Raw genomic sequence first — 140,276 nt, forward strand, 5'->3', positions numbered from 1 at the left:
GCTTGCAGAGCACTGGGGAAAGGCAGGCAGAGAATTCCCTGCTAGCACCTTTTCTGTGCCTGTTCACATTGCTTCGCAGAATCGCTTTTGTGCAGAAAACAGTAACACTTGTTCAGAACGAAAGAAAGCACAGAGCCCCAGATTTTATGTTGTCCTGGAGAGCTTGCAGAGCACTGGGGAAAAGCAGGCAGAGAATTCCCTGCTAGCACCTTCTCTGTGCCTGGGAAGCAGAAGTGTTCACATTGCTTGGCAGAATCGCTTTTGTGCAGAAAACAGTAACACTTGTTCAGAACGAAAGAAAGCACAGAGCCCCAGATTTTATGTTGTCCTGGAGAGCTTGCAGAGCACTGGGGAAAGGCAGGCAGAGAATTCCCTGCTAGCACCTTCTCTGTGCCTGTTCACATTGCTTCGCAGAATCGCTTTTGTGCAGAAAACAGTAACACTTTTTCAGAACGAAAGAAAGCACAGAGCCCCAGATTTTATGTTGTCCTGGAGAGCTTGCAGAGCACTGGGGAAAGGCAGGCAGAGAATTCCCTGCTAGCACCTTTTCTGTGCCTGTTCACATTGCTTCGCAGAATCGCTTTTGTGCAGAAAACAGTAACACTTGTTCAGAACGAAAGAAAGCACAGAGCCCCAGATTTGCTGTTGTCCTGGAGAGCTTGCAGAGCACTGGGGAAAGGCAGGCAGAGAATTCCCTGCTAGCACCTTCTCTGTGCCTGGGAGGCAGAAGTGTTCACATTGCTTCGCAGAATCGCTTTTGTGCAGGAAACAGTAACACTTGTTCAGAACGAAAGAAAGCACAGAGCCCCAGATTTGATGTTGTCCTGGAGAGCTTGCAGAGCACTGGGGAAAGGCAGGCAGAGAATTCCCTGCTAGCACCTTCTCTGTGCCTGGGAAGCAGAAGTATTCACATTGCTTCGCAGAATCGCTTTTGTGCAGAAAACAGTAACACTTGTTCAGAACGAAAGAAAGCACAGAGCCCCAGATTTTATGTTGTCCTGGAGAGCTTGCAGAGCACTGGGGAAAAGCAGGCAGAGAATTCCCTGCTAGCACCTTCTCTGTGCCTGTTCACATTGCTTGGCAGAATCGCTTTTGTGCAGAAAACAGTAACACTTGTTCAGAACGAAAGAAAGCACAGAGCCCCAGATTTTATGTTGTCCTGGAGAGCTTGCAGAGCACTGGGGAAAGGCAGGCAGAGAATTCCCTGCTAGCACCTTCTCTGTGCCTGGGAAGCAGAAGTGTTCACATTGCTTCGCAGAATCGCTTTTGTGCAGAAAACAGTAACACTTGTTCAGAACGAAAGAAAGCACAGAGCCCCAGATTTGCTGTTGTCCTGGAGAGCTTGCAGAGCACTGGGGAAAAGCAGGCAGAGAATTCCCTGCTAGCACCTTTTCTGTGCCTGTTCACATTGCATGGCAGAATCGCTTTTGTGCAGAAAACAGTAACACTTGTTCAGAACGAAAGAAAGCACAGAGCCCCAGATTTGATGTTGTCCTGGAGAGCTTGCAGAGCACTGGGGAAAGGCAGGCAGAGAATTCCCTGCTAGCACCTTCTCTGTGCCTGGGAAGCAGAAGTGTTCACATTGCTTCGCAGAATCGCTTTTGTGCAGAAAACAGTAACACTTGTTCAGAACGAAAGAAAGCACAGAGCCCCAGATTTTATGTTGTCCTGGAGAGCTTGCAGAGCACTGGGGAAAGGCAGGCAGAGAATTCCCTGCTAGCACCTTCTCTGTGCCTGGGAAGCAGAAGTGTTCACATTGCTTCGCAGAATCGCTTTTGTGCAGGAAATAGTAACACTTGTTCAGAACGAAAGAAAGCACAGAGCCCCAGATTTTATGTTGTCCTGGAGAGCTTGCAGAGCACTGGGGAAAAGCAGGCAGAGAATTCCCTGCTAGCACCTTCTCTGTGCCTGTTCACATTGCTTCGCAGAATAGCTTTTGTGCAGAAAACAGTAACACTTGTTCAGAACGAAAGAAAGCACAGAGCCCCAGATTTTATGTTGTCCTGGAGAGCTTGCAGAGCACTGGGGAAAGGCAGGCAGAGAATTCCCTGCTAGCACCTTCTCTGTGCCTGTTCACATTGGTTCGCAGAATCGCTTTTGTGCAGAAAACAGTAACACTTGTTCAGAACGAAAGAAAGCACAGAGCCCCGGATTTTATGTTGTCCTGGAGAGCTTGCAGAGCACTGGGGAAAAGCAGGCAGAGAATTCCCTGATAGCACCTTTTCTGTGCCTGTTCACATTGCTTCGCATAATCGCTTTTGTGCAGAAAACAGTAACACTTGTTCAGAACGAAAGAAAGCACAGAGCCCCAGATTTTATGTTGTCCTGGAGAGCTTGCAGAGCACTGGGGAAAGGCAGGCAGAGAATTCCCTGCTAGCACCTTCTCTGTGCCTGTTCACATTGCTTCGCAGAATCGCTTTTGTGCAGAAAACAGTAACACTTGTTCAGAACGAAAGAAAGCACAGAGCCCCAGATTTTATGTTGTCCTGGAGAGCTTGCAGAGCACTGGGGAAAGGCAGGCAGAGAATTCCCTGCTAGCACCTTCTCTGTGCCTGGGAAGCAGAAGTGTTCACATTGCTTCGCAGAATCGCTTTTGTGCAGAAAACAGTAACACTTGTTCAGAACGAAAGAAAGCACAGAGCCCCAGATTTTATGTTGTCCTGGAGAGCTTGCAGAGCACTGGGGAAAGGCAGGCAGAGAATTCCCTGCTAGCACCTTCTCTGTGCCTGTTCACTTTGCTTCGCATAATCGCTTTTGTGCAGAAAACAGTAACACTTGTTCAGAACGAAAGAAAGCACAGAGCCCCAGATTTGCTGTTGTCCTGGAGAACTTGCAGAGCACTGGAGAAAAACAGGCAGAGAATTCCCTGCTAGCACCTTCTCTGTGCATGTTCACATTGCTTCGCAGAATCGCTTTTGTGCAGAAAACAGTAACACTTGTTCAGAACGAAAGAAAGCACAGAGCCCCAGATTTTATGTTGTCCTGGAGAGCTTGCAGAGCACTGGGGAAAGGCAGGCAGAGAATTCCCTGCTAGCACCTTCTCTGTGCCTGGGAAGCAGAAGTGTTCACATTGCTTCGCAGAATCGCTTTTGTGCAGAAAACAGTAACACTTGTTCAGAACGAAAGAAAGCACAGAGCCCCAGATTTGCTGTTGTCCTGGAGAGCTTGCAGAGCACTGGGGAAAAGCAGGCAGAGAATTCCCTGCTAGCACCTTTTCTGTGCCTGTTCACATTGCATGGCAGAATCGCTTTTGTGCAGAAAACAGTAACACTTGTTCAGAACGAAAGAAAGCACAGAGCCCCAGATTTTATGTTGTCCTGGAGAGCTTGCAGAGCACTGGGGAAAGGCAGGCAGAGAATTCCCTGCTAGCACCTTCTCTGTGCCTGGGAAGCAGAAGTGTTCACATTGCTTCGCAGAATCGCTTTTGTGCAGAAAACAGTAACACTTGTTCAGAACGAAAGAAAGCACAGAGCCCCAGATTTTATGTTGTCCTGGAGAGCTTGCAGAGCACTGGGGAAAGGCAGGCAGAGAATTCCCTGCTAGCACCTTCTCTGTGCCTGGGAGGCAGAAGTGTTCACATTGCTTGGCAGAATCACTTTTGTGCAGAAAACAGTAACACTTGTTCAGAACGAAAGAAAGCACAGAGCCCCAGATTTTATGTTGTCCTGGAGAGCTTGCAGAGCACTGGGGAAAAGCAGGCAGAGAATTCCCTGCTAGCACCTTCTCTGTGCCTGTTCACATTGCTTCGCAGAATAGCTTTTGTGCAGAAAACAGTAACACTTGTTCAGAACGAAAGAAAGCACAGAGCCCCAGATTTGCTGTTGTCCTGGAGAGCTTGCAGAGCACTGGGGAAAGGCAGGCAGAGAATTCCCTGCTAGCACCTTTTCTGTGCCTGTTCACATTGCATGGCAGAATCGCTTTTGTGCAGAAAACAGTAACACTTGTTCAGAACGAAAGAAAGCACAGAGCCCCAGATTTGCTGTTGTCCTGGAGAGCTTGCAGAGCACTGGGGAAAAGCAGGCAGAGAATTCCCTGCTAGCACCTTTTCTGTGCCTGTTCACCTTGCTTCGCATAATCGCTTTTGTGCAGAAAACAGTAACACTTGTTCAGAACGAAAGAAAGCACAGAGCCCCAGATTTTATGTTGTCCTGGAGAGCTTGCAGAGCACTGGGGAAAAGCAGGCAGAGAATTCCCTGCTAGCACCTTTTCTGTGCCTGTTCACATTGCTTCGCATAATCGCTTTTGTGCAGAAAACAGTAACACTTGTTCAGAACGAAAGAAAGCACAGAGCCCCAGATTTTATGTTGTCCTGGAGAGCTTGCAGAGCACTGGGGAAAGGCAGGCAGAGAATTCCCTGCTAGCACCTTTTCTGTGCCTGTTCACATTGCTTCGCAGAATCGCTTTTGTGCAGAAAACAGTAACACTTGTTCAGAACGAAAGAAAGCACAGAGCCCCAGATTTTATGTTGTCCTGGAGAGCTTGCAGAGCACTGGGGAAAGGCAGGCAGAGAATTCCCTGCTAGCACCTTCTCTGTGCCTGGGAAGCAGAAGTGTTCACATTGCTTCGCAGAATCGCTTTTGTGCAGAAAACAGTAACACTTGTTCAGAACGAAAGAAAGCACAGAGCCCCAGATTTTATTTTGTCCTGGAGAGCTTGCAGAGCACTGGGGAAAGGCAGGCAGAGAATTCCCTGCTAGCACCTTCTCTGTGCCTGGGAAGCAGAACTGTTCACATTGCTTGGCAGAATCACTTTTGTGCAGAAAACAGTAACACTTGTTCAGAACGAAAGAAAGCACAGAGCCCCAGATTTTATGTTGTCCTGGAGAGCTTGCAGAACACTGGGGAAAAGCAGGCAGAGAATTCCCTGCTAGCACCTTCTCTGTGCCTGTTCACATTGCTTCGCATAATCGCTTTTGTGCAGAAAACAGTAACACTTGTTCAGAACGAAAGAAAGCACAGAGCCCCAGATTTTATGTTGTCCTGGAGAGCTTGCAGAGCACTGGGGAAAGGCAGGCAGAGAATTCCCTGCTAGCACCTTCTCTGTGCCTGGGAAGCAGAAGTGTTCACATTCCTTCGCAGAATCGCTTTTGTGCAGAAAACAGTAACACTTGTTCAGAACGAAAGAAAGCACAGAGCCCCAGATTTTATGTTGTCCTGGAGAGCTTGCAGAGCACTGGGGAAAAGCAGGCAGAGAATTCCCTGCTAGCACCTTCTCTGTGCCTGTTCACATTGCTTCGCATAATCGCTTTTGTGCAGAAAACAGTAACACTTGTTCAGAACGAAAGAAAGCACAGAGCCCCAGATTTGCTGTTGTCCTGGAGAACTTGCAGAGCACTGGAGAAAAACAGGCAGAGAATTCCCTGCTAGCACCTTCTCTGTGCATGTTCACATTGCTTCGCAGAATCGCTTTTGTGCAGAAAACAGTAACACTTGTTCAGAACGAAAGAAAGCACAGAGCCCCAGATTTTATGTTGTCCTGGAGAGCTTGCAGAGCACTGGGGAAAGGCAGGCAGAGAATTCCCTGCTAGCACCTTCTCTGTGCCTGGGAAGCAGAAGTGTTCACATTGCTTCGCAGAATCGCTTTTGTGCAGAAAACAGTAACACTTGTTCAGAACGAAAGAAAGCACAGAGCCCCAGATTTTATGTTGTCCTGGAGAGCTTGCAGAGCACTGGGGAAAGGCAGGCAGAGAATTCCCTGCTAGCACCTTCTCTGTGCCTGGAAGGCAGAAGTGTTCACATTGCTTCGCAGAATCGCTTTTGTGCAGAAAACAGTAACACTTGTTCAGAACGAAAGAAAGCACAGAGCCCCAGATTTTATGTTGTCCTGGAGAGCTTGCAGAGCACTGGGGAAAAGCAGGCAGAGAATTCCCTGCTAGCACCTTCTCTGTGCCTGGGAAGCAGAAGTGTTCACATTGCTTGGCAGAATCGCTTTTGTGCAGAAAACAGTAACACTTGTTCAGAACAAAAGAAAGCACAGAGCCCCAGATTTTATGTTGTCCTGGAGAGCTTGCAGAGCACTGGGGAAAAGCAGGCAGAGAATTCCCTGCTAGCACCTTCTCTGTGCCTGTTCACATTGCTTCGCAGAATCGCTTTTGTGCAGAAAACAGTAACACTTTTTCAGAACGAAAGAAAGCACAGAGCCCCAGATTTTATGTTGTCCTGGAGAGCTTGCAGAGCACTGGGGAAAGGCAGGCAGAGAATTCCCTGCTAGCACCTTTTCTGTGCCTGTTCACATTGCTTCACAGAATCGCTTTTGTGCAGAAAACAGTAACACTTGTTCAGAACGAAAGAAAGCACAGAGCCCCAGATTTTATGTTGTCCTGGAGAGCTTGCAGAGCACTGGGGAAAGGCAGGCAGAGAATTCCCTGCTAGCACCTTCTCTGTGCCTGGGAAGCAGAAGTATTCACATTGCTTCGCAGAATCGCTTTTTTGCAGAAAACAGTAACACTTGTTCAGAACGAAAGAAAGCACAGAGCCCCAGATTTTATGTTGTCCTGGAGAGCTTGCAGAGCACTGGGGAAAAGCAGGCAGAGAATTCCCTGCTAGCACCTTCTCTGTGCCTGTTCACATTGCTTCGCAGAATCGCTTTTGTGCAGAAAACAGTAACACTTGTTCAGAACGAAAGAAAGCACAGAGCCCCAGATTTTATGTTGTCCTGGAGAGCTTGCAGAGCACTGGGGAAAGGCAGGCAGAGAATTCCCTGCTAGCACCTTCTCTGTGCCTGGGAAGCAGAAGTGTTCACATTGCTTCGCAGAATCGCTTTTGTGCAGAAAACAGTAACACTTGTTCAGAACGAAAGAAAGCACAGAGCCCCAGATTTTATGTTGTCCTGGAGAGCTTGCAGAGCACTGGGGAAAGGCAGGCAGAGAATTCCCTGCTAGCACCTTCTCTGTGCCTGGGAAGCAGAAGTGTTCACATTGCTTCGCAGAATCGCTTTTGTGCAGAAAACAGTAACACTTGTTCAGAACGAAAGAAAGCACAGAGCCCCAGATTTTATTTTGTCCTGGAGAGCTTGCAGAGCACTGGGGAAAGGCAGGCAGAGAATTCCCTGCTAGCACCTTCTCTGTGCCTGGGAAGCAGAACTGTTCACATTGCTTGGCAGAATCACTTTTGTGCAGAAAACAGTAACACTTGTTCAGAACGAAAGAAAGCACAGAGCCCCAGATTTTATGTTGTCCTGGAGAGCTTGCAGAACACTGGGGAAAAGCAGGCAGAGAATTCCCTGCTAGCACCTTCTCTGTGCCTGTTCACATTGCTTCGCATAATCGCTTTTGTGCAGAAAACAGTAACACTTGTTCAGAACGAAAGAAAGCACAGAGCCCCAGATTTTATGTTGTCCTGGAGAGCTTGCAGAGCACTGGGGAAAGGCAGGCAGAGAATTCCCTGCTAGCACCTCCTCTGTGCCTGGGAAGCAGAAGTGTTCACATTCCTTCGCAGAATCGCTTTTGTGCAGAAAACAGTAACACTTGTTCAGAACGAAAGAAAGCACAGAGCCCCAGATTTTATGTTGTCCTGGAGAGCTTGCAGAGCACTGGGGAAAAGCAGGCAGAGAATTCCCTGCTAGCACCTTCTCTGTGCCTGTTCACATTGCTTCGCAGAATCGCTTTTGTGCAGAAAACAGTAACACTTGTTCAGAACGAAAGAAAGCACAGAGCCCCAGATTTTATGTTGTCCTGGAGAGCTTGCAGAGCACTGGGGAAAGGCAGGCAGAGAATTCCCTGCTAGCACCTTTTCTGTGCCTGTTCACATTGCTTCACAGAATCGCTTTTGTGCAGAAAACAGTAACACTTGTTCAGAACGAAAGAAAGCACAGAGCCCCAGATTTTATGTTGTCCTGGAGAGCTTGCAGAGCACTGGGGAAAGGCAGGCAGAGAATTCCCTGCTAGCACCTTCTCTGTGCCTGGGAAGCAGAAGTATTCACATTGCTTCGCAGAATCGCTTTTTTGCAGAAAACAGTAACACTTGTTCAGAACGAAAGAAAGCACAGAGCCCCAGATTTTATGTTGTCCTGGAGAGCTTGCAGAGCACTGGGGAAAAGCAGGCAGAGAATTCCCTGCTAGCACCTTCTCTGTGCCTGTTCACATTGCTTGGCAGAATCGCTTTTGTGCAGAAAACAGTAACACTTGTTCAGAACGAAAGAAAGCACAGAGCCCCAGATTTTATGTTGTCCTGGAGAGCTTGCAGAGCACTGGGGAAAGGCAGGCAGAGAATTCCCTGCTAGCACCTTCTCTGTGCCTGGGAAGCAGAAGTGTTCACATTGCTTCGCAGAATCGCTTTTGTGCAGAAAACAGTAACACTTGTTCAGAACGAAAGAAAGCACAGAGCCCCAGATTTTATGTTGTCCTGGAGAGCTTGCAGAGCACTGGGGAAAGGCAGGCAGAGAATTCCCTGCTAGCACCTTCTCTGTGCCTGGGAAGCAGAAGTGTTCACATTGCTTCGCAGAATCGCTTTTGTGCAGAAAACAGTAACACTTGTTCAGAACGAAAGAAAGCACAGAGCCCCAGATTTTATTTTGTCCTGGAGAGCTTGCAGAGCACTGGGGAAAGGCAGGCAGAGAATTCCCTGCTAGCACCTTCTCTGTGCCTGGGAAGCAGAACTGTTCACATTGCTTGGCAGAATCACTTTTGTGCAGAAAACAGTAACACTTGTTCAGAACGAAAGAAAGCACAGAGCCCCAGATTTTATGTTGTCCTGGAGAGCTTGCAGAACACTGGGGAAAAGCAGGCAGAGAATTCCCTGCTAGCACCTTCTCTGTGCCTGTTCACATTGCTTCGCATAATCGCTTTTGTGCAGAAAACAGTAACACTTGTTCAGAACGAAAGAAAGCACAGAGCCCCAGATTTTATGTTGTCCTGGAGAGCTTGCAGAGCACTGGGGAAAGGCAGGCAGAGAATTCCCTGCTAGCACCTCCTCTGTGCCTGGGAAGCAGAAGTGTTCACATTCCTTCGCAGAATCGCTTTTGTGCAGAAAACAGTAACACTTGTTCAGAACGAAAGAAAGCACAGAGCCCCAGATTTTATGTTGTCCTGGAGAGCTTGCAGAGCACTGGGTAAAAGCAGGCAGAGAATTCCCTGCTAGCACCTTCTCTGTGCCTGTTCACATTGCTTCGCATAATCGCTTTTGTGCAGAAAACAGTAACACTTGTTCAGAACGAAAGAAAGCACAGAGCCCCAGATTTGCTGTTGTCCTGGAGAACTTGCAGAGCACTGGAGAAAAACAGGCAGAGAATTCCCTGCTAGCACCTTCTCTGTGCATGTTCACATTGCTTCGCAGAATCGCTTTTGTGCAGAAAACAGTAACACTTGTTCAGAACGAAAGAAAGCACAGAGCCCCAGATTTTATGTTGTCCTGGAGAGCTTGCAGAGCACTGGGGAAAGGCAGGCAGAGAATTCCCTGCTAGCACCTTCTCTGTGCCTGGGAAGCAGAAGTGTTCACATTGCTTCGCAGAATCGCTTTTGTGCAGAAAACAGTAACACTTGTTCAGAACGAAAGAAAGCACAGAGCCCCAGATTTTATGTTGTCCTGGAGAGCTTGCAGAGCACTGGGGAAAGGCAGGCAGAGAATTCCCTGCTAGCACCTTCTCTGTACCTGGGAGGCAGAAGTGTTCACATTGCTTCGCAGAATCGCTTTTGTGCAGAAAACAGTAACACTTGTTCAGAACGAAAGAAAGCACAGAGCCCCAGATTTTATGTTGTCCTGGAGAGCTTGCAGAGCACTGGGGAAAAGCAGGCAGAGAATTCCCTGCTAGCACCTTCTCTGTGCCTGTTCACATTGCTTCGCAGAATCGCTTTTGTGCAGAAAACAGTAACACTTTTTCAGAACGAAAGAAAGCACAGAGCCCCAGATTTTATGTTGTCCTGGAGAGCTTGCAGAGCACTGGGGAAAGGCAGGCAGAGAATTCCCTGCTAGCACCTTTTCTGTGCCTGTTCACATTGCTTCGCAGAATCGCTTTTGTGCAGAAAACAGTAACACTTGTTCAGAACGAAAGAAAGCACAGAGCCCCAGATTTTATGTTGTCCTGGAGAGCTTGCAGAGCACTGGGGAAAGGCAGGCAGAGAATTCCCTGCTAGCACCTTCTCTGTGCCTGGGAAGCAGAAGTGTTCACATTGCTTCGCAGAATCGCTTTTGTGCAGAAAACAGTAACACTTGTTCAGAACGAAAGAAAGCACAGAGCCCCAGATTTTATGTTGTCCTGGAGAGCTTGCAGAGCACTGGGGAAAGGCAGGCAGAGAATTCCCTGCTAGCACCTTCTCTGTGCCTGGGAAGCAGAAGTATTCACATTGCTTCGCAGAATCGCTTTTTTGCAGAAAACAGTAACACTTGTTCAGAACGAAAGAAAGCACAGAGCCCCAGATTTGATGTTGTCCTGGAGAGCTTGCAGAGCACTGGGGAAAAGCAGGCAGAGAATTCCCTGCTAGCACCTTCTCTGTGCCTGTTCACATTGCTTGGCAGAATCGCTTTTGTGCAGAAAACAGTAACACTTGTTCAGAACGAAAGAAAGCACAGAGCCCCAGATTTTATGTTGTCCTGGAGAGCTTGCAGAGCACTGGGGAAAGGCAGGAAGAGAATTCCCTGCTAGCACCTTCTCTGTGCCTGGGAAGCAGAAGTGTTCACATTGCTTCGCAGAATCGCTTTTGTGCAGAAAACAGTAACACTTGTTCAGAACGAAAGAAAGCACAGAGCCCCAGATTTGCTGTTGTCCTGGAGAGCTTGCAGAGCACTGGGGAAAAGCAGGCAGAGAATTCCCTGCTAGCACCTTTTCTGTGCCTGTTCACATTGCATGGCAGAATCGCTTTTGTGCAGAAAACAGTAACACTTGTTCAGAACGAAAGAAAGCACAGAGCCCCAGATTTTATGTTGTCCTGGAGAGCTTGCAGAGCACTGGGGAAAGGCAGGCAGAGAATTCCCTGCTAGCACCTTCTCTGTGCCTGGGAAGCAGAAGTGTTCACATTGCTTCGCAGAATCGCTTTTGTGCAGAAAACAGTAACACTTGTTCAGAACGAAAGAAAGCACAGAGCCCCAGATTTTATGTTGTCCTGGAGAGCTTGCAGAGCACTGGGGAAAAGCAGGCAGAGAATTCCCTGCTAGCACCTTTTCTGTGCCTGTTCACATTGCATGGCAGAATCGCTTTTGTGCAGAAAACAGTAACACTTGTTCAGAACGAAAGAAAGCACAGAGCCCCAGATTTGCTGTTGTCCTGGAGAGCTTGCAGAGCACTGGGGAAAAGCAGGCAGAGAATTCCCTGCTAGCACCTTTTCTGTGCCTGTTCACATTGCATGGCAGAATCGCTTTTGTGCAGAAAACAGTAACACTTGTTCAGAACGAAAGAAAGCACAGAGCCCCAGATTTTATGTTGTCCTGGAGAGCTTGCAGAGCACTGGGGAAAGGCAGGCAGAGAATTCCCTGCTAGCACCTTCTCTGTGCCTGGGAAGCAGAAGTGTTCACATTGCTTCGCAGAATCGCTTTTGTGCAGAAAACAGTAACACTTGTTCAGAACGAAAGAAAGCACAGAGCCCCAGATTTTATGTTGTCCTGGAGAGCTTGCAGAGCACTGGGGAAAAGCAGGCAGAGAATTCCCTGCTAGCACCTTTTCTGTGCCTGTTCACATTGCATGGCAGAATCGCTTTTGTGCAGAAAACAGTAACACTTGTTCAGAACGAAAGAAAGCACAGAGCCCCAGATTTTATGTTGTCCTGGAGAGCTTGCAGAGCACTGGGGAAAGGCAGGCAGAGAATTCCCTGCTAGCACCTTTTCTGTGCCTGTTCACATTGCTTCGCAGAATCGCTTTTGTGCAGAAAACAGTAACACTTGTTCAGAACGAAAGAAAGCACAGAGCCCCAGATTTTATGTTGTCCTGGAGAGCTTGCAGAGCACTGGGGAAAGGCAGGCAGAGAATTCCCTGCTAGCACCTTCTCTGTGCCTGGGAAGCAGAAGTGTTCACATTGCTTCGCAGAATCGCTTTTGTGCAGGAAATAGTAACACTTGTTCAGAACGAAAGAAAGCACAGAGCCCCAGATTTTATGTTGTCCTGGAGAGCTTGCAGAGCACTGGGGAAAAGCAGGCAGAGAATTCCCTGCTAGCACCTTCTCTGTGCCCGTTCACATTGCTTCGCAGAATAGCTTTTGTGCAGAAAACAGTAACACTTGTTCAGAACGAAAGAAAGCACAGAGCCCCAGATTTGCTGTTGTCCTGGAGAGCTTGCAGAGCACTGGGGAAAGGCAGGCAGAGAATTCCCTGCTAGCACCTTCTCTGTGCCTGGGAAGCAGAAGTGTTCACATTGCTTCGCAGAATCGCTTTTGTGCAGAAAACAGTAACACTTGTTCAGAACGAAAGAAAGCACAGAGCCCCAGATTTTATGTTGTCCTGGAGAGCTTGCAGAGCACTGGGGAAAAGCAGGCAGAGAATTCCCTGCTAGCACCTTTTCTGTGCCTGTTCACATTGCTTCGCAGAATCGCTTTTGTGCAGAAAACAGTAACACTTGTTCAGAACGAAAGAAAGCACAGAGCCCCAGATTTTATGTTGTCCTGGAGAGCTTGCAGAGCACTGGGGAAAGGCAGGCAGAGAATTCCCTGCTAGCACCTTTTCTGTGCCTGTTCACATTGCTTCGCATAATCGCTTTTGTGCAGAAAACAGTAACACTTGTTCAGAACGAAAGAAAGCACAGAGCCCCAGATTTTATGTTGTCCTGGAGAGCTTGCAGAGCACTGGGGAAAGGCAGGCAGAGAATTCCCTGCTAGCACCTTCTCTGTGCCTGGGAAGCAGAAGTGTTCACATTGCTTCGCAGAATCGCTTTTGTGCAGAAAACAGTAACACTTGTTCAGAACGAAAGAAAGCACAGAGCCCCAGATTTTATGTTGTCCTGGAGAGCTTGCAGAGCACTGGGGAAAGGCAGGCAGAGAATTCCCTGCTAGCACCTTCTCTGTGCCTGGGAAGCAGAAGTGTTCACATTGCTTCGCAGAATCGCTTTTGTGCAGAAAACAGTAACACTTGTTCAGAACGAAAGAAAGCACAGAGCCCCAGATTTTATGTTGTCCTGGAGAGCTTGCAGAGCACTGGGGAAAAGCAGGCAGAGAATTCCCTGCTAGCACCTTCTCTGTGCCTGTTCACATTGCATGGCAGAATCGCTTTTGTGCAGAAAACAGTAACACTTGTTCAGAACGAAAGAAAGCACAGAGCCCCAGATTTTATGTTGTCCTGGAGAGCTTGCAGAGCACTGGGGAAAGGCAGGCAGAGAATTCCCTGCTAGCACCTTCTCTGTGCCTGGGAAGCAGAAGTGTTCACATTGCTTCGCAGAATCGCTTTTGTGCAGAAAACAGTAACACTTGTTCAGAACGAAAGAAAGCACAGAGCCCCAGATTTTATGTTGTCCTGGAGAGCTTGCAGAGCACTGGGGAAAGGCAGGCAGAGAATTCCCTGCTAGCACCTTCTCTGTGCCTGGGAAGCAGAAGTGTTCACATTGCTTCGCAGAATCGCTTTTGTGCAGGAAATAGTAACACTTGTTCAGAACGAAAGAAAGCACAGAGCCCCAGATTTTATGTTGTCCTGGAGAGCTTGCAGAGCACTGGGGAAAAGCAGGCAGAGAATTCCCTGCTAGCACCTTCTCTGTGCCTGTTCACATTGCTTCGCAGAATAGCTTTTGTGCAGAAAACAGTAACACTTGTTCAGAACGAAAGAAAGCACAGAGCCCCAGATTTGCTGTTGTCCTGGAGAGCTTGCAGAGCACTGGGGAAAGGCAGGCAGAGAATTCCCTACTAGCACCTTCTCTGTGCCTGGGAAGCAGAAGTGTTCACATTGCTTCGCAGAATCGCTTTTGTGCAGAAAACAGTAACACTTGTTCAGAACGAAAGAAAGCACAGAGCCCCAGATTTTATGTTGTCCTGGAGAGCTTGCAGAGCACTGGGGAAAAGCAGGCAGAGAATTCCCTGCTAGCACCTTCTCTGTGCCTGGGAAGCAGAAGTGTTCACATTGCTTGGCAGAATCGCTTTTGTGCAGAAAACAGTAACACTTGTTCAGAACGAAAGAAAGCACAGAGCCCCAGATTTTATGTTGTCCTGGAGAGCTTGCAGAGCACTGGGGAAAGCCAGGCAGAGAATTCCCTGCTAGCACCTTCTCTGTGCCTGGGAAGCAGAAGTGTTCACATTGCTTCGCAGAATCGCTTTTGTGCAGAAAACAGTAACACTTGTTCAGAACGAAAGAAAGCACAGAGCCCCAGATTTTATGTTGTCCTGGAGAGCTTGCAGAGCACTGGGGAAAAGCAGGCAGAGAATTCCCTGCTAGCACCTTCTCTGTGCCTGGGAAGCAGAAGTGTTCACATTGCTTGGCAGAATCGCTTTTGTGCAGAAAACAGTAACACTTGTTCAGAACAAAAGAAAGCACAGAGCCCCAGATTTTATGTTGTCCTGGAGAGCTTGCAGAGCACTGGGGAAAAGCAGGCAGAGAATTCCCTGCTAGCACCTTCTCTGTGCCTGTTCACATTGCTTCGCAGAATCGCTTTTGTGCAGAAAACAGTAACACTTTTTCAGAACGAAAGAAAGCACAGAGCCCCAGATTTTATGTTGTCCTGGAGAGCTTGCAGAGCACTGGGGAAAGGCAGGCAGAGAATTCCCTGCTAGCACCTTTTCTGTGCCTGTTCACATTGCTTCGCAGAATCGCTTTTGTGCAGAAAACAGTAACACTTGTTCAGAACGAAAGAAAGCACAGAGCCCCAGATTTGCTGTTGTCCTGGAGAGCTTGCAGAGCACTGGGGAAAGGCAGGCAGAGAATTCCCTGCTAGCACCTTCTCTGTGCCTGGGAAGCAGAAGTGTTCACATTGCTTCGCAGAATCGCTTTTGTGCAGAAAACAGTAACACTTGTTCAGAACGAAAGAAAGCACAGAGCCCCAGATTTTATGTTGTCCTGGAGAGCTTGCAGAGCACTGGGGAAAGGCAGGCAGAGAATTCCCTGCTAGCACCTTCTCTGTGCCTGGGAAGCAGAAGTATTCACATTGCTTCGCAGAATCGCTTTTTTGCAGAAAACAGTAACACTTGTTCAGAACGAAAGAAAGCACAGAGCCCCAGATTTTATGTTGTCCTGGAGAGCTTGCAGAGCACTGGGGAAAAGCAGGCAGAGAATTCCCTGCTAGCACCTTCTCTGTGCCTGTTCACATTGCTTGGCAGAATCGCTTTTGTGCAGAAAACAGTAACACTTGTTCAGAACGAAAGAAAGCACAGAGCCCCAGATTTTATGTTGTCCTGGAGAGCTTGCAGAGCACTGGGGAAAGGCAGGAAGAGAATTCCCTGCTAGCACCTTCTCTGTGCCTGGGAAGCAGAAGTGTTCACATTGCTTCGCAGAATCGCTTTTGTGCAGAAAACAGTAACACTTGTTCAGAACGAAAGAAAGCACAGAGCCCCAGATTTGCTGTTGTCCTGGAGAGCTTGCAGAGCACTGGGGAAAATCAGGCAGAGAATTCCCTGCTAGCACCTTTTCTGTGCCTGTTCACATTGCATGGCAGAATCGCTTTTGTGCAGAAAACAGTAACACTTGTTCAGAACGAAAGAAAGCACAGAGCCCCAGATTTTATGTTGTCCTGGAGAGCTTGCAGAGCACTGGGGAAAGGCAGGCAGAGAATTCCCTGCTAGCACCTTCTCTGTGCCTGGGAAGCAGAAGTGTTCACATTGCTTCGCAGAATCGCTTTTGTGCAGAAAACAGTAACACTTGTTCAGAACGAAAGAAAGCACAGAGCCCCAGATTTTATGTTGTGCTGGAGAGCTTGCAGAGCACTGGGGAAAGGCAGGCAGAGAATTCCCTGCTAGCACCTTCTCTGTGCCTGGGAAGCAGAAGTGTTCACATTGCTTCGCAGAATCGCTTTTGTGCAGGAAATAGTAACACTTGTTCAGAACGAAAGAAAGCACAGAGCCCCAGATTTTATGTTGTCCTGGAGAGCTTGCAGAGCACTGGGGAAAAGCAGGCAGAGAATTCCCTGCTAGCACCTTCTCTGTGCCTGTTCACATTGCTTCGCAGAATAGCTTTTGTGCAGAAAACAGTAACACTTGTTCAGAACGAAAGAAAGCACAGAGCCCCAGATTTGCTGTTGTCCTGGAGAGCTTGCAGAGCACTGGGGAAAGGCAGGCAGAGAATTCCCTGCTAGCACCTTCTCTGTGCCTGGGAAGCAGAAGTGTTCACATTGCTTCGCAGAATCGCTTTTGTGCAGAAAACAGTAACACTTGTTCAGAACGAAAGAAAGCACAGAGCCCCAGATTTTATGTTGTCCTGGAGAGCTTGCAGAGCACTGGGGAAAAGCAGGCAGAGAATTCCCTGCTAGCACCTTCTCTGTGCCTGGGAAGCAGAAGTGTTCACATTGCTTGGCAGAATCGCTTTTGTGCAGAAAACAGTAACACTTTTTCAGAACGAAAGAAAGCACAGAGCCCCAGATTTTATGTTGTCCTGGAGAGCTTGCAGAGCACTGGGGAAAGGCAGGCAGAGAATTCCCTGCTAGCACCTTTTCTGTGCCTGTTCACATTGCTTCGCAGAATCGCTTTTGTGCAGAAAACAGTAACACTTGTTCAGAACGAAAGAAAGCACAGAGCCCCAGATTTGCTGTTGTCCTGGAGAGCTTGCAGAGCACTGGGGAAAGGCAGGCAGAGAATTCCCTGTTAGCACCTTCTCTGTGCCTGGGAAGCAGAAGTGTTCACATTACTTGGCAGAATCACTTTTGTGCAGAAAACAGTAACACTTGTTCAGAACGAAAGAAAGCACAGAGCCCCAGATTTGCTGTTGTCCTGGAGAGCTTGCAGAACACTGGGGAAAAGCAGGCAGAGAATTCCCTGCTAGCACCTTTTCTGTGCCTGTTCACCTTGCTTCGCATAATCGCTTTTGTGCAGAAAACAGTAACACTTGTTCAGAACGAAAGAAAGCACAGAGCCCCAGATTTTATGTTGTCCTGGAGAGCTTGCAGAGCACTGGGGAAAAGCAGGCAGAGAATTCCCTGCTAGCACCTTTTCTGTGCCTGTTCACATTGCTTCGCATAATCGCTTTTGTGCAGAAAACAGTAACACTTGTTCAGAACGAAAGAAAGCACAGAGCCCCAGATTTTATGTTGTCCTGGAGAGCTTGCAGAGCACTGGGGAAAGGCAGGCAGAGAATTCCCTGCTAGCACCTTTTCTGTGCCTGTTCACATTGCTTCGCATAATCGCTTTTGTGCAGAAAACAGTAACACTTGTTCAGAACGAAAGAAAGCACAGAGCCCCAGATTTTATGTTGTCCTGGAGAGCTTGCAGAGCACTGGGGAAAGGCAGGCAGAGAATTCCCTGCTAGCACCTTCTCTGTGCCTGGGAAGCAGAAGTGTTCACATTGCTTCGCAGAATCGCTTTTGTGCAGAAAACAGTAACACTTGTTCAGAACGAAAGAAAGCACAGAGCCCCAGATTTGCTGTTGTCCTGGAGAGCTTGCAGAGCACTGGGGAAAAGCAGGCAGAGAATTCCCTGCTAGCACCTTTTCTGTGCCTGTTCACATTGCATGGCAGAATCGCTTTTGTGCAGAAAACAGTAACACTTGTTCAGAACGAAAGAAAGCACAGAGCCCCAGATTTTATGTTGTCCTGGAGAGCTTGCAGAGCACTGGGGAAAGGCAGGCAGAGAATTCCCTGCTAGCACCTTCTCTGTGCCTGGGAAGCAGAAGTGTTCACATTGCTTCGCAGAATCGCTTTTGTGCAGAAAACAGTAACACTTGTTCAGAACGAAAGAAAGCACAGAGCCCCAGATTTTATGTTGTCCTGGAGAGCTTGCAGAGCACTGGGGAAAGGCAGGCAGAGAATTCCCTGCTAGCACCTTCTCTGTGCCTGGGAAGCAGAAGTGTTCACATTGCTTCGCAGAATCGCTTTTGTGCAGGAAATAGTAACACTTGTTCAGAACGAAAGAAAGCACAGAGCCCCAGATTTTATGTTGTCCTGGAGAGCTTGCAGAGCACTGGGGAAAAGCAGGCAGAGAATTCCCTGCTAGCACCTTCTCTGTGCCTGTTCACATTGCTTCGCAGAATAGCTTTTGTGCAGAAAACAGTAACACTTGTTCAGAACGAAAGAAAGCACAGAGCCCCAGATTTGCTGTTGTCCTGGAGAGCTTGCAGAGCACTGGGGAAAGGCAGGCAGAGAATTCCCTACTAGCACCTTCTCTGTGCCTGGGAAGCAGAAGTGTTCACATTGCTTCGCAGAATCGCTTTTGTGCAGAAAACAGTAACACTTGTTCAGAACGAAAGAAAGCACAGAGCCCCAGATTTTATGTTGTCCTGGAGAGCTTGCAGAGCACTGGGGAAAAGCAGGCAGAGAATTCCCTGCTAGCACCTTCTCTGTGCCTGGGAAGCAGAAGTGTTCACATTGCTTGGCAGAATCGCTTTTGTGCAGAAAACAGTAACACTTGTTCAGAACGAAAGAAAGCACAGAGCCCCAGATTTTATGTTGTCCTGGAGAGCTTGCAGAGCACTGGGGAAAGCCAGGCAGAGAATTCCCTGCTAGCACCTTCTCTGTGCCTGGGAAGCAGAAGTGTTCACATTGCTTCGCAGAATCGCTTTTGTGCAGAAAACAGTAACACTTGTTCAGAACGAAAGAAAGCACAGAGCCCCAGATTTTATGTTGTCCTGTGGAGCTTGCAGAGCACTGGGGAAAGGCAGGCAGAGAATTCCCTGCTAGCACCTTCTCTGTGCCTGGGAGGCAGAAGTGTTCACATTGCTTCGCAGAATCGCTTTTGTGCAGGAAACAGTAACACTTGTTCAGAACGAAAGAAAGCACAGAGCCCCAGATTTGATGTTGTCCTGGAGAGCTTGCAGAGCACTGGGGAAAAGCAGGCAGAGAATTCCCTGCTAGCACCTTCTCTGTGCCTGTTCACATTGCTTGGCAGAATCGGTTTTGTGCAGAAAACAGTAACACTTGTTCAGAACGAAAGAAAGCACAGAGCCCCAGATTTTATGTTGTCCTGGAGAGCTTGCAGAGCACTGGGGAAAAGCAGGCAGAGAATTCCCTGCTAGCACCTTCTCTGTGCCTGGGAAGCAGAAGTGTTCACATTGCTTGGCAGAATCGGTTTTGTGCAGAAAACAGTAACACTTGTTCAGAACGAAAGAAAGCACAGAGCCCCAGATTTGCTGTTGTCCTGGAGAGCTTGCAGAGCACTGGGGAAAAGCAGGCAGAGAATTCCCTGCTAGCACCTTTTCTGTGCCTGTTCACATTGCATGGCAGAATCGCTTTTGTGCAGAAAACAGTAACACTTGTTCAGAACGAAAGAAAGCACAGAGCCCCAGATTTTATGTTGTCCTGGAGAGCTTGCAGAGCACTGGAGAAAAACAGGCAGAGAATTCCCTGCTAGCACCTTCTCTGTGCCTGTTCACATTGCTTCGCAGAATCGCTTTTGTGCAGAAAACAGTAACACTTGTTCAGAACGAAAGAAAGCACAGAGCCCCAGATTTGCTGTTGTCCTGGAGAGCTTGCAGAACACTGGGGAAAAGCAGGCAGAGAATTCCCTGCTAGCACCTTTTCTGTGCCTGTTCACATTGCTTCGCCAAATCGCTTTTGTGCAGAAAACAGTAACACTTGTTCAGAACGAAAGAAAGCACAGAGCCCCAGATTTTATGTTGTCCTGGAGAGCTTGCAGAGCACTGGGGAAAAGCAGGCAGAGAATTCCCTGCTAGCACCTTTTCTGTGCCTGTTCACATTGCTTCGCAGAATCGCTTTTGTGCAGAAAACAGTAACACTTGTTCAGAACGATAGAAAGCACAGAGCCCCAGATTTTATGTTGTCCTGGAGAGCTTGCAGAGCACTGGGGAAAAGCAGGCAGAGAATTCCCTGCTAGCACCTTCTCTGTGCCTGGGAAGCAGAAGTGTTCCCATTGCTTAGCAGAATCGCTTTTGTGCAGAAAACAGTAACACTTGTTCAGAACGAAAGAAAGCACAGAGCCCCAGATTTTATGTTGTCCTGGAGAGCTTGCAGAGCACTGCGGAAAAGCAGGCAGAGAATTCCCTGCTAGCACCTTCTCTGTGCCTGTTCACATTGCTTCGCAGAATCGCTTTTGTGCAGAAAACATTAACACTTGTTCAGAACGAAAGAAAGCACAGAGCCCCAGATTTTATGTTGTCCTGGAGAGCTTGCAGAGCACTGGGGAAAGGCAGGCAGAGAATTCCCTGCTAGCACCTTCTCTGTGCCTGGGAAGCAGAAGTGTTCACATTGCTTCGCAGAATCGCTTTTGTGCAGAAAACAGTAACACTTGTTCAGAACGAAAGAAAGCACAGAGCCCCAGATTTTATGTTGTCCTGGAGAGCTTGCAGAGCACTGGGGAAAGGCAGGCAGAGAATTCCCTGCTAGCACCTTCTCTGTGCCTGGGAGGCAGAAGTGTTCACATTGCTTCGCAGAATCGCTTTTGTGCAGGAAATAGTAACACTTGTTCAGAACGAAAGAAAGCACAGAGCCCCAGATTTTATGTTGTCCTGGAGAGCTTGCAGAGCACTGGGGAAAAGCAGGCAGAGAATTCCCTGCTAGCACCTTCTCTGTGCCTGTTCACATTGCTTCGCAGAATCGCTTTTGTGCAGAAAACAGTAACACTTGTTCAGAACGAAAGAAAGCACAGAGCCCCAGATTTTATGTTGTCCTGGAGAGCTTGCAGAGCACTGGGGAAAAGCAGGCAGAGAATTCCCTGCTAGCACCTTCTCTGTGCCTGGGAAGCAGAAGTGTTCACATTGCTTGGCAGAATCGGTTTTGTGCAGAAAACAGTAACACTTGTTCAGAACGAAAGAAAGCACAGAGCCCCAGATTTGCTGTTGTCCTGGAGAGCTTGCAGAGCACTGGGGAAAAGCAGGCAGAGAATTCCCTGCTAGCACCTTCTCTGTGCCTGTTCACATTGCTTGGCAGAATCGCTTTTGTGCAGAAAACAGTAACACTTGTTCAGAACGAAAGAAAGCACAGAGCCCCAGATTTGCTGTTGTCCTGGAGAGCTTGCAGAACACTGGGGAAAAGCAGGCAGAGAATTCCCTGCTAGCACCTTTTCTGTGCCTATTCACATTGCTTCGCAGAATCGCTTTTGTGCAGAAAACAGTAACACTTGTTCAGAACGAAAGAAAGCACAGAGCCCCAGATTTTATGTTGTCCTGGAGAGCTTGCAGAGCACTGGGGAAAAGCATGCAGAGAATTCCCTGATAGCACCTTTTCTGTGCCTGTTCACATTGCATGGCAGAATCGCTTTTGTGCAGAAAACAATAACACTTGTTCAGAACGAAAGAAAGCACAGAGCCCCAGATTTTATGTTGTCCTGGAGAGCTTGCAGAGCACTGGGGAAAAGCAGGCAGAGAATTCCCTGCTAGCACCTTCTCTGTGCCTGGGAAGCAGAAGTGTTCACATTGCTTCGCAGAATCGCTTTTGTGCAGAAAACAGTAACACTTGTTCAGAACGAAAGAAAGCACAGAGCCCCAGATTTTATGTTGTCCTGGAGAGCTTGCAGAGCACTGGGGAAAGGCAGGCAGAGAATTCCCTGCTAGCACCTTCTCTGTGCCTGGGAGGCAGAAGTGTTCACATTGCTTCGCAGAATCGCTTTTGTGCAGGAAACAGTAACACTTGTTCAGAACGAAAGAAAGCACAGAGCCCCAGATTTTATGTTGTCCTGGAGAGCTTGCAGAGCACTGGGGAAAAGCAGGCAGAGAATTCCCTGCTAGCACCTTCTCTGTGCCTGTTCACATTGCTTCGCAGAATCGCTTTTGTGCAGAAAACAGTAACACTTGTTCAGAACGAAAGAAAGCACAGAGCCCCAGATTTGCTGTTGTCCTGGAGAGCTTGCAGAGCACTGGGGAAAAGCAGGCAGAGAATTCCCTGCTAGCACCTTCTCTGTGCCTGGGAAGCAGAAGTGTTCACATTGCTTGGCAGAATCGGTTTTGTGCAGAAAACAGTAACACTTGTTCAGAACGAAAGAAAGCACAGAGCCCCAGATTTGCTGTTGTCCTGGAGAGCTTGCAGAGCACTGGGGAAAAGCAGGCAGAGAATTCCCTGCTAGCACCTTTTCTGTGCCTGTTCACATTGCATGGCAGAATCGCTTTTGTGCAGAAAACAGTAACACTTGTTCAGAACGAAAGAAAGCACAGAGCCCCAGATTTTATGTTGTCCTGGAGAGCTTGCAGAGCACTGGAGAAAAACAGGCAGAGAATTCCCTGCTAGCACCTTCTCTGTGCCTGTTCACATTGCTTCGCAGAATCGCTTTTGTGCAGAAAACAGTAACACTTGTTCAGAACGAAAGAAAGCACAGAGCCCCAGATTTTATGTTGTCCTGGAGAGCTTGCAGAACACTGGGGAAAAGCAGGCAGAGAATTCCCTGCTAGCACCTTTTCTGTGCCTGTTCACATTGCTTCGCCAAATCGCTTTTGTGCAGAAAACAGTAACACTTGTTCAGAACGAAAGAAAGCACAGAGCCCCAGATTTTATGTTGTCCTGGAGAGCTTGCAGAGCACTGGGGAAAAGCAGGCAGAGAATTCCCTGCTAGCACCTTTTCTGTGCCTGTTCACATTGCTTCGCAGAATCGCTTTTGTGCAGAAAACAGTAACACTTGTTCAGAACGATAGAAAGCACAGAGCCCCAGATTTTATGTTGTCCTGGAGAGCTTGCAGAGCACTGGGGAAAAGCAGGCAGAGAATTCCCTGCTAGCACCTTCTCTGTGCCTGGGAAGCAGAAGTGTTCCCATTGCTTAGCAGAATCGCTTTTGTGCAGAAAACAGTAACACTTGTTCAGAACGAAAGAAAGCACAGAGCCCCAGATTTTATGTTGTCCTGGAGAGCTTGCAGAGCACTGCGGAAAAGCAGGCAGAGAATTCCCTGCTAGCACCTTCTCTGTGCCTGTTCACATTGCTTCGCAGAATCGCTTTTGTGCAGAAAACATTAACACTTGTTCAGAACGAAAGAAAGCACAGAGCCCCAGATTTTATGTTGTCCTGGAGAGCTTGCAGAGCACTGGGGAAAGGCAGGCAGAGAATTCCCTGCTAGCACCTTCTCTGTGCCTGGGAAGCAGAAGTGTTCACATTGCTTCGCAGAATCGCTTTTGTGCAGAAAACAGTAACACTTGTTCAGAACGAAAGAAAGCACAGAGCCCCAGATTTTATGTTGTCCTGGAGAGCTTGCAGAGCACTGGGGAAAGGCAGGCAGAGAATTCCCTGCTAGCACCTTCTCTGTGCCTGGGAGGCAGAAGTGTTCACATTGCTTCGCAGAATCGCTTTTGTGCAGGAAATAGTAACACTTGTTCAGAACGAAAGAAAGCACAGAGCCCCAGATTTTATGTTGTCCTGGAGAGCTTGCAGAGCACTGGGGAAAAGCAGGCAGAGAATTCCCTGCTAGCACCTTCTCTGTGCCTGTTCACATTGCTTCGCAGAATCGCTTTTGTGCAGAAAACAGTAACACTTGTTCAGAACGAAAGAAAGCACAGAGCCCCAGATTTTATGTTGTCCTGGAGAGCTTGCAGAGCACTGGGGAAAAGCAGGCAGAGAATTCCCTGCTAGCACCTTCTCTGTGCCTGGGAAGCAGAAGTGTTCACATTGCTTGGCAGAATCGGTTTTGTGCAGAAAACAGTAACACTTGTTCAGAACGAAAGAAAGCACAGAGCCCCAGATTTGCTGTTGTCCTGGAGAGCTTGCAGAGCACTGGGGAAAAGCAGGCAGAGAATTCCCTGCTAGCACCTTCTCTGTGCCTGTTCACATTGCTTGGCAGAATCGCTTTTGTGCAGAAAACAGTAACACTTGTTCAGAACGAAAGAAAGCACAGAGCCCCAGATTTGCTGTTGTCCTGGAGAGCTTGCAGAACACTGGGGAAAAGCAGGCAGAGAATTCCCTGCTAGCACCTTTTCTGTGCCTATTCACATTGCTTCGCAGAATCGCTTTTGTGCAGAAAACAGTAACACTTGTTCAGAACGAAAGAAAGCACAGAGCCCCAGATTTTATGTTGTCCTGGAGAGCTTGCAGAGCACTGGGGAAAAGCATGCAGAGAATTCCCTGATAGCACCTTTTCTGTGCCTGTTCACATTGCATGGCAGAATCGCTTTTGTGCAGAAAACAATAACACTTGTTCAGAACGAAAGAAAGCACAGAGCCCCAGATTTTATGTTGTCCTGGAGAGCTTGCAGAGCACTGGGGAAAAGCAGGCAGAGAATTCCCTGCTAGCACCTTCTCTGTGCCTGGGAAGCAGAAGTGTTCACATTGCTTCGCAGAATCGCTTTTGTGCAGAAAACAGTAACACTTGTTCAGAACGAAAGAAAGCACAGAGCCCCAGATTTTATGTTGTCCTGGAGAGCTTGCAGAGCACTGGGGAAAGGCAGGCAGAGAATTCCCTGCTAGCACCTTCTCTGTGCCTGGGAGGCAGAAGTGTTCACATTGCTTCGCAGAATCGCTTTTGTGCAGGAAACAGTAACACTTGTTCAGAACGAAAGAAAGCACAGAGCCCCAGATTTTATGTTGTCCTGGAGAGCTTGCAGAGCACTGGGGAAAAGCAGGCAGAGAATTCCCTGCTAGCACCTTCTCTGTGCCTGTTCACATTGCTTCGCAGAATCGCTTTTGTGCAGAAAACAGTAACACTTGTTCAGAACGAAAGAAAGCACAGAGCCCCAGATTTGCTGTTGTCCTGGAGAGCTTGCAGAGCACTGGGGAAAAGCAGGCAGAGAATTCCCTGCTAGCACCTTCTCTGTGCCTGGGAAGCAGAAGTGTTCACATTGCTTGGCAGAATCGGTTTTGTGCAGAAAACAGTAACACTTGTTCAGAACGAAAGAAAGCACAGAGCCCCAGATTTGCTGTTGTCCTGGAGAGCTTGCAGAGCACTGGGGAAAAGCAGGCAGAGAATTCCCTGCTAGCACCTTTTCTGTGCCTGTTCACATTGCATGGCAGAATCGCTTTTGTGCAGAAAACAGTAACACTTGTTCAGAACGAAAGAAAGCACAGAGCCCCAGATTTTATGTTGTCCTGGAGAGCTTGCAGAGCACTGGAGAAAAACAGGCAGAGAATTCCCTGCTAGCACCTTCTCTGTGCCTGTTCACATTGCTTCGCAGAATCGCTTTTGTGCAGAAAACAGTAACACTTGTTCAGAACGAAAGAAAGCACAGAGCCCCAGATTTTATGTTGTCCTGGAGAGCTTGCAGAACACTGGGGAAAAGCAGGCAGAGAATTCCCTGCTAGCACCTTTTCTGTGCCTGTTCACATTGGTTCGCATAATCGCTTTTGTGCAGAAAACAGTAACACTTGTTCAGAACGAAAGAAAGCACAGAGCCCCAGATTTTATGTTGTCCTGGAGAGCTTGCAGAGCACTGGGGAAAAGCAGGCAGAGAATTCCCTGATAGCACCTTTTCTGTGCCTGTTCACATTGCTTCGCAGAATCGCTTTTGTGCAGAAAACAGTAACACTTGTTCAGAACGATAGAAAGCACAGAGCCCCAGATTTGCTGTTGTCCTGGAGAGCTTGCAGAGCACTGGGGAAAAGCAGGCAGAGAATTCCCTGCTAGCACCTTCTCTGTGCCTGGGAAGCAGAAGTGTTCACATTGCTTCGCAGAATCGCTTTTGTGCAGAAAACAGTAACACTTGTTCAGAACAAAAGAAAGCACAGAGCCCCAGATTTTATGTTGTCCTGGAGAGCTTGCAGAGCACTGCGGAAAAGCAGGCAGAGAATTCCCTGCTAGCACCTTCTCTGTGCCTGTTCACATTGCTTGGCAGAATCGGTTTTGTGCAGAAAACAGTAACACTTGTTCAGAACGAAAGAAAGCACAGAGCCCCAGATTTTATGTTGTCCTGGAGAGCTTGCAGAGCACTGGGGAAAGGCAGGCAGAGAATTCCCTGCTAGCACCTTCTCTGTGCCTGGGAAGCAGAAGTGTTCACATTGCTTCGCAGAATCGCTTTTGTGCAGAAAACAGTAACACTTGTTCAGAACGAAAGAAAGCACAGAGCCCCAGATTTTATGTTGTCCTGGAGAGCTTGCAGAGCACTGGGGAAAGGCAGGCAGAGAATTCCCTGCTAGCACCTTCTCTGTGCCTGGGAGGCAGAAGTGTTCACATTGCTTCGCAGAATCGCTTTTGTGCAGGAAACAGTAACACTTGTTCAGAACGAAAGAAAGCACAGAGCCCCAGATTTTATGTTGTCCTGGAGAGCTTGCAGAGCACTGGGGAAAGGCAGGCAGAGAATTCCCTGCTAGCACCTTCTCTGTGCCTGGGAAGCAGAAGTGTTCACATTGCTTCGCAGAATCGCTTTTGTGCAGGAAATAGTAACACTTGTTCAGAACGAAAGAAAGCACAGAGCCCCAGATTTTATGTTGTCCTGGAGAGCTTGCAGAGCACTGGGGAAAAGCAGGCAGAGAATTCCCTGCTAGCACCTTCTCTGTGCCTGTTCACATTGCTTCGCAGAATAGCTTTTGTGCAGAAAACAGTAACACTTGTTCAGAACGAAAGAAAGCACAGAGCCCCAGATTTTATGTTGTCCTGGAGAGCTTGCAGAGCACTGGGGAAAGGCAGGCAGAGAATTCCCTGCTAGCACCTTCTCTGTGCCTGTTCACATTGCTTCGCAGAATCGCTTTTGTGCAGAAAACAGTAACACTTGTTCAGAACGAAAGAAAGCACAGAGCCCCAGATTTTATGTTGTCCTGGAGAGCTTGCAGAGCACTGGGGAAAAGCAGGCAGAGAATTCCCTGATAGCACCTTTTCTGTGCCTGTTCACATTGCTTCGCAGAATCGCTTTTGTGCAGAAAACAGTAACACTTGTTCAGAACGAAAGAAAGCACAGAGCCCCAGATTTTATGTTGTCCTGGAGAGCTTGCAGAGCACTGGGGAAAGGCAGGCAGAGAATTCCCTGCTAGCACCTTCTCTGTGCCTGTTCACTTTGCTTCGCATAATCGCTTTTGTGCAGAAAACAGTAACACTTGTTCAGAACGAAAGAAAGCACAGAGCCCCAGATTTTATGTTGTCCTGGAGAGCTTGCAGAGCACTGGGGAAAGGCAGGCAGAGAATTCCCTGCTAGCACCTTCTCTGTGCCTGGGAAGCAGAAGTGTTCACATTGCTTCGCAGAATCGCTTTTGTGCAGAAAACAGTAACACTTGTTCAGAACGAAAGAAAGCACAGAGCCCCAGATTTTATGTTGTCCTGGAGAGCTTGCAGAGCACTGGGGAAAGGCAGGCAGAGAATTCCCTGCTAGCACCTTCTCTGTGCCTGGGAGGCAGAAGTGTTCACATTGCTTCGCAGAATCGCTTTTGTGCAGGAAATAGTAACACTTGTTCAGAACGAAAGAAAGCACAGAGCCCCAGATTTTATGTTGTCCTGGAGAGCTTGCAGAGCACTGGGGAAAAGCAGGCAGAGAATTCCCTGCTAGCACCTTCTCTGTGCCTGTTCACATTGCATGGCAGAATCGCTTTTGTGCAGAAAACAGTAACACTTGTTCAGAACGAAAGAAAGCACAGAGCCCCAGATTTGCTGTTGTCCTGGAGAGCTTGCAGAGCACTGGGGAAAGGCAGGCAGAGAATTCCCTGCTAGCACCTTCTCTGTGCCTGGGAAGCAGAAGTGTTCACATTGCTTCGCAGAATCGCTTTTGTGCAGAAAACAGTAACACTTGTTCAGAACGAAAGAAAGCACAGAGCCCCAGATTTTATGTTGTCCTGGAGAGCTTGCAGAGCACTGGGGAAAAGCAGGCAGAGAATTCCCTGCTAGCACCTTCTCTGTGCCTGGGAAGCAGAAGTGTTCACATTGCTTGGCAGAATCGCTTTTGTGCAGAAAACAGTAACACTTGTTCAGAACGAAAGAAAGCACAGAGCCCCAGATTTTATGTTGTCCTGGAGAGCTTGCAGAGCACTGGGGAAAAGCAGGCAGAGAATTCCCTGCTAGCACCTTCTCTGTGCCTGTTCACATTGCTTCGCAGAATCGCTTTTGTGCAGAAAACAGTAACACTTTTTCAGAACGAAAGAAAGCACAGAGCCCCAGATTTTATGTTGTCCTGGAGAGCTTGCAGAGCACTGGGGAAAGGCAGGCAGAGAATTCCCTGCTAGCACCTTTTCTGTGCCTGTTCACATTGCTTGGCAGAATCGCTTTTGTGCAGAAAACAGTAACACTTGTTCAGAACGAAAGAAAGCACAGAGCCCCAGATTTGCTGTTGTCCTGGAGAGCTTGCAGAGCACTGGGGAAAGGCAGGCAGAGAATTCCCTGCTAGCACCTTCTCTGTGCCTGGGAAGCAGAAGTGTTCACATTGCTTCGCAGAATCGCTTTTGTGCAGAAAACAGTAACACTTGTTCAGAACGAAAGAAAGCACAGAGCCCCAGATTTTATGTTGTCCTGGAGAGCTTGCAGAGCACTGGGGAAAGGCAGGCAGAGAATTCCCTGCTAGCACCTTCTCTGTGCCTGGGAAGCAGAAGTATTCACATTGCTTCGCAGAATCGCTTTTTTGCAGAAAACAGTAACACTTGTTCAGAACGAAAGAAAGCACAGAGCCCCAGATTTGCTGTTGTCCTGGAGAGCTTGCAGAGCACTGGGGAAAAGCAGGCAGAGAATTCCCTGCTAGCACCTTCTCTGTGCCTGTTCACATTGCTTGGCAGAATCGCTTTTGTGCAGAAAACAGTAACACTTGTTCAGAACGAAAGAAAGCACAGAGCCCCAGATTTTATGTTGTCCTGGAGAGCTTGCAGAGCACTGGGGAAAGGCAGGCAGAGAATTCCCTGCTAGCACCTTCTCTGTGCCTGGGAAGCAGAAGTGTTCACATTGCTTCGCAGAATCGCTTTTGTGCAGAAAACAGTAACACTTGTTCAGAATGAAAGAAAGCACAGAGCCCCAGATTTGCTGTTGTCCTGGAGAGCTTGCAGAGCACTGGGGAAAAGCAGGCAGAGAATTCCCTGCTAGCACCTTTTCTGTGCCTGTTCACATTGCATGGCAGAATCGCTTTTGTGCAGAAAACAGTAACACTTGTTCAGAACGAAAGAAAGCACAGAGCCCCAGATTTTATGTTGTCCTGGAGAGCTTGCAGAGCACTGGGGAAAGGCAGGCAGAGAATTCCCTGCTAGCACCTTCTCTGTGCCTGGGAAGCAGAAGTGTTCACATTGCTTCGCAGAATCGCTTTTGTGCAGAAAACAGTAACACTTGTTCAGAACGAAAGAAAGCACAGAGCCCCAGATTTTATGTTGTCCTGGAGAGCTTGCAGAGCACTGGGGAAAGGCAGGCAGAGAATTCCCTGCTAGCACCTTCTCTGTGCCTGGGAAGCAGAAGTGTTCACATTGCTTCGCAGAATCGCTTTTGTGCAGGAAATAGTAACACTTGTTCAGAACGAAAGAAAGCACAGAGCCCCAGATTTTATGTTGTCCTGGAGAGCTTGCAGAGCACTGGGGAAAAGCAGGCAGAGAATTCCCTGCTAGCACCTTCTCTGTGCCTGTTCACATTGCTTCGCAGAATAGCTTTTGTGCAGAAAACAGTAACACTTGTTCAGAACGAAAGAAAGCACAGAGCCCCAGATTTTATGTTGTCCTGGAGAGCTTGCAGAGCACTGGGGAAAGGCAGGCAGAGAATTCCCTGCTAGCACCTTCTCTGTGCCTGTTCACATTGCTTCGCAGAATCGCTTTTGTGCAGAAAACAGTAACACTTGTTCAGAACGAAAGAAAGCACAGAGCCCCAGATTTTATGTTGTCCTGGAGAGCTTGCAGAGCACTGGGGAAAAGCAGGCAGAGAATTCCCTGATAGCACCTTTTCTGTGCCTGTTCACATTGCTTCGCATAATCGCTTTTGTGCAGAAAACAGTAACACTTGTTCAGAACGAAAGAAAGCACAGAGCCCCAGATTTTATGTTGTCCTGGAGAGCTTGCAGAGCACTGGGGAAAGGCAGGCAGAGAATTCCCTGCTAGCACCTTCTCTGTGCCTGTTCACATTGCTTCGCAGAATCGCTTTTGTGCAGAAAACAGTAACACTTGTTCAGAACGAAAGAAAGCACAGAGCCCCAGATTTTATGTTGTCCTGGAGAGCTTGCAGAGCACTGGGGAAAGGCAGGCAGAGAATTCCCTGCTAGCACCTTCTCTGTGCCTGGGAAGCAGAAGTGTTCACATTGCTTCGCAGAATCGCTTTTGTGCAGAAAACAGTAACACTTGTTCAGAACGAAAGAAAGCACAGAGCCCCAGATTTTATGTTGTCCTGGAGAGCTTGCAGAGCACTGGGGAAAGGCAGGCAGAGAATTCCCTGCTAGCACCTTCTCTGTGCCTGTTCACTTTGCTTCGCATAATCGCTTTTGTGCAGAAAACAGTAACACTTGTTCAGAACGAAAGAAAGCACAGAGCCCCAGATTTGCTGTTGTCCTGGCGAACTTGCAGAGCACTGCAAAAAAACAGGCAGAGAATTCCCTGCTAGCACCTTCTCTGTGCATGTTCACATTGCTTCGCAGAATCGCTTTTGTGCAGAAAACAGTAACACTTGTTCAGAACGAAAGAAAGCACAGAGCCCCAGATTTTATGTTGTCCTGGAGAGCTTGCAGAGCACTGGGGAAAGGCAGGCAGAGAATTCCCTGCTAGCACCTTCTCTGTGCCTGGGAAGCAGAAGTGTTCACATTGCTTCGCAGAATCGCTTTTGTGCAGAAAACAGTAACACTTGTTCAGAACGAAAGAAAGCACAGAGCCCCAGATTTGCTGTTGTCCTGGAGAGCTTGCAGAGCACTGGGGAAAAGCAGGCAGAGAATTCCCTGCTAGCACCTTTTCTGTGCCTGTTCACATTGCATGGCAGAATCGCTTTTGTGCAGAAAACAGTAACACTTGTTCAGAACGAAAGAAAGCACAGAGCCCCAGATTTTATGTTGTCCTGGAGAGCTTGCAGAGCACTGGGGAAAGGCAGGCAGAGAATTCCCTGCTAGCACCTTCTCTGTGCCTGGGAAGCAGAAGTGTTCACATTGCTTCGCAGAATCGCTTTTGTGCAGAAAACAGTAACACTTGTTCAGAACGAAAGAAAGCACAGAGCCCCAGATTTGATGTTGTCCTGGAGAGCTTGCAGAGCACTGGGGAAAGGCAGGCAGAGAATTCCCTGCTAGCACCTTCTCTGTGCCTGGGAGGCAGAAGTGTTCACATTGCTTCGCAGAATCGCTTTTGTGCAGGAAATAGTAACACTTGTTCAGAACGAAAGAAAGCACAGAGCCCCAGATTTGATGTTGTCCTGGAGAGCTTGCAGAGCACTGGGGAAAAGCAGGCAGAGAATTCCCTGCTAGCACCTTCTCTGTGCCTGTTCACATTGCTTCGCAGAATAGCTTTTGTGCAGAAAACAGTAACACTTGTTCAGAACGAAAGAAAGCACAGAGCCCCAGATTTGCTGTTGTCCTGGAGAGCTTGCAGAGCACTGGGGAAAGGCAGGCAGAGAATTCCCTGCTAGCACCTTCTCTGTGCCTGGGAAGCAGAAGTGTTCACATTGCTTCGCAGAATCGCTTTTGTGCAGAAAACAGTAACACTTGTTCAGAACGAAAGAAAGCACAGAGCCCCAGATTTTATGTTGTCCTGGAGAGCTTGCAGAGCACTGGGGAAAGGCAGGCAGAGAATTCCCTGCTAGCACCTTCTCTGTGCCTGGGAAGCAGAAGTGTTCACATTGCTTCGCAGAATCGCTTTTGTGCAGAAAACAGTAACACTTGTTCAGAACGAAAGAAAGCACAGAGCCCCAGATTTGCTGTTGTCCTGGAGAGCTTGCAGAGCACTGGGGAAAGGCAGGCAGAGAATTCCCTGCTAGCACCTTCTCTGTGCCTGGGAAGCAGAAGTGTTCACATTGCTTCGCAGAATCGCTTTTGTGCAGAAAACAGTAACACTTGTTCAGAACGAAAGAAAGCACAGAGCCCCAGATTTTATGTTGTCCTGGAGAGCTTGCAGAGCACTGGGGAAAGGCAGGCAGAGAATTCCCTGCTAGCACCTTCTCTGTGCCTGGGAAGCAGAAGTGTTCACATTGCTTGGCAGAATCGCTTTTGTGCAGAAAACAGTAACACTTGTTCAGAACGAAAGAAAGCACAGAGCCCCAGATTTTATGTTGTCCTGGAGAGCTTGCAGAGCACTGGGGAAAGGCAGGCAGAGAATTCCCTGCTAGCACCTTCTCTGTGCCTGTTCACATTGCTTCGCAGAATCGCTTTTGTGCAGAAAACAGTAACACTTTTTCAGAACGAAAGAAAGCACAGAGCCCCAGATTTTATGTTGTCCTGGAGAGCTTGCAGAGCACTGGGGAAAGGCAGGCAGAGAATTCCCTGCTAGCACCTTTTCTGTGCCTGTTCACATTGCTTCGCAGAATCGCTTTTGTGCAGAAAACAGTAACACTTGTTCAGAACGAAAGAAAGCACAGAGCCCCAGATTTGCTGTTGTCCTGGAGAGCTTGCAGAGCACTGGGGAAAGGCAGGCAGAGAATTCCCTGCTAGCACCTTCTCTGTGCCTGGGAGGCAGAAGTGTTCACATTGCTTCGCAGAATCGCTTTTGTGCAGGAAACAGTAACACTTGTTCAGAACGAAAGAAAGCACAGAGCCCCAGATTTGATGTTGTCCTGGAGAGCTTGCAGAGCACTGGGGAAAGGCAGGCAGAGAATTCCCTGCTAGCACCTTCTCTGTGCCTGGGAAGCAGAAGTGTTCACATTGCTTCGCAGAATCGCTTTTGTGCAGAAAACAGTAACACTTGTTCAGAACGAAAGAAAGCACAGAGCCCCAGATTTGCTGTTGTCCTGGAGAGCTTGCAGAGCACTGGGGAAAAGCAGGCAGAGAATTCCCTGCTAGCACCTTTTCTGTGCCTGTTCACATTGCATGGCAGAATCGCTTTTGTGCAGAAAACAGTAACACTTGTTCAGAACGAAAGAAAGCACAGAGCCCCAGATTTGCTGTTGTCCTGGAGAGCTTGCAGAGCACTGGGGAAAGGCAGGCAGAGAATTCCCTGCTAGCACCTTCTCTGTGCCTGGGAAGCAGAAGTGTTCACATTGCTTCGCAGAATCGCTTTTGTGCAGAAAACAGTAACACTTGTTCAGAACGAAAGAAAGCACAGAGCCCCAGATTTTATGTTGTCCTGGAGAGCTTGCAGAGCACTGGGGAAAGGCAGGCAGAGAATTCCCTGCTAGCACCTTCTCTGTGCCTGGGAAGCAGAAGTGTTCACATTGCTTCGCAGAATCGCTTTTGTGCAGGAAATAGTAACACTTGTTCAGAACGAAAGAAAGCACAGAGCCCCAGATTTTATGTTGTCCTGGAGAGCTTGCAGAGCACTGGGGAAAAGCAGGCAGAGAATTCCCTGCTAGCACCTTCTCTGTGCCTGTTCACATTGCTTCGCAGAATAGCTTTTGTGCAGAAAACAGTAACACTTGTTCAGAACGAAAGAAAGCACAGAGCCCCAGATTTTATGTTGTCCTGGAGAGCTTGCAGAGCACTGGGGAAAGGCAGGCAGAGAATTCCCTGCTAGCACCTTCTCTGTGCCTGTTCACATTGGTTCGCAGAATCGCTTTTGTGCAGAAAACAGTAACACTTGTTCAGAACGAAAGAAAGCACAGAGCCCCGGATTTTATGTTGTCCTGGAGAGCTTGCAGAGCACTGGGGAAAAGCAGGCAGAGAATTCCCTGATAGCACCTTTTCTGTGCCTGTTCACATTGCTTCGCATAATCGCTTTTGTGCAGAAAACAGTAACACTTGTTCAGAACGAAAGAAAGCACAGAGCCCCAGATTTTATGTTGTCCTGGAGAGCTTGCAGAGCACTGGGGAAAGGCAGGCAGAGAATTCCCTGCTAGCACCTTCTCTGTGCCTGTTCACATTGCTTCGCAGAATCGCTTTTGTGCAGAAAACAGTAACACTTGTTCAGAACGAAAGAAAGCACAGAGCCCCAGATTTTATGTTGTCCTGGAGAGCTTGCAGAGCACTGGGGAAAGGCAGGCAGAGAATTCCCTGCTAGCACCTTCTCTGTGCCTGGGAAGCAGAAGTGTTCACATTGCTTCGCAGAATCGCTTTTGTGCAGAAAACAGTAACACTTGTTCAGAACGAAAGAAAGCACAGAGCCCCAGATTTTATGTTGTCCTGGAGAGCTTGCAGAGCACTGGGGAAAGGCAGGCAGAGAATTCCCTGCTAGCACCTTCTCTGTGCCTGTTCACTTTGCTTCGCATAATCGCTTTTGTGCAGAAAACAGTAACACTTGTTCAGAACGAAAGAAAGCACAGAGCCCCAGATTTGCTGTTGTCCTGGAGAACTTGCAGAGCACTGGAGAAAAACAGGCAGAGAATTCCCTGCTAGCACCTTCTCTGTGCATGTTCACATTGCTTCGCAGAATCGCTTTTGTGCAGAAAACAGTAACACTTGTTCAGAACGAAAGAAAGCACAGAGCCCCAGATTTTATGTTGTCCTGGAGAGCTTGCAGAGCACTGGGGAAAGGCAGGCAGAGAATTCCCTGCTAGCACCTTCTCTGTGCCTGGGAAGCAGAAGTGTTCACATTGCTTCGCAGAATCGCTTTTGTGCAGAAAACAGTAACACTTGTTCAGAACGAAAGAAAGCACAGAGCCCCAGATTTGCTGTTGTCCTGGAGAGCTTGCAGAGCACTGGGGAAAAGCAGGCAGAGAATTCCCTGCTAGCACCTTTTCTGTGCCTGTTCACATTGCATGGCAGAATCGCTTTTGTGCAGAAAACAGTAACACTTGTTCAGAACGAAAGAAAGCACAGAGCCCCAGATTTTATGTTGTCGTGGAGAGCTTGCAGAGCACTGGGGAAAGGCAGGCAGAGAATTCCCTGCTAGCACCTTCTCTGTGCCTGGGAAGCAGAAGTGTTCACATTGCTTCGCAGAATCGCTTTTGTGCAGAAAACAGTAACACTTGTTCAGAACGAAAGAAAGCACAGAGCCCCAGATTTTATGTTGTCCTGGAGAGCTTGCAGAGCACTGGGGAAAGGCAGGCAGAGAATTCCCTGCTAGCACCTTCTCTGTGCCTGGGAGGCAGAAGTGTTCACATTGCTTCGCAGAATCGCTTTTGTGCAGAAAACAGTAACACTTGTTCAGAACGAAAGAAAGCACAGAGCCCCAGATTTTATGTTGTCCTGGAGAGCTTGCAGAGCACTGGGGAAAAGCAGGCAGAGAATTCCCTGCTAGCACCTTCTCTGTGCCTGTTCACATTGCTTCGCAGAATCGCTTTTGTGCAGAAAACAGTAACACTTGTTCAGAACGAAAGAAAGCACAGAGCCCCAGATTTTATGTTGTCCTGGAGAGCTTGCAGAGCACTGGGGAAAGGCAGGCAGAGAATTCCCTGCTAGCACCTTTTCTGTGCCTGTTCACATTGCTTCGCAGAATCGCTTTTGTGCAGAAAACAGTAACACTTGTTCAGAACGAAAGAAAGCACAGAGCCCCAGATTTGCTGTTGTCCTGGAGAGCTTGCAGAGCACTGGGGAAAAGCAGGCAGAGAATTCCCTGCTAGCACCTTTTCTGTGCCTGTTCACATTGCTTCGCATAATCGCTTTTGTGCAGAAAACAGTAACACTTGTTCAGAACGAAAGAAAGCACAGAGCCCCAGATTTTATGTTGTCCTGGAGAGCTTGCAGAGCACTGGGGAAAGGCAGGCAGAGAATTCCCTGCTAGCACCTTTTCTGTGCCTGTTCACATTGCTTCGCAGAATCGCTTTTGTGCAGAAAACAGTAACACTTGTTCAGAACGAAAGAAAGCACAGAGCCCCAGATTTTATGTTGTCCTGGAGAGCTTGCAGAGCACTGGGGAAAGGCAGGCAGAGAATTCCCTGCTAGCACCTTCTCTGTGCCTGGGAAGCAGAAGTGTTCACATTGCTTCGCAGAATCGCTTTTGTGCAGAAAACAGTAACACTTGTTCAGAACGAAAGAAAGCACAGAGCCCCAGATTTTATTTTGTCCTGGAGAGCTTGCAGAGCACTGGGGAAAGGCAGGCAGAGAATTCCCTGCTAGCACCTTCTCTGTGCCTGGGAAGCAGAACTGTTCACATTGCTTGGCAGAATCACTTTTGTGCAGAAAACAGTAACACTTGTTCAGAACGAAAGAAAGCACAGAGCCCCAGATTTTATGTTGTCCTGGAGAGCTTGCAGAACACTGGGGAAAAGCAGGCAGAGAATTCCCTGCTAGCACCTTCTCTGTGCCTGTTCACATTGCTTCGCATAATCGCTTTTGTGCAGAAAACAGTAACACTTGTTCAGAACGAAAGAAAGCACAGAGCCCCAGATTTTATGTTGTCCTGGAGAGCTTGCAGAGCACTGGGGAAAGGCAGGCAGAGAATTCCCTGCTAGCACCTTCTCTGTGCCTGGGAAGCAGAAGTGTTCACATTGCTTCGCAGAATCGCTTTTGTGCAGAAAACAGTAACACTTGTTCAGAACGAAAGAAAGCACAGAGCCCCAGATTTGATGTTGTCCTGGAGAGCTTGCAGAGCACTGGGGAAAGGCAGGCAGAGAATTCCCTGCTAGCACCTTCTCTGTGCCTGGGAGGCAGAAGTGTTCACATTGCTTCGCAGAATCGCTTTTGTGCAGAAAACAGTAACACTTGTTCAGAACGAAAGAAAGCACAGAGCCCCAGATTTTATGTTGTCCTGGAGAGCTTGCAGAGCACTGGGGAAAAGCAGGCAGAGAATTCCCTGCTAGCACCTTCTCTGTGCCTGGGAAGCAGAAGTGTTCACATTGCTTGGCAGAATCGCTTTTGTGCAGAAAACAGTAACACTTGTTCAGAACAAAAGAAAGCACAGAGCCCCAGATTTTATGTTGTCCTGGAGAGCTTGCAGAGCACTGGGGAAAAGCAGGCAGAGAATTCCCTGCTAGCACCTTCTCTGTGCCTGTTCACATTGCTTCGCAGAATCGCTTTTGTGCAGAAAACAGTAACACTTTTTCAGAACGAAAGAAAGCACAGAGCCCCAGATTTTATGTTGTCCTGGAGAGCTTGCAGAGCACTGGGGAAAGGCAGGCAGAGAATTCCCTGCTAGCACCTTTTCTGTGCCTGTTCACATTGCTTCAAAGAATCGCTTTTGTGCAGAAAACAGTAACACTTGTTCAGAACGAAAGAAAGCACAGAGCCCCAGATTTGCTGTTGTCCTGGAGAGCTTGCAGAGCACTGGGGAAAAGCAGGCAGAGAATTCCCTGCTAGCACCTTTTCTGTGCCTGTTCACATTGCATGGCAGAATCGCTTTTGTGCAGAAAACAGTAACACTTGTTCAGAACGAAAGAAAGCACAGAGCCCCAGATTTTATGTTGTCGTGGAGAGCTTGCAGAGCACTGGGGAAAGGCAGGCAGAGAATTCCCTGCTAGCACCTTCTCTGTGCCTGGGAAGCAGAAGTGTTCACATTGCTTCGCAGAATCGCTTTTGTGCAGAAAACAGTAACACTTGTTCAGAACGAAAGAAAGCACAGAGCCCCAGATTTTATGTTGTCCTGGAGAGCTTGCAGAGCACTGGGGAAAGGCAGGCAGAGAATTCCCTGCTAGCACCTTCTCTGTGCCTGGGAGGCAGAAGTGTTCACATTGCTTCGCAGAATCGCTTTTGTGCAGAAAACAGTAACACTTGTTCAGAACGAAAGAAAGCACAGAGCCCCAGATTTTATGTTGTCCTGGAGAGCTTGCAGAGCACTGGGGAAAAGCAGGCAGAGAATTCCCTGCTAGCACCTTCTCTGTGCCTGTTCACATTGCTTCGCAGAATCGCTTTTGTGCAGAAAACAGTAACACTTGTTCAGAACGAAAGAAAGCACAGAGCCCCAGATTTTATGTTGTCCTGGAGAGCTTGCAGAGCACTGGGGAAAGGCAGGCAGAGAATTCCCTGCTAGCACCTTTTCTGTGCCTGTTCACATTGCTTCGCAGAATCGCTTTTGTGCAGAAAACAGTAACACTTGTTCAGAACGAAAGAAAGCACAGAGCCCCAGATTTGCTGTTGTCCTGGAGAGCTTGCAGAGCACTGGGGAAAAGCAGGCAGAGAATTCCCTGCTAGCACCTTTTCTGTGCCTGTTCACATTGCTTCGCATAATCGCTTTTGTGCAGAAAACAGTAACACTTGTTCAGAACGAAAGAAAGCACAGAGCCCCAGATTTTATGTTGTCCTGGAGAGCTTGCAGAGCACTGGGGAAAGGCAGGCAGAGAATTCCCTGCTAGCACCTTTTCTGTGCCTGTTCACATTGCTTCGCAGAATCGCTTTTGTGCAGAAAACAGTAACACTTGTTCAGAACGAAAGAAAGCACAGAGCCCCAGATTTTATGTTGTCCTGGAGAGCTTGCAGAGCACTGGGGAAAGGCAGGCAGAGAATTCCCTGCTAGCACCTTCTCTGTGCCTGGGAAGCAGAAGTGTTCACATTGCTTCGCAGAATCGCTTTTGTGCAGAAAACAGTAACACTTGTTCAGAACGAAAGAAAGCACAGAGCCCCAGATTTTATTTTGTCCTGGAGAGCTTGCAGAGCACTGGGGAAAGGCAGGCAGAGAATTCCCTGCTAGCACCTTCTCTGTGCCTGGGAAGCAGAACTGTTCACATTGCTTGGCAGAATCACTTTTGTGCAGAAAACAGTAACACTTGTTCAGAACGAAAGAAAGCACAGAGCCCCAGATTTTATGTTGTCCTGGAGAGCTTGCAGAACACTGGGGAAAAGCAGGCAGAGAATTCCCTGCTAGCACCTTCTCTGTGCCTGTTCACATTGCTTCGCATAATCGCTTTTGTGCAGAAAACAGTAACACTTGTTCAGAACGAAAGAAAGCACAGAGCCCCAGATTTTATGTTGTCCTGGAGAGCTTGCAGAGCACTGGGGAAAGGCAGGCAGAGAATTCCCTGCTAGCACCTTCTCTGTGCCTGGGAAGCAGAAGTGTTCACATTGCTTCGCAGAATCGCTTTTGTGCAGAAAACAGTAACACTTGTTCAGAACGAAAGAAAGCACAGAGCCCCAGATTTGATGTTGTCCTGGAGAGCTTGCAGAGCACTGGGGAAAGGCAGGCAGAGAATTCCCTGCTAGCACCTTCTCTGTGCCTGGGAGGCAGAAGTGTTCACATTGCTTCGCAGAATCGCTTTTGTGCAGAAAACAGTAACACTTGTTCAGAACGAAAGAAAGCACAGAGCCCCAGATTTTATGTTGTCCTGGAGAGCTTGCAGAGCACTGGGGAAAAGCAGGCAGAGAATTCCCTGCTAGCACCTTCTCTGTGCCTGGGAAGCAGAAGTGTTCACATTGCTTGGCAGAATCGCTTTTGTGCAGAAAACAGTAACACTTGTTCAGAACAAAAGAAAGCACAGAGCCCCAGATTTTATGTTGTCCTGGAGAGCTTGCAGAGCACTGGGGAAAAGCAGGCAGAGAATTCCCTGCTAGCACCTTCTCTGTGCCTGTTCACATTGCTTCGCAGAATCGCTTTTGTGCAGAAAACAGTAACACTTTTTCAGAACGAAAGAAAGCACAGAGCCCCAGATTTTATGTTGTCCTGGAGAGCTTGCAGAGCACTGGGGAAAGGCAGGCAGAGAATTCCCTGCTAGCACCTTTTCTGTGCCTGTTCACATTGCTTCAAAGAATCGCTTTTGTGCAGAAAACAGTAACACTTGTTCAGAACGAAAGAAAGCACAGAGCCCCAGATTTGCTGTTGTCCTGGAGAGCTTGCAGAGCACTGGGGAAAGGCAGGCAGAGAATTCCCTGCTAGCACCTTCTCTGTGCCTGGGAAGCAGAAGTGTTCACATTGCTTCGCAGAATCGCTTTTGTGCAGAAAACAGTAACACTTGTTCAGAACGAAAGAAAGCACAGAGCCCCAGATTTTATGTTGTCCTGGAGAGCTTGCAGAGCACTGGGGAAAGGCAGGCAGAGAATTCCCTGCTAGCACCTTCTCTGTGCCTGGGAAGCAGAAGTATTCACATTGCTTCGCAGAATCGCTTTTTTGCAGAAAACAGTAACACTTGTTCAGAACGAAAGAAAGCACAGAGCCCCAGATTTTATGTTGTCCTGGAGAGCTTGCAGAGCACTGGGGAAAAGCAGGCAGAGAATTCCCTGCTAGCACCTTCTCTGTGCCTGTTCACATTGCTTCGCAGAATCGCTTTTGTGCAGAAAACAGTAACACTTGTTCAGAACGAAAGAAAGCACAGAGCCCCAGATTTTATGTTGTCCTGGAGAGCTTGCAGAGCACTGGGGAAAGGCAGGCAGAGAATTCCCTGCTAGCACCTTCTCTGTGCCTGGGAAGCAGAACTGTTCACATTGCTTGGCAGAATCACTTTTGTGCAGAAAACAGTAACACTTGTTCAGAACGAAAGAAAGCACAGAGCCCCAGATTTTATGTTGTCCTGGAGAGCTTGCAGAGCACTGGGGAAAGGCAGGCAGAGAATTCCCTGCTAGCACCTTCTCTGTGCCTGTTCACATTGCTTCGCATAATCGCTTTTGTGCAGAAAACAGTAACACTTGTTCAGAACGAAAGAAAGCACAGAGCCCCAGATTTTATGTTGTCCTGGAGAGCTTGCAGAGCACTGGGGAAAGGCAGGCAGAGAATTCCCTGCTAGCACCTTCTCTGTGCCTGGGAAGCAGAAGTGTTCACATTGCTTCGCAGAATCGCTTTTGTGCAGAAAACAGTAACACTTGTTCAGAACGAAAGAAAGCACAGAGCCCCAGATTTTATGTTGTCCTGGAGAGCTTGCAGAGCACTGGGGAAAGGCAGGCAGAGAATTCCCTGCTAGCACCTTCTCTGTGCCTGGGAAGCAGAAGTATTCACATTGCTTCGCAGAATCGCTTTTTTGCAGAAAACAGTAACACTTGTTCAGAACGAAAGAAAGCACAGAGCCCCAGATTTTATGTTGTCCTGGAGAGCTTGCAGAGCACTGGGGAAAAGCAGGCAGAGAATTCCCTGCTAGCACCTTCTCTGTGCCTGGGAAGCAGAAGTGTTCACATTGCTTGGCAGAATCGCTTTTGTGCAGAAAACAGTAACACTTGTTCAGAACAAAAGAAAGCACAGAGCCCCAGATTTTATGTTGTCCTGGAGAGCTTGCAGAGCACTGGGGAAAAGCAGGCAGAGAATTCCCTGCTAGCACCTTCTCTGTGCCTGTTCACATTGCTTCGCAGAATCGCTTTTGTGCAGAAAACAGTAACACTTTTTCAGAACGAAAGAAAGCACAGAGCCCCAGATTTTATGTTGTCCTGGAGAGCTTGCAGAGCACTGGGGAAAGGCAGGCAGAGAATTCCCTGCTAGCACCTTTTCTGTGCCTGTTCACATTGCTTCAAAGAATCGCTTTTGTGCAGAAAACAGTAACACTTGTTCAGAACGAAAGAAAGCACAGAGCCCCAGATTTGCTGTTGTCCTGGAGAGCTTGCAGAGCACTGGGGAAAGGCAGGCAGAGAATTCCCTGCTAGCACCTTCTCTGTGCCTGGGAAGCAGAAGTGTTCACATTGCTTCGCAGAATCGCTTTTGTGCAGAAAACAGTAACACTTGTTCAGAACGAAAGAAAGCACAGAGCCCCAGATTTTATGTTGTCCTGGAGAGCTTGCAGAGCACTGGGGAAAGGCAGGCAGAGAATTCCCTGCTAGCACCTTCTCTGTGCCTGGGAAGCAGAAGTATTCACATTGCTTCGCAGAATCGCTTTTTTGCAGAAAACAGTAACACTTGTTCAGAACGAAAGAAAGCACAGAGCCCCAGATTTTATGTTGTCCTGGAGAGCTTGCAGAGCACTGGGGAAAAGCAGGCAGAGAATTCCCTGCTAGCACCTTCTCTGTGCCTGTTCACATTGCTTCGCAGAATCGCTTTTGTGCAGAAAACAGTAACACTTGTTCAGAACGAAAGAAAGCACAGAGCCCCAGATTTTATGTTGTCCTGGAGAGCTTGCAGAGCACTGGGGAAAGGCAGGCAGAGAATTCCCTGCTAGCACCTTCTCTGTGCCTGGGAAGCAGAACTGTTCACATTGCTTGGCAGAATCACTTTTGTGCAGAAAACAGTAACACTTGTTCAGAACGAAAGAAAGCACAGAGCCCCAGATTTTATGTTGTCCTGGAGAGCTTGCAGAGCACTGGGGAAAGGCAGGCAGAGAATTCCCTGCTAGCACCTTCTCTGTGCCTGTTCACATTGCTTCGCATAATCGCTTTTGTGCAGAAAACAGTAACACTTGTTCAGAACGAAAGAAAGCACAGAGCCCCAGATTTTATGTTGTCCTGGAGAGCTTGCAGAGCACTGGGGAAAGGCAGGCAGAGAATTCCCTGCTAGCACCTTCTCTGTGCCTGGGAAGCAGAAGTGTTCACATTGCTTCGCAGAATCGCTTTTGTGCAGAAAACAGTAACACTTGTTCAGAACGAAAGAAAGCACAGAGCCCCAGATTTTATGTTGTCCTGGAGAGCTTGCAGAGCACTGGGGAAAGGCAGGCAGAGAATTCCCTGCTAGCACCTTCTCTGTGCCTGGGAAGCAGAAGTATTCACATTGCTTCGCAGAATCGCTTTTTTGCAGAAAACAGTAACACTTGTTCAGAACGAAAGAAAGCACAGAGCCCCAGATTTTATGTTGTCCTGGAGAGCTTGCAGAGCACTGGGGAAAAGCAGGCAGAGAATTCCCTGCTAGCACCTTCTCTGTGCCTGTTCACATTGCTTCGCAGAATCGCTTTTGTGCAGAAAACAGTAACACTTGTTCAGAACGAAAGAAAGCACAGAGCCCCAGATTTTATGTTGTCCTGGAGAGCTTGCAGAGCACTGGGGAAAGGCAGGCAGAGAATTCCCTGCTAGCACCTTCTCTGTGCCTGGGAAGCAGAAGTGTTCACATTGCTTCGCAGAATCGCTTTTGTGCAGAAAACAGTAACACTTGTTCAGAACGAAAGAAAGCACAGAGCCCCAGATTTGCTGTTGTCCTGGAGAGCTTGCAGAGCACTGGGGAAAGGCAGGCAGAGAATTCCCTGCTAGCACCTTCTCTGTGCCTGGGAAGCAGAACTGTTCACATTGCTTGGCAGAATCACTTTTGTGCAGAAAACAGTAACACTTGTTCAGAACGAAAGAAAGCACAGAGCCCCAGATTTTATGTTGTCCTGGAGAGCTTGCAGAACACTGGGGAAAAGCAGGCAGAGAATTCCCTGCTAGCACCTTCTCTGTGCCTGTTCACATTGCTTCGCATAATCGCTTTTGTGCAGAAAACAGTAACACTTGTTCAGAACGAAAGAAAGCACAGAGCCCCAGATTTTATGTTGTCCTGGAGAGCTTGCAGAGCACTGGGGAAAGGCAGGCAGAGAATTCCCTGCTAGCACCTTCTCTGTGCCTGGGAAGCAGAAGTGTTCACATTGCTTCGCAGAATCGCTTTTGTGCAGAAAACAGTAACACTTGTTCAGAACGAAAGAAAGCACAGAGCCCCAGATTTGATGTTGTCCTGGAGAGCTTGCAGAGCACTGGGGAAAGGCAGGCAGAGAATTCCCTGCTAGCACCTTCTCTGTGCCTGGGAGGCAGAAGTGTTCACATTGCTTCGCAGAATCGCTTTTGTGCAGAAAACAGTAACACTTGTTCAGAACGAAAGAAAGCACAGAGCCCCAGATTTTATGTTGTCCTGGAGAGCTTGCAGAGCACTGGGGAAAAGCAGGCAGAGAATTCCCTGCTAGCACCTTCTCTGTGCCTGGGAAGCAGAAGTGTTCACATTGCTTGGCAGAATCGCTTTTGTGCAGAAAACAGTAACACTTGTTCAGAACAAAAGAAAGCACAGAGCCCCAGATTTTATGTTGTCCTGGAGAGCTTGCAGAGCACTGGGGAAAAGCAGGCAGAGAATTCCCTGCTAGCACCTTCTCTGTGCCTGTTCACATTGCTTCGCAGAATCGCTTTTGTGCAGAAAACAGTAACACTTTTTCAGAACGAAAGAAAGCACAGAGCCCCAGATTTTATGTTGTCCTGGAGAGCTTGCAGAGCACTGGGGAAAGGCAGGCAGAGAATTCCCTGCTAGCACCTTTTCTGTGCCTGTTCACATTGCTTCAAAGAATCGCTTTTGTGCAGAAAACAGTAACACTTGTTCAGAACGAAAGAAAGCACAGAGCCCCAGATTTGCTGTTGTCCTGGAGAGCTTGCAGAGCACTGGGGAAAGGCAGGCAGAGAATTCCCTGCTAGCACCTTCTCTGTGCCTGGGAAGCAGAAGTGTTCACATTGCTTCGCAGAATCGCTTTTGTGCAGAAAACAGTAACACTTGTTCAGAACGAAAGAAAGCACAGAGCCCCAGATTTTATGTTGTCCTGGAGAGCTTGCAGAGCACTGGGGAAAGGCAGGCAGAGAATTCCCTGCTAGCACCTTCTCTGTGCCTGGGAAGCAGAAGTATTCACATTGCTTCGCAGAATCGCTTTTTTGCAGAAAACAGTAACACTTGTTCAGAACGAAAGAAAGCACAGAGCCCCAGATTTTATGTTGTCCTGGAGAGCTTGCAGAGCACTGGGGAAAAGCAGGCAGAGAATTCCCTGCTAGCACCTTCTCTGTGCCTGTTCACATTGCTTCGCAGAATCGCTTTTGTGCAGAAAACAGTAACACTTGTTCAGAACGAAAGAAAGCACAGAGCCCCAGATTTTATGTTGTCCTGGAGAGCTTGCAGAGCACTGGGGAAAGGCAGGCAGAGAATTCCCTGCTAGCACCTTCTCTGTGCCTGGGAAGCAGAAGTGTTCACATTGCTTCGCAGAATCGCTTTTGTGCAGAAAACAGTAACACTTGTTCAGAACGAAAGAAAGCACAGAGCCCCAGATTTGCTGTTGTCCTGGAGAGCTTGCAGAGCACTGGGGAAAGGCAGGCAGAGAATTCCCTGCTAGCACCTTCTCTGTGCCTGGGAAGCAGAAGTGTTCACATTGCTTCGCAGAATCGCTTTTGTGCAGAAAACAGTAACACTTGTTCAGAACGAAAGAAAGCACAGAGCCCCAGATTTTATTTTGTCCTGGAGAGCTTGCAGAGCACTGGGGAAAGGCAGGCAGAGAATTCCCTGCTAGCACCTTCTCTGTGCCTGGGAAGCAGAACTGTTCACAATGCTTGGCAGAATCACTTTTGTGCAGAAAACAGTAACACTTGTTCAGAACGAAAGAAAGCACAGAGCCCCAGATTTTATGTTGTCCTGGAGAGCTTGCAGAACACTGGGGAAAAGCAGGCAGAGAATTCCCTGCTAGCACCTTCTCTGTGCCTGTTCACATTGCTTCGCATAATCGCTTTTGTGCAGAAAACAGTAACACTTGTTCAGAACGAAAGAAAGCACAGAGCCCCAGATTTTATGTTGTCCTGGAGAGCTTGCAGAGCACTGGGGAAAGGCAGGCAGAGAATTCCCTGCTAGCACCTTCTCTGTGCCTGGGAAGCAGAAGTGTTCACATTCCTTCGCAGAATCGCTTTTGTGCAGAAAACAGTAACACTTGTTCAGAACGAAAGAAAGCACAGAGCCCCAGATTTTATGTTGTCCTGGAGAGCTTGCAGAGCACTGGGGAAAAGCAGGCAGAGAATTCCCTGCTAGCACCTTCTCTGTGCCTGGGAAGCAGAAGTGTTCACATTGCTTGGCAGAATCGCTTTTGTGCAGAAAACAGTAACACTTGTTCAGAACAAAAGAAAGCACAGAGCCCCAGATTTGCTGTTGTCCTGGAGAGCTTGCAGAGCACTGGGGAAAAGCAGGCAGAGAATTCCCTGCTAGCACCTTCTCTGTGCCTGTTCACATTGCTTCGCAGAATCGCTTTTGTGCAGAAAACAGTAACACTTGTTCAGAACGAAAGAAAGCACAGAGCCCCAGATTTTATGTTGTCCTGGAGAGCTTGCAGAGCACTGGGGAAAGGCAGGCAGAGAATTCCCTGCTAGCACCTTTTCTGTGCCTGTTCACATTGCTTCGCAGAATCGCTTTTGTGCAGAAAACAGTAACACTTGTTCAGAACGAAAGAAAGCACAGAGCCCCAGATTTGCTGTTGTCCTGGAGAGCTTGCAGAGCACTGGGGAAAGGCAGGCAGAGAATTCCCTGCTAGCACCTTCTCTGTGCCTGGGAAGCAGAAGTGTTCACATTGCTTCGCAGAATCGCTTTTGTGCAGAAAACAGTAACACTTGTTCAGAACGAAAGAAAGCACAGAGCCCCAGATTTTATGTTGTCCTGGAGAGCTTGCAGAGCACTGGGGAAAGGCAGGCAGAGAATTCCCTGCTAGCACCTTCTCTGTGCCTGGGAAGCAGAAGTATTCACATTGCTTCGCAGAATCGCTTTTTTGCAGAAAACAGTAACACTTGTTCAGAACGAAAGAAAGCACAGAGCCCCAGATTTGATGTTGTCCTGGAGAGCTTGCAGAGCACTGGGGAAAAGCAGGCAGAGAATTCCCTGCTAGCACCTTCTCTGTGCCTGTTCACATTGCTTGGCAGAATCGCTTTTGTGCAGAAAACAGTAACACTTGTTCAGAACGAAAGAAAGCACAGAGCCCCAGATTTTATGTTGTCCTGGAGAGCTTGCAGAGCACTGGGGAAAGGCAGGAAGAGAATTCCCTGCTAGCACCTTCTCTGTGCCTGGGAAGCAGAAGTGTTCACATTGCTTCGCAGAATCGCTTTTGTGCAGAAAACAGTAACACTTGTTCAGAACGAAAGAAAGCACAGAGCCCCAGATTTTATGTTGTCCTGGAGAGCTTGCAGAGCACTGGGGAAAGGCAGGCAGAGAATTCCCTGCTAGCACCTTCTCTGTGCCTGGGAAGCAGAAGTATTCACATTGCTTCGCAGAATCGCTTTTTTGCAGAAAACAGTAACACTTGTTCAGAACGAAAGAAAGCACAGAGCCCCAGATTTGATGTTGTCCTGGAGAGCTTGCAGAGCACTGGGGAAAAGCAGGCAGAGAATTCCCTGCTAGCACCTTCTCTGTGCCTGTTCACATTGCTTGGCAGAATCGCTTTTGTGCAGAAAACAGTAACACTTGTTCAGAACGAAAGAAAGCACAGAGCCCCAGATTTGCTGTTGTCCTGGAGAGCTTGCAGAGCACTGGGGAAAAGCAGGCAGAGAATTCCCTGCTAGCACCTTTTCTGTGCCTGTTCACATTGCTTCGCAGAATCGCTTTTGTGCAGAAAACAGTAACACTTGTTCAGAACGAAAGAAAGCACAGAGCCCCAGATTTGCTGTTGTCCTGGAGAGCTTGCAGAGCACTGGGGAAAAGCAGGCAGAGAATTCCCTGCTAGCACCTTTTCTGTGCCTGTTCACCTTGCTTCGCATAATCGCTTTTGTGCAGAAAACAGTAACACTTGTTCAGAACGAAAGAAAGCACAGAGCCCCAGATTTTATGTTGTCCTGGAGAGCTTGCAGAGCACTGGGGAAAAGCAGGCAGAGAATTCCCTGCTAGCACCTTTTCTGTGCCTGTTCACATTGCTTCGCATAATCGCTTTTGTGCAGAAAACAGTAACACTTGTTCAGAACGAAAGAAAGCACAGAGCCCCAGATTTTATGTTGTCCTGGAGAGCTTGCAGAGCACTGGGGAAAGGCAGGCAGAGAATTCCCTGCTAGCACCTTTTCTGTGCCTGTTCACATTGCTTCGCAGAATCGCTTTTGTGCAGAAAACAGTAACACTTGTTCAGAACGAAAGAAAGCACAGAGCCCCAGATTTTATGTTGTCCTGGAGAGCTTGCAGAGCACTGGGGAAAGGCAGGCAGAGAATTCCCTGCTAGCACCTTCTCTGTGCCTGGGAAGCAGAAGTGTTCACATTGCTTCGCAGAATCGCTTTTGTGCAGAAAACAGTAACACTTGTTCAGAACGAAAGAAAGCACAGAGCCCCAGATTTTATTTTGTCCTGGAGAGCTTGCAGAGCACTGGGGAAAGGCAGGCAGAGAATTCCCTGCTAGCACCTTCTCTGTGCCTGGGAAGCAGAACTGTTCACATTGCTTGGCAGAATCACTTTTGTGCAGAAAACAGTAACACTTGTTCAGAACGAAAGAAAGCACAGAGCCCCAGATTTTATGTTGTCCTGGAGAGCTTGCAGAACACTGGGGAAAAGCAGGCAGAGAATTCCCTGCTAGCACCTTCTCTGTGCCTGTTCACATTGCTTCGCATAATCGCTTTTGTGCAGAAAACAGTAACACTTGTTCAGAACGAAAGAAAGCACAGAGCCCCAGATTTTATGTTGTCCTGGAGAGCTTGCAGAGCACTGGGGAAAGGCAGGCAGAGAATTCCCTGCTAGCACCTTCTCTGTGCCTGGGAAGCAGAAGTGTTCACATTCCTTCGCAGAATCGCTTTTGTGCAGAAAACAGTAACACTTGTTCAGAACGAAAGAAAGCACAGAGCCCCAGATTTTATGTTGTCCTGGAGAGCTTGCAGAGCACTGGGGAAAAGCAGGCAGAGAATTCCCTGCTAGCACCTTCTCTGTGCCTGTTCACATTGCTTCGCAGAATCGCTTTTGTGCAGAAAACAGTAACACTTGTTCAGAACGAAAGAAAGCACAGAGCCCCAGATTTGCTGTTGTCCTGGAGAACTTGCAGAGCACTGGAGAAAAACAGGCAGAGAATTCCCTGCTAGCACCTTCTCTGTGCATGTTCACATTGCTTCGCAGAATCGCTTTTGTGCAGAAAACAGTAACACTTGTTCAGAACGAAAGAAAGCACAGAGCCCCAGATTTTATGTTGTCCTGGAGAGCTTGCAGAGCACTGGGGAAAGGCAGGCAGAGAATTCCCTGCTAGCACCTTCTCTGTGCCTGGGAAGCAGAAGTGTTCACATTGCTTCGCAGAATCGCTTTTGTGCAGAAAACAGTAACACTTGTTCAGAACGAAAGAAAGCACAGAGCCCCAGATTTTATGTTGTCCTGGAGAGCTTGCAGAGCACTGGGGAAAGGCAGGCAGAGAATTCCCTGCTAGCACCTTCTCTGTGCCTGGGAGGCAGAAGTGTTCACATTGCTTCGCAGAATCGCTTTTGTGCAGAAAACAGTAACACTTGTTCAGAACGAAAGAAAGCACAGAGCCCCAGATTTTATGTTGTCCTGGAGAGCTTGCAGAGCACTGGGGAAAAGCAGGCAGAGAATTCCCTGCTAGCACCTTCTCTGTGCCTGGGAAGCAGAAGTGTTCACATTGCTTCGCAGAATCGCTTTTGTGCAGAAAACAGTAACACTTGTTCAGAACAAAAGAAAGCACAGAGCCCCAGATTTTATGTTGTCCTGGAGAGCTTGCAGAGCACTGGGGAAAAGCAGGCAGAGAATTCCCTGCTAGCACCTTCTCTGTGCCTGTTCACATTGCTTCGCAGAATCGCTTTTGTGCAGAAAACAGTAACACTTTTTCAGAACGAAAGAAAGCACAGAGCCCCAGATTTTATGTTGTCCTGGAGAGCTTGCAGAGCACTGGGGAAAGGCAGGCAGAGAATTCCCTGCTAGCACCTTTTCTGTGCCTGTTCACATTGCTTCACAGAATCGCTTTTGTGCAGAAAACAGTAACACTTGTTCAGAACGAAAGAAAGCACAGAGCCCCAGATTTGCTGTTGTCCTGGAGAGCTTGCAGAGCACTGGGGAAAGGCAGGCAGAGAATTCCCTGCTAGCACCTTCTCTGTGCCTGGGAAGCAGAAGTGTTCACATTGCTTCGCAGAATCGCTTTTGTGCAGAAAACAGTAACACTTGTTCAGAACGAAAGAAAGCACAGAGCCCCAGATTTTATGTTGTCCTGGAGAGCTTGCAGAGCACTGGGGAAAGGCAGGCAGAGAATTCCCTGCTAGCACCTTCTCTGTGCCTGGGAAGCAGAAGTATTCACATTGCTTCGCAGAATCGCTTTTTTGCAGAAAACAGTAACACTTGTTCAGAACGAAAGAAAGCACAGAGCCCCAGATTTTATGTTGTCCTGGAGAGCTTGCAGAGCACTGGGGAAAAGCAGGCAGAGAATTCCCTGCTAGCACCTTCTCTGTGCCTGTTCACATTGCTTCGCAGAATCGCTTTTGTGCAGAAAACAGTAACACTTGTTCAGAACGAAAGAAAGCACAGAGCCCCAGATTTTATGTTGTCCTGGAGAGCTTGCAGAGCACTGGGGAAAGGCAGGCAGAGAATTCCCTGCTAGCACCTTCTCTGTGCCTGGGAAGCAGAAGTGTTCACATTGCTTCGCAGAATCGCTTTTGTGCAGAAAACAGTAACACTTGTTCAGAACGAAAGAAAGCACAGAGCCCCAGATTTGCTGTTGTCCTGGAGAGCTTGCAGAGCACTGGGGAAAGGCAGGCAGAGAATTCCCTGCTAGCACCTTCTCTGTGCCTGGGAAGCAGAAGTGTTCACATTGCTTCGCAGAATCGCTTTTGTGCAGAAAACAGTAACACTTGTTCAGAACGAAAGAAAGCACAGAGCCCCAGATTTTATTTTGTCCTGGAGAGCTTGCAGAGCACTGGGGAAAGGCAGGCAGAGAATTCCCTGCTAGCACCTTCTCTGTGCCTGGGAAGCAGAACTGTTCACAATGCTTGGCAGAATCACTTTTGTGCAGAAAACAGTAACACTTGTTCAGAACGAAAGAAAGCACAGAGCCCCAGATTTTATGTTGTCCTGGAGAGCTTGCAGAACACTGGGGAAAAGCAGGCAGAGAATTCCCTGCTAGCACCTTCTCTGTGCCTGTTCACATTGCTTCGCATAATCGCTTTTGTGCAGAAAACAGTAACACTTGTTCAGAACGAAAGAAAGCACAGAGCCCCAGATTTTATGTTGTCCTGGAGAGCTTGCAGAGCACTGGGGAAAGGCAGGCAGAGAATTCCCTGCTAGCACCTTCTCTGTGCCTGGGAAGCAGAAGTGTTCACATTCCTTCGCAGAATCGCTTTTGTGCAGAAAACAGTAACACTTGTTCAGAACGAAAGAAAGCACAGAGCCCCAGATTTTATGTTGTCCTGGAGAGCTTGCAGAGCACTGGGGAAAAGCAGGCAGAGAATTCCCTGCTAGCACCTTCTCTGTGCCTGGGAAGCAGAAGTGTTCACATTGCTTGGCAGAATCGCTTATGTGCAGAAAACAGTAACACTTGTTCAGAACAAAAGAAAGCACAGAGCCCCAGATTTGCTGTTGTCCTGGAGAGCTTGCAGAGCACTGGGGAAAAGCAGGCAGAGAATTCCCTGCTAGCACCTTCTCTGTGCCTGTTCACATTGCTTCGCAGAATCGCTTTTGTGCAGAAAACAGTAACACTTTTTCAGAACGAAAGAAAGCACAGAGCCCCAGATTTTATGTTGTCCTGGAGAGCTTGCAGAGCACTGGGGAAAGGCAGGCAGAGAATTCCCTGCTAGCACCTTTTCTGTGCCTGTTCACATTGCTTCGCAGAATCGCTTTTGTGCAGAAAACAGTAACACTTGTTCAGAACGAAAGAAAGCACAGAGCCCCAGATTTGCTGTTGTCCTGGAGAGCTTGCAGAGCACTGGGGAAAGGCAGGCAGAGAATTCCCTGCTAGCACCTTCTCTGTGCCTGGGAAGCAGAAGTGTTCACATTGCTTCGCAGAATCGCTTTTGTGCAGAAAACAGTAACACTTGTTCAGAACGAAAGAAAGCACAGAGCCCCAGATTTGATGTTGTCCTGGAGAGCTTGCAGAGCACTGGGGAAAAGCAGGCAGAGAATTCCCTGCTAGCACCTTCTCTGTGCCTGTTCACATTGCTTGGCAGAATCGCTTTTGTGCAGAAAACAGTAACACTTGTTCAGAACGAAAGAAAGCACAGAGCCCCAGATTTTATGTTGTCCTGGAGAGCTTGCAGAGCACTGGGGAAAGGCAGGAAGAGAATTCCCTGCTAGCACCTTCTCTGTGCCTGGGAAGCAGAAGTGTTCACATTGCTTCGCAGAATCGCTTTTGTGCAGAAAACAGTAACACTTGTTCAGAACGAAAGAAAGCACAGAGCCCCAGATTTGCTGTTGTCCTGGAGAGCTTGCAGAGCACTGGGGAAAGGCAGGCAGAGAATTCCCTGCTAGCACCTTTTCTGTGCCTGTTCACATTGCATGGCAGAATCGCTTTTGTGCAGAAAACAGTAACACTTGTTCAGAACGAAAGAAAGCACAGAGCCCCAGATTTTATGTTGTCCTGGAGAGCTTGCAGAGCACTGGGGAAAGGCAGGCAGAGAATTCCCTGCTAGCACCTTCTCTGTGCCTGGGAAGCAGAAGTGTTCACATTGCTTCGCAGAATCGCTTTTGTGCAGAAAACAGTAACACTTGTTCAGAACGAAAGAAAGCACAGAGCCCCAGATTTGCTGTTGTCCTGGAGAGCTTGCAGAGCACTGGGGAAAGGCAGGCAGAGAATTCCCTGCTAGCACCTTCTCTGTGCCTGGGAAGCAGAAGTGTTCACATTGCTTCGCAGAATCGCTTTTGTGCAGGAAATAGTAACACTTGTTCAGAACGAAAGAAAGCACAGAGCCCCAGATTTTATGTTGTCCTGGAGAGCTTGCAGAGCACTGGGGAAAAGCAGGCAGAGAATTCCCTGCTAGCACCTTCTCTGTGCCTGTTCACATTGCTTCGCAGAATAGCTTTTGTGCAGAAAACAGTAACACTTGTTCAGAACGAAAGAAAGCACAGAGCCCCAGATTTGCTGTTGTCCTGGAGAGCTTGCAGAGCACTGGGGAAAGGCAGGCAGAGAATTCCCTGCTAGCACCTTCTCTGTGCCTGGGAAGCAGAAGTCTTCACATTGCTTCGCAGAATCGCTTTTGTGCAGAAAACAGTAACACTTGTTCAGAACGAAAGAAAGCACAGAGCCCCAGATTTGATGTTGTCCTGGAGAGCTTGCAGAGCACTGGGGAAAAGCAGGCAGAGAATTCCCTGCTAGCACCTTCTCTGTGCCTGGGAAGCAGAAGTGTTCACATTGCTTGGCAGAATCGCTTTTGTGCAGAAAACAGTAACACTTTTTCAGAACGAAAGAAAGCACAGAGCCCCAGATTTTATGTTGTCCTGGAGAGCTTGCAGAGCACTGGGGAAAGGCAGGCAGAGAATTCCCTGCTAGCACCTTTTCTGTGCCTGTTCACATTGCATGGCAGAATCGCTTTTGTGCAGAAAACAGTAACACTTGTTCAGAACGAAAGAAAGCACAGAGCCCCAGATTTGCTGTTGTCCTGGAGAGCTTGCAGAGCACTGGGGAAAGGCAGGCAGAGAATTCCCTGTTAGCACCTTCTCTGTGCCTGGGAAGCAGAAGTGTTCACATTGCTTGGCAGAATCACTTTTGTGCAGAAAACAGTAACACTTGTTCAGAACGAAAGAAAGCACAGAGCCCCAGATTTGCTGTTGTCCTGGAGAGCTTGCAGAACACTGGGGAAAAGCAGGCAGAGAATTCCCTGCTAGCACCTTTTCTGTGCCTGTTCACCTTGCTTCGCATAATCGCTTTTGTGCAGAAAACAGTAACACTTGTTCAGAACGAAAGAAAGCACAGAGCCCCAGATTTTATGTTGTCCTGGAGAGCTTGCAGAGCACTGCGGAAAAGCAGGCAGAGAATTCCCTGCTAGCACCTTTTCTGTGCCTGTTCACATTGCTTCGCATAATCGCTTTTGTGCAGAAAACAGTAACACTTGTTCAGAACGAAAGAAAGCACAGAGCCCCAGATTTTATGTTGTCCTGGAGAGCTTGCAGAGCACTGGGGAAAGGCAGGCAGAGAATTCCCTGCTAGCACCTTTTCTGTGCCTGTTCACATTGCTTCGCATAATCGCTTTTGTGCAGAAAACAGTAACACTTGTTCAGAACGAAAGAAAGCACAGAGCCCCAGATTTTATGTTGTCCTGGAGAGCTTGCAGAGCACTGGGGAAAGGCAGGCAGAGAATTCCCTGCTAGCACCTTCTCTGTGCCTGGGAAGCAGAAGTGTTCACATTGCTTCGCAAAATCGCTTTTGTGCAGAAAACAGTAACACTTGTTCAGAACGAAAGAAAGCACAGAGCCCCAGATTTTATGTTGTCCTGGAGAGCTTGCAGAGCACTGGGGAAAGGCAGGCAGAGAATTCCCTGCTAGCACCTTCTCTGTGCCTGGGAAGCAGAAGTGTTCACATTGCTTCGCAGAATCGCTTTTGTGCAGAAAACAGTAACACTTGTTCAGAACGAAAGAAAGCACAGAGCCCCAGATTTTATGTTGTCCTGGAGAGCTTGCAGAGCACTGGGGAAAAGCAGGCAGAGAATTCCCTGCTAGCACCTTTTCTGTGCCTGTTCACATTGCTTCGCAGAATCGCTTTTGTGCAGAAAACAGTAACACTTGTTCAGAACGAAAGAAAGCACAGAGCCCCAGATTTTATGTTGTCCTGGAGAGCTTGCAGAGCACTGGGGAAAGGCAGGCAGAGAATTCCCTGCTAGCACCTTCTCTGTGCCTGGGAAGCAGAAGTGTTCACATTGCTTCGCAGAATCGCTTTTGTGCAGAAAACAGTAACACTTGTTCAGAACGAAAGAAAGCACAGAGCCCCAGATTTTATGTTGTCCTGGAGAGCTTGCAGAGCACTGGGGAAAGGCAGGCAGAGAATTCCCTGCTAGCACCTTCTCTGTGCCTGGGAAGCAGAAGTGTTCACATTGCTTCGCAGAATCGCTTTTGTGCAGGAAATAGTAACACTTGTTCAGAACGAAAGAAAGCACAGAGCCCCAGATTTTATGTTGTCCTGGAGAGCTTGCAGAGCACTGGGGAAAAGCAGGCAGAGAATTCCCTGCTAGCACCTTCTCTGTGCCTGTTCACATTGCTTCGCAGAATAGCTTTTGTGCAGAAAACAGTAACACTTGTTCAGAACGAAAGAAAGCACAGAGCCCCAGATTTGCTGTTGTCCTGGAGAGCTTGCAGAGCACTGGGGAAAGGCAGGCAGAGAATTCCCTACTAGCACCTTCTCTGTGCCTGGGAAGCAGAAGTGTTCACATTGCTTCGCAGAATCGCTTTTGTGCAGAAAACAGTAACACTTGTTCAGAACGAAAGAAAGCACAGAGCCCCAGATTTTATGTTGTCCTGGAGAGCTTGCAGAGCACTGGGGAAAAGCAGGCAGAGAATTCCCTGCTAGCACCTTCTCTGTGCCTGGGAAGCAGAAGTGTTCACATTGCTTGGCAGAATCGCTTTTGTGCAGAAAACAGTAACACTTGTTCAGAACGAAAGAAAGCACAGAGCCCCAGATTTTATGTTGTCCTGGAGAGCTTGCAGAGCACTGGGGAAAAGCAGGCAGAGAATTCCCTGCTAGCACCTTCTCTGTGCCTGTTCACATTGCTTCGCATAATCGCTTTTGTGCAGAAAACAGTAACACTTGTTCAGAACGAAAGAAAGCACAGAGCCCCAGATTTTATGTTGTCCTGGAGAGCTTGCAGAGCACTGGGGACAGGCAGGCAGAGAATTCCCTGTTAGCACCTTCTCTGTGCCTGGGAAGCAGAAGTGTTCACATTGCTTGGCAGAATCACTTTTGTGCAGAAAACAGTAACACTTGTTCAGAACGAAAGAAAGCACAGAGCCCCAGATTTGCTGTTGTCCTGGAGAGCTTGCAGAACACTGGGGAAAAGCAGGCAGAGAATTCCCTGCTAGCACCTTTTCTGTGCCTGTTCACCTTGCTTCGCATAATCGGTTTTGTGCAGAAAACAGTAACACTTGTTCAGAACGAAAGAAAGCACAGAGCCCCAGATTTTATGTTGTCCTGGAGAGCTTGCAGAGCACTGGGGAAAGGCAGGCAGAGAATTCCCTGCTAGCACCTTTTCTGTGCCTGTTCACATTGCTTCGCATAATCGCTTTTGTGCAGAAAACAGTAACACTTGTTCAGAACGAAAGAAAGCACAGAGCCCCAGATTTTATGTTGTCCTGGAGAGCTTGCAGAGCACTGGGGAAAGGCAGGCAGAGAATTCCCTGCTAGCACCTTCTCTGTGCCTGGGAAGCAGAAGTGTTCACATTGCTTCGCAGAATCGCTTTTGTGCAGAAAACAGTAACACTTGTTCAGAACGAAAGAAAGCACAGAGCCCCAGATTTTATGTTGTCCTGGAGAGCTTGCAGAGCACTGGGGAAAGGCAGGCAGAGAATTCCCTGCTAGCACCGTCTCTGTGCCTGGGAAGCAGAAGTGTTCACATTGCTTCGCAGAATCGCTTTTGTGCAGAAAACAGTAACACTTGTTCAGAACGAAAGAAAGCACAGAGCCCCAGATTTTATGTTGTCCTGGAGAGCTTGCAGAGCACTGGGGAAAGGCAGGCAGAGAATTCCCTGCTAGCACCTTTTCTGTGCCTGTTCACCTTGCTTCGCATAATCGGTTTTGTGCAGAAAACAGTAACACTTGTTCAGAACGAAAGAAAGCACAGAGCCCCAGATTTTATGTTGTCCTGGAGAGCTTGCAGAGCACTGGGGAAAGGCAGGCAGAGAATTCCCTGCTAGCACCTTTTCTGTGCCTGTTCACATTGCTTCGCATAATCGCTTTTGTGCAGAAAACAGTAACACTTGTTCAGAACGAAAGAAAGCACAGAGCCCCAGATTTTATGTTGTCCTGGAGAGCTTGCAGAGCACTGGGGAAAGGCAGGCAGAGAATTCCCTGCTAGCACCTTCTCTGTGCCTGGGAAGCAGAAGTGTTCACATTGCTTCGCAGAATCGCTTTTGTGCAGAAAACAGTAACACTTGTTCAGAACGAAAGAAAGCACAGAGCCCCAGATTTTATGTTGTCCTGGAGAGCTTGCAGAGCACTGGGGAAAGGCAGGCAGAGAATTCCCTGCTAGCACCGTCTCTGTGCCTGGGAAGCAGAAGTGTTCACATTGCTTCGCAGAATCGCTTTTGTGCAGAAAACAGTAACACTTGTTCAGAACGAAAGAAAGCACAGAGCCCCAGATTTTATGTTGTCCTGGAGAGCTTGCAGAGCACTGGGGAAAGGCAGGCAGAGAATTCCCTGCTAGCACCTTCTCTGTGCCTGTTCACATTGCTTCGCATAATCGCTTTTGTGCAGAAAACAGTAACACTTGTTCAGAACGAAAGAAAGCACAGAGCCCCAGATTTTATGTTGTCCTGGAGAGCTTGCAGAGCACTGGGGAAAGGCAGGCAGAGAATTCCCTGCTAGCACCTTCTCTGTGCCTGGGAAGCAGAAGTGTTCACATTGCTTCGCAGAATCGCTTTTGTGCAGAAAACAGTAACACTTGTTCAGAACGAAAGAAAGCACAGAGCCCCAGATTTTATGTTGTCCTGGAGAGCTTGCAGAGCACTGGGGAAAAGCAGGCAGAGAATTCCCTGCTAGCACCTTCTCTGTGCCTGTTCACATTGCTTGGCACAATCGCTTTTGTGCAGAAAACAGTAACACTTGTTCAGAACGAAAGAAAGCACAGAGCCCCAGATTTTATGTTGTCCTGGAGAGCTTGCAGAGCACTGGGGAAAGGCAGGCAGAGAATTCCCTGCTAGCACCTTCTCTGTGCCTGGGAAGCAGAAGTGTGCACATTGCTTCGCAGAATCGCTTTTGTGCAGAAAAGACTAACACTTGTTCAGAACGAAAGAAAGCACAGAGCCCCAGATTTTATGTTGTCCTCGAGAGCTTGCAGAGCACTGGGGAAAGGCAGGCAGAGAATTCCCTGCTAGCACCTTCTCTGTGCCTGGGAAGCAGAAGTGTTCACATTGCTTGGCAGAATACCTTTTGTGCAGAAAACAATAACACTTGTTCAGAACGAAAGAAAGCACAGAGCCCCAGATTTTATGTTGTCCTGGAGAGCTTGCAGAGCACTGGGGAAAAGCAGGCAGAGAATTCCCTGCTAGCACCTTCTCTGTGCCTGTTCACATTGCTTCGCAGAATCGCTTTTGTGCAGAAAACAGTAACACTTGTTCAGAACGAAAGAAAGCACAGAGCCCCAGATTTTATGTTGTCCTGGAGAGCTTGCAGAGCACTGGGGAAAGGCAGGCAGAGAATTCCCTGCTAGCACCTTCTCTGTGCCTGGGAAGCAGAAGTGTTCACATTGCTTGGCAGAATCACTTTTGTGCAGAAAACAGTAACACTTGTTCAGAACGAAAGAAAGCACAGAGCCCCAGATTTGCTGTTGTCCTGGAGAGCTTGCAGAACACTGGGGAAAAGCAGGCAGAGAATTCCCTGCTAGCACCTTTTCTGTGCCTGTTCACCTTGCTTCGCATAATCGCTTTTGTGCAGAAAACAGTAACACTTGTTCAGAACGAAAGAAAGCACAGAGCCCCAGATTTTATGTTGTCCTGGAGAGCTTGCAGAGCACTGCGGAAAAGCAGGCAGAGAATTCCCTGCTAGCACCTTTTCTGTGCCTGTTCACATTGCTTCGCATAATCGCTTTTGTGCAGAAAACAGTAACACTTGTTCAGAACGAAAGAAAGCACAGAGCCCCAGATTTTATGTTGTCCTGGAGAGCTTGCAGAGCACTGGGGAAAGGCAGGCAGAGAATTCCCTGCTAGCACCTTCTCTGTGCCTGGGAAGCAGAAGTGTTCACATTGCTTCGCAGAATCGCTTTTGTGCAGAAAACAGTAACACTTGTTCAGAACAAAAGAAAGCACAGAGCCCCAGATTTTATGTTGTCCTGGAGAGCTTGCAGAGCACTGGGGAAAGGCAGGCAGAGAATTCCCTGCTAGCACCGTCTCTGTGCCTGGGAAGCAGAAGTGTTCACATTGCTTGGCACAATCGCTTTTGTGCAGAAAACAGTAACACTTGTTCAGAACGAAAGAAAGCACAGAGCCCCAGATTTTATGTTGTCCTGGAGAGCTTGCAGAGCACTGGGGAAAGGCAGGCAGAGAATTCCCTGCTAGCACCTTCTCTGTGCCTGTTCACATTGCTTCGCATAATCGCTTTTGTGCAGAAAACAGTAACACTTGTTCAGAACGAAAGAAAGCACAGAGCCCCAGATTTTATGTTGTCCTGGAGAGCTTGCAGAGCACTGGGGAAAGGCAGGCAGAGAATTCCCTGCTAGCACCTTCTCTGTGCCTGGGAAGCAGAAGTGTTCACATTGCTTCGCAGAATCGCTTTTGTGCAGAAAACAGTAACACTTGTTCAGAACGAAAGAAAGCACAGAGCCCCAGATTTGATGTTGTCCTGGAGAGCTTGCAGAGCACTGGGGAAAAGCAGGCAGAGAATTCCCTGCTAGCACCTTCTCTGTGCCTGTTCACATTGCTTGGCACAATCGCTTTTGTGCAGAAAACAGTAACACTTGTTCAGAACGAAAGAAAGCACAGAGCCCCAGATTTTATGTTGTCCTGGAGAGCTTGCAGAGCACTGGGGAAAGGCAGGCAGAGAATTCCCTGCTAGCACCTTCTCTGTGCCTGGGAAGCAGAAGTGTGCACATTGCTTCGCAGAATCGCTTTTGTGCAGAAAACACTAACACTTGTTCAGAACGAAAGAAAGCACAGAGCCCCAGATTTTATGTTGTCCTCGAGAGCTTGCAGAGCACTGGGGAAAGGCAGGCAGAGAATTCCCTGCTAGCACCTTCTCTGTGCCTGGGAAGCAGAAGTGTTCACATTGCTTGGCAGAATCCCTTTTGTGCAGAAAACAATAACACTTGTTCAGAACGAAAGAAAGCACAGAGCCCCAGATTTTATGTTGTCCTGGAGAGCTTGCAGAGCACTGGGGAAAAGCAGGCAGAGAATTCCCTGCTAGCACCTTCTCTGTGCCTGTTCACATTGCTTCGCAGAATCGCTTTTGTGCAGAAAACAGTAACACTTGTTCAGAACGAAAGAAAGCACAGAGCCCCAGATTTTATGTTGTCCTGGAGAGCTTGCAGAGCACTGGGGAAAGGCAGGCAGAGAATTCCCTGCTAGCACCTTCTCTGTGCCTGGGAAGCAGAAGTGTTCACATTGCTTGGCAGAATCACTTTTGTGCAGAAAACAGTAACACTTGTTCAGAACGAAAGAAAGCACAGAGCCCCAGATTTGCTGTTGTCCTGGAGAGCTTGCAGAACACTGGGGAAAAGCAGGCAGAGAATTCCCTGCTAGCACCTTTTCTGTGCCTGTTCACCTTGCTTCGCATAATCGCTTTTGTGCAGAAAACAGTAACACTTGTTCAGAACGAAAGAAAGCACAGAGCCCCAGATTTTATGTTGTCCTGGAGAGCTTGCAGAGCACTGCGGAAAAGCAGGCAGAGAATTCCCTGCTAGCACCTTTTCTGTGCCTGTTCACATTGCTTCGCATAATCGCTTTTGTGCAGAAAACAGTAACACTTGTTCAGAACGAAAGAAAGCACAGAGCCCCAGATTTTATGTTGTCCTGGAGAGCTTGCAGAGCACTGGGGAAAGGCAGGCAGAGAATTCCCTGCTAGCACCTTCTCTGTGCCTGGGAAGCAGAAGTGTTCACATTGCTTCGCAGAATCGCTTTTGTGCAGAAAACAGTAACACTTGTTCAGAACGAAAGAAAGCACAGAGCCCCAGATTTTATGTTGTCCTGGAGAGCTTGCAGAGCACTGGGGAAAGGCAGGCAGAGAATTCCCTGCTAGCACCGTCTCTGTGCCTGGGAAGCAGAAGTGTTCACACTGCTTCGCAGAATCGCTTTTGTGCAGAAAACAGTAACACTTGTTCAGAACGAAAGAAAGCACAGAGCCCCAGATTTTATGTTGTCCTGGAGAGCTTGCAGAGCACTGGGGAAAGGCAGGCAGAGAATTCCCTGCTAGCACCTTCTCTGTGCCTGTTCACATTGCTTCGCATAATCGCTTTTGTGCAGAAAACAGTAACACTTGTTCAGAACGAAAGAAAGCACAGAGCCCCAGATTTTATGTTGTCCTGGAGAGCTTGCAGAGCACTGGGGAAAGGCAGGCAGAGAATTCCCTGCTAGCACCTTCTCTGTGCCTGGGAAGCAGAAGTGTTCACATTGCTTCGCAGAATCGCTTTTGTGCAGAAAACAGTAACACTTGTTCAGAACGAAAGAAAGCACAGAGCCCCAGATTTGATGTTGTCCTGGAGAGCTTGCAGAGCACTGGGGAAAAGCAGGCAGAGAATTCCCTGCTAGCACCTTCTCTGTGCCTGTTCACATTGCTTGGCACAATCGCTTTTGTGCAGAAAACAGTAACACTTGTTCAGAACGAAAGAAAGCACAGAGCCCCAGATTTTATGTTGTCCTGGAGAGCTTGCAGAGCACTGGGGAAAGGCAGGCAGAGAATTCCCTGCTAGCACCTTCTCTGTGCCTGGGAAGCAGAAGTGTGCACATTGCTTCGCAGAATCGCTTTTGTGCAGAAAACACTAACACTTGTTCAGAACGAAAGAAAGCACAGAGCCCCAGATTTTATGTTGTCCTCGAGAGCTTGCAGAGCACTGGGGAAAGGCAGGCAGAGAATTCCCTGCTAGCACCTTCTCTGTGCCTGGGAAGCAGAAGTGTTCACATTGCTTGGCAGAATACCTTTTGTGCAGAAAACAATAACACTTGTTCAGAACGAAAGAAAGCACAGAGCCCCAGATTTTATGTTGTCCTGGAGAGCTTGCAGAGCACTGGGGAAAAGCAGGCAGAGAATTCCCTGCTAGCACCTTCTCTGTGCCTGTTCACATTGCTTCGCAGAATCGCTTTTGTGCAGAAAACAGTAACACTTGTTCAGAACGAAAGAAAGCACAGAGCCCCAGATTTTATGTTGTCCTGGAGAGCTTGCAGAGCACTGGGGAAAGGCAGGCAGAGAATTCCCTGCTAGCACCTTCTCTGTGCCTGGGAAGCAGAAGTGTTCACATTGCTTCGCAGAATCGCTTTTGTGCAGAAAACAGTAACACTTGTTCAGAACGAAAGAAAGCACAGAGCCCCAGATTTGATGTTGTCCTGGAGAGCTTGCAGAGCACTGGGGAAAGCCAGGCAGAGAATTCCCTGCTAGCACCTTCTCTGTGCCTGGGAGGCAGAAGTGTTCACATTGCTTCGCAGAATCGCTTTTGTGCAGGAAACAGTAACACTTGTTCAGAATGAAAGAAAGCACAGAGCCCCAGATTTGATGTTGTCCTGGAGAGCTTGCAGAGCACTGGGGAAAAGCAGGCAGAGAATTCCCTGCTAGCACCTTCTCTGTGCCTGTTCACATTGCTTCGCAGAATCGCTTTTGTGCAGAAAACAGTAACACTTGTTCAGAACGAAAGAAAGCACAGAGCCCCAGATTTTATGTTGTCCTGGAGAGCTTGCAGAGCACTGGGGAAAGGCAGGCAGAGAATTCCCTGCTAGCACCTTCTCTGTGCCTGGGAAGCAGAAGTGTTCACATTGCTTCGCAGAATCGCTTTTGTGCAGAAAACAGTAACACTTGTTCAGAACGAAAGAAAGCACAGAGCCCCAGATTTTATGTTGTCCTGGAGAGCTTGCAGAGCACTGGGGAAAGGCAGGCAGAGAATTCCCTGCTAGCACCTTCTCTGTGCCTGGGAAGCAGAACTGTTCACATTGCTTGGCAGAATCACTTTTGTGCAGAAAACAGTAACACTTGTTCAGAACGAAAGAAAGCACAGAGCCCCAGATTTTATGTTGTCCTGGAGAGCTTGCAGAGCACTGGGGAAAAGCAGGCAGAGAATTCCCTGCTAGCACCTTCTCTGTGCCTGTTCACATTGCTTCGCAGAATCGCTTTTGTGCAGAAAACAGTAACACTTGTTCAGAACGAAAGAAAGCACAGAGCCCCAGATTTTATGTTGTCCTGGAGAGCTTGCAGAGCACTGGGGAAAGGCAGGCAGAGAATTCCCTGCTAGCACCTTCTCTGTGCCTGGGAAGCAGAAGTGTTCACATTGCTTCGCATAATCGCTTTTGTGCAGAAAACAGTAACACTTGTTCAGAACGAAAGAAAGCACAGAGCCCCAGATTTTATGTTGTCCTGGAGAGCTTGCAGAGCACTGGGGAAAGGCAGGCAGAGAATTCCCTGCTAGCACCTTCTCTGTGCCTGGGAGGCAGAAGTGTTCACATTGCTTCGCAGAATCGCTTTTGTGCAGGAAACAGTAACACTTGTTCAGAACGAAAGAAAGCACAGAGCCCCAGATTTGCTGTTGTCCTGGAGAGCTTGCAGAGCACTGGGGAAAAGCAGGCAGAGAATTCCCTGCTAGCACCTTTTCTGTGCCTGTTCACATTGCTTCGCAGAATCGCTTTTGTGCAGAAAACAGTAACACTTGTTCAGAACGAAAGAAAGCACAGAGCCCCAGATTTTATGTTGTCCTGGAGAGCTTGCAGAGCACTGGGGAAAGGCAGGCAGAGAATTCCCTGCTAGCACCTTCTCTGTGCCTGTTCACATTGCTTCGCATAATCGCTTTTGTGCAGAAAACAGTAACACTTGTTCAGAACGAAAGAAAGCACAGAGCCCCAGATTTTATGTTGTCCTGGAGAGCTTGCAGAGCACTGGGGAAAGGCAGGCAGAGAATTCCCTGCTAGCACCTTCTCTGTGCCTGTTCACATTGCTTCGCAGAATCGCTTTTGTGCAGAAAACAGTAACACTTGTTCAGAACGAAAGAAAGCACAGAGCCCCAGATTTTATGTTGTCCTGGAGAGCTTGCAGAGCACTGGGGAAAGGCAGGCAGAGAATTCCCTGCTAGCACCTTCTCTGTGCCTGGGAAGCAGAAGTCTTCACATTGCTTCGCAGAATCGCTTTTGTGCAGAAAACAGTAACACTTGTTCAGAACGAAAGAAAGCACAGAGCCCCAGATTTGATGTTGTCCTGGAGAGCTTGCAGAGCACTGGGGAAAGGCAGGCAGAGAATTCCCTGCTAGCACCTTCTCTGTGCCTGGGAAGCAGAAGTATTCACATTGCTTCGCAGAATCGCTTTTGTGCAGAAAACAGTAACACTTGTTCAGAACGAAAGAAAGCACAGAGCCCCAGATTTGCTGTTGTCCTGGAGAGCTTGCAGAGCACTGGGGAAAAGCAGGCAGAGAATTCCCTGCTAGCACCTTCTCTGTGCCTGTTCACATTGCTTGGCAGAATCACTTTTGTGCAGAAAACAGTAACACTTGTTCAGAACGAAAGAAAGCACAGAGCCCCAGATTTTATGTTGTCCTGGAGAGCTTGCAGAGCACTGGGGAAAGGCAGGCAGAGAATTCCCTGCTAGCACCTTCTCTGTGCCTGTTCACATTGCTTCGCATAATCGCTTTTGTGCAGAAAACAGTAACACTTGTTCAGAACGAAAGAAAGCACAGAGCCCCAGATTTTATGTTGTCCTGGAGAGCTTGCAGAGCCCTGGGGAAAGGCAGGCAGAGAATTCCCTGCTAGCACCTTCTCTGTGCCTGTTCACATTGCTTCGCATAATTGCTTTTGTGCAGAAAACAGTAACACTTGTTCAGAACGAAAGAAAGCACAGAGCCCCAGATTTTATGTTGTCCTGGAGAGCTTGCAGAGCACTGGGGAAAGGCAGGCAGAGAATTCCCTGCTAGCACCTTCTCTGTGCCTGGGAAACAGAAGTGTTCACATTGCTTCGCAGAATCGCTTTTGTGCAGAAAACAGTAACACTTGTTCAGAACGAAAGAAAGCACAGAGCCCCAGATTTTATGTTGTCCTGGAGAGCTTGCAGAGCACTGGGGAAAGGCAGGCAGAGAATTCCCTGCTAGCACCTTCTCTGTGCCTGGGAAGCAGAAGTGTTCACATTGCTTCGCAGAATCGCTTTTGTGCAGAAAACAGTAACACTTGTTCAGAACGAAAGAAAGCACAGAGCCCCAGATTTTATGTTGTCCTGGAGAGCTTGCAGAGCACTGGGGAAAGGCAGGCAGAGAATTCCCTGCTAGCACCTTCTCTGTGCCTGGGAAGCAGAACTGTTCACATTGCTTGGCAGAATCACTTTTGTGCAGAAAACAGTAACACTTGTTCAGAACGAAAGAAAGCACAGAGCCCCAGATTTTATGTTGTCCTGGAGAGCTTGCAGAGCACTGGGGAAAAGCAGGCAGAGAATTCCCTGCTAGCACCTTCTCTGTGCCTGTTCACATTGCTTCGCAGAATCGCTTTTGTGCAGAAAACAGTAACACTTGTTCAGAACGAAAGAAAGCACAGAGCCCCAGATTTTATGTTGTCCTGGAGAGCTTGCAGAGCACTGGGGAAAGGCAGGCAGAGAATTCCCTGCTAGCACCTTCTCTGTGCCTGGGAAGCAGAAGTGTTCACATTGCTTCGCAGAATCGCTTTTGTGCAGAAAACAGTAACACTTGTTCAGAACGAAAGAAAGCACAGAGCCCCAGATTTTATGTTGTCCTGGAGAGCTTGCAGAGCACTGGGGAAAGGCAGGCAGAGAATTCCCTGCTAGCACCTTCTCTGTGCCTGGGAAGCAGAAGTGTTCACATTGCTTCGCATAATCGCTTTTGTGCAGAAAACAGTAACACTTGTTCAGAACGAAAGAAAGCACAGAGCCCCAGATTTTATGTTGTCCTGGAGAGCTTGCAGAGCACTGGGGAAAGGCAGGCAGAGAATTCCCTGCTAGCACCTTCTCTGTGCCTGGGAGGCAGAAGTGTTCACATTGCTTCGCAGAATCGCTTTTGTGCAGGAAACAGTAACACTTGTTCAGAACGAAAGAAAGCACAGAGCCCCAGATTTGCTGTTGTCCTGGAGAGCTTGCAGAGCACTGGGGAAAAGCAGGCAGAGAATTCCCTGCTAGCACCTTTTCTGTGCCTGTTCACATTGCTTCGCAGAATCGCTTTTGTGCAGAAAACAGTAACACTTGTTCAGAACAAAAGAAAGCACAGAGCCCCAGATTTTATGTTGTCCTGGAGAGCTTGCAGAGCACTGGGGAAAGGCAGGCAGAGAATTCCCTGCTAGCACCTTCTCTGTGCCTGGGAAGCAGAAGTGTTCACATTGCTTCGCAGAATCGCTTTTGTGCAGAAAACAGTAACACTTGTTCAGAACGAAAGAAAGCACAGAGCCCCAGATTTTATGTTGTCCTGGAGAGCTTGCAGAGCACTGGGGAAAGGCAGGCAGAGAATTCCCTGCTAGCACCTTCTCTGTGCCTGGGAAGCAGAAGTATTCACATTGCTTCGCAGAATCGCTTTTGTGCAGAAAACAGTAACACTTGTTCAGAACGAAAGAAAGCACAGAGCCCCAGATTTGCTGTTGTCCTGGAGAGCTTGCAGAGCACTGGGGAAAAGCAGGCAGAGAATTCCCTGCTAGCACCTTCTCTGTGCCTGTTCACATTGCTTGGCAGAATCACTTTTGTGCAGAAAACAGTAACACTTGTTCAGAACGAAAGAAAGCACAGAGCCCCAGATTTTATGTTGTCCTGGAGAGCTTGCAGAGCACTGGGGAAAGGCAGGCAGAGAATTCCCTGCTAGCACCTTCTCTGTGCCTGTTCACATTGCTTCGCATAATCGCTTTTGTGCAGAAAACAGTAACACTTGTTCAGAACGAAAGAAAGCACAGAGCCCCAGATTTTATGTTGTCCTGGAGAGCTTGCAGAGCACTGGGGAAAGGCAGGCAGAGAATTCCCTGCTAGCACCTTCTCTGTGCCTGGGAAACAGAAGTGTTCACATTGCTTCGCAGAATCGCTTTTGTGCAGAAAACAGTAACACTTGTTCAGAACGAAAGAAAGCACAGAGCCCCAGATTTTATGTTGTCCTGGAGAGCTTGCAGAGCACTGGGGAAAGGCAGGCAGAGAATTCCCTGCTAGCACCTTCTCTGTGCCTGTTCACATTGCTTCGCAGAATCGCTTTTGTGCAGAAAACAGTAACACTTGTTCAGAACGAAAGAAAGCACAGAGCCCCAGATTTTATGTTGTCCTGGAGAGCTTGCAGAGCACTGGGGAAAGGCAGGCAGAGAATTCCCTGCTAGCACCTTCTCTGTGCCTGGGAAACAGAAGTGTTCACATTGCTTCGCAGAATCGCTTTTGTGCAGAAAACAGTAACACTTGTTCAGAACGAAAGAAAGCACAGAGCCCCAGATTTTATGTTGTCCTGGAGAGCTTGCAGAGCACTGGGGAAAGGCAGGCAGAGAATTCCCTGCTAGCACCTTCTCTGTGCCTGGGAAGCAGAAGTGTTCACATTGCTTCGCAGAATCGCTTTTGTGCAGAAAACAGTAACACTTGTTCAGAACGAAAGAAAGCACAGAGCCCCAGATTTTATGTTGTCCTGGAGAGCTTGCAGAGCACTGGGGAAAGGCAGGCAGAGAATTCCCTGCTAGCACCTTCTCTGTGCCTGGGAAGCAGAAGTATTCACATTGCTTCGCAGAATCGCTTTTGTGCAGAAAACAGTAACACTTGTTCAGAACGAAAGAAAGCACAGAGCCCCAGATTTGCTGTTGTCCTGGAGAGCTTGCAGAGCACTGGGGAAAAGCAGGCAGAGAATTCCCTGCTAGCACCTTCTCTGTGCCTGTTCACATTGCTTCGCAGAATCGCTTTTGTGCAGAAAACAGTAACACTTGTTCAGAACGAAAGAAAGCACAGAGCCCCAGATTTTATGTTGTCCTGGAGAGCTTGCAGAGCACTGGGGAAAGGCAGGCAGAGAATTCCCTGCTAGCACCTTCTCTGTGCCTGGGAAGCAGAAGTGTTCACATTGCTTCGCATAATCGCTTTTGTGCAGAAAACAGTAACACTTGTTCAGAACGAAAGAAAGCACAGAGCCCCAGATTTTATGTTGTCCTGGAGAGCTTGCAGAGCACTGGGGAAAGGCAGGCAGAGAATTCCCTGCTAGCACCTTCTCTGTGCCTGGGAGGCAGAAGTGTTCACATTGCTTCGCAGAATCGCTTTTGTGCAGGAAACAGTAACACTTGTTCAGAACGAAAGAAAGCACAGAGCCCCAGATTTGCTGTTGTCCTGGAGAGCTTGCAGAGCACTGGGGAAAAGCAGGCAGAGAATTCCCTGCTAGCACCTTTTCTGTGCCTGTTCACATTGCTTCGCATAATCGCTTTTGTGCAGAAAACAGTAACACTTGTTCAGAACGAAAGAAAGCACAGAGCCCCAGATTTTATGTTGTCCTGGAGAGCTTGCAGAGCACTGGGGAAAGGCAGGCAGAGAATTCCCTGCTAGCACCTTCTCTGTGCCTGGGAAGCAGAAGTGTTCACATTGCTTCGCAGAATCGCTTTTGTGCAGAAAACAGTAACACTTGTTCAGAACAAAAGAAAGCACAGAGCCCCAGATTTTATGTTGTCCTGGAGAGCTTGCAGAGCACTGGGGAAAGGCAGGCAGAGAATTCCCTGCTAGCACCTTCTCTGTGCCTGGGAAGCAGAAGTATTCACATTGCTTCGCAGAATCGCTTTTGTGCAGAAAACAGTAACACTTGTTCAGAACGAAAGAAAGCACAGAGCCCCAGATTTGCTGTTGTCCTGGAGAGCTTGCAGAGCACTGGGGAAAGGCAGGCAGAGAATTCCCTGCTAGCACCTTCTCTGTGCCTGGGAAGCAGAAGTGTTCACATTGCTTCGCAGAATCGCTTTTGTGCAGAAAACAGTAACACTTGTTCAGAACGAAAGAAAGCACAGAGCCCCAGATTTTATGTTGTCCTGGAGAGCTTGCAGAGCACTGGGGAAAGGCAGGCAGAGAATTCCCTGCTAGCACCTTCTCTGTGCCTGGGAGGCAGAAGTGTTCACATTGCTTCGCAGAATCGCTTTTGTGCAGAAAACAGTAACACTTGTTCAGAACGAAAGAAAGCACAGAGCCCCAGATTTTATGTTGTCCTGGAGAGCTTGCAGAGCACTGGGGAAAGGCAGGCAGAGAATTCCCTGCTAGCACCTTCTCTGTGCCTGGGAAGCAGAAGTCTTCACATTGCTTCGCAGAATCGCTTTTGTGCAGAAAACAGTAACACTTGTTCAGAACGAAAGAAAGCACAGAGCCCCAGATTTTATGTTGTCCTGGAGAGCTTGCAGAGCACTGGGGAAAGGCAGGCAGAGAATTCCCTGCTAGCACCTTCTCTGTGCCTGGGAAGCAGAAGTATTCACATTGCTTCGCAGAATCGCTTTTGTGCAGAAAACAGTAACACTTGTTCAGAACGAAAGAAAGCACAGAGCCCCAGATTTGCTGTTGTCCTGGAGAGCTTGCAGAGCACTGGGGAAAAGCAGGCAGAGAATTCCCTGCTAGCACCTTCTCTGTGCCTGTTCACATTGCTTCGCAGAATCGCTTTTGTGCAGAAAACAGTAACACTTGTTCAGAACGAAAGAAAGCACAGAGCCCCAGATTTTATGTTGTCCTGGAGAGCTTGCAGAGCACTGGGGAAAGGCAGGCAGAGAATTCCCTGCTAGCACCTTCTCTGTGCCTGGGAAGCAGAAGTGTTCACATTGCTTCGCATAATCGCTTTTGTGCAGAAAACAGTAACACTTGTTCAGAACGAAAGAAAGCACAGAGCCCCAGATTTTATGTTGTCCTGGAGAGCTTGCAGAGCACTGGGGAAAGGCAGGCAGAGAATTCCCTGCTAGCACCTTCTCTGTGCCTGGGAGGCAGAAGTGTTCACATTGCTTCACAGAATCGCTTTTGTGCAGAAAACAGTAACACTTGTTCAGAACGAAAGAAAGCACAGAGCCCCAGATTTGCTGTTGTCCTGGAGAGCTTGCAGAGCACTGGGGAAAAGCAGGCAGAGAATTCCCTGCTAGCACCTTTTCTGTGCCTGTTCACATTGCTTCGCAGAATCGCTTTTGTGCAGAAAACAGTAACACTTGTTCAGAACGAAAGAAAGCACAGAGCCCCAGATTTTATGTTGTCCTGGAGAGCTTGCAGAGCACTGGGGAAAGGCAGGCAGAGAATTCCCTGCTAGCACCTTCTCTGTGCCTGGGAAGCAGAAGTGTTCACATTGCTTCGCAGAATCGCTTTTGTGCAGAAAACAGTAACACTTGTTCAGAACGAAAGAAAGCACAGAGCCCCAGATTTTATGTTGTCCTGGAGAGCTTGCAGAGCACTGGGGAAAGGCAGGCAGAGAATTCCCTGCTAGCACCTTCTCTGTGCCTGGGAAGCAGAAGTATTCACATTGCTTCGCAGAATCGCTTTTGTGCAGAAAACAGTAACACTTGTTCAGAACGAAAGAAAGCACAGAGCCCCAGATTTGCTGTTGTCCTGGAGAGCTTGCAGAGCACTGGGGAAAAGCAGGCAGAGAATTCCCTGCTAGCACCTTCTCTGTGCCTGTTCACATTGCTTGGCAGAATCACTTTTGTGCAGAAAACAGTAACACTTGTTCAGAACGAAGGAAAGCACAGAGCCCCAGATTTTATGTTGTCCTGGAGAGCTTGCAGAACACTGGGGAAAAGCAGGCAGAGAATTCCCTGCTAGCACCTTCTCTGTGCCTGTTCACATTGCTTCGCAGAATCGCTTTTGTGCAGAAAACAGTAACACTTGTTCAGAACGAAAGAAAGCACAGAGCCCCAGATTTTATGTTGTCCTGGAGAGCTTGCAGAGCACTGGGGAAAGGCAGGCAGAGAATTCCCTGCTAGCACCTTCTCTGTGCCTGGGAAACAGAAGTGTTCACATTGCTTCGCAGAATCGCTTTTGTGCAGAAAACAGTAACACTTGTTCAGAACGAAAGAAAGCACAGAGCCCCAGATTTTATGTTGTCCTGGAGAGCTTGCAGAGCACTGGGGAAAGGCAGGCAGAGAATTCCCTGCTAGCACCTTCTCTGTGCCTGGGAAGCAGAAGTCTTCACATTGCTTCGCAGAATCGCTTTTGTGCAGAAAACAGTAACACTTGTTCAGAACGAAAGAAAGCACAGAGCCCCAGATTTTATGTTGTCCTGGAGAGCTTGCAGAGCACTGGGGAAAGGCAGGCAGAGAATTCCCTGCTAGCACCTTCTCTGTGCCTGGGAAGCAGAAGTGTTCACATTGCTTGGCAGAATCGGTTTTGTGCAGAAAACAGTAACACTTGTTCAGAACGAAAGAAAGCACAGAGCCCCAGATTTGCTGTTGTCCTGGAGAGCTTGCAGAGCACTGGGGAAAAGCAGGCAGAGAATTCCCTGCTAGCACCTTTTCTGTGCCTGTTCACATTGCATGGCAGAATCGCTTTTGTGCAGAAAACAGTAACACTTGTTCAGAACGAAAGAAAGCACAGAGCCCCAGATTTTATGTTGTCCTGGAGAGCTTGCAGAGCACTGGGGAAAGGCAGGCAGAGAATTCCCTGCTAGCACCTTCTCTGTGCCTGGGAAGCAGAAGTGTTCACATTGCTTCGCATAATCGCTTTTGTGCAGAAAACAGTAACACTTGTTCAGAACAAAAGAAAGCACAGAGCCCCAGATTTTATGTTGTCCTGGAGAGCTTGCAGAGCACTGGGGAAAGCCAGGCAGAGAATTCCCTGCTAGCACCTTCTCTGTGCCTGGGAAGCAGAAGTGTTCACATTGCTTCGCAGAATCGCTTTTGTGCAGAAAACACTAACACTTGTTCAGAACGAAAGAAAGCACAGAGCCCCAGATTTGCTGTTGTCCTGGAGAGCTTGCAGAGCACTGGGGAAAAGCAGGCAGAGAATTCCCTGCTAGCACCTTCTCTGTGCCTGTTCACATTGCTTTGCAGAATAGCTTTTGTGCAGAAAACAGTAACACTTGTTCAGAACGAAAGAAAGCACAGAGCCCCAGATTTGCTGTTGTCCTGGAGAGCTTGCAGAGCACTGGGGAAAGGCAGGCAGAGAATTCCCTGCTAGCACCTTCTCTGTGCCTGGGAAGCAGAAGTGTTCACATTGCTTGGCAGAATCACTTTTGTGCAGAAAACAGTAACACTTGTTCAGAACGAAAGAAAGCACAGAGCCCCAGATTTGCTGTTGTCCTGGAGAGCTTGCAGAACACTGGGGAAAAGCAGGCAGAGAATTCCCTGCTAGCACCTTTTCTGTGCCTGTTCACCTTGCTTCGCATAATCGCTTTTGTGCAGAAAACAGTAACACTTGTTCAGAACGAAAGAAAGCACAGAGCCCCAGATTTTATGTTGTCCTGGAGAGCTTGCAGAGCACTGCGGAAAAGCAGGCAGAGAATTCCCTGCTAGCACCTTCTCTGTGCCTGTTCACATTGCTTCGCATAATCGCTTTTGTGCAGAAAACAGTAACACTTGTTCAGAACGAAAGAAAGCACAGAGCCCCAGATTTTATGTTGTCCTGGAGAGCTTGCAGAGCACTGGGGAAAGGCAGGCAGAGAATTCCCTGCTAGCACCTTTTCTGTGCCTGTTCACATTGCTTCGCATAATCGCTTTTGTGCAGAAAACAGTAACACTTGTTCAGAACGAAAGAAAGCACAGAGCCCCAGATTTTATGTTGTCCTGGAGAGCTTGCAGAGCACTGGGGAAAGGCAGGCAGAGAATTCCCTGCTAGCACCTTCTCTGTGCCTGGGAAGCAGAAGTGTTCACATTGCTTCACAGAATCGCTTTTGTGCAGAAAACAGTAACACTTGTTCAGAACGAAAGAAAGCACAGAGCCCCAGATTTTATGTTGTCCTGGAGAGCTTGCAGAGCACTGGGGAAAGGCAGGCAGAGAATTCCCTGCTAGCACCTTCTCTGTGCCTGGGAAGCAGAAGTGTTCACATTGCTTCGCAGAATCGCTTTTGTGCAGAAAACAGTAACACTTTTTCAGAACGAAAGAAAGCACAGAGCCCCAGATTTTATGTTGTCCTGGAGAGCTTGCAGAGCACTGGGGAAAGGCAGGCAGAGAATTCCCTGCTAGCACCTTCTCTGTGCCTGTTCACATTGCTTCGCAGAATCGCTTTTGTGCAGAAAACAGTAACACTTGTTCAGAACGAAAGAAAGCACAGAGCCCCAGATTTTATGTTGTCCTGGAGAGCTTGCAGAGCACTGGGGAAAGGCAGGCAGAGAATTCCCTGCTAGCACCTTCTCTGTGCCTGGGAAGCAGAAGTGTTCACATTGCTTCGCAGAATCGCTTTTGTGCAGAAAACAGTAACACTTGTTCAGAACGAAAGAAAGCACAGAGCCCCAGATTTGCTGTTGTCCTGGAGAGCTTGCAGAGCACTGGGGAAAAGCAGGCAGAGAATTCCCTGCTAGCACCTTTTCTGTGCCTGTTCACATTGCATGGCAGAATCGCTTTTGTGCAGAAAACAGTAACACTTGTTCAGAACGAAAGAAAGCACAGAGCCCCAGATTTGCTGTTGTCCTGGAGAGCTTGCAGAGCACTGGGGAAAGGCAGGCAGAGAATTCCCTGCTAGCACCTTCTCTGTGCCTGGGAAGCAGAAGTATTCACATTGCTTCGCAGAATCGCTTTTGTGCAGAAAACAGTAACACTTGTTCAGAACGAAAGAAAGCACAGAGCCCCAGATTTGATGTTGTCCTGGAGAGCTTGCAGAGCACTGGGGAAAAGCAGGCAGAGAATTCCCTGCTAGCACCTTCTCTGTGCCTGTTCACATTGCTTGGCAGAATCGCTTTTGTGCAGAAAACAGTAACACTTGTTCAGAACGAAAGAAAGCACAGAGCCCCAGATTTTATGTTGTCCTGGAGAGCTTGCAGAGCACTGGGGAAAGGCAGACAGAGAATTCCCTGCTAGCACCTTCTCTGTGCCTGGGAAGCAGAAGTGTGCACATTGCTTCGCAGAATCGCTTTTGTGCAGAAAACAGTAACACTTGTTCAGAACGAAAGAAAGCACAGAGCCCCAGATTTTATGTTGTCCTGGAGAGCTTGCAGAGCACTGGGGAAAGGCAGGCAGAGAATTCCCTGCTAGCACCTTCTCTGTGCCTGGGAAGCAGAAGTGTTCACATTGCTTGGCAGAATCGCTTTTGTGCAGAAAACAGTAACACTTGTTCAGAACGAAAGAAAGCACAGAGCCCCAGATTTTATGTTGTCCTCGAGAGCTTGCAGAGCACTGGGGAAAGGCAGGCAGAGAATTCCCTGCTAGCACCTTCTCTGTGCCTGGGAAGCAGAAGTGTTCACATTGCTTCGCAGAATCGCTTTTGTGCAGGAAACAGTAACACTTGTTCAGAACGAAAGAAAGCACAGAGCCCCAGATTTGCTGTTGTCCTGGAGAGCTTGCAGAGCACTGGGGAAAAGCAGGCAGAGAATTCCCTGCTAGCACCTTTTCTGTGCCTGTTCACATTGCTTCGCAGAATCGCTTTTGTGCAGAAAACAGTAACACTTGTTCAGAACGAAAGAAAGCACAGAGCCCCAGATTTTATGTTGTCCTGGAGAGCTTGCAGAGCACTGGGGAAAGGCAGGCAGAGAATTCCCTGCTAGCACCTTCTCTGTGCCTGGGAAGCAGAAGTGTTCACATTGCTTCGCAGAATCGCTTTTGTGCAGAAAACAGTAACACTTGTTCAGAACGAAAGAAAGCACAGAGCCCCAGATTTTATGTTGTCCTGGAGAGCTTGCAGAGCACTGGGGAAAGGCAGGCAGAGAATTCCCTGCTAGCACCTTCTCTGTGCCTGGGAAGCAGAAGTGTTCACATTGCTTCGCAGAATCGCTTTTGTGCAGAAAACAGTAACACTTGTTCAGAACGAAAGAAAGCACAGAGCCCCAGATTTTATGTTGTCCTGGAGAGCTTGCAGAGCACTGGGGAAAGGCAGGCAGAGAATTCCCTGCTAGCACCTTCTCTGTGCCTGTTCACATTGCTTCGCATAATCGCTTTTGTGCAGAAAACAGTAACACTTGTTCAGAACGAAAGAAAGCACAGAGCCCCAGATTTTATGTTGTCCTGGAGAGCTTGCAGAGCACTGGGGAAAGGCAGGCAGAGAATTCCCTGCTAGCACCTTCTCTGTGCCTGGGAAGCAGAAGTGTTCACATTGCTTCGCAGAATCGCTTTTGTGCAGAAAACAGTAACACTTGTTCAGAACGAAAGAAAGCACAGAGCCCCAGATTTTATGTTGTCCTGGAGAGCTTGCAGAGCACTGGGGAAAGGCAGGCAGAGAATTCCCTGCTAGCACCTTCTCTGTGCCTGGGAAGCAGAAGTGTTCACATTGCTTCGCAGAATCGCTTTTGTGCAGAAAACAGTAACACTTGTTCAGAACGAAAGAAAGCACAGAGCCCCAGATTTTATGTTGTCCTGGAGAGCTTGCAGAGCACTGGGGAAAGGCAGGCAGAGAATTCCCTGCTAGCACCTTCTCTGTGCCTGGGAAGCAGAAGTGTTCACATTGCTTCGCAGAATCGCTTTTGTGCAGAAAACAGTAACACTTGTTCAGAACGAAAGAAAGCACAGAGCCCCAGATTTGCTGTTGTCCTGGAGAGCTTGCAGAGCACTGGGGAAAAGCAGGCAGAGAATTCCCTGCTAGCACCTTCTCTGTGCCTGTTCACATTGCTTGGCACAATCGCTTTTGTGCAGAAAACAGTAACACTTGTTCAGAACGAAAGAAAGCACAGAGCCCCAGATTTTATGTTGTCCTGGAGAGCTTGCAGAGCACTGGGGAAAGGCAGGCAGAGAATTCCCTGCTAGCACCTTCTCTGTGCCTGTTCACATTGCTTCGCATAATCGCTTTTGTGCAGAAAACAGTAACACTTGTTCAGAACGAAAGAAAGCACAGAGCCCCAGATTTTATGTTGTCCTGGAGAGCTTGCAGAGCACTGGGGAAAGGCAGGCAGAGAATTCCCTGCTAGCACCTTCTCTGTGCCTGGGAAGCAGAAGTGTTCACATTGCTTCGCAGAATCGCTTTTGTGCAGAAAACAGTAACACTTGTTCAGAACGAAAGAAAGCACAGAGCCCCAGATTTTATGTTGTCCTGGAGAGCTTGCAGAGCACTGGGGAAAGGCAGGCAGAGAATTCCCTGCTAGCACCTTCTCTGTGCCTGGGAAGCAGAAGTGTTCACATTGCTTCGCAGAATCGCTTTTGTGCAGAAAACAGTAACACTTGTTCAGAACGAAAGAAAGCACAGAGCCCCAGATTTTATGTTGTCCTGGAGAGCTTGCAGAGCACTGGGGAAAGGCAGGCAGAGAATTCCCTGCTAGCACCTTCTCTGTGCCTGGGAAGCAGAAGTGTTCACATTGCTTCGCAGAATCGCTTTTGTGCAGAAAACAGTAACACTTGTTCAGAACGAAAGAAAGCACAGAGCCCCAGATTTGCTGTTGTCCTGGAGAGCTTGCAGAGCACTGGGGAAAAGCAGGCAGAGAATTCCCTGCTAGCACCTTCTCTGTGCCTGTTCACATTGCTTGGCACAATCGCTTTTGTGCAGAAAACAGTAACACTTGTTCAGAACGAAAGAAAGCACAGAGCCCCAGATTTTATGTTGTCCTGGAGAGCTTGCAGAGCACTGGGGAAAGGCAGGCAGAGAATTCCCTGCTAGCACCTTCTCTGTGCCTGTTCACATTGCTTCGCATAATCGCTTTTGTGCAGAAAACAGTAACACTTGTTCAGAACGAAAGAAAGCACAGAGCCCCAGATTTTATGTTGTCCTGGAGAGCTTGCAGAGCACTGGGGAAAGGCAGGCAGAGAATTCCCTGCTAGCACCTTCTCTGTGCCTGGGAAGCAGAAGTGTTCACATTGCTTCGCAGAATCGCTTTTGTGCAGAAAACAGTAACACTTGTTCAGAACGAAAGAAAGCACAGAGCCCCAGATTTTATGTTGTCCTGGAGAGCTTGCAGAGCACTGGGGAAAGGCAGGCAGAGAATTCCCTGCTAGCACCTTCTCTGTGCCTGGGAAGCAGAACTGTTCACATTGCTTGGCAGAACCACTTTTGTGCAGAAAACAGTAACACTTGTTCAGAACGAAGGAAAGCACAGAGCCCCAGATTTTATGTTGTCCTGGAGAGCTTGCAGAGCACTGGGGAAAGGCAGGCAGAGAATTCCCTGCTAGCACCTTCTCTGTGCCTGGGAAGCAGAACTGTTCACATTGCTTGGCAGAACCACTTTTGTGCAGAAAACAGTAACACTTGTTCAGAACGAAGGAAAGCACAGAGCCCCAGATTTTATGTTGTCCTGGAGAGCTTGCAGAACACTGGGGAAAAGCAGGCAGAGAATTCCCTGCTAGCACCTTCTCTGTGCCTGTTCACATTGCTTGGCAGAATCGCTTTTGTGCAGAAAACAGTAACACTTGTTCAGAACGAAAGAAAGCACAGAGCCCCAGATTTTATGTTGTCCTGGAGAGCTTGCAGAGCACTGGGGAAAGGCAGGCAGAGAATTCCCTGCTAGCACCTTCTCTGTGCCTGGGAAGCAGAAGTGTTCACATTGCTTCGCAGAATCGCTTTTGTGCAGAAAACAGTAACACTTGTTCAGAACGAAAGAAAGCACAGAGCCCCAGATTTGCTGTTGTCCTGGAGAGCTTGCAGAGCACTGGGGAAAAGCAGGCAGAGAATTCCCTGCTAGCACCTTCTCTGTGCCTGTTCACATTGCTTGGCACAATCGCTTTTGTGCAGAAAACAGTAACACTTGTTCAGAACGAAAGAAAGCACAGAGCCCCAGATTTTATGTTGTCCTGGAGAGCTTGCAGAGCACTGGGGAAAGGCAGGCAGAGAATTCCCTGCTAGCACCTTCTCTGTGCCTGTTCACATTGCTTCGCATAATCGCTTTTGTGCAGAAAACAGTAACACTTGTTCAGAACGAAAGAAAGCACAGAGCCCCAGATTTTATGTTGTCCTGGAGAGCTTGCAGAGCACTGGGGAAAGGCAGGCAGAGAATTCCCTGCTAGCACCTTCTCTGTGCCTGGGAAGCAGAAGTGTTCACATTGCTTCGCAGAATCGCTTTTGTGCAGAAAACAGTAACACTTGTTCAGAACGAAAGAAAGCACAGAGCCCCAGATTTTATGTTGTCCTGGAGAGCTTGCAGAGCACTGGGGAAAGGCAGGCAGAGAATTCCCTGCTAGCACCTTCTCTGTGCCTGGGAAGCAGAAGTCTTCACATTGCTTCGCAGAATCGCTTTTGTGCAGAAAACAGTAACACTTGTTCAGAACGAAAGAAAGCACAGAGCCCCAGATTTTATGTTGTCCTGGAGAGCTTGCAGAGCACTGGGGAAAGGCAGGCAGAGAATTCCCTGCTAGCACCTTCTCTGTGCCTGGGAAGCAGAAGTGTTCACATTGCTTCGCAGAATCGCTTTTGTGCAGAAAACAGTAACACTTGTTCAGAACGAAAGAAAGCACAGAGCCCCAGATTTGCTGTTGTCCTGGAGAGCTTGCAGAGCACTGGGGAAAAGCAGGCAGAGAATTCCCTGCTAGCACCTTCTCTGTGCCTGTTCACATTGCTTGGCACAATCGCTTTTGTGCAGAAAACAGTAACACTTGTTCAGAACGAAAGAAAGCACAGAGCCCCAGATTTTATGTTGTCCTGGAGAGCTTGCAGAGCACTGGGGAAAGGCAGGCAGAGAATTCCCTGCTAGCACCTTCTCTGTGCCTGGGAAGCAGAAGTGTTCACATTGCTTCGCAGAATCGCTTTTGTGCAGAAAACAGTAACACTTGTTCAGAACGAAAGAAAGCACAGAGCCCCAGATTTTATGTTGTCCTGGAGAGCTTGCAGAGCACTGGGGAAAGGCAGGCAGAGAATTCCCTGCTAGCACCTTCTCTGTGCCTGGGAAGCAGAACTGTTCACATTGCTTGGCAGAACCACTTTTGTGCAGAAAACAGTAACACTTGTTCAGAACGAAGGAAAGCACAGAGCCCCAGATTTTATGTTGTCCTGGAGAGCTTGCAGAGCACTGGGGAAAGGCAGGCAGAGAATTCCCTGCTAGCACCTTCTCTGTGCCTGGGAAGCAGAACTGTTCACATTGCTTGGCAGAACCACTTTTGTGCAGAAAACAGTAACACTTGTTCAGAACGAAGGAAAGCACAGAGCCCCAGATTTTATGTTGTCCTGGAGAGCTTGCAGAACACTGGGGAAAAGCAGGCAGAGAATTCCCTGCTAGCACCTTCTCTGTGCCTGTTCACATTGCTTGGCAGAATCGCTTTTGTGCAGAAAACAGTAACACTTGTTCAGAACGAAAGAAAGCACAGAGCCCCAGATTTTATGTTGTCCTGGAGAGCTTGCAGAGCACTGGGGAAAGGCAGGCAGAGAATTCCCTGCTAGCACCTTCTCTGTGCCTGGGAAGCAGAAGTGTTCACATTGCTTCGCAGAATCGCTTTTGTGCAGAAAACAGTAACACTTGTTCAGAACGAAAGAAAGCACAGAGCCCCAGATTTGCTGTTGTCCTGGAGAGCTTGCAGAGCACTGGGGAAAAGCAGGCAGAGAATTCCCTGCTAGCACCTTCTCTGTGCCTGTTCACATTGCTTGGCACAATCGCTTTTGTGCAGAAAACAGTAACACTTGTTCAGAACGAAAGAAAGCACAGAGCCCCAGATTTTATGTTGTCCTGGAGAGCTTGCAGAGCACTGGGGAAAGGCAGGCAGAGAATTCCCTGCTAGCACCTTCTCTGTGCCTGTTCACATTGCTTCGCATAATCGCTTTTGTGCAGAAAACAGTAACACTTGTTCAGAACGAAAGAAAGCACAGAGCCCCAGATTTTATGTTGTCCTGGAGAGCTTGCAGAGCACTGGGGAAAGGCAGGCAGAGAATTCCCTGCTAGCACCTTCTTTGTGCCTGGGAAGCAGAAGTGTTCACATTGCTTCGCAGAATCGCTTTTGTGCAGAAAACAGTAACACTTGTTCAGAACGAAAGAAAGCACAGAGCCCCAGATTTTATGTTGTCCTGGAGAGCTTGCAGAGCACTGGGGAAAGGCAGGCAGAGAATTCCCTGCTAGCACCTTCTCTGTGCCTGGGAAGCAGAAGTCTTCACATTGCTTCGCAGAATCGCTTTTGTGCAGAAAACAGTAACACTTGTTCAGAACGAAAGAAAGCACAGAGCCCCAGATTTTATGTTGTCCTGGAGAGCTTGCAGAGCACTGGGGAAAGGCAGGCAGAGAATTCCCTGCTAGCACCTTCTCTGTGCCTGGGAAGCAGAAGTGTTCACATTGCTTCGCAGAATCGCTTTTGTGCAGAAAACAGTAACACTTGTTCAGAACGAAAGAAAGCACAGAGCCCCAGATTTGCTGTTGTCCTGGAGAGCTTGCAGAGCACTGGGGAAAAGCAGGCAGAGAATTCCCTGCTAGCACCTTCTCTGTGCCTGTTCACATTGCTTGGCACAATCGCTTTTGTGCAGAAAACAGTAACACTTGTTCAGAACGAAAGAAAGCACAGAGCCCCAGATTTTATGTTGTCCTGGAGAGCTTGCAGAGCACTGGGGAAAGGCAGGCAGAGAATTCCCTGCTAGCACCTTCTCTGTGCCTGTTCACATTGCTTCGCATAATCGCTTTTGTGCAGAAAACAGTAACACTTGTTCAGAACGAAAGAAAGCACAGAGCCCCAGATTTTATGTTGTCCTGGAGAGCTTGCAGAGCACTGGGGAAAGGCAGGCAGAGAATTCCCTGCTAGCACCTTCTCTGTGCCTGGGAAGCAGAAGTGTTCACATTGCTTCGCAGAATCGCTTTTGTGCAGAAAACACTAACACTTGTTCAGAACGAAAGAAAGCACAGAGCCCCAGATTTTATGTTGTCCTGGAGAGCTTGCAGAGCACTGGGGAAAGGCAGGCAGAGAATTCCCTGCTAGCACCTTCTCTGTGCCTGGGAAGCAGAAGTGTTCACATTGCTTCGCAGAATCGCTTTTGTGCAGAAAACAGTAACACTTGTTCAGAACGAAAGAAAGCACAGAGCCCCAGATTTTATGTTGTCCTGGAGAGCTTGCAGAGCACTGGGGAAAGGCAGGCAGAGAATTCCCTGCTAGCACCTTCTCTGTGCCTGGGAAGCAGAAGTGTTCACATTGCTTCGCAGAATCGCTTTTGTGCAGAAAACAGTAACACTTGTTCAGAACGAAAGAAAGTACAGAGCCCCAGATTTGCTGTTGTCCTGGAGAGCTTGCAGAGCACTGGGGAAAAGCAGGCAGAGAATTCCCTGCTAGCACCTTCTCTGTGCCTGTTCACATTGCTTGGCACAATCGCTTTTGTGCAGAAAACAGTAACACTTGTTCAGAACGAAAGAAAGCACAGAGCCCCAGATTTTATGTTGTCCTGGAGAGCTTGCAGAGCACTGGGGAAAGGCAGGCAGAGAATTCCCTGCTAGCACCTTCTCTGTGCCTGTTCACATTGCTTCGCATAATCGCTTTTGTGCAGAAAACAGTAACACTTGTTCAGAACGAAAGAAAGCACAGAGCCCCAGATTTTATGTTGTCCTGGAGAGCTTGCAGAGCACTGGGGAAAGGCAGGCAGAGAATTCCCTGCTAGCACCTTCTCTGTGCCTGGGAAGCAGAAGTGTTCACATTGCTTCGCAGAATCGCTTTTGTGCAGAAAACAGTAACACTTGTTCAGAACGAAAGAAAGCACAGAGCCCCAGATTTTATGTTGTCCTGGAGAGCTTGCAGAGCACTGGGGAAAGGCAGGCAGAGAATTCCCTGCTAGCACCTTCTCTGTGCCTGGGAAGCAGAAGTGTTCACATTGCTTCGCAGAATCGCTTTTGTGCAGAAAACAGTAACACTTGTTCAGAACGAAGGAAAGCACAGAGCCCCAGATTTTATGTTGTCCTGGAGAGCTTGCAGAACACTGGGGAAAAGCAGGCAGAGAATTCCCTGCTAGCACCTTCTCTGTGCCTGTTCACATTGCTTGGCAGAATCGCTTTTGTGCAGAAAACAGTAACACTTGTTCAGAACGAAAGAAAGCACAGAGCCCCAGATTTTATGTTGTCCTGGAGAGCTTGCAGAGCACTGGGGAAAGGCAGGCAGAGAATTCCCTGCTAGCACCTTCTCTGTGCCTGGGAAGCAGAAGTGTTCACATTGCTTCGCAGAATCGCTTTTGTGCAGAAAACAGTAACACTTGTTCAGAACGAAAGAAAGCACAGAGCCCCAGATTTTATGTTGTCCTGGAGAGCTTGCAGAGCACTGGGGAAAAGCAGGCAGAGAATTCCCTGCTAGCACCTTCTCTGTGCCTGTTCACATTGCTTCGCATAATCGCTTTTGTGCAGAAAACAGTAACACTTGTTCAGAACGAAAGAAAGCACAGAGCCCCAGATTTGCTGTTGTCCTGGAGAACTTGCAGAGCACTGGAGAAAAACAGGCAGAGAATTCCCTGCTAGCACCTTCTCTGTGCCTGTTCACATTGCTTCGCAGAATCGCTTTTGTGCAGAAAACAGTAACACTTGTTCAGAACGAAAGAAAGCACAGAGCCCCAGATTTTATGTTGTCCTCGAGAGCTTGCAGAGCACTGGGGAAAGGCAGGCAGAGAATTCCCTGCTAGCACCTTCTCTGTGCCTGGGAAGCAGAAGTGTTCACATTGCTTCGCAGAATCGCTTTTGTGCAGAAAACAGTAACACTTGTTCAGAACGAAAGAAAGCACAGAGCCCCAGATTTTATGTTGTCCTGGAGAGCTTGCAGAGCACTGGGGAAAGGCAGGCAGAGAATTCCCTGCTAGCACCTTCTCTGTGCCTGGGAAGCAGAAGTGTTCACATTGCTTCGCAGAATCGCTTTTGTGCAGAAAACAGTAACACTTGTTCAGAACGAAAGAAAGCACAGAGCCCCAGATTTGCTGTTGTCCTGGAGAGCTTGCAGAGCACTGGGGAAAAGCAGGCAGAGAATTCCCTGCTAGCACCTTCTCTGTGCCTGTTCACATTGCTTCGCAGAATAGCTTTTGTGCAGAAAACAGTAACACTTGTTCAGAACGAAAGAAAGCACAGAGCCCCAGATTTGATGTTGTCCTGGAGAGCTTGCAGAGCACTGGGGAAAGGCAGGCAGAGAATTCCCTGCTAGCACCTTCTCTGTGCCTGGGAAGCAGAAGTGTTCACATTGCTTGGCAGAATCGCTTTTGTGCAGAAAACAGTAACACTTGTTCAGAACGAAAGAAAGCACAGAGCCCCAGATTTTATGTTGTCCTGGAGAGCTTGCAGAGCACTGGGGAAAAGCAGGCAGAGAATTCCCTGCTAGCACCTTCTCTGTGCCTGTTCACATTGCTTCGCAGAATCGCTTTTGTGCAGAAAACAGTAACACTTGTTCAGAACGAAAGAAAGCACAGAGCCCCAGATTTTATGTTGTCCTGGAGAGCTTGCAGAGCACTGGGGACAGGCAGGCAGAGAATTCCCTGTTAGCACCTTCTCTGTGCCTGGGAAGCAGAAGTGTTCACATTGCTTGGCAGAATCACTTTTGTGCAGAAAACAGTAACACTTGTTCAGAACGAAAGAAAGCACAGAGCCCCAGATTTGCTGTTGTCCTGGAGAGCTTGCAGAACACTGGGGAAAGGCAGGCAGAGAATTCCCTGCTAGCACCTTTTCTGTGCCTGTTCACCTTGCTTCGCAGAATCGCTTTTGTGCAGAAAACAGTAACACTTGTTCAGAACGAAAGAAAGCACAGAGCCCCAGATTTTATGTTGTCCTGGAGAGCTTGCAGAGCACTGCGGAAAAGCAGGCAGAGAATTCCCTGCTAGCACCTTTTCTGTGCCTGTTCACATTGCTTCGCATAATCGCTTTTGTGCAGAAAACAGTAACACTTGTTCAGAACGAAAGAAAGCACAGAGCCCCAGATTTTATGTTGTCCTGGAGAGCTTGCAGAGCACTGGGGAAAGGCAGGCAGAGAATTCCCTGCTAGCACCTTTTCTGTGCCTGTTCACATTGCTTCGCATAATCGCTTTTGTGCAGAAAACAGTAACACTTGTTCAGAACGAAAGAAAGCACAGAGCCCCAGATTTTATGTTGTCCTGGAGAGCTTGCAGAGCACTGGGGAAAGGCAGGCAGAGAATTCCCTGCTAGCACCTTCTCTGTGCCTGGGAAGCAGAAGTGTTCACATTGCTTCGCAGAATCGCTTTTGTGCAGAAAACAGTAACACTTGTTCAGAACGAAAGAAAGCACAGAGCCCCAGATTTTATGTTGTCCTGGAGAGCTTGCAGAGCACTGGGGAAAGGCAGGCAGAGAATTCCCTGCTAGCACCTTCTCTGTGCCTGGGAAGCAGAAGTGTTCACATTGCTTCGCAGAATCGCTTTTGTGCAGAAAACAGTAACACTTGTTCAGAACGAAAGAAAGCACAGAGCCCCAGATTTTATGTTGTCCTGGAGAGCTTGCAGAGCACTGGGGAAAGGCAGGCAGAGAATTCCCTGCTAGCACCTTCTCTGTGCCTGTTCACATTGCATGGCATAATCGTTTTTGTGCAGAAAACAGTAACACTTGTTCAGAACGAAAGAAAGCACAGAGCCCCAGATTTTATGTTGTCCTGGAGAGCTTGCAGAGCACTGGGGAAAGGCAGGCAGAGAATTCCCTGCTAGCACCTTCTCTGTGCCTGGGAAGCAGAAGTATTCACATTGCTTCGCAGAATCGCTTTTGTGCAGAAAACAGTAACACTTGTTCAGAACGAAAGAAAGCACAGAGCCCCAGATTTGCTGTTGTCCTGGAGAGCTTGCAGAGCACTGGGGAAAAGCAGGCAGAGAATTCCCTGCTAGCACCTTCTCTGTGCCTGTTCACATTGCTTGGCACAATCGCTTTTGTGCAGAAAACAGTAACACTTGTTCAGAACGAAAGAAAGCACAGAGCCCCAGATTTTATGTTGTCCTGGAGAGCTTGCAGAGCACTGGGGAAAGGCAGGCAGAGAATTCCCTGCTAGCACATTCTCTGTGCCTGGGAAGCAGAAGTGTGCACATTGCTTCGCAGAATCGCTTTTGTGCAGAAAACACTAACACTTGTTCAGAACGAAAGAAAGCACAGAGCCCCAGATTTTATGTTGTCCTGGAGAGCTTGCAGAGCACTGGGGAAAGGCAGGCAGAGAATTCCCTGCTAGCACCTTCTCTGTGCCTGGGAAGCAGAAGTGTTCACATTGCTTGGCAGAATCGCTTTTGTGCAGAAAACAGTAACACTTGTTCAGAACGAAAGAAAGCACAGAGCCCCAGATTTGCTGTTGTCCTGGAGAGCTTGCAGAGCACTGGGGAAAGGCAGGCAGAGAATTCCCTGCTAGCACCTTCTCTGTGCCTGGGAAGCAGAAGTGTTCACATTGCTTCGCAGAATCGCTTTTGTGCAGAAAACAGTAACACTTGTTCAGAACGAAAGAAAGCACAGAGCCCCAGATTTGCTGTTGTCCTGGAGAGCTTGCAGAGCACTGGGGAAAAGCAGGCAGAGAATTCCCTGCTAGCACCTTCTCTGTGCCTGTTCACATTGCTTCGCAGAATAGCTTTTGTGCAGAAAACAGTAACACTTGTTCAGAACGAAAGAAAGCACAGAGCCCCAGATTTGCTGTTGTCCTGGAGAGCTTGCAGAGCACTGGGGAAAGGCAGGCAGAGAATTCCCTGCTAGCACCTTCTCTGTGCCTGGGAAGCAGAACTGTTCACATTGCTTGGCAGAATCGCTTTTGTGCAGAAAACAGTAACACTTGTTCAGAACGAAAGAAAGCACAGAGCCCCAGATTTTATGTTGTCCTGGAGAGCTTGCAGAGCACTGGGGAAAAGCAGGCAGAGAATTCCCTGCTAGCACCTTCTCTGTGCCTGGGAAGCAGAAGTGTTCACATTGCTTGGCAGAATCGCTTTTGTGCAGAAAACAGTAACACTTGTTCAGAACGAAAGAAAGCACAAAGCCCCAGATTTTATGTTGTCCTGGAGAGCTTGCAGAGCACTGGGGAAAGGCAGGCAGAGAATTCCCTGCTAGCACCTTCTCTGTGCCTGTTCACATTGCTTCGCATAATCGCTTTTGTGCAGAAAACAGTAACACTTGTTCAGAACGAAAGAAAGCACAGAGCCCCAGATTTTATGTTGTCCTGGAGAGCTTGCAGAGCACTGGGGAAAGGCAGGCAGAGAATTCCCTGCTAGCACCTTCTCTGTGCCTGGGAAGCAGAAGTGTTCACATTGCTTCGCAGAATCGCTTTTGTGCAGAAAACAGTAACACTTGTTCAGAACGAAAGAAAGCACAGAGCCCCAGATTTTATGTTGTCCTGGAGAGCTTGCAGAGCACTGGGGAAAGGCAGGCAGAGAATTCCCTGCTAGCACCTTCTCTGTGCCTGGGAAGCAGAAGTGTTCACATTGCTTCGCAGAATCGCTTTTGTGCAGAAAACAGTAACACTTGTTCAGAACGAAAGAAAGCACAGAGCCCCAGATTTTATGTTGTCCTGGAGAGCTTGCAGAGCACTGGGGAAAGGCAGGCAGAGAATTCCCTGCTAGCACCTTCTCTGTGCCTGGGAAGCAGAAGTGTTCACATTGCTTCGCAGAATCGCTTTTGTGCAGAAAACAGTAACACTTGTTCAGAACGAAAGAAAGCACAGAGCCCCAGATTTGCTGTTGTCCTGGAGAGCTTGCAGAGCACTGGGGAAAAGCAGGCAGAGAATTCCTGCTAGCACCTTCTCTGTGCCTGTTCACATTGCTTGGCACAATCGCTTTTGTGCAGAAAACAGTAACACTTGTTCAGAACGAAAGAAAGCACAGAGCCCCAGATTTTATGTTGTCCTGGAGAGCTTGCAGAGCACTGGGGAAAGGCAGGCAGAGAATTCCCTGCTAGCACCTTCTCTGTGCCTGTTCACATTGCTTCGCATAATCGCTTTTGTGCAGAAAACAGTAACACTTGTTCAGAACGAAAGAAAGCACAGAGCCCCAGATTTTATGTTGTCCTGGAGAGCTTGCAGAGCACTGGGGAAAGGCAGGCAGAGAATTCCCTGCTAGCACCTTCTCTGTGCCTGGGAAGCAGAAGTGTTCACAAGAAAACAGTAACACTTGTTCAGAACGAAAGAAAGCACAGAGCCCCAGATTTTATGTTGTTCTGGAGAGCTTGCAGAGCACTGGGGAAAGGCAGGCAGAGAATTCCCTGCTAGCACCTTCTCTGTGCCTGGGAAGCAGAAGTGTTCACATTGCTTCGCAGAATCGCTTTTGTGCAGAAAACAGTAACACTTGTTCAGAACGAAAGAAAGCACAGAGCCCCAGATTTGCTGTTGTCCTGGAGAACTTGCAGAGCACTGGAGAAAAACAGGCAGAGAATTCCCTGCTAGCACCTTCTCTGTGCATGTTCACATTGCTTCGCAGAATCGCTTTTGTGCAGAAAACAGTAACACTTGTTCAGAACGAAAGAAAGCACAGAGCCCCAGATTTTATGTTGTCCTGGAGAGCTTGCAGAGCACTGGGGAAAGGCAGGCAGAGAATTCCCTGCTAGCACCTTCTCTGTGCCTGGGAAGCAGAAGTGTTCACATTGCCTCGCAGAATCGCTTTTGTGCAGAAAACAGTAACACTTGTTCAGAACGAAAGAAAGCACAGAGCCCCAGATTTGCTGTTGTCCTGGAGAGCTTGCAGAGCACTGGGGAAAAGCAGGCAGAGAATTCCCTGCTAGCACCTTTTCTGTGCCTGTTCACATTGCATGGCAGAATCGCTTTTGTGCAGAAAACAGTAACACTTGTTCAGAACGAAAGAAAGCACAGAGCCCCAGATTTTATGTTGTCCTGGAGAGCTTGCAGAGCACTGGGGAAAGGCAGGCAGAGAATTCCCTGCTAGCACCTTCTCTGTGCCTGGGAAGCAGAAGTGTTCACATTGCTTCGCAGAATCGCTTTTGTGCAGAAAACAGTAACACTTGTTCAGAACGAAAGAAAGCACAGAGCCCCAGATTTTATGTTGTCCTGGAGAGCTTGCAGAGCACTGGGGAAAGGCAGGCAGAGAATTCCCTGCTAGCACCTTCTCTGTGCCTGGGAAGCAGAAGTGTTCACATTGCTTCGCAGAATCGCTTTTGTGCAGGAAACATTAACACTTGTTCAGAACGAAAGAAAGCACAGAGCCCCAGATTTTATGTTGTCCTGGAGAGCTTGCAGAGCACTGGGGAAAAGCAGGCAGAGAATTCCCTGCTAGCACCTTCTCTGTGCCTGTTCACATTGCTTCGCAGAATAGCTTTTGTGCAGAAAACAGTAACACTTGTTCAGAACGAAAGAAAGCACAGAGCCCCAGATTTGCTGTTGTCCTGGAGAGCTTGCAGAGCACTGGGGAAAGGCAGGCAGAGAATTCCCTGCTAGCACCTTCTCTGTGCCTGGGAAGCAGAAGTGTTCACATTGCTTGGCAGAATCGCTTTTGTGCAGAAAACAGTAACACTTGTTCAGAACGAAAGAAAGCACAGAGCCCCAGATTTTATGTTGGCCTGGAGAGCTTGCAGAGCACTGGGGAAAAGCAGGCAGAGAATTCCCTGCTAGCACCTTCTCTGTGCCTGTTCACATTGCTTCGCAGAATCGCTTTTGTGCAGAAAACAGTAACACTTGTTCAGAACGAAAGAAAGCACAGAGCCCCAGATTTTATGTTGTCCTGGAGAGCTTGCAGAGCACTGGGGACAGGCAGGCAGAGAATTCCCTGTTAGCACCTTCTCTGTGCCTGGGAAGCAGAAGTGTTCACATTGCTTGGCAGAATCACTTTTGTGCAGAAAACAGTAACACTTGTTCAGAACGAAAGAAAGCACAGAGCCCCAGATTTGCTGTTGTCCTGGAGAGCTTGCAGAACACTGGGGAAAAGCAGGCAGAGAATTCCCTGCTAGCACCTTTTCTGTGCCTGTTCACCTTGCTTCGCATAATCGCTTTTGTGCAGAAAACAGTAACACTTGTTCAGAACGAAAGAAAGCACAGAGCCCCAGATTTTATGTTGTCCTGGAGAGCTTGCAGAGCACTGCGGAAAAGCAGGCAGAGAATTCCCTGCTAGCACCTTTTCTGTGCCTGTTCACATTGCTTCGCATAATCGCTTTTGTGCAGAAAACAGTAACACTTGTTCAGAACGAAAGAAAGCACAGAGCCCCAGATTTTATGTTGTCCTGGAGAGCTTGCAGAGCACTGGGGAAAGGCAGGCAGAGAATTCCCTGCTAGCACCTTCTCTGTGCCTGGGAAGCAGAAGTGTTCACATTGCTTCGCAGAATCGCTTTTGTGCAGAAAACAGTAACACTTGTTCAGAACGAAAGAAAGCACAGAGCCCCAGATTTTATGTTGTCCTGGAGAGCTTGCAGAGCACTGGGGAAAGGCAGGCAGAGAATTCCCTGCTAGCACCTTCTCTGTGCCTGGGAAGCAGAAGTGTTCACATTGCTTCGCAGAATCGCTTTTGTGCAGAAAACAGTAACACTTGTTCAGAACGAAAGAAAGCACAGAGCCCCAGATTTTATGTTGTCCTGGAGAGCTTGCAGAGCACTGGGGAAAGGCAGGCAGAGAATTCCCTGCTAGCACCTTCTCTGTGCCTGGGAAGCAGAAGTGTTCACATTGCTTCGCAGAATCGCTTTTGTGCAGAAAACAGTAACACTTGTTCAGAATGAAAGAAAGCACAGAGCCCCAGATTTGCTGTTGTCCTGGAGAGCTTGCAGAGCACTGGGGAAAGGCAGGCAGAGAATTCCCTGCTAGCACCTTCTCTGTGCCTGGGAGGCAGAAGTTTTCACATTGCTTCGCAGAATCGCTTTTGTGCAGGAAACAGTAACACTTGTTCAGAACGAAAGAAAGCACAGAGCCCCAGATTTGATGTTGTCCTGGAGAGCTTGCAGAGCACTGGGGAAAAGCAGGCAGAGAATTCCCTGCTAGCACCTTCTCTGTGCCTGTTCACATTGCTTCGCAGAATCGCTTTTGTGCAGAAAACAGTAACACTTGTTCAGAACGAAAGAAAGCACAGAGCCCCAGATTTGCTGTTGTCCTGGAGAGCTTGCAGAGCACTGGGGAAAGGCAGGCAGAGAATTCCCTGCTAGCACCTTCTCTGTGCCTGGGAAGCAGAAGTGTTCACATTGCTTCGCAGAATCGCTTTTGTGCAGAAAACAGTAACACTTGTTCAGAACGAAAGAAAGCACAGAGCCCCAGATTTGCTGTTGTCCTGGAGAGCTTGCAGAGCACTGGGGAAAAGCAGGCAGAGAATTCCCTGCTAGCACCTTTTCTGTGCCTGTTCACATTGCATGGCAGAATCGCTTTTGTGCAGAAAACAGTAACACTTGTTCAGAACGAAAGAAAGCACAGAGCCCCAGATTTTATGTTGTCCTGGAGAGCTTGCAGAGCACTGGGGAAAGGCAGGCAGAGAATTCCCTGCTAGCACCTTCTCTGTGCCTGGGAAGCAGAAGTGTTCACATTGCTTCGCAGAATCGCTTTTGTGCAGAAAACAGTAACACTTGTTCAGAACGAAAGAAAGCACAGAGCCCCAGATTTGCTGTTGTCCTGGAGAGCTTGCAGAGCACTGGGGAAAGGCAGGCAGAGAATTCCCTGCTAGCACCTTCTCTGTGCCTGTTCACATTGCTTCGCAGAATCGCTTTTGTGCAGAAAACAGTAACACTTGTTCAGAACGAAAGAAAGCACAGAGCCCCAGATTTGCTGTTGTCCTGGAGAGCTTGCAGAGCACTGGAGAAAAACAGGCAGAGAATTCCCTGCTAGCACCTTCTCTGTGCCTGTTCACATTGCTTCGCAGAATCGCTTTTGTGCAGAAAACAGTAACACTTGTTCAGAACGAAAGAAAGCACAGAGCCCCAGATTTTATGTTGTCCTGGAGAGCTTGCAGAGCACTGGGGAAAGGCAGGCAGAGAATTCCCTGCTAGCACCTTCTCTGTGCCTGGGAAGCAGAAGTGTTCACATTGCTTGGCAGAATCGGTTTTGTGCAGAAAACAGTAACACTTGTTCAGAACGAAAGAAAGCACAGAGCCCCAGATTTGCTGTTGTCCTGGAGAGCTTGCAGAGCACTGGGGAAAGGCAGGCAGAGAATTCCCTGCTAGCACCTTCTCTGTGCCTGGGAAGCAGAAGTGTTCACATTGCTTGGCAGAATCACTTTTGTGCAGAAAACAATAACACTTGTTCAGAACGAAAGAAAGCACAGAGCCCCAGATTTTATGTTGTCCTGGAGAGCTTGCAGAGCACTGGGGAAAAGCAGGCAGAGAATTCCCTGCTAGCACCTTCTCTGTGCCTGTTCACATTGCTTCGCAGAATCGCTTTTGTGCAGAAAACAGTAACACTTGTTCAGAACGAAAGAAAGCACAGAGCCCCAGATTTTATGTTGTCCTGGAGAGCTTGCAGAGCACTGGGGAAAGCCAGGCAGAGAATTCCCTGCTAGCACCTTCTCTGTGCCTGGGAAGCAGAAGTGTTCACATTGCTTCGCAGAATCGCTTTTGTGCAGAAAACACTAACACTTGTTCAGAACGAAACAAAGCACAGAGCCCCAGATTTGCTGTTGTCCTGGAGAGCTTGAAGAGCACTGGGGAAAAGCAGGCAGAGAATTCCCTGCTAGCACCTTTTCTGTGCCTGTTCACATTGCTTGGCAGAATCGCTTTTGTGCAGAAAACAGTAACACTTGTTCAGAACGAAAGAAAGCACAGAGCCCCAGATTTTATGTTGTCCTGGAGAGCTTGCAGAGCACTGGGGAAAGGCAGGCAGAGAATTCCCTGCTAGCACCTTCTCTGTGCCTGGGAAGCAGAAGTGTTCACATTGCTTCGCAGAATCGCTTTTGTGCAGAAAACAGTAACACTTGTTCAGAACGAAAGAAAGCACAGAGCCCCAGATTTTATGTTGTCCTGGAGAGCTTGCAGAGCACTGGGGAAAGGCAGGCAGAGAATTCCCTGCTAGCACCTTCTCTGTGCCTGGGAAGCAGAAGTGTTCACATTGCTTGGCAGAATCGCTTTTGTGCAGAAAACAGTAACACTTGTTCAGAACGAAAGAAAGCACAGAGCCCCAGATTTGCTGTTGTCCTGGAGAGCTTGCAGAGCACTGGGGAAAGGCAGGCAGAGAATTCCCTGCTAGCACCTTCTCTGTGCCTGGGAAGCAGAAGTATTCACATTGCTTCGCAGAATCGCTTTTGTGCAGAAAACAGTAACACTTGTTCAGAACGAAAGAAAGCACAGAGCCCCAGATTTGATGTTGTCCTGGAGAGCTTGCAGAGCACTGGGGAAAAGCAGGCAGAGAATTCCCTGCTAGCACCTTCTCTGTGCCTGTTCACATTGCTTCGCAGAATCGCTTTTGTGCAGAAAACAGTAACACTTGTTCAGAACGAAAGAAAGCACAGAGCCCCAGATTTTATGTTGTCCTGGAGAGCTTGCAGAGCACTGGGGAAAGGCAGGCAGAGAATTCCCTGCTAGCACCTTCTCTGTGCCTGGGAAGCAGAAGTGTTCACATTGCTTCGCAGAATCGCTTTTGTGCAGAAAACAGTAACACTTGTTCAGAACGAAAGAAAGCACAGAGCCCCAGATTTGATGTTGTCCTGGAGAGCTTGCAGAGCACTGGGGAAAGGCAGGCAGAGAATTCCCTGCTAGCACCTTCTCTGTGCCTGTTCACATTGCATGGCAGAATCGCTTTTGTGCAGAAAACAGTAACACTTGTTCAGAACGAAAGAAAGCACAGAGCCCCAGATTTGCTGTTGTCCTGGAGAGCTTGCAGAGCACTGGGGAAAGGCAGGCAGAGAATTCCCTGCTAGCACCTTCTCTGTGCCTGGGAAGCAGAAGTGTTCACATTGCTTCGCAGAATCGCTTTTGTGCAGAAAACAGTAACACTTGTTCAGAACGAAAGAAAGCACAGAGCCCCAGATTTGCTGTTGTCCTGGAGAGCTTGCAGAGCACTGGGGAAAAGCAGGCAGAGAATTCCCTGCTAGCACCTTCTCTGTGCCTGTTCACATTGCTTGGCAGAATCGCTTCTGTGCAGAAAACAGTAACACTTGTTCAGAACGAAAGAAAGCACAGAGCCCCAGATTTTATGTTGTCCTGGAGAGCTTGCAGAGCACTGGGGAAAGGCAGGCAGAGAATTCCCTGCTAGCACCTTCTCTGTGCCTGGGAAGCAGAAGTGTTCACATTGCTTCGCAGAATCGCTTTTGTGCAGAAAACAGTAACACTTGTTCAGAACGAAAGAAAGCACAGAGCCCCAGATTTGCTGTTGTCCTGGAGAACTTGCAGAGCACTGGAGAAAAACAGGCAGAGAATTCCCTGCTAGCACCTTCTCTGTGCATGTTCACATTGCATGGCAGAATCGCTTTTGTGCAGAAAACAGTAACACTTGTTCAGAACGAAAGAAAGCACAGAGCCCCAGATTTGCTGTTGTCCTGGAGAGCTTGCAGAGCACTGGGGAAAGGCAGGCAGAGAATTCCCTGCTAGCACCTTCTCTGTGCCTGGGAAGCAGAAGTGTTCACATTGCTTCGCAGAATCGCTTTTGTGCAGAAAACAGTAACACTTGTTCAGAACGAAAGAAAGCACAGAGCCCCAGATTTGATGTTGTCGTGGAGAGCTTGCAGAGCACTGGGGAAAGGCAGGCAGAGAATTCCCTGCTAGCACCTTCTCTGTGCCTGGGAAGCAGAAGTGTTCACATTGCTTCGCAGAATCGCTTTTGTGCAGGAAACAGTAACACTTGTTCAGAACGAAAGAAAGCACAGAGCCCCAGATTTTATGTTGTCCTGGAGAGCTTGCAGAGCACTGGGGAAAAGCAGGCAGAGAATTCCCTGCTAGCACCTTCTCTGTGCCTGTTCACATTGCTTCGCAGAATCGCTTTTGTGCAGAAAACAGTAACACTTGTTCAGAACGAAAGAAAGCACAGAGCCCCAGATTTTATGTTGTCCTCGAGAGCTTGCAGAGCACTGGGGAAAGGCAGGCAGAGAATTCCCTGCTAGCACCTTCTCTGTGCCTGGGAAGCAGAAGTGTTCACATTGCTTCGCAGAATCGCTTTTGTGCAGAAAACACTAACACTTGTTCAGAACGAAAGAAAGCACAGAGCCCCAGATTTTATGTTGTCCTGGAGAGCTTGCAGAGCACTGGGGAAAAGCAGGCAGAGAATTCCCTGCTAGCACCTTCTCTGTGCCTGGGAGGCAGAAGTGTTCACATTGCTTCGCAGAATCGCTTTTGTGCAGGAAACAGTAACACTTTTTCAGAACGAAAGAAAGCACAGAGCCCCAGATTTGATGTTGTCCTGGAGAGCTTGCAGAGCACTGGGGAAAAGCAGGCAGAGAATTCCCTGCTAGCACCTTCTCTGTGCCTGTTCACATTGCTTCGCAGAATCGCTTCTGTGCAGAAAACAGTAACACTTGTTCAGAACGAAAGAAAGCACAGAGCCCCAGATTTTATGTTGTCCTGGAGAGCTTGCAGAGCACTGGGGAAAGGCAGGCAGAGAATTCCCTGCTAGCACCTTCTCTGTGCCTGGGAAGCAGAAGTGTTCACATTGCTTGGCAGAATCGCTTTTGTGCAGAAAACAGTAACACTTGTTCAGAACGAAAGAAAGCACAGAGCCCCAGATTTTATGTTGTCCTGGAGAGCTTGCAGAGCACTGGGGAAAGGCAGGCAGAGAATTCCCTGCTAGCACCTTCTCTGTGCCTGGGAAGCAGAAGTGTTCACATTGCTTGGCAGAATCGGTTTTGTGCAGAAAACAGTAACACTTGTTCAGAACGAAAGAAAGCACAGAGCCCCAGATTTGCTGTTGTCCTGGAGAGCTTGCAGAGCACTGGAGAAAAACAGGCAGAGAATTCCCTGCTAGCACCTTCTCTGTGCCTGTTCACATTGCTTCGCAGAATCGCTTTTGTGCAGAAAACAGTAACACTTGTTCAGAACGAAAGAAAGCACAGAGCCCCAGATTTGATGTTGTCCTGGAGAGCTTGCAGAGCACTGGGGAAAGGCAGGCAGAGAATTCCCTGCTAGCACCTTCTCTGTGCCTGGGAAGCAGAAGTGTTCACATTGCTTCGCAGAATCGCTTTTGTGCAGAAAACAGTAACACTTGTTCAGAACGAAAGAAAGCACAGAGCCCCAGATTTTATGTTGTCCTGGAGAGCTTGCAGAGCACTGGGGAAAGGCAGGCAGAGAATTCCCTGCTAGCACCTTCTCTGTGCCTGGGAAGCAGAAGTGTTCACATTGCTTGGCACAATCGCTTTTGTGCAGAAAACAGTAACACTTGTTCAGAACGAAAGAAAGCACAGAGCCCCAGATTTTATGTTGTCCTGGAGAGCTTGCAGAGCACTGGGGAAAAGCAGGCAGAGAATTCCCTGCTAGCACCTTCTCTGTGCCTGTTCACATTGCTTCGCATAATCGCTTTTGTGCAGAAAACAGTAACACTTGTTCAGAACGAAAGAAAGCACAGAGCCCCAGATTTTATGTTGTCCTGGAGAGCTTGCAGAGCACTGGGGAAAGGCAGGCAGAGAATTCCCTGCTAGCACCTTCTCTGTGCCTGGGAAGCAGAAGTGTTCACATTGCTTGGCACAATCGCTTTTGTGCAGAAAACAGTAACACTTGTTCAGAACGAAAGAAAGCACAGAGCCCCAGATTTTATGTTGTCCTGGAGAGCTTGCAGAGCACTGAGGAAAGGCAGGCAGAGAATTCCCTGCTAGCACCTTCTCTGTGCCTGGGAAGCAGAAGTGTTCACATTGCTTCGCAGAATCGCTTTTGTGCAGAAAACAGTAACACTTGTTCAGAACGAAAGAAAGCACAGAGCCCCAGATTTGCTGTTGTCCTGGAGAGCTTGCAGAGCACTGGGGAAAAGCAGGCAGAGAATTCCCTGCTAGCACCTTCTCTGTGCCTGTTCACATTGCTTCGCAGAATCGCTTTTGTGCAGAAAACAGTAACACTTGTTCAGAACGAAAGAAAGCACAGAGCCCCAGATTTTATGTTGTCCTGGAGAGCTTGCAGAGCACTGGGGAAAGGCAGGCAGAGAATTCCCTGCTAGCACCTTCTCTGTGCCTGGGAAGCAGAAGTGTTCACATTGCTTCGCAGAATCGCTTTTGTGCAGAAAACAGTAACACTTGTTCAGAACGAAAGAAAGCACAGAGCCCCAGATTTTATGTTGTCCTGGAGAGCTTGCAGAGCACTGGGGAAAGCCAGGCAGAGAATTCCCTGCTAGCACCTTCTCTGTGCCTGGGAGGCAGAAGTTTTCACATTGCTTCGCAGAATCGGTTTTGTGCAGGAAACAGTAACACTTGTTCAGAACGAAAGAAAGCACAGAGCCCCAGATTTGATGTTGTCCTGGAGAGCTTGCAGAGCACTGGGGAAAAGCAGTCAGAGAATTCCCTGCTAGCACCTTCTCTGTGCCTGTTCACATTGCTTCGCAGAATCGCTTTTGTGCAGAAAACAGTAACACTTGTTCAGAACGAAAAAAAGCACAGAGCCCCAGATTTGCTGTTGTCCTGGAGAGCTTGCAGAGCACTGGGGAAAGGCAGGCAGAGAATTCCCTGCTAGCACCTTCTCTGTGCCTGGGAAGCAGAAGTGTTCACATTGCTTCGCAGAATCGCTTTTGTGCAGAAAACAGTAACACTTGTTCAGAACGAAAGAAAGCACAGAGCCCCAGATTTTATGTTGTCCTGGAGAGCTTGCAGAGCACTGGGGAAAGGCAGGCAGAGAATTCCCTGCTAGCACCTTCTCTGTGCCTGGGAAGCAGAAGTGTTCACATTGCTTCGCAGAATCGCTTTTGTGCAGAAAACAGTAACACTTGTTCAGAACGAAAGAAAGCACAGAGCCCCAGATTTGCTGTTGTCCTGGAGAGCTTGCAGAGCACTGGGGAAAAGCAGGCAGAGAATTCCCTGCTAGCACCTTCTCTGTGCCTGTTCACATTGCTTGGCAGAATCGCTTCTGTGCAGAAAACAGTAACACTTTTTCAGAACGAAAGAAAGCACAGAGCCCCAGATTTTATGTTGTCCTGGAGAGCTTGCAGAGCACTGGGGAAAAGCAGGCAGAGAATTCCCTGCTAGCACCTTCTCTGTGCCTGTTCACATTGCTTCGCAGAATCGCTTTTGTGCAGAAAACAGTAACACTTGTTCAGAACGAAAGAAAGCACAGAGCCCCAGATTTGCTGTTGTCCTGGAGAGCTTGCAGAGCACTGGGGAAAGGCAGGCAGAGAATTCCCTGCTAGCACCTTCTCTGTGCCTGGGAAGCAGAAGTGTTCACATTGCTTCGCAGAATCGCTTTTGTGCAGAAAACACTAACACTTGTTCAGAACGAAAGAAAGCACAGAGCCCCAGATTTTATGTTGTCCTGGAGAGCTTGCAGAGCACTGGGGAAAGGCAGGCAGAGAATTCCCTGCTAGCACCTTCTCTGTGCCTGGGAAGCAGAAGTGTTCACATTGCTTCGCAGAATCGCTTTTGTGCAGAAAACAGTAACACTTGTTCAGAACGAAAGAAAGCACAGAGCCCCAGATTTGCTGTTGTCCTGGAGAGCTTGCAGAGCACTGGGGAAAAGCAGGCAGAGAATTCCCTGCTAGCACCTTCTCTGTGCCTGTTCACATTGCTTGGCAGAATCGCTTTTGTGCAGAAAACAGTAACACTTGTTCAGAACGAAAGAAAGCACAGAGCCCCAGATTTTATGTTGTCCTGGAGAGCTTGCAGAGCACTGGGGAAAGGCAGGCAGAGAATTCCCTGCTAGCACCTTCTCTGTGCCTGGGAAGCAGAAGTGTTCACATTGCTTCGCAGAATCGCTTTTGTGCAGAAAACAGTAACACTTGTTCAGAACGAAAGAAAGCACAGAGCCCCAGATTTTATGTTGTCCTGGAGAGCTTGCAGAGCACTGGGGAAAAGCAGGCAGAGAATTCCCTGCTAGCACCTTCTCTGTGCCTGGGAAGCAGAAGTGTTCACATTGCTTCGCAGAATCGCTTTTGTGCAGAAAACAGTAACACTTGTTCAGAACGAAAGAAAGCACAGAGCCCCAGATTTGCTGTTGTCCTGGAGAGCTTGCAGAGCACTGGGGAAAAGCAGGCAGAGAATTCCCTGCTAGCACCTTTTCTGTGCCTGTTCACATTGCATGGCAGAATCGCTTTTGTGCAGAAAACAGTAACACTTGTTCAGAACGAAAGAAAGCACAGAGCCCCAGATTTGCTGTTGTCCTGGAGAGCTTGCAGAGCACTGGGGAAAGGCAGGCAGAGAATTCCCTGCTAGCACCTTCTCTGTGCCTGGGAAGCAGAAGTGTTCACATTGCTTGGCAGAATCACTTTTGTGCAGAAAACAGTAACACTTGTTCAGAACGAAAGAAAGCACAGAGCCCCAGATTTGCTGTTGTCCTGGAGAGCTTGCAGAGCACTGGGGAAAAGCAGGCAGAGAATTCCCTGCTAGCACCTTCTCTGTGCCTGTTCACATTGCTTCGCAGAATCGCTTTTGTGCAGAAAACAGTAACACTTGTTCAGAACGAAAGAAAGCACAGAGCCCCAGATTTTATGTTGTCCTGGAGAGCTTGCAGAGCACTGGGGAAAGGCAGGCAGAGAATTCCCTGCTAGCACCTTCTCTGTGCCTGGGAAGCAGAAGTGTTCACATTGCTTGGCACAATCGCTTTTGTGCAGAAAACAGTAACACTTGTTCAGAACGAAAGAAAGCACAGAGCCCCAGATTTTATGTTGTCCTGGAGAGCTTGCAGAGCACTGGGGAAAAGCAGGCAGAGAATTCCCTGCTAGCACCTTCTCTGTGCCTGTTCACATTGCTTCGCATAATCGCTTTTGTGCAGAAAACAGTAACACTTGTTCAGAACGAAAGAAAGCACAGAGCCCCAGATTTTATGTTGTCCTGGAGAGCTTGCAGAGCACTGGGGAAAGGCAGGCAGAGAATTCCCTGCTAGCACCTTCTCTGTGCCTGGGAAGCAGAAGTGTTCACATTGCTTGGCACAATCGCTTTTGTGCAGAAAACAGTAACACTTGTTCAGAACGAAAGAAAGCACAGAGCCCCAGATTTTATGTTGTCCTGGAGAGCTTGCAGAGCACTGAGGAAAGGCAGGCAGAGAATTCCCTGCTAGCACCTTCTCTGTGCCTGGGAAGCAGAAGTGTTCACATTGCTTCGCAGAATCGCTTTTGTGCAGAAAACAGTAACACTTGTTCAGAACGAAAGAAAGCACAGAGCCCCAGATTTTATGTTGTCCTGGAGAGCTTGCAGAGCACTGGGGAAAAGCAGGCAGAGAATTCCCTGCTAGCACCTTCTCTGTGCCTGTTCACATTGCTTCGCATAATCGCTTTTGTGCAGAAAACAGTAACACTTGTTCAGAACGAAAGAAAGCACAGAGCCCCAGATTTTATGTTGTCCTGGAGAGCTTGCAGAGCACTGGGGAAAGGCAGGCAGAGAATTCCCTGCTAGCACCTTCTCTGTGCCTGGGAAGCAGAAGTGTTCACATTGCTTCGCAGAATCGCTTTTGTGCAGAAAACAGTAACACTTGTTCAGAACGAAAGAAAGCACAGAGCCCCAGATTTTATGTTGTCCTGGAGAGCTTGCAGAGCACTGGGGAAAAGCAGGCAGAGAATTCCCTGCTAGCACCTTCTCTGTGCCTGGGAGGCAGAAGTTTTCACATTGCTTCGCAGAATCGGTTTTGTGCAGGAAACAGTAACACTTGTTCAGAACGAAAGAAAGCACAGAGCCCCAGATTTTATGTTGTCCTGGAGAGCTTGCAGAGCACTGGGGAAAAGCAGGCAGAGAATTCCCTGCTAGCACCTTCTCTGTGCCTGTTCACATTGCTTGGCAGAATCGCTTCTGTGCAGAAAACAGTAACACTTTTTCAGAACGAAAGAAAGCACAGAGCCCCAGATTTTATGTTGTCCTGGAGAGCTTGCAGAGCACTGGGGAAAAGCAGGCAGAGAATTCCCTGCTAGCACCTTCTCTGTGCCTGTTCACATTGCTTCGCAGAATCGCTTTTGTGCAGAAAACAGTAACACTTGTTCAGAACGAAAGAAAGCACAGAGCCCCAGATTTGCTGTTGTCCTGGAGAGCTTGCAGAGCACTGGGGAAAGGCAGGCAGAGAATTCCCTGCTAGCACCTTCTCTGTGCCTGGGAAGCAGAAGTGTTCACATTGCTTCGCAGAATCGCTTTTGTGCAGAAAACACTAACACTTGTTCAGAACGAAAGAAAGCACAGAGCCCCAGATTTTATGTTGTCCTGGAGAGCTTGCAGAGCACTGGGGAAAGGCAGGCAGAGAATTCCCTGCTAGCACCTTCTCTGTGCCTGGGAAGCAGAAGTGTTCACATTGCTTCGCAGAATCGCTTTTGTGCAGAAAACAGTAACACTTGTTCAGAACGAAAGAAAGCACAGAGCCCCAGATTTGCTGTTGTCCTGGAGAGCTTGCAGAGCACTGGGGAAAGGCAGGCAGAGAATTCCCTGCTAGCACCTTCTCTGTGCCTGTTCACATTGCTTCGCAGAATCGCTTTTGTGCAGAAAACAGTAACACTTGTTCAGAACGAAAGAAAGCACAGAGCCCCAGATTTTATGTTGTCCTGGAGAGCTTGCAGAGCACTGGGGAAAGGCAGGCAGAGAATTCCCTGCTAGCACCTTCTCTGTGCCTGGGAAGCAGAAGTGTTCACATTGCTTCGCAGAATCGCTTTTGTGCAGAAAACAGTAACACTTGTTCAGAACGAAAGAAAGCACAGAGCCCCAGATTTTATGTTGTCCTGGAGAGCTTGCAGAGCACTGGGGAAAAGCAGGCAGAGAATTCCCTGCTAGCACCTTCTCTGTGCCTGGGAAGCAGAAGTGTTCACATTGCTTCGCAGAATCGCTTTTGTGCAGAAAACAGTAACACTTGTTCAGAACGAAAGAAAGCACAGAGCCCCAGATTTGCTGTTGTCCTGGAGAGCTTGCAGAGCACTGGGGAAAAGCAGGCAGAGAATTCCCTGCTAGCACCTTTTCTGTGCCTGTTCACATTGCATGGCAGAATCGCTTTTGTGCAGAAAACAGTAACACTTGTTCAGAACGAAAGAAAGCACAGAGCCCCAGATTTGCTGTTGTCCTGGAGAGCTTGCAGAGCACTGGGGAAAGGCAGGCAGAGAATTCCCTGCTAGCACCTTCTCTGTGCCTGGGAAGCAGAAGTGTTCACATTGCTTCGCAGAATCGCTTTTGTGCAGAAAACAGTAACACTTGTTCAGAACGAAAGAAAGCACAGAGCCCCAGATTTGCTGTTGTCCTGGAGAGCTTGCAGAGCACTGGGGAAAAGCAGGCAGAGAATTCCCTGCTAGCACCTTCTCTGTGCCTGTTCACATTGCTTGGCAGAATCGCTTTTGTGCAGAAAACAGTAACACTTGTTCAGAACGAAAGAAAGCACAGAGCCCCAGATTTTATGTTGTCCTGGAGAGCTTGCAGAGCACTGGGGAAAGGCAGGCAGAGAATTCCCTGCTAGCACCTTCTCTGTGCCTGGGAAGCAGAAGTGTTCACATTGCTTGGCACAATCGCTTTTGTGCAGAAAACAGTAACACTTGTTCAGAACGAAAGAAAGCACAGAGCCCCAGATTTTATGTTGTCCTGGAGAGCTTGCAGAGCACTGAGGAAAGGCAGGCAGAGAATTCCCTGCTAGCACCTTCTCTGTGCCTGGGAAGCAGAAGTGTTCACATTGCTTCGCAGAATCGCTTTTGTGCAGAAAACAGTAACACTTGTTCAGAACGAAAGAAAGCACAGAGCCCCAGATTTTATGTTGTCCTGGAGAGCTTGCAGAGCACTGGGGAAAAGCAGGCAGAGAATTCCCTGCTAGCACCTTCTCTGTGCCTGTTCACATTGCTTCGCATAATCGCTTTTGTGCAGAAAACAGTAACACTTGTTCAGAACGAAAGAAAGCACAGAGCCCCAGATTTTATGTTGTCCTGGAGAGCTTGCAGAGCACTGGGGAAAGGCAGGCAGAGAATTCCCTGCTAGCACCTTCTCTGTGCCTGGGAAGCAGAAGTGTTCACATTGCTTGGCACAATCGCTTTTGTGCAGAAAACAGTAACACTTGTTCAGAACGAAAGAAAGCACAGAGCCCCAGATTTTATGTTGTCCTGGAGAGCTTGCAGAGCACTGAGGAAAGGCAGGCAGAGAATTCCCTGCTAGCACCTTCTCTGTGCCTGGGAAGCAGAAGTGTTCACATTGCTTCGCAGAATCGCTTTTGTGCAGAAAACAGTAACACTTGTTCAGAACGAAAGAAAGCACAGAGCCCCAGATTTTATGTTGTCCTGGAGAGCTTGCAGAGCACTGGGGAAAAGCAGGCAGAGAATTCCCTGCTAGCACCTTCTCTGTGCCTGTTCACATTGCTTCGCATAATCGCTTTTGTGCAGAAAACAGTAACACTTGTTCAGAACGAAAGAAAGCACAGAGCCCCAGATTTTATGTTGTCCTGGAGAGCTTGCAGAGCACTGGGGAAAGGCAGGCAGAGAATTCCCTGCTAGCACCTTCTCTGTGCCTGGGAAGCAGAAGTGTTCACATTGCTTCGCAGAATCGCTTTTGTGCAGAAAACAGTAACACTTGTTCAGAACGAAAGAAAGCACAGAGCCCCAGATTTTATGTTGTCCTGGAGAGCTTGCAGAGCACTGGGGAAAAGCAGGCAGAGAATTCCCTGCTAGCACCTTCTCTGTGCCTGGGAGGCAGAAGTTTTCACATTGCTTCGCAGAATCGGTTTTGTGCAGGAAACAGTAACACTTGTTCAGAACGAAAGAAAGCACAGAGCCCCAGATTTTATGTTGTCCTGGAGAGCTTGCAGAGCACTGGGGAAAAGCAGGCAGAGAATTCCCTGCTAGCACCTTCTCTGTGCCTGTTCACATTGCTTGGCAGAATCGCTTCTGTGCAGAAAACAGTAACACTTTTTCAGAACGAAAGAAAGCACAGAGCCCCAGATTTTATGTTGTCCTGGAGAGCTTGCAGAGCACTGGGGAAAAGCAGGCAGAGAATTCCCTGCTAGCACCTTCTCTGTGCCTGTTCACATTGCTTCGCAGAATCGCTTTTGTGCAGAAAACAGTAACACTTGTTCAGAACGAAAGAAAGCACAGAGCCCCAGATTTGCTGTTGTCCTGGAGAGCTTGCAGAGCACTGGGGAAAGGCAGGCAGAGAATTCCCTGCTAGCACCTTCTCTGTGCCTGGGAAGCAGAAGTGTTCACATTGCTTCGCAGAATCGCTTTTGTGCAGAAAACACTAACACTTGTTCAGAACGAAAGAAAGCACAGAGCCCCAGATTTTATGTTGTCCTGGAGAGCTTGCAGAGCACTGGGGAAAGGCAGGCAGAGAATTCCCTGCTAGCACCTTCTCTGTGCCTGGGAAGCAGAAGTGTTCACATTGCTTCGCAGAATCGCTTTTGTGCAGAAAACAGTAACACTTGTTCAGAACGAAAGAAAGCACAGAGCCCCAGATTTGCTGTTGTCCTGGAGAGCTTGCAGAGCACTGGGGAAAAGCAGGCAGAGAATTCCCTGCTAGCACCTTCTCTGTGCCTGTTCACATTGCTTGGCAGAATCGCTTTTGTGCAGAAAACAGTAACACTTGTTCAGAACGAAAGAAAGCACAGAGCCCCAGATTTTATGTTGTCCTGGAGAGCTTGCAGAGCACTGGGGAAAGGCAGGCAGAGAATTCCCTGCTAGCACCTTCTCTGTGCCTGGGAAGCAGAAGTGTTCACATTGCTTCGCAGAATCGCTTTTGTGCAGAAAACAGTAACACTTGTTCAGAACGAAAGAAAGCACAGAGCCCCAGATTTTATGTTGTCCTGGAGAGCTTGCAGAGCACTGGGGAAAAGCAGGCAGAGAATTCCCTGCTAGCACCTTCTCTGTGCCTGGGAAGCAGAAGTGTTCACATTGCTTCGCAGAATCGCTTTTGTGCAGAAAACAGTAACACTTGTTCAGAACGAAAGAAAGCACAGAGCCCCAGATTTGCTGTTGTCCTGGAGAGCTTGCAGAGCACTGGGGAAAAGCAGGCAGAGAATTCCCTGCTAGCACCTTTTCTGTGCCTGTTCACATTGCATGGCAGAATCGCTTTTGTGCAGAAAACAGTAACACTTGTTCAGAACGAAAGAAAGCACAGAGCCCCAGATTTGCTGTTGTCCTGGAGAGCTTGCAGAGCACTGGGGAAAGGCAGGCAGAGAATTCCCTGCTAGCACCTTCTCTGTGCCTGTTCACATTGCTTGGCAGAATCGCTTCTGTGCAGAAAACAGTAACACTTTTTCAGAACGAAAGAAAGCACAGAGCCCCAGATTTTATGTTGTCCTGGAGAGCTTGCAGAGCACTGGGGAAAAGCAGGCAGAGAATTCCCTGCTAGCACCTTCTCTGTGCCTGTTCACATTGCTTCGCAGAATCGCTTTTGTGCAGAAAACAGTAACACTTGTTCAGAACGAAAGAAAGCACAGAGCCCCAGATTTGCTGTTGTCCTGGAGAGCTTGCAGAGCACTGGGGAAAGGCAGGCAGAGAATTCCCTGCTAGCACCTTCTCTGTGCCTGGGAAGCAGAAGTGTTCACATTGCTTCGCAGAATCGCTTTTGTGCAGAAAACACTAACACTTGTTCAGAACGAAAGAAAGCACAGAGCCCCAGATTTTATGTTGTCCTGGAGAGCTTGCAGAGCACTGGGGAAAGGCAGGCAGAGAATTCCCTGCTAGCACCTTCTCTGTGCCTGGGAAGCAGAAGTGTTCACATTGCTTCGCAGAATCGCTTTTGTGCAGAAAACAGTAACACTTGTTCAGAACGAAAGAAAGCACAGAGCCCCAGATTTGCTGTTGTCCTGGAGAGCTTGCAGAGCACTGGGGAAAAGCAGGCAGAGAATTCCCTGCTAGCACCTTCTCTGTGCCTGTTCACATTGCTTGGCAGAATCGCTTTTGTGCAGAAAACAGTAACACTTGTTCAGAACGAAAGAAAGCACAGAGCCCCAGATTTTATGTTGTCCTGGAGAGCTTGCAGAGCACTGGGGAAAGGCAGGCAGAGAATTCCCTGCTAGCACCTTCTCTGTGCCTGGGAAGCAGAAGTGTTCACATTGCTTCGCAGAATCGCTTTTGTGCAGAAAACAGTAACACTTGTTCAGAACGAAAGAAAGCACAGAGCCCCAGATTTTATGTTGTCCTGGAGAGCTTGCAGAGCACTGGGGAAAAGCAGGCAGAGAATTCCCTGCTAGCACCTTCTCTGTGCCTGGGAAGCAGAAGTGTTCACATTGCTTCGCAGAATCGCTTTTGTGCAGAAAACAGTAACACTTGTTCAGAACGAAAGAAAGCACAGAGCCCCAGATTTGCTGTTGTCCTGGAGAGCTTGCAGAGCACTGGGGAAAAGCAGGCAGAGAATTCCCTGCTAGCACCTTTTCTGTGCCTGTTCACATTGCATGGCAGAATCGCTTTTGTGCAGAAAACAGTAACACTTGTTCAGAACGAAAGAAAGCACAGAGCCCCAGATTTGCTGTTGTCCTGGAGAGCTTGCAGAGCACTGGGGAAAGGCAGGCAGAGAATTCCCTGCTAGCACCTTCTCTGTGCCTGGGAAGCAGAAGTGTTCACATTGCTTGGCAGAATCACTTTTGTGCAGAAAACAGTAACACTTGTTCAGAACGAAAGAAAGCACAGAGCCCCAGATTTGCTGTTGTCCTGGAGAGCTTGCAGAGCACTGGGGAAAAGCAGGCAGAGAATTCCCTGCTAGCACCTTCTCTGTGCCTGTTCACATTGCTTCGCAGAATCGCTTTTGTGCAGAAAACAGTAACACTTGTTCAGAACGAAAGAAAGCACAGAGCCCCAGATTTTATGTTGTCCTGGAGAGCTTGCAGAGCACTGGGGAAAGGCAGGCAGAGAATTCCCTGCTAGCACCTTCTCTGTGCCTGGGAAGCAGAAGTGTTCACATTGCTTGGCACAATCGCTTTTGTGCAGAAAACAGTAACACTTGTTCAGAACGAAAGAAAGCACAGAGCCCCAGATTTTATGTTGTCCTGGAGAGCTTGCAGAGCACTGGGGAAAAGCAGGCAGAGAATTCCCTGCTAGCACCTTCTCTGTGCCTGTTCACATTGCTTCGCATAATCGCTTTTGTGCAGAAAACAGTAACACTTGTTCAGAACGAAAGAAAGCACAGAGCCCCAGATTTTATGTTGTCCTGGAGAGCTTGCAGAGCACTGGGGAAAGGCAGGCAGAGAATTCCCTGCTAGCACCTTCTCTGTGCCTGGGAAGCAGAAGTGTTCACATTGCTTGGCACAATCGCTTTTGTGCAGAAAACAGTAACACTTGTTCAGAACGAAAGAAAGCACAGAGCCCCAGATTTTATGTTGTCCTGGAGAGCTTGCAGAGCACTGAGGAAAGGCAGGCAGAGAATTCCCTGCTAGCACCTTCTCTGTGCCTGGGAAGCAGAAGTGTTCACATTGCTTCGCAGAATCGCTTTTGTGCAGAAAACAGTAACACTTGTTCAGAACGAAAGAAAGCACAGAGCCCCAGATTTTATGTTGTCCTGGAGAGCTTGCAGAGCACTGGGGAAAAGCAGGCAGAGAATTCCCTGCTAGCACCTTCTCTGTGCCTGTTCACATTGCTTCGCATAATCGCTTTTGTGCAGAAAACAGTAACACTTGTTCAGAACGAAAGAAAGCACAGAGCCCCAGATTTTATGTTGTCCTGGAGAGCTTGCAGAGCACTGGGGAAAGGCAGGCAGAGAATTCCCTGCTAGCACCTTCTCTGTGCCTGGGAAGCAGAAGTGTTCACATTGCTTCGCAGAATCGCTTTTGTGCAGAAAACAGTAACACTTGTTCAGAACGAAAGAAAGCACAGAGCCCCAGATTTTATGTTGTCCTGGAGAGCTTGCAGAGCACTGGGGAAAAGCAGGCAGAGAATTCCCTGCTAGCACCTTCTCTGTGCCTGGGAGGCAGAAGTTTTCACATTGCTTCGCAGAATCGGTTTTGTGCAGGAAACAGTAACACTTGTTCAGAACGAAAGAAAGCACAGAGCCCCAGATTTTATGTTGTCCTGGAGAGCTTGCAGAGCACTGGGGAAAAGCAGGCAGAGAATTCCCTGCTAGCACCTTCTCTGTGCCTGTTCACATTGCTTGGCAGAATCGCTTCTGTGCAGAAAACAGTAACACTTTTTCAGAACGAAAGAAAGCACAGAGCCCCAGATTTTATGTTGTCCTGGAGAGCTTGCAGAGCACTGGGGAAAAGCAGGCAGAGAATTCCCTGCTAGCACCTTCTCTGTGCCTGTTCACATTGCTTCGCAGAATCGCTTTTGTGCAGAAAACAGTAACACTTGTTCAGAACGAAAGAAAGCACAGAGCCCCAGATTTGCTGTTGTCCTGGAGAGCTTGCAGAGCACTGGGGAAAGGCAGGCAGAGAATTCCCTGCTAGCACCTTCTCTGTGCCTGGGAAGCAGAAGTGTTCACATTGCTTCGCAGAATCGCTTTTGTGCAGAAAACACTAACACTTGTTCAGAACGAAAGAAAGCACAGAGCCCCAGATTTTATGTTGTCCTGGAGAGCTTGCAGAGCACTGGGGAAAGGCAGGCAGAGAATTCCCTGCTAGCACCTTCTCTGTGCCTGGGAAGCAGAAGTGTTCACATTGCTTCGCAGAATCGCTTTTGTGCAGAAAACAGTAACACTTGTTCAGAACGAAAGAAAGCACAGAGCCCCAGATTTGCTGTTGTCCTGGAGAGCTTGCAGAGCACTGGGGAAAGGCAGGCAGAGAATTCCCTGCTAGCACCTTCTCTGTGCCTGTTCACATTGCTTCGCAGAATCGCTTTTGTGCAGAAAACAGTAACACTTGTTCAGAACGAAAGAAAGCACAGAGCCCCAGATTTTATGTTGTCCTGGAGAGCTTGCAGAGCACTGGGGAAAGGCAGGCAGAGAATTCCCTGCTAGCACCTTCTCTGTGCCTGGGAAGCAGAAGTGTTCACATTGCTTCGCAGAATCGCTTTTGTGCAGAAAACAGTAACACTTGTTCAGAACGAAAGAAAGCACAGAGCCCCAGATTTTATGTTGTCCTGGAGAGCTTGCAGAGCACTGGGGAAAAGCAGGCAGAGAATTCCCTGCTAGCACCTTCTCTGTGCCTGGGAAGCAGAAGTGTTCACATTGCTTCGCAGAATCGCTTTTGTGCAGAAAACAGTAACACTTGTTCAGAACGAAAGAAAGCACAGAGCCCCAGATTTGCTGTTGTCCTGGAGAGCTTGCAGAGCACTGGGGAAAAGCAGGCAGAGAATTCCCTGCTAGCACCTTTTCTGTGCCTGTTCACATTGCATGGCAGAATCGCTTTTGTGCAGAAAACAGTAACACTTGTTCAGAACGAAAGAAAGCACAGAGCCCCAGATTTGCTGTTGTCCTGGAGAGCTTGCAGAGCACTGGGGAAAGGCAGGCAGAGAATTCCCTGCTAGCACCTTCTCTGTGCCTGGGAAGCAGAAGTGTTCACATTGCTTCGCAGAATCGCTTTTGTGCAGAAAACAGTAACACTTGTTCAGAACGAAAGAAAGCACAGAGCCCCAGATTTGCTGTTGTCCTGGAGAGCTTGCAGAGCACTGGGGAAAAGCAGGCAGAGAATTCCCTGCTAGCACCTTCTCTGTGCCTGTTCACATTGCTTGGCAGAATCGCTTTTGTGCAGAAAACAGTAACACTTGTTCAGAACGAAAGAAAGCACAGAGCCCCAGATTTTATGTTGTCCTGGAGAGCTTGCAGAGCACTGGGGAAAGGCAGGCAGAGAATTCCCTGCTAGCACCTTCTCTGTGCCTGGGAAGCAGAAGTGTTCACATTGCTTGGCACAATCGCTTTTGTGCAGAAAACAGTAACACTTGTTCAGAACGAAAGAAAGCACAGAGCCCCAGATTTTATGTTGTCCTGGAGAGCTTGCAGAGCACTGAGGAAAGGCAGGCAGAGAATTCCCTGCTAGCACCTTCTCTGTGCCTGGGAAGCAGAAGTGTTCACATTGCTTCGCAGAATCGCTTTTGTGCAGAAAACAGTAACACTTGTTCAGAACGAAAGAAAGCACAGAGCCCCAGATTTTATGTTGTCCTGGAGAGCTTGCAGAGCACTGGGGAAAAGCAGGCAGAGAATTCCCTGCTAGCACCTTCTCTGTGCCTGTTCACATTGCTTCGCATAATCGCTTTTGTGCAGAAAACAGTAACACTTGTTCAGAACGAAAGAAAGCACAGAGCCCCAGATTTTATGTTGTCCTGGAGAGCTTGCAGAGCACTGGGGAAAGGCAGGCAGAGAATTCCCTGCTAGCACCTTCTCTGTGCCTGGGAAGCAGAAGTGTTCACATTGCTTGGCACAATCGCTTTTGTGCAGAAAACAGTAACACTTGTTCAGAACGAAAGAAAGCACAGAGCCCCAGATTTTATGTTGTCCTGGAGAGCTTGCAGAGCACTGAGGAAAGGCAGGCAGAGAATTCCCTGCTAGCACCTTCTCTGTGCCTGGGAAGCAGAAGTGTTCACATTGCTTCGCAGAATCGCTTTTGTGCAGAAAACAGTAACACTTGTTCAGAACGAAAGAAAGCACAGAGCCCCAGATTTTATGTTGTCCTGGAGAGCTTGCAGAGCACTGGGGAAAAGCAGGCAGAGAATTCCCTGCTAGCACCTTCTCTGTGCCTGTTCACATTGCTTCGCATAATCGCTTTTGTGCAGAAAACAGTAACACTTGTTCAGAACGAAAGAAAGCACAGAGCCCCAGATTTTATGTTGTCCTGGAGAGCTTGCAGAGCACTGGGGAAAGGCAGGCAGAGAATTCCCTGCTAGCACCTTCTCTGTGCCTGGGAAGCAGAAGTGTTCACATTGCTTCGCAGAATCGCTTTTGTGCAGAAAACAGTAACACTTGTTCAGAACGAAAGAAAGCACAGAGCCCCAGATTTTATGTTGTCCTGGAGAGCTTGCAGAGCACTGGGGAAAAGCAGGCAGAGAATTCCCTGCTAGCACCTTCTCTGTGCCTGGGAGGCAGAAGTTTTCACATTGCTTCGCAGAATCGGTTTTGTGCAGGAAACAGTAACACTTGTTCAGAACGAAAGAAAGCACAGAGCCCCAGATTTTATGTTGTCCTGGAGAGCTTGCAGAGCACTGGGGAAAAGCAGGCAGAGAATTCCCTGCTAGCACCTTCTCTGTGCCTGTTCACATTGCTTGGCAGAATCGCTTCTGTGCAGAAAACAGTAACACTTTTTCAGAACGAAAGAAAGCACAGAGCCCCAGATTTTATGTTGTCCTGGAGAGCTTGCAGAGCACTGGGGAAAAGCAGGCAGAGAATTCCCTGCTAGCACCTTCTCTGTGCCTGTTCACATTGCTTCGCAGAATCGCTTTTGTGCAGAAAACAGTAACACTTGTTCAGAACGAAAGAAAGCACAGAGCCCCAGATTTGCTGTTGTCCTGGAGAGCTTGCAGAGCACTGGGGAAAGGCAGGCAGAGAATTCCCTGCTAGCACCTTCTCTGTGCCTGGGAAGCAGAAGTGTTCACATTGCTTCGCAGAATCGCTTTTGTGCAGAAAACACTAACACTTGTTCAGAACGAAAGAAAGCACAGAGCCCCAGATTTTATGTTGTCCTGGAGAGCTTGCAGAGCACTGGGGAAAGGCAGGCAGAGAATTCCCTGCTAGCACCTTCTCTGTGCCTGGGAAGCAGAAGTGTTCACATTGCTTCGCAGAATCGCTTTTGTGCAGAAAACAGTAACACTTGTTCAGAACGAAAGAAAGCACAGAGCCCCAGATTTGCTGTTGTCCTGGAGAGCTTGCAGAGCACTGGGGAAAAGCAGGCAGAGAATTCCCTGCTAGCACCTTCTCTGTGCCTGTTCACATTGCTTGGCAGAATCGCTTTTGTGCAGAAAACAGTAACACTTGTTCAGAACGAAAGAAAGCACAGAGCCCCAGATTTTATGTTGTCCTGGAGAGCTTGCAGAGCACTGGGGAAAGGCAGGCAGAGAATTCCCTGCTAGCACCTTCTCTGTGCCTGGGAAGCAGAAGTGTTCACATTGCTTCGCAGAATCGCTTTTGTGCAGAAAACAGTAACACTTGTTCAGAACGAAAGAAAGCACAGAGCCCCAGATTTTATGTTGTCCTGGAGAGCTTGCAGAGCACTGGGGAAAAGCAGGCAGAGAATTCCCTGCTAGCACCTTCTCTGTGCCTGGGAAGCAGAAGTGTTCACATTGCTTCGCAGAATCGCTTTTGTGCAGAAAACAGTAACACTTGTTCAGAACGAAAGAAAGCACAGAGCCCCAGATTTGCTGTTGTCCTGGAGAGCTTGCAGAGCACTGGGGAAAAGCAGGCAGAGAATTCCCTGCTAGCACCTTTTCTGTGCCTGTTCACATTGCATGGCAGAATCGCTTTTGTGCAGAAAACAGTAACACTTGTTCAGAACGAAAGAAAGCACAGAGCCCCAGATTTGCTGTTGTCCTGGAGAGCTTGCAGAGCACTGGGGAAAGGCAGGCAGAGAATTCCCTGCTAGCACCTTCTCTGTGCCTGTTCACATTGCTTCGCAGAATCGCTTTTGTGCAGAAAACAGTAACACTTGTTCAGAACGAAAGAAAGCACAGAGCCCCAGATTTTATGTTGTCCTGGAGAGCTTGCAGAGCACTGGGGAAAGGCAGGCAGAGAATTCCCTGCTAGCACCTTCTCTGTGCCTGGGAAGCAGAAGTGTTCACATTGCTTGGCAGAATCGGTTTTGTGCAGAAAACAGTAACACTTGTTCAGAACGAAAGAAAGCACAGAGCCCCAGATTTGCTGTTGTCCTGGAGAGCTTGCAGAGCACTGGGGAAAAGCAGGCAGAGAATTCCCTGCTAGCACCTTCTCTGTGCCTGGGAAGCAGAAGTGTTCACATTGCTTCGCAGAATCGCTTTTGTGCAGAAAACAGTAACACTTGTTCAGAACGAAAGAAAGCACAGAGCCCCAGATTTTATGTTGTCCTGGAGAGCTTGCAGAGCACTGGAGAAAAACAGGCAGAGAATTCCCTGCTAGCACCTTCTCTGTGCCTGTTCACATTGCTTCGCAGAATCGCTTTTGTGCAGAAAACAGTAACACTTGTTCAGAACGAAAGAAAGCACAGAGCCCCAGATTTGCTGTTGTCCTGGAGAGCTTGCAGAGCACTGGGGAAAGGCAGGCAGAGAATTCCCTGCTAGCACCTTCTCTGTGCCTGGGAAGCAGAAGTGTTCACATTGCTTCGCAGAATCGCTTTTGTGCAGAAAACAGTAACACTTGTTCAGAACGAAAGAAAGCACAGAGCCCCAGATTTTATGTTGTGCTGGAGAGCTTGCAGAGCACTGGGGAAAGGCAGGCAGAGAATTCCCTGCTAGCACCTTCTCTGTGCCTGGGAAGCAGAACTGTTCACATTGCTTGGCAGAATCGCTTTTGTGCAGAAAACAGTAACACTTGTTCAGAACGAAAGAAAGCACAGAGCCCCAGATTTTATGTTGTCCTGGAGAGCTTGCAGAGCACTGGGGAAAAGCAGGCAGAGAATTCCCTGCTAGCACCTTCTCTGTGCCTGTTCACATTGCTTCGCAGAATCGCTTTTGTGCAGAAAACAGTAACACTTGTTCAGAACGAAAGAAAGCACAGAGCCCCAGATTTTATGTTGTCCTGGAGAGCTTGCAGAGCACTGGGGAAAGGCAGGCAGAGAATTCCCTGCTAGCACCTTCTCTGTGCCTGGGAAGCAGAAGTGTTCACATTGCTTCGCAGAATCGCTTTTGTGCAGAAAACAGTAACACTTGTTCAGAACGAAAGAAAGCACAGAGCCCCAGATTTTATGTTGTCCTGGAGAGCTTGCAGAGCACTGGGGAAAGGCAGGCAGAGAATTCCCTGCTAGCACCTTCTCTGTGCCTGGGAAGCAGAAGTGTTCACATTGCTTCGCAGAATCGCTTTTGTGCAGGAAACAGTAACACTTGTTCAGAACGAAAGAAAGCACAGAGCCCCAGATTTTATGTTGTCCTGGAGAGCTTGCAGAGCACTGGGGAAAAGCAGGCAGAGAATTCCCTGCTAGCACCTTCTCTGTGCCTGTTCACATTGCTTCGCAGAATCGCTTTTGTGCAGAAAACAGTAACACTTGTTCAGAACGAAAGAAAGCACAGAGCCCCAGATTTTATGTTGTCCTGGAGAGCTTGCAGAGCACTGGGGAAAAGCAGACAGAGAATTCCCTGCTAGCACCTTTTCTTTTCCTGTTCACATTGCATGGCAGAATCGCTTTTGTGCAGAAAACAGTAACACTTGTTCAGAACGAAAGAAAGCACAGAGCCCCAGATTTGCTGTTGTCCTGGAGAGCTTGCAGAGCACTGGAGAAAAACAGGCAGAGAATTCCCTGCTAGCACCTTCTCTGTGCCTGTTCACATTGCTTCGCAGAATCGCTTTTGTGCAGAAAACAGTAACACTTGTTCAGAACGAAAGAAAGCACAGAGCCCCAGATTTGCTGTTGTCCTGGAGAGCTTGCAGAGCACTGGGGAAAGGCAGGCAGAGAATTCCCTGCTAGCACCTTCTCTGTGCCTGTTCACATTGCTTCGCATAATTGCTTTTGTGCAGAAAACAGTAACACTTGTTCAGAAAGAAAGAAAGCACAGAGCCCCAGATTTTATGTTGTCCTGGAGAGCTTGCAGAGAACTGGGGAAAAGCAGGCAGAGAATTCCCTGCTAGCACCTTTTCTGTGCCTTTTCACATTGCTTCGCATAATCGCTTTTGTGCAGAAAACAGTAACACTTGTTCAGAACGAAAGAAAGCACAGAGCCCCAGATTTTATGTTGTCCTGGAGAGCTTGCAGAGCACTGGGGAAAGGCAGGCAGAGAATTCCCTGCTAGCACCTTCTCTGTGCCTGGGAAGCAGAAGTGTTCACATTGCTTCGCAGAATCGCTTTTGTGCAGAAAACAGTAACACTTGTTCAGAACGAAAGAAAGCACAGAGCCCCAGATTTTATGTTGTCCTGGAGAGCTTGCAGAGCACTGGGGAAAGGCACGCAGAGAATTCCCTGCTAGCACCTTCTCTGTGCCTGGGAAGCAGAACTGTTCACATTGCTTGGCAGAATCACTTTTGTGCAGAAAACAGTAACACTTGTTCAGAACGAAAGAAAGCACAGAGCCCCAGATTTTATGTTGTCCTGGAGAGCTTGCAGAGCACTGGGGAAAAGCAGGCAGAGAATTCCCTGCTAGCACCTTCTCTGTGCCTGTTCACATTGCTTCGCATAATCGCTTTTGTGCAGAAAACAGTAACACTTGTTCAGAACGAAAGAAAGCACAGAGCCCCAGATTTTATGTTGTCCTGGAGAGCTTGCAGAGCACTGGGGAAAGGCAGGCAGAGAATTCCCTGCTAGCACCTTCTCTGTGCCTGGGAAGCAGAAGTGTTCACATTGCTTCGCAGAATCGCTTTTGTGCAGAAAACAGTAACACTTGTTCAGAACGAAAGCAAGCACAGAGCCCCAGATTTGATGTTGTCCTGGAGAGCTTGCAGAGCACTGGGGAAAAGCAGGCAGAGAATTCCCTGATAGCACCTTTTCTGTGCCTGTTCACATTGCTTCGCATAATCGCTTTTGTGCAGGAAACAGTAACACTTGTTCAGAACGAAAGAAAGCACAGAGCCCCAGATTTTATGTTGTCCTGGAGAGCTTGCAGAGCACTGGGGAAAGGCAGGCAGAGATTTCCCTGCTAGCACCTTCTCTGTGCCTGGGAAGCAGAAGTGTTCACATTGCTTCGCAGAATCGCTTTTGTGCAGAAAACAGTAACACTTGTTCAGAACGAAAGAAAGCACAGAGCCCCAGATTTTATGTTGTCCTGGAGAGCTTGCAGAGCACTGGGGAAAGGCAGGCAGAGAATTCCCTGCTAGCACCTTCTCTGTGCCTGGGAAGCAGAAGTATTCACATTGCTTCGCAGAATCGCTTTTGTGCAGAAAACAGTAACACTTGTTCAGAACGAAAGAAAGCACAGAGCCCCAGATTTGATGTTGTCGTGGAGAGCTTGCAGAGCACTGGGGAAAGGCAGGCAGAGAATTCCCTGCTAGCACTTTCTCTGTGCCTGGGAAGCAGAAGTGTTCACATTGCTTGGCACAATCGCTTTTGTGCAGAAAACAGTAACACTTGTTCAGAACGAAAGAAAGCACAGAGCCCCAGATTTTATGTTGTCCTGGAGAGCTTGCAGAGCACTGGGGAAAGGCAGGCAGAGAATTCCCTGCTAGCACCTTCTCTGTGCCTGGGAAGCAGAAGTGTTCACATTGCTTCGCAGAATCGCTTTTGTGCAGAAAACACTAACACTTGTTCAGAACGAAAGAAAGCACAGAGCCCCAGATTTTATGTTGTCCTGGAGAGCTTGCAGAGCACTGGGGAAAGGCAGGCAGAGAATTCCCTGCTAGCACCTTCTCTGTGCCTGGGAAGCAGAAGTGTTCACATTGCTTGGCAGAATCGCTTTTGTGCAGAAAACAGTAACACTTGTTCAGAACGAAAGAAAGCACAGAGCCCCAGATTTTATGTTGTCCTGGAGAGCTTGCAGAGCACTGGGGAAAGGCAGGCAGAGAATTCCCTGCTAGCACCTTCTCTGTGCCTGGGAAGCAGAACTGTTCACATTGCTTGGCAGAATCGCTTCTGTGCAGAAAACAGTAACACTTGTTCAGAACGAAAGAAAGCACAGAGCCCCAGATTTTATGTTGTCCTGGAGAGCTTACAGAGCACTGGGGAAAAGCAGGCAGAGAATTCCCTGCTAGCACCTTCTCTGTGCCTGTTCACATTGCTTCGCAGAATCGCTTTTGTGCAGAAAACAGTAACACTTGTTCAGAACGAAAGAAAGCACAGAGCCCCAGATTTTATGTTGTCCTCGAGAGCTTGCAGAGCACTGGGGAAAGGCAGGCAGAGAATTCCCTGCTAGCACCTTCTCTGTGCCTGGGAAGCAGAAGTGTTCACATTGCTTCGCAGAATCGCTTTTGTGCAGAAAACAGTAACACTTGTTCAGAACGAAAGAAAGCACAGAGCCCCAGATTTTATGTTGTCCTGGAGAGCTTGCAGAGCACTGGGGAAAGCCAGGCAGAGAATTCCCTGCTAGCACCTTCTCTGTGCCTGGGAGGCAGAAGTGTTCACATTGCTTCGCAGAATCGCTTTTGTGCAGGAAACAGTAACACTTGTTCAGAACGAAAGAAAGCACAGAGCCCCAGATTTGATGTTGTCCTGGAGAGCTTGCAGAGCACTGGGGAAAAGCAGGCAGAGAATTCCCTGCTAGCACCTTCTCTGTGCCTGTTCACATTGCTTCGCAGAATCGCTTTTGTGCAGAAAACAGTAACACTTGTTCAGAACGAAAGAAAGCACAGAGCCCCAGATTTGCTGTTGTCCTGGAGAGCTTGCAGAGCACTGGGGAAAGGCAGGCAGAGAATTCCCTGCTAGCACCTTCTCTGTGCCTGGGAAGCAGAAGTGTTCACATTGCTTCGCAGAATCGCTTTTGTGCAGAAAACACTAACACTTGTTCAGAACGAAAGAAAGCACAGAGCCCCAGATTTTATGTTGTCCTGGAGAGCTTGCAGAGCACTGGGGAAAGGCAGGCAGAGAATTCCCTGCTAGCACCTTCTCTGTGCCTGGGAAGCAGAAGTGTTCACATTGCTTCGCAGAATCGCTTTTGTGCAGAAAACAGTAACACTTGTTCAGAACGAAAGAAAGCACAGAGCCCCAGATTTGCTGTTGTCCTGGAGAGCTTGCAGAGCACTGGGGAAAAGCAGGCAGAGAATTCCCTGCTAGCACCTTCTCTGTGCCTGTTCACATTGCTTGGCAGAATCGCTTTTGTGCAGAAAACAGTAACACTTGTTCAGAACGAAAGAAAGCACAGAGCCCCAGATTTTATGTTGTCCTGGAGAGCTTGCAGAGCACTGGGGAAAGGCAGGCAGAGAATTCCCTGCTAGCACCTTCTCTGTGCCTGGGAAGCAGAAGTGTTCACATTGCTTCGCAGAATCGCTTTTGTGCAGAAAACACTAACACTTGTTCAGAACGAAAGAAAGCACAGAGCCCCAGATTTTATGTTGTCCTGGAGAGCTTGCAGAGCACTGGGGAAAAGCAGGCAGAGAATTCCCTGCTAGCACCTTCTCTGTGCCTGGGAAGCAGAAGTGTTCACATTGCTTCGCAGAATCGCTTTTGTGCAGAAAACAGTAACACTTGTTCAGAACGAAAGAAAGCACAGAGCCCCAGATTTGCTGTTGTCCTGGAGAGCTTGCAGAGCACTGGGGAAAAGCAGGCAGAGAATTCCCTGCTAGCACCTTCTCTGTGCCTGTTCACATTGCATGGCAGAATCGCTTTTGTGCAGAAAACAGTAACACTTGTTCAGAACGAAAGAAAGCACAGAGCCCCAGATTTGCTGTTGTCCTGGAGAGCTTACAGAGCACTGGGGAAAGGCAGGCAGAGAATTCCCTGCTAGCACCTTCTCTGTGCCTGTTCACATTGCTTCGCAGAATCGCTTTTGTGCAGAAAACAGTAACACTTGTTCAGAACGAAAGAAAGCACAGAGCCCCAGATTTTATGTTGTCCTGGAGAGCTTGCAGAGCACTGGGGAAAGGCAGGCAGAGAATTCCCTGCTAGCACCTTCTCTGTGCCTGGGAAGCAGAAGTGTTCACATTGCTTCGCAGAATCGCTTTTGTGCAGAAAACAGTAACACTTGTTCAGAACGAAAGAAAGCACAGAGCCCCAGATTTTATGTTGTCCTGGAGAGCTTGCAGAGCACTGGGGAAAAGCAGGCAGAGAATTCCCTGCTAGCAGCTTCTCTGTGCCTGGGAAGCAGAAGTGTTCACATTGCTTCGCAGAATCGCTTTTGTGCAGAAAACAGTAACACTTGTTCAGAACGAAAGAAAGCACAGAGCCCCAGATTTTATGTTGTCCTGGAGAGCTTGCAGAGCACTGGAGAAAAACAGGCAGAGAATTCCCTGCTAGCACCTTCTCTGTGCCTGTTCACATTGCTTCGCAGAATCGCTTTTGTGCAGAAAACAGTAACACTTGTTCAGAACGAAAGAAAGCACAGAGCCCCAGATTTGCTGTTGTCCTGGAGAGCTTGCAGAGCACTGGGGAAAGGCAGGCAGAGAATTCCCTGCTAGCACCTTCTCTGTGCCTGGGAAGCAGAAGTGTTCACATTGCTTCGCAGAATCGCTTTTGTGCAGAAAACAGTAACACTTGTTCAGAACGAAAGAAAGCACAGAGCCCCAGATTTTATGTTGTCCTGGAGAGCTTGCAGAGCACTGGGGAAAAGCAGGCAGAGAATTCCCTGCTAGCAGCTTCTCTGTGCCTGGGAAGCAGAAGTGTTCACATTGCTTCGCAGAATCGCTTTTGTGCAGAAAACAGTAACACTTGTTCAGAACGAAAGAAAGCACAGAGCCCCAGATTTTATGTTGTCCTGGAGAGCTTGCAGAGCACTGGAGAAAAACAGGCAGAGAATTCCCTGCTAGCACCTTCTCTGTGCCTGTTCACATTGCTTCGCAGAATCGCTTTTGTGCAGAAAACAGTAACACTTGTTCAGAACGAAAGAAAGCACAGAGCCCCAGATTTGCTGTTGTCCTGGAGAGCTTGCAGAGCACTGGGGAAAGGCAGGCAGAGAATTCCCTGCTAGCACCTTCTCTGTGCCTGGGAAGCAGAAGTGTTCACATTGCTTCGCAGAATCGCTTTTGTGCAGAAAACAGTAACACTTGTTCAGAACGAAAGAAAGCACAGAGCCCCAGATTTTATGTTGTGCTGGAGAGCTTGCAGAGCACTGGGGAAAGGCAGGCAGAGAATTCCCTGCTAGCACCTTCTCTGTGCCTGTTCACATTGCTTGGCAGAATCGCTTTTGTGCAGAAAACAGTAACACTTGTTCAGAACGAAAGAAAGCACAGAGCCCCAGATTTTATGTTGTCCTGGAGAGCTTGCAGAGCACTGGGGAAAGGCAGGCAGAGAATTCCCTGCTAGCACCTTCTCTGTGCCTGGGAAGCAGAAGTGTTCACATTGCTTGGCAGAATCGCTTTTGTGCAGAAAACAGTAACACTTGTTCAGAACGAAAGAAAGCACAGAGCCCCAGATTTTATGTTGTCCTGGAGAGCTTGCAGAGCACTGGGGAAAGGCAGGCAGAGAATTCCCTGCTAGCACCTTCTCTGTGCCTGTTCACATTGCTTCGCAGAATCGCTTTTGTGCAGAAAACAGTAACACTTGTTCAGAACGAAAGAAAGCACAGAGCCCCAGATTTTATGTTGTCCTGGAGAGCTTGCAGAGCACTGGGGAAAGGCAGGCAGAGAATTCCCTGCTAGCACCTTCTCTGTGCCTGGGAAGCAGAAGTGTTCACATTGCTTCGCAGAATCGCTTTTGTGCAGAAAACAGTAACACTTGTTCAGAACGAAAGAAAGCACAGAGCCCCAGATTTTATGTTGTGCTGGAGAGCTTGCAGAGCACTGGGGAAAGGCAGGCAGAGAATTCCCTGCTAGCACCTTCTCTGTGCCTATTCACATTGCTTGGCAGAATCGCTTTTGTGCAGAAAACAGTAACACTTGTTCAGAACGAAAGAAAGCACAGAGCCCCAGATTTTATGTTGTCCTGGAGAGCTTGCAGAGCACTGGGGAAAGGCAGGCAGAGAATTCCCTGCTAGCACCTTCTCTGTGCCTGGGAAGCAGAAGTGTTCACATTGCTTCGCAGAATCGCTTTTGTGCAGAAAACAGTAACACTTGTTCAGAACGAAAGAAAGCACAGAGCCCCAGATTTTATGTTGTCCTGGAGAGCTTGCAGAGCACTGGGGAAAGGCAGGCAGAGAATTCCCTGCTAGCACCTTCTCTGTGCCTGGGAAGCAGAAGTGTTCACATTGCTTCGCAGAATCGCTTTTGTGCAGAAAACAGTAACACTTGTTCAGAACGAAAGAAAGCACAGAGCCCCAGATTTTATGTTGTCCTGGAGAGCTTGCAGAGCACTGGGGAAAAGCAGACAGAGAATTCCCTGCTAGCACCTTTTCTTTTCCTGTTCACATTGCATGGCAGAATCGCTTTTGTGCAGAAAACAGTAACACTTGTTCAGAACGAAAGAAAGCACAGAGCCCCAGATTTGCTGTTGTCCTGGAGAGCTTGTAGAGCACTGGAGAAAAACAGGCAGAGAATTCCCTGCTAGCACCTTCTCTGTGCCTGGGAAGCAGAAGTGTTCACATTGCTTCGCAGAATCGCTTTTGTGCAGAAAACAGTAACACTTGTTCAGAACGAAAGAAAGCACAGAGCCCCAGATTTTATGTTGTGCTGGAGAGCTTGCAGAGCACTGGGGAAAGGCAGGCAGAGAATTCCCTGCTAGCACCTTCTCTGTGCCTGTTCACATTGCTTGGCAGAATCGCTTTTGTGCAGAAAACAGTAACACTTGTTCAGAACGAAAGAAAGCACAGAGCCCCAGATTTTATGTTGTCCTGGAGAGCTTGCAGAGCACTGGGGAAAGGCAGGCAGAGAATTCCCTGCTAGCACCTTCTCTGTGCCTGGGAAGCAGAAGTGTTCACATTGCTTGGCAGAATCGCTTTTGTGCAGAAAACAGTAACACTTGTTCAGAACGAAAGAAAGCACAGAGCCCCAGATTTTATGTTGTCCTGGAGAGCTTGCAGAGCACTGGGGAAAGGCAGGCAGAGAATTCCCTGCTAGCACCTTCTCTGTGCCTGTTCACATTGCTTCGCAGAATCGCTTTTGTGCAGAAAACAGTAACACTTGTTCAGAACGAAAGAAAGCACAGAGCCCCAGATTTTATGTTGTCCTGGAGAGCTTGCAGAGCACTGGGGAAAGGCAGGCAGAGAATTCCCTGCTAGCACCTTCTCTGTGCCTGGGAAGCAGAAGTGTTCACATTGCTTCGCAGAATCGCTTTTGTGCAGAAAACAGTAACACTTGTTCAGAACGAAAGAAAGCACAGAGCCCCAGATTTTATGTTGTGCTGGAGAGCTTGCAGAGCACTGGGGAAAGGCAGGCAGAGAATTCCCTGCTAGCACCTTCTCTGTGCCTATTCACATTGCTTGGCAGAATCGCTTTTGTGCAGAAAACAGTAACACTTGTTCAGAACGAAAGAAAGCACAGAGCCCCAGATTTTATGTTGTCCTGGAGAGCTTGCAGAGCACTGGGGAAAGGCAGGCAGAGAATTCCCTGCTAGCACCTTCTCTGTGCCTGGGAAGCAGAAGTGTTCACATTGCTTCGCAGAATCGCTTTTGTGCAGAAAACAGTAACACTTGTTCAGAACGAAAGCAAGCACAGAGCCCCAGATTTGATGTTGTCCTGGAGAGCTTGCAGAGCACTGGGGAAAAGCAGGCAGAGAATTCCCTGATAGCACCTTTTCTGTGCCTGTTCACATTGCTTCGCAGAATCGCTTTTGTGCAGAAAACAGTAACACTTGTTCAGAACGAAAGAAAGCACAGAGCCCCAGATTTTATGTTGTCCTGGAGAGCTTGCAGAGCACTGGGGAAAGGCAGGCAGAGATTTCCCTGCTAGCACCTTCTCTGTGCCTGGGAAGCAGAAGTGTTCACATTGCTTCGCAGAATCGCTTTTGTGCAGAAAACAGTAACACTTGTTCAGAACGAAAGAAAGCACAGAGCCCCAGATTTTATGTTGTCCTGGAGAGCTTGCAGAGCACTGGGGAAAGGCAGGCAGAGAATTCCCTGCTAGCACCTTCTCTGTGCCTGGGAAGCAGAAGTATTCACATTGCTTCGCAGAATCGCTTTTGTGCAGAAAACAGTAACACTTGTTCAGAACGAAAGAAAGCACAGAGCCCCAGATTTGATGTTGTCGTGGAGAGCTTGCAGAGCACTGGGGAAAGGCAGGCAGAGAATTCCCTGCTAGCACTTTCTCTGTGCCTGGGAAGCAGAAGTGTTCACATTGCTTGGCACAATCGCTTTTGTGCAGAAAACAGTAACACTTGTTCAGAACGAAAGAAAGCACAGAGCCCCAGATTTTATGTTGTCCTGGAGAGCTTGCAGAGCACTGGGGAAAGGCAGGCAGAGAATTCCCTGCTAGCACCTTCTCTGTGCCTGGGAAGCAGAAGTGTTCACATTGCTTCGCAGAATCGCTTTTGTGCAGAAAACACTAACACTTGTTCAGAACGAAAGAAAGCACAGAGCCCCAGATTTTATGTTGTCCTGGAGAGCTTGCAGAGCACTGGGGAAAGGCAGGCAGAGAATTCCCTGCTAGCACCTTCTCTGTGCCTGGGAAGCAGAAGTGTTCACATTGCTTGGCAGAATCGCTTTTGTGCAGAAAACAGTAACACTTGTTCAGAACGAAAGAAAGCACAGAGCCCCAGATTTTATGTTGTCCTGGAGAGCTTGCAGAGCACTGGGGAAAGGCAGGCAGAGAATTCCCTGCTAGCACCTTCTCTGTGCCTGGGAAGCAGAACTGTTCACATTGCTTGGCAGAATCGCTTCTGTGCAGAAAACAGTAACACTTGTTCAGAACGAAAGAAAGCACAGAGCCCCAGATTTTATGTTGTCCTGGAGAGCTTACAGAGCACTGGGGAAAAGCAGGCAGAGAATTCCCTGCTAGCACCTTCTCTGTGCCTGTTCACATTGCTTCGCAGAATCGCTTTTGTGCAGAAAACAGTAACACTTGTTCAGAACGAAAGAAAGCACAGAGCCCCAGATTTTATGTTGTCCTCGAGAGCTTGCAGAGCACTGGGGAAAGGCAGGCAGAGAATTCCCTGCTAGCACCTTCTCTGTGCCTGGGAAGCAGAAGTGTTCACATTGCTTCGCAGAATCGCTTTTGTGCAGAAAACAGTAACACTTGTTCAGAACGAAAGAAAGCACAGAGCCCCAGATTTTATGTTGTCCTGGAGAGCTTGCAGAGCACTGGGGAAAGCCAGGCAGAGAATTCCCTGCTAGCACCTTCTCTGTGCCTGGGAGGCAGAAGTGTTCACATTGCTTCGCAGAATCGCTTTTGTGCAGGAAACAGTAACACTTGTTCAGAACGAAAGAAAGCACAGAGCCCCAGATTTGATGTTGTCCTGGAGAGCTTGCAGAGCACTGGGGAAAAGCAGGCAGAGAATTCCCTGCTAGCACCTTCTCTGTGCCTGTTCACATTGCTTCGCAGAATCGCTTTTGTGCAGAAAACAGTAACACTTGTTCAGAACGAAAGAAAGCACAGAGCCCCAGATTTGCTGTTGTCCTGGAGAGCTTGCAGAGCACTGGGGAAAGGCAGGCAGAGAATTCCCTGCTAGCACCTTCTCTGTGCCTGGGAAGCAGAAGTGTTCACATTGCTTCGCAGAATCGCTTTTGTGCAGAAAACACTAACACTTGTTCAGAACGAAAGAAAGCACAGAGCCCCAGATTTTATGTTGTCCTGGAGAGCTTGCAGAGCACTGGGGAAAGGCAGGCAGAGAATTCCCTGCTAGCACCTTCTCTGTGCCTGGGAAGCAGAAGTGTTCACATTGCTTCGCAGAATCGCTTTTGTGCAGAAAACAGTAACACTTGTTCAGAACGAAAGAAAGCACAGAGCCCCAGATTTGCTGTTGTCCTGGAGAGCTTGCAGAGCACTGGGGAAAAGCAGGCAGAGAATTCCCTGCTAGCACCTTCTCTGTGCCTGTTCACATTGCTTGGCAGAATCGCTTTTGTGCAGAAAACAGTAACACTTGTTCAGAACGAAAGAAAGCACAGAGCCCCAGATTTTATGTTGTCCTGGAGAGCTTGCAGAGCACTGGGGAAAGGCAGGCAGAGAATTCCCTGCTAGCACCTTCTCTGTGCCTGGGAAGCAGAAGTGTTCACATTGCTTCGCAGAATCGCTTTTGTGCAGAAAACACTAACACTTGTTCAGAACGAAAGAAAGCACAGAGCCCCAGATTTTATGTTGTCCTGGAGAGCTTGCAGAGCACTGGGGAAAAGCAGGCAGAGAATTCCCTGCTAGCACCTTCTCTGTGCCTGGGAAGCAGAAGTGTTCACATTGCTTCGCAGAATCGCTTTTGTGCAGAAAACAGTAACACTTGTTCAGAACGAAAGAAAGCACAGAGCCCCAGATTTGCTGTTGTCCTGGAGAGCTTGCAGAGCACTGGGGAAAAGCAGGCAGAGAATTCCCTGCTAGCACCTTCTCTGTGCCTGTTCACATTGCATGGCAGAATCGCTTTTGTGCAGAAAACAGTAACACTTGTTCAGAACGAAAGAAAGCACAGAGCCCCAGATTTGCTGTTGTCCTGGAGAGCTTACAGAGCACTGGGGAAAGGCAGGCAGAGAATTCCCTGCTAGCACCTTCTCTGTGCCTGTTCACATTGCTTCGCAGAATCGCTTTTGTGCAGAAAACAGTAACACTTGTTCAGAACGAAAGAAAGCACAGAGCCCCAGATTTTATGTTGTCCTGGAGAGCTTGCAGAGCACTGGGGAAAGGCAGGCAGAGAATTCCCTGCTAGCACCTTCTCTGTGCCTGGGAAGCAGAAGTGTTCACATTGCTTCGCAGAATCGCTTTTGTGCAGAAAACAGTAACACTTGTTCAGAACGAAAGAAAGCACAGAGCCCCAGATTTTATGTTGTCCTGGAGAGCTTGCAGAGCACTGGGGAAAAGCAGGCAGAGAATTCCCTGCTAGCAGCTTCTCTGTGCCTGGGAAGCAGAAGTGTTCACATTGCTTCGCAGAATCGCTTTTGTGCAGAAAACAGTAACACTTGTTCAGAACGAAAGAAAGCACAGAGCCCCAGATTTTATGTTGTCCTGGAGAGCTTGCAGAGCACTGGAGAAAAACAGGCAGAGAATTCCCTGCTAGCACCTTCTCTGTGCCTGTTCACATTGCTTCGCAGAATCGCTTTTGTGCAGAAAACAGTAACACTTGTTCAGAACGAAAGAAAGCACAGAGCCCCAGATTTGCTGTTGTCCTGGAGAGCTTGCAGAGCACTGGGGAAAGGCAGGCAGAGAATTCCCTGCTAGCACCTTCTCTGTGCCTGGGAAGCAGAACTGTTCACATTGCTTGGCAGAATCGCTTCTGTGCAGAAAACAGTAACACTTGTTCAGAACGAAAGAAAGCACAGAGCCCCAGATTTTATGTTGTCCTGGAGAGCTTACAGAGCACTGGGGAAAAGCAGGCAGAGAATTCCCTGCTAGCACCTTCTCTGTGCCTGTTCACATTGCTTCGCAGAATCGCTTTTGTGCAGAAAACAGTAACACTTGTTCAGAACGAAAGAAAGCACAGAGCCCCAGATTTTATGTTGTCCTCGAGAGCTTGCAGAGCACTGGGGAAAGGCAGGCAGAGAATTCCCTGCTAGCACCTTCTCTGTGCCTGGGAAGCAGAAGTGTTCACATTGCTTCGCAGAATCGCTTTTGTGCAGAAAACAGTAACACTTGTTCAGAACGAAAGAAAGCACAGAGCCCCAGATTTTATGTTGTCCTGGAGAGCTTGCAGAGCACTGGGGAAAGCCAGGCAGAGAATTCCCTGCTAGCACCTTCTCTGTGCCTGGGAGGCAGAAGTGTTCACATTGCTTCGCAGAATCGCTTTTGTGCAGGAAACAGTAACACTTGTTCAGAACGAAAGAAAGCACAGAGCCCCAGATTTGATGTTGTCCTGGAGAGCTTGCAGAGCACTGGGGAAAAGCAGGCAGAGAATTCCCTGCTAGCACCTTCTCTGTGCCTGTTCACATTGCTTCGCAGAATCGCTTTTGTGCAGAAAACAGTAACACTTGTTCAGAACGAAAGAAAGCACAGAGCCCCAGATTTGCTGTTGTCCTGGAGAGCTTGCAGAGCACTGGGGAAAGGCAGGCAGAGAATTCCCTGCTAGCACCTTCTCTGTGCCTGGGAAGCAGAAGTGTTCACATTGCTTCGCAGAATCGCTTTTGTGCAGAAAACACTAACACTTGTTCAGAACGAAAGAAAGCACAGAGCCCCAGATTTTATGTTGTCCTGGAGAGCTTGCAGAGCACTGGGGAAAGGCAGGCAGAGAATTCCCTGCTAGCACCTTCTCTGTGCCTGGGAAGCAGAAGTGTTCACATTGCTTCGCAGAATCGCTTTTGTGCAGAAAACAGTAACACTTGTTCAGAACGAAAGAAAGCACAGAGCCCCAGATTTGCTGTTGTCCTGGAGAGCTTGCAGAGCACTGGGGAAAAGCAGGCAGAGAATTCCCTGCTAGCACCTTCTCTGTGCCTGTTCACATTGCTTGGCAGAATCGCTTTTGTGCAGAAAACAGTAACACTTGTTCAGAACGAAAGAAAGCACAGAGCCCCAGATTTTATGTTGTCCTGGAGAGCTTGCAGAGCACTGGGGAAAGGCAGGCAGAGAATTCCCTGCTAGCACCTTCTCTGTGCCTGGGAAGCAGAAGTGTTCACATTGCTTCGCAGAATCGCTTTTGTGCAGAAAACACTAACACTTGTTCAGAACGAAAGAAAGCACAGAGCCCCAGATTTTATGTTGTCCTGGAGAGCTTGCAGAGCACTGGGGAAAAGCAGGCAGAGAATTCCCTGCTAGCACCTTCTCTGTGCCTGGGAAGCAGAAGTGTTCACATTGCTTCGCAGAATCGCTTTTGTGCAGAAAACAGTAACACTTGTTCAGAACGAAAGAAAGCACAGAGCCCCAGATTTGCTGTTGTCCTGGAGAGCTTGCAGAGCACTGGGGAAAAGCAGGCAGAGAATTCCCTGCTAGCACCTTCTCTGTGCCTGTTCACATTGCATGGCAGAATCGCTTTTGTGCAGAAAACAGTAACACTTGTTCAGAACGAAAGAAAGCACAGAGCCCCAGATTTGCTGTTGTCCTGGAGAGCTTACAGAGCACTGGGGAAAGGCAGGCAGAGAATTCCCTGCTAGCACCTTCTCTGTGCCTGTTCACATTGCTTCGCAGAATCGCTTTTGTGCAGAAAACAGTAACACTTGTTCAGAACGAAAGAAAGCACAGAGCCCCAGATTTTATGTTGTCCTGGAGAGCTTGCAGAGCACTGGGGAAAGGCAGGCAGAGAATTCCCTGCTAGCACCTTCTCTGTGCCTGGGAAGCAGAAGTGTTCACATTGCTTCGCAGAATCGCTTTTGTGCAGAAAACAGTAACACTTGTTCAGAACGAAAGAAAGCACAGAGCCCCAGATTTTATGTTGTCCTGGAGAGCTTGCAGAGCACTGGGGAAAAGCAGGCAGAGAATTCCCTGCTAGCAGCTTCTCTGTGCCTGGGAAGCAGAAGTGTTCACATTGCTTCGCAGAATCGCTTTTGTGCAGAAAACAGTAACACTTGTTCAGAACGAAAGAAAGCACAGAGCCCCAGATTTTATGTTGTCCTGGAGAGCTTGCAGAGCACTGGAGAAAAACAGGCAGAGAATTCCCTGCTAGCACCTTCTCTGTGCCTGTTCACATTGCTTCGCAGAATCGCTTTTGTGCAGAAAACAGTAACACTTGTTCAGAACGAAAGAAAGCACAGAGCCCCAGATTTGCTGTTGTCCTGGAGAGCTTGCAGAGCACTGGGGAAAGGCAGGCAGAGAATTCCCTGCTAGCACCTTCTCTGTGCCTGGGAAGCAGAAGTGTTCACATTGCTTCGCAGAATCGCTTTTGTGCAGAAAACAGTAACACTTGTTCAGAACGAAAGAAAGCACAGAGCCCCAGATTTTATGTTGTCCTGGAGAGCTTGCAGAGCACTGGGGAAAAGCAGGCAGAGAATTCCCTGCTAGCAGCTTCTCTGTGCCTGGGAAGCAGAAGTGTTCACATTGCTTCGCAGAATCGCTTTTGTGCAGAAAACAGTAACACTTGTTCAGAACGAAAGAAAGCACAGAGCCCCAGATTTTATGTTGTCCTGGAGAGCTTGCAGAGCACTGGAGAAAAACAGGCAGAGAATTCCCTGCTAGCACCTTCTCTGTGCCTGTTCACATTGCTTCGCAGAATCGCTTTTGTGCAGAAAACAGTAACACTTGTTCAGAACGAAAGAAAGCACAGAGCCCCAGATTTGCTGTTGTCCTGGAGAGCTTGCAGAGCACTGGGGAAAGGCAGGCAGAGAATTCCCTGCTAGCACCTTCTCTGTGCCTGGGAAGCAGAAGTGTTCACATTGCTTGGCAGAATCGCTTTTGTGCAGAAAACAGTAACACTTGTTCAGAACGAAAGAAAGCACAGAGCCCCAGATTTTATGTTGTCCTGGAGAGCTTGCAGAGCACTGGGGAAAGGCAGGCAGAGAATTCCCTGCTAGCACCTTCTCTGTGCCTGTTCACATTGCTTCGCAGAATCGCTTTTGTGCAGAAAACAGTAACACTTGTTCAGAACGAAAGAAAGCACAGAGCCCCAGATTTTATGTTGTCCTGGAGAGCTTGCAGAGCACTGGGGAAAGGCAGGCAGAGAATTCCCTGCTAGCACCTTCTCTGTGCCTGGGAAGCAGAAGTGTTCACATTGCTTCGCAGAATCGCTTTTGTGCAGAAAACAGTAACACTTGTTCAGAACGAAAGAAAGCACAGAGCCCCAGATTTTATGTTGTGCTGGAGAGCTTGCAGAGCACTGGGGAAAGGCAGGCAGAGAATTCCCTGCTAGCACCTTCTCTGTGCCTATTCACATTGCTTCGCAGAATCGCTTTTGTGCAGGAAACAGTAACACTTGTTCAGAACGAAAGAAAGCACAGAGCCCCAGATTTTATGTTGTCCTGGAGAGCTTGCAGAGCACTGGGGAAAGGCAGGCAGAGATTTCCCTGCTAGCACCTTCTCTGTGCCTGGGAAGCAGAAGTGTTCACATTGCTTCGCAGAATCGCTTTTGTGCAGAAAACAGTAACACTTGTTCAGAACGAAAGCAAGCACAGAGCCCCAGATTTTATGTTGTCCTGGAGAGCTTGCAGAGCACTGGGGAAAGGCAGGCAGAGAATTCCCTGCTAGCACCTTCTCTGTGCCTGGGAAGCAGAAGTATTCACATTGCTTCGCAGAATCGCTTTTGTGCAGAAAACAGTAACACTTGTTCAGAACGAAAGAAAGCACAGAGCCCCAGATTTGATGTTGTCGTGGAGAGCTTGCAGAGCACTGGGGAAAGGCAGGCAGAGAATTCCCTGCTAGCACTTTCTCTGTGCCTGGGAAGCAGAAGTGTTCACATTGCTTGGCACAATCGCTTTTGTGCAGAAAACAGTAACACTTGTTCAGAACGAAAGAAAGCACAGAGCCCCAGATTTTATGTTGTCCTGGAGAGCTTGCAGAGCACTGGGGAAAGGCAGGCAGAGAATTCCCTGCTAGCACCTTCTCTGTGCCTGGGAAGCAGAAGTGTTCACATTGCTTCGCAGAATCGCTTTTGTGCAGAAAACACTAACACTTGTTCAGAACGAAAGAAAGCACAGAGCCCCAGATTTTATGTTGTCCTGGAGAGCTTGCAGAGCACTGGGGAAAGGCAGGCAGAGAATTCCCTGCTAGCACCTTCTCTGTGCCTGGGAAGCAGAAGTGTTCACATTGCTTGGCAGAATCGCTTTTGTGCAGAAAACAGTAACACTTGTTCAGAACGAAAGAAAGCACAGAGCCCCAGATTTTATGTTGTCCTGGAGAGCTTGCAGAGCACTGGGGAAAGGCAGGCAGAGAATTCCCTGCTAGCACCTTCTCTGTGCCTGGGAAGCAGAACTGTTCACATTGCTTGGCAGAATCGCTTCTGTGCAGAAAACAGTAACACTTGTTCAGAACGAAAGAAAGCACAGAGCCCCAGATTTTATGTTGTCCTGGAGAGCTTACAGAGCACTGGGGAAAAGCAGGCAGAGAATTCCCTGCTAGCACCTTCTCTGTGCCTGTTCACATTGCTTCGCAGAATCGCTTTTGTGCAGAAAACAGTAACACTTGTTCAGAACGAAAGAAAGCACAGAGCCCCAGATTTTATGTTGTCCTCGAGAGCTTGCAGAGCACTGGGGAAAGGCAGGCAGAGAATTCCCTGCTAGCACCTTCTCTGTGCCTGGGAAGCAGAAGTGTTCACATTGCTTCGCAGAATCGCTTTTGTGCAGAAAACAGTAACACTTGTTCAGAACGAAAGAAAGCACAGAGCCCCAGATTTTATGTTGTCCTGGAGAGCTTGCAGAGCACTGGGGAAAGCCAGGCAGAGAATTCCCTGCTAGCACCTTCTCTGTGCCTGGGAGGCAGAAGTGTTCACATTGCTTCGCAGAATCGCTTTTGTGCAGGAAACAGTAACACTTGTTCAGAACGAAAGAAAGCACAGAGCCCCAGATTTGATGTTGTCCTGGAGAGCTTGCAGAGCACTGGGGAAAAGCAGGCAGAGAATTCCCTGCTAGCACCTTCTCTGTGCCTGTTCACATTGCTTCGCAGAATCGCTTTTGTGCAGAAAACAGTAACACTTGTTCAGAACGAAAGAAAGCACAGAGCCCCAGATTTGCTGTTGTCCTGGAGAGCTTGCAGAGCACTGGGGAAAGGCAGGCAGAGAATTCCCTGCTAGCACCTTCTCTGTGCCTGGGAAGCAGAAGTGTTCACATTGCTTCGCAGAATCGCTTTTGTGCAGAAAACACTAACACTTGTTCAGAACGAAAGAAAGCACAGAGCCCCAGATTTTATGTTGTCCTGGAGAGCTTGCAGAGCACTGGGGAAAGGCAGGCAGAGAATTCCCTGCTAGCACCTTCTCTGTGCCTGGGAAGCAGAAGTGTTCACATTGCTTCGCAGAATCGCTTTTGTGCAGAAAACAGTAACACTTGTTCAGAACGAAAGAAAGCACAGAGCCCCAGATTTGCTGTTGTCCTGGAGAGCTTGCAGAGCACTGGGGAAAAGCAGGCAGAGAATTCCCTGCTAGCACCTTCTCTGTGCCTGTTCACATTGCTTGGCAGAATCGCTTTTGTGCAGAAAACAGTAACACTTGTTCAGAACGAAAGAAAGCACAGAGCCCCAGATTTTATGTTGTCCTGGAGAGCTTGCAGAGCACTGGGGAAAGGCAGGCAGAGAATTCCCTGCTAGCACCTTCTCTGTGCCTGGGAAGCAGAAGTGTTCACATTGCTTCGCAGAATCGCTTTTGTGCAGAAAACACTAACACTTGTTCAGAACGAAAGAAAGCACAGAGCCCCAGATTTTATGTTGTCCTGGAGAGCTTGCAGAGCACTGGGGAAAAGCAGTCAGAGAATTCCCTGCTAGCACCTTCTCTGTGCCTGGGAAGCAGAAGTGTTCACATTGCTTCGCAGAATCGCTTTTGTGCAGAAAACAGTAACACTTGTTCAGAACGAAAGAAAGCACAGAGCCCCAGATTTTATGTTGTCCTGGAGAGCTTGCAGAGCACTGGGGAAAAGCAGGCAGAGAATTCCCTGCTAGCACCTTCTCTGTGCCTGTTCACATTGCATGGCAGAATCGCTTTTGTGCAGAAAACAGTAACACTTGTTCAGAACGAAAGAAAGCACAGAGCCCCAGATTTGCTGTTGTCCTGGAGAGCTTACAGAGCACTGGGGAAAGGCAGGCAGAGAATTCCCTGCTAGCACCTTCTCTGTGCCTGTTCACATTGCTTCGCAGAATCGCTTTTGTGCAGAAAACAGTAACACTTGTTCAGAACGAAAGAAAGCACAGAGCCCCAGATTTTATGTTGTCCTGGAGAGCTTGCAGAGCACTGGGGAAAGGCAGGCAGAGAATTCCCTGCTAGCACCTTCTCTGTGCCTGGGAAGCAGAAGTGTTCACATTGCTTCGCAGAATCGCTTTTGTGCAGAAAACAGTAACACTTGTTCAGAACGAAAGAAAGCACAGAGCCCCAGATTTTATGTTGTCCTGGAGAGCTTGCAGAGCACTGGGGAAAAGCAGGCAGAGAATTCCCTGCTAGCAGCTTCTCTGTGCCTGGGAAGCAGAAGTGTTCACATTGCTTCGCAGAATCGCTTTTGTGCAGAAAACAGTAACACTTGTTCAGAACGAAAGAAAGCACAGAGCCCCAGATTTTATGTTGTCCTGGAGAGCTTGCAGAGCACTGGAGAAAAACAGGCAGAGAATTCCCTGCTAGCACCTTCTCTGTGCCTGTTCACATTGCTTCGCAGAATCGCTTTTGTGCAGAAAACAGTAACACTTGTTCAGAACGAAAGAAAGCACAGAGCCCCAGATTTGCTGTTGTCCTGGAGAGCTTGCAGAGCACTGGGGAAAGGCAGGCAGAGAATTCCCTGCTAGCACCTTCTCTGTGCCTGGGAAGCAGAAGTGTTCACATTGCTTCGCAGAATCGCTTTTGTGCAGAAAACAGTAACACTTGTTCAGAACGAAAGAAAGCACAGAGCCCCAGATTTTATGTTGTCCTGGAGAGCTTGCAGAGCACTGGGGAAAAGCAGGCAGAGAATTCCCTGCTAGCAGCTTCTCTGTGCCTGGGAAGCAGAAGTGTTCACATTGCTTCGCAGAATCGCTTTTGTGCAGAAAACAGTAACACTTGTTCAGAACGAAAGAAAGCACAGAGCCCCAGATTTTATGTTGTCCTGGAGAGCTTGCAGAGCACTGGAGAAAAACAGGCAGAGAATTCCCTGCTAGCACCTTCTCTGTGCCTGTTCACATTGCTTCGCAGAATCGCTTTTGTGCAGAAAACAGTAACACTTGTTCAGAACGAAAGAAAGCACAGAGCCCCAGATTTGCTGTTGTCCTGGAGAGCTTGCAGAGCACTGGGGAAAGGCAGGCAGAGAATTCCCTGCTAGCACCTTCTCTGTGCCTGGGAAGCAGAAGTGTTCACATTGCTTGGCAGAATCGCTTTTGTGCAGAAAACAGTAACACTTGTTCAGAACGAAAGAAAGCACAGAGCCCCAGATTTTATGTTGTCCTGGAGAGCTTGCAGAGCACTGGGGAAAGGCAGGCAGAGAATTCCCTGCTAGCACCTTCTCTGTGCCTGTTCACATTGCTTCGCAGAATCGCTTTTGTGCAGAAAACAGTAACACTTGTTCAGAACGAAAGAAAGCACAGAGCCCCAGATTTTATGTTGTCCTGGAGAGCTTGCAGAGCACTGGGGAAAGGCAGGCAGAGAATTCCCTGCTAGCACCTTCTCTGTGCCTGGGAAGCAGAAGTGTTCACATTGCTTCGCAGAATCGCTTTTGTGCAGAAAACAGTAACACTTGTTCAGAACGAAAGAAAGCACAGAGCCCCAGATTTTATGTTGTGCTGGAGAGCTTGCAGAGCACTGGGGAAAGGCAGGCAGAGAATTCCCTGCTAGCACCTTCTCTGTGCCTATTCACATTGCTTGGCAGAATCGCTTTTGTGCAGAAAACAGTAACACTTGTTCAGAACGAAAGAAAGCACAGAGCCCCAGATTTTATGTTGTCCTGGAGAGCTTGCAGAGCACTGGGGAAAGGCAGGCAGAGAATTCCCTGCTAGCACCTTCTCTGTGCCTGGGAAGCAGAAGTGTTCACATTGCTTCGCAGAATCGCTTTTGTGCAGAAAACAGTAACACTTGTTCAGAACGAAAGAAAGCACAGAGCCCCAGATTTTATGTTGTCCTGGAGAGCTTGCAGAGCACTGGGGAAAGGCAGGCAGAGAATTCCCTGCTAGCACCTTCTCTGTGCCTGGGAAGCAGAAGTGTTCACATTGCTTCGCAGAATCGCTTTTGTGCAGAAAACAGTAACACTTGTTCAGAACGAAAGAAAGCACAGAGCCCCAGATTTTATGTTGTCCTGGAGAGCTTGCAGAGCACTGGGGAAAAGCAGACAGAGAATTCCCTGCTAGCACCTTTTCTTTTCCTGTTCACATTGCATGGCAGAATCGCTTTTGTGCAGAAAACAGTAACACTTGTTCAGAACGAAAGAAAGCACAGAGCCCCAGATTTGCTGTTGTCCTGGAGAGCTTGTAGAGCACTGGAGAAAAACAGGCAGAGAATTCCCTGCTAGCACCTTCTCTGTGCCTGTTCACATTGCTTCGCAGAATCGCTTTTGTGCAGAAAACAGTAACACTTGTTCAGAACGAAAGAAAGCACAGAGCCCCAGATTTTATGTTGTCCTGGAGAGCTTGCAGAGCACTGGGGAAAGGCAGGCAGAGAATTCCCTGCTAGCACCTTCTCTGTGCCTGTTCACATTGCTTCGCATAATTGCTTTTGTGCAGAAAACAGTAACACTTGTTCAGAAAGAAAGAAAGCACAGAGCCCCAGATTTTATGTTGTCCTGGAGAGCTTGCAGAGAACTGGGGAAAAGCAGGCAGAGAATTCCCTGCTAGCACCTTCTCTGTGCCTGTTCACATTGCTTCGCAGAATCGCTTTTGTGCAGAAAACAGTAACACTTGTTCAGAACGAAAGAAAGCACAGAGCCCCAGATTTTATGTTGTCCTGGAGAGCTTGCAGAGCACTGGGGAAAGGCAGGCAGAGAATTCCCTGCTAGCACCTTCTCTGTGCCTGGGAAGCAGAAGTGTTCACATTGCTTCGCAGAATCGCTTTTGTGCAGAAAACAGTAACACTTGTTCAGAACGAAAGAAAGCACAGAGCCCCAGATTTTATGTTGTCCTGGAGAGCTTGCAGAGCACTGGGGAAAAGCAGGCAGAGAATTCCCTGCTAGCACCTTCTCTGTGCCTGGGAAGCAGAACTGTTCACATTGCTTCGCAGAATCGCTTTTGTGCAGAAAACAGTAACACTTGTTCAGAACGAAAGAAAGCACAGAGCCCCAGATTTGATGTTGTCCTGGAGAGCTTGCAGAGCACTGGGGAAAAGCAGGCAGAGAATTCCCTGATAGCACCTTTTCTGTGCCTGTTCACATTGCTTCGCATAATCGCTTTTGTGCAGAAAACAGTAACACTTGTTCAGAACGAAAGAAAGCACAGAGCCCCAGATTTTATGTTGTCCTGGAGAGCTTGCAGAGCACTGGGGAAAGGCAGGCAGAGATTTCCCTGCTAGCACCTTCTCTGTGCCTGGGAAGCAGAAGTGTTCACATTGCATGGCAGAATCGCTTTTGTGCAGAAAACAGTAACACTTGTTCAGAACGAAAGAAAGCACAGAGCCCCAGATTTTATGTTGTCCTGGAGAGCTTGCAGAGCACTGGGGAAAGGCAGGCAGAGAATTCCCTGCTAGCACCTTCTCTGTGCCTGGGAAGCAGAAGTGTTCACATTGCTTGGCAGAATCGCTTCTGTGCAGAAAACAGTAACACTTGTTCAGAACGAAAGAAAGCACAGAGCCCCAGATTTTATGTTGTCCTGGAGAGCTTACAGAGCACTGGGGAAAAGCAGGCAGAGAATTCCCTGCTAGCACCTTCTCTGTGCCTGTTCACATTGCTTCGCAGAATCGCTTTTGTGCAGAAAACAGTAACACTTGTTCAGAACGAAAGAAAGCACAGAGCCCCAGATTTTATGTTGTCCTCGAGAGCTTGCAGAGCACTGGGGAAAGGCAGGCAGAGAATTCCCTGCTAGCACCTTCTCTGTGCCTGGGAAGCAGAAGTGTTCACATTGCTTCGCAGAATCGCTTTTGTGCAGAAAACAGTAACACTTGTTCAGAACGAAAGAAAGCACAGAGCCCCAGATTTTATGTTGTCCTGGAGAGCTTGCAGAGCACTGGGGAAAGCCAGGCAGAGAATTCCCTGCTAGCACCTTCTCTGTGCCTGGGAGGCAGAAGTGTTCACATTGCTTCGCAGAATCGCTTTTGTGCAGGAAACAGTAACACTTGTTCAGAACGAAAGAAAGCACAGAGCCCCAGATTTGATGTTGTCCTGGAGAGCTTGCAGAGCACTGGGGAAAAGCAGGCAGAGAATTCCCTGCTAGCACCTTCTCTGTGCCTGTTCACATTGCTTCGCAGAATCGCTTTTGTGCAGAAAACAGTAACACTTGTTCAGAACGAAAGAAAGCACAGAGCCCCAGATTTGCTGTTGTCCTGGAGAGCTTGCAGAGCACTGGGGAAAGGCAGGCAGAGAATTCCCTGCTAGCACCTTCTCTGTGCCTGGGAAGCAGAAGTGTTCACATTGCTTGGCAGAATCGCTTTTGTGCAGAAAACACTAACACTTGTTCAGAACGAAAGAAAGCACAGAGCCCCAGATTTGATGTTGTCCTGGAGAGCTTGCAGAGCACTGGGGAAAGGCAGGCAGAGAATTCCCTGCTAGCACCTTCTCTGTGCCTGGGAAGCAGAAGTGTTCACATTGCTTCGCAGAATCGCTTTTGTGCAGAAAACAGTAACACTTGTTCAGAACGAAAGAAAGCACAGAGCCCCAGATTTGCTGTTGTCCTGGAGAGCTTGCAGAGCACTGGGGAAAAGCAGGCAGAGAATTCCCTGCTAGCACCTTCTCTGTGCCTGTTCACATTGCTTGGCAGAATCGCTTTTGTGCAGAAAACAGTAACACTTGTTCAGAACGAAAGAAAGCACAGAGCCCCAGATTTTATGTTGTCCTGGAGAGCTTGCAGAGCACTGGGGAAAGGCAGGCAGAGAATTCCCTGCTAGCACCTTCTCTGTGCCTGGGAAGCAGAAGTGTTCACATTGCTTCGCAGAATCGCTTTTGTGCAGAAAACACTAACACTTGTTCAGAACGAAAGAAAGCACAGAGCCCCAGATTTTATGTTGTCCTGGAGAGCTTGCAGAGCACTGGGGAAAAGCAGGCAGAGAATTCCCTGCTAGCACCTTCTCTGTGCCTGGGAAGCAGAAGTGTTCACATTGCTTCGCAGAATCGCTTTTGTGCAGAAAACAGTAACACTTGTTCAGAACGAAAGAAAGCACAGAGCCCCAGATTTGATGTTGTCCTGGAGAGCTTGCAGAGCACTGGGGAAAAGCAGGCAGAGAATTCCCTGCTAGCACCTTCTCTGTGCCTGTTCACATTGCATGGCAGAATCGCTTTTGTGCAGAAAACAGTAACACTTGTTCAGAACGAAAGAAAGCACAGAGCCCCAGATTTGCTGTTGTCCTGGAGAGCTTACAGAGCACTGGGGAAAGGCAGGCAGAGAATTCCCTGCTAGCACCTTCTCTGTGCCTGTTCACATTGCTTCGCAGAATCGCTTTTGTGCAGAAAACAGTAACACTTGTTCAGAACGAAAGAAAGCACAGAGCCCCAGATTTTATGTTGTCCTGGAGAGCTTGCAGAGCACTGGGGAAAGGCAGGCAGAGAATTCCCTGCTAGCACCTTCTCTGTGCCTGGGAAGCAGAAGTGTTCACACTGCTTCGCAGAATCGCTTTTGTGCAGAAAACAGTAACACTTGTTCAGAACGAAAGAAAGCACAGAGCCCCAGATTTTATGTTGTCCTGGAGAGCTTGCAGAGCACTGGGGAAAAGCAGGCAGAGAATTCCCTGCTAGCAGCTTCTCTGTGCCTGGGAAGCAGAAGTGTTCACATTGCTTCGCAGAATCGCTTTTGTGCAGAAAACAGTAACACTTGTTCAGAACGAAAGAAAGCACAGAGCCCCAGATTTTATGTTGTCCTGGAGAGCTTGCAGAGCACTGGAGAAAAACAGGCAGAGAATTCCCTGCTAGCACCTTCTCTGTGCCTGTTCACATTGCTTCGCAGAATCGCTTTTGTGCAGAAAACAGTAACACTTGTTCAGAACGAAAGAAAGCACAGAGCCCCAGATTTGCTGTTGTCCTGGAGAGCTTGCAGAGCACTGGGGAAAGGCAGGCAGAGAATTCCCTGCTAGCACCTTCTCTGTGCCTGGGAAGCAGAAGTGTTCACATTGCTTCGCAGAATCGCTTTTGTGCAGAAAACAGTAACACTTGTTCAGAACGAAAGAAAGCACAGAGCCCCAGATTTTATGTTGTCCTGGAGAGCTTGCAGAGCACTGGGGAAAGGCAGGCAGAGAATTCCCTGCTAGCACCTTCTCTGTGCCTGTTCACATTGCTTCGCAGAATCGCTTTTGTGCAGAAAACAGTAACACTTGTTCAGAACGAAAGAAAGCACAGAGCCCCAGATTTGCTGTTGTCCTGGAGAGCTTGCAGAGCACTGGGGAAAGGCAGGCAGAGAATTCCCTGCTAGCACCTTCTCTGTGCCTGGGAAGCAGAAGTGTTCACATTGCTTCGCAGAATCGCTTTTGTGCAGAAAACAGTAACACTTGTTCAGAACGAAAGAAAGCACAGAGCCCCAGATTTTATGTTGTGCTGGAGAGCTTGCAGAGCACTGGGGAAAGGCAGGCAGAGAATTCCCTGCTAGCACCTTCTCTGTGCCTATTCACATTGCTTGGCAGAATCGCTTTTGTGCAGAAAACAGTAACACTTGTTCAGAACGAAAGAAAGCACAGAGCCCCAGATTTTATGTTGTCCTGGAGAGCTTGCAGAGCACTGGGGAAAGGCAGGCAGAGAATTCCCTGCTAGCACCTTCTCTGTGCCTGGGAAGCAGAAGTGTTCACATTGCTTCGCAGAATCGCTTTTGTGCAGAAAACAGTAACACTTGTTCAGAACGAAAGAAAGCACAGAGCCCCAGATTTTATGTTGTCCTGGAGAGCTTGCAGAGCACTGGGGAAAGGCAGGCAGAGAATTCCCTGCTAGCACCTTCTCTGTGCCTGGGAAGCAGAAGTGTTCACATTGCTTCGCAGAATCGCTTTTGTGCAGAAAACAGTAACACTTGTTCAGAACGAAAGAAAGCACAGAGCCCCAGATTTTATGTTGTCCTGGAGAGCTTGCAGAGCACTGGGGAAAAGCAGACAGAGAATTCCCTGCTAGCACCTTTTCTTTTCCTGTTCACATTGCATGGCAGAATCGCTTTTGTGCAGAAAACAGTAACACTTGTTCAGAACGAAAGAAAGCACAGAGCCCCAGATTTGCTGTTGTCCTGGAGAGCTTGTAGAGCACTGGAGAAAAACAGGCAGAGAATTCCCTGCTAGCACCTTCTCTGTGCCTGTTCACATTGCTTCGCAGAATCGCTTTTGTGCAGAAAACAGTAACACTTGTTCAGAACGAAAGAAAGCACAGAGCCCCAGATTTGCTGTTGTCCTGGAGAGCTTGCAGAGCACTGGGGAAAGGCAGGCAGAGAATTCCCTGCTAGCACCTTCTCTGTGCCTGTTCACATTGCTTCGCATAATTGCTTTTGTGCAGAAAACAGTAACACTTGTTCAGAAAGAAAGAAAGCACAGAGCCCCAGATTTTATGTTGTCCTGGAGAGCTTGCAGAGAACTGGGGAAAAGCAGGCAGAGAATTCCCTGCTAGCACCTTCTCTGTGCCTGTTCACATTGCTTCGCATAATCGCTTTTGTGCAGAAAACAGTAACACTTGTTCAGAACGAAAGAAAGCACAGAGCCCCAGATTTTATGTTGTCCTGGAGAGCTTGCAGAGCACTGGGGAAAGGCAGGCAGAGAATTCCCTGCTAGCACCTTCTCTGTGCCTGGGAAGCAGAAGTGTTCACATTGCTTCGCAGAATCGCTTTTGTGCAGAAAACAGTAACACTTTTTCAGAACGAAAGAAAGCACAGAGCCCCAGATTTTATGTTGTCCTGGAGAGCTTGCAGAGCACTGGGGAAAGGCAGGCAGAGAATTCCCTGCTAGCACCTTCTCTGTGCCTGGGAAGCAGAACTGTTCACATTGCTTGGCAGAATCACTTTTGTGCAGAAAACAGTAACACTTGTTCAGAACGAAAGAAAGCACAGAGCCCCAGATTTTATGTTGTCCTGGAGAGCTTGCAGAGCACTGGGGAAAAGCAGGCAGAGAATTCCCTGCTAGCAGCTTCTCTGTGCCTGTTCACATTGCTTCGCATAATCGCTTTTGTGCAGAAAACAGTAACACTTGTTCAGAACGAAAGAAAGCACAGAGCCCCAGATTTTATGTTGTCCTGGAGAGCTTGCAGAGCACTGGGGAAAGGCAGGCAGAGAATTCCCTGCTAGCACCTTCTCTGTGCCTGGGAAGCAGAAGTGTTCACATTGCTTCGCAGAATCGCTTTTGTGCAGAAAACAGTAACACTTGTTCAGAACGAAAGAAAGCACAGAGCCCCAGATTTTATGTTGTCCTGGAGAGCTTGCAGAGCACTGGGGAAAAGCAGGCAGAGAATTCCCTGCTAGCACCTTCTCTGTGCCTGGGAAGCAGAACTGTTCACATTGCTTCGCAGAATCGCTTTTGTGCAGAAAACAGTAACACTTGTTCAGAACGAAAGAAAGCACAGAGCCCCAGATTTGATGTTGTCCTGGAGAGCTTGCAGAGCACTGGGGAAAAGCAGGCAGAGAATTCCCTGATAGCACCTTTTCTGTGCCTGTTCACATTGCTTCGCATAATCGCTTTTGTGCAGAAAACAGTAACACTTGTTCAGAACGAAAGAAAGCACAGAGCCCCAGATTTTATGTTGTCCTGGAGAGCTTGCAGAGCACTGGGGAAAGGCAGGCAGAGATTTCCCTGCTAGCACCTTCTCTGTGCCTGGGAAGCAGAAGTGTTCACATTGCTTCGCAGAATCGCTTTTGTGCAGAAAACAGTAACACTTGTTCAGAACGAAAGAAAGCACAGAGCCCCAGATTTTATGTTGTCCTGGAGAGCTTGCAGAGCACTGGGGAAAGGCAGGCAGAGAATTCCCTGCTAGCACTTTCTCTGTGCCTGGGAAGCAGAAGTGTTCACATTGCTTGGCACAATCGCTTTTGTGCAGAAAACAGTAACACTTGTTCAGAACGAAAGAAAGCACAGAGCCCCAGATTTGCTGTTGTCCTGGAGAGCTTGCAGAGCACTGGGGAAAGGCAGGCAGAGAATTCCCTGCTAGCACCTTCTCTGTGCCTGGGAAGCAGAAGTGTTCACATTGCTTCGCAGAATCGCTTTTGTGCAGAAAACACTAACACTTGTTCAGAACGAAAGAAAGCACAGAGCCCCAGATTTTATGTTGTCCTGGAGAGCTTGCAGAGCACTGGGGAAAGGCAGGCAGAGAATTCCCTGCTAGCACCTTCTCTGTGCCTGGGAAGCAGAAGTGTTCACATTGCTTCGCAGAATCGCTTTTGTGCAGAAAACAGTAACACTTGTTCAGAACGAAAGAAAGCACAGAGCCCCAGATTTTATGTTGTCCTCGAGAGCTTGCAGAGCACTGGGGAAAGGCAGGCAGAGAATTCCCTGCTAGCACCTTCTCTGTGCCTGGGAAGCAGAACTGTTCACATTGCTTGGCAGAATCGCTTTTGTGCAGAAAACAGTAACACTTGTTCAGAACGAAAGAAAGCACAGAGCCCCAGATTTTATGTTGTCCTGGAGAGCTTACAGAGCACTGGGGAAAAGCAGGCAGAGAATTCCCTGCTAGCACCTTCTCTGTGCCTGTTCACATTGCTTCGCAGAATCGCTTTTGTGCAGAAAACAGTAACACTTGTTCAGAACGAAAGAAAGCACAGAGCCCCAGATTTTATGTTGTCCTGGAGAGCTTGCAGAGCACTGGGGAAAGGCAGGCAGAGAATTCCCTGCTAGCACCTTCTCTGTGCCTGGGAAGCAGAAGTGTTCACATTGCTTCGCAGAATCGCTTTTGTGCAGAAAACAGTAACACTTGTTCAGAACGAAAGAAAGCACAGAGCCCCAGATTTTATGTTGTCCTGGAGAGCTTGCAGAGCACTGGGGAAAGCCAGGCAGAGAATTCCCTGCTAGCACCTTCTCTGTGCCTGGGAGGCAGAAGTGTTCACATTGCTTCGCAGAATCGCTTTTGTGCAGGAAACAGTAACACTTGTTCAGAACGAAAGAAAGCACAGAGCCCCAGATTTGATGTTGTCCTGGAGAGCTTGCAGAGCACTGGGGAAAAGCAGGCAGAGAATTCCCTGCTAGCACCTTCTCTGTGCCTGTTCACATTGCTTGGCAGAATCGCTTTTGTGCAGAAAACAGTAACACTTGTTCAGAACGAAAGAAAGCACAGAGCCCCAGATTTGCTGTTTTCCTGGAGAGCTTGCAGAGCACTGGGGAAAGGCAGGCAGAGAATTCCCTGCTAGCACCTTCTCTGTGCCTGGGAAGCAGAAGTGTTCACATTGCTTCGCAG

This window comes from Strix uralensis, chromosome 3 (assembly GCF_047716275.1).
Source record: "Strix uralensis isolate ZFMK-TIS-50842 chromosome 3, bStrUra1, whole genome shotgun sequence".
Classification (NCBI taxonomy): Eukaryota; Metazoa; Chordata; class Aves; order Strigiformes; family Strigidae; genus Strix; species Strix uralensis.